Raw genomic sequence first — 144,179 nt, 5'->3', positions numbered from 1 at the left:
TCCCACATGCCGCGGAGCGGCTGGGCCCGTGAGCCATGGCCGTTGAGCCTGCGAGTCCAGAGCCTGTGCTCCACAACGGGAGAGGCCACAACAGTGAGAGGCCCGCGTACCACAAAAAAAAAAAAAAAAGTGGGAATGATAAGACCTACCATGGCAAAACAATTTAACACCAGACTATTTCACGTAGTGCATAACTTACTGCTATACACAAAGGTTAAATTACGTGGTAAGATAATTATAGATTAAAAATTGTGCCTTACAGATAATACGTGCAAAATAAAGTAGAATGAAGAGTGATTCACTTGAGGGCAGAATTACACCATTACCAGAAAAATTAAATTCTACGCCTTGAGATTCGGCTTTCCCTTGTGGGGTTCATCCTGAGTGCACTTGTTTCTCTTTCATTTGGTTTCTCTTTCCTGTTCTGTGTCCTCTGAGAAATCACTGTCTTCTTCAGGTAGTTTGCTAGCGGAGTCATTGGCGCTCTGAGCAGGAAGTCACAGTCAAGGGCAGAGATTGGATCGTCAAAGATGGAGAATTGGTGGTCTCCCCAGTTCTCCTCCAGTGTTCATTTCCAGTACACCATGTGGTCTGTAATAGCTACTTGGTGGAGGAGAATCAAAGGCTTTAGGCTTCTCCACAGGTGCGAGTGTGCACGCACACACGTGGACAGCAATCTTTTATGTGCAAATGCACGTATTCAATTACTTCAGGGTCTATGCATGTTTACCTTTCTGAGTCATATATATATGAGCACACACACGGTATCCTGTTACCAGACTTCTCTGTACAGGTAGAACACCTTGTATGTTTTCTTCTGTTTTCACCTTTATAGATGACTTGTTTCATTAATGAACTGTCTCCATCAGCTTAATATGCACCAGGACAACAGAGCCAAGAATCCTCTCAAACAACTTCTATTAGTGTTTAGAATGTACTATAAAAGTGATGGTGAAAATTCATTTATATTTCCTGAGCACAATACCAGCTGAAGTTGAAGGAAGGTGGTCCAGGATTGTATTGAGTGCAAAGGGAAAATGAGGTGGAGAAAAACTTGCCTTGGATAGGAATTTCCTTTTTTGTGTGGTGGTAGAATGGGGATTAAGGAGGACGGTGAGCACATTGATAACTTACTTTTTTATTACAAAAATTTATCCACCTGATTTTTTATTATAGGAACATTCACAACTTATTTTTTTATTAGAAAAGTAGGGACTTCCTTGGTGGTGCAGTGGTTAAGAATCCACCTACCAATGCAGGTGACATGGGTTCCAGCCCTGGTCTGGGAAGATCCCACATGCCGCGGAGCAACTAAGTCCGGGAGCCACAACTACTGAAGCCCGCGTGCCTAGAGCCCGTGCTCCGCCACAAGAGAGGCCACCGCAGTGAGAAGCCCACGCACTGCAACGAAGAATAACCTCCTCTCATCGCAACTAGGGAAAGCTTGGGCCCAGCAACGAAGACCCAGCGCAGCCAAAAATAAATAAAATTAAAAAAAAAAGAATAGTAAAACATACTTTATAGGAAAAAGAAATACAAATCAGCACACCCGAAAATTCACCTCAGTTTAAAAATACATTGGGATTAGATCTGCACTGAAGGATCTGTGCCACCTATTAAGAGTAGTTATCCTTGGGGAGGGATTGCTAGTTCAGTAATTTCATTTTTATGGTTCGTTTGGAGAGAACCAGAGAGTTGCTTTAAAAATGCTGTTAAATTAAACCTGTGTGAGAGACAACTGTAAACTACTTGAAAAAGAAGAAAAACAGCAAAAAATCTGTGAAAACCTAGAAATGTGAAAACCTAGAAATTAGAGAAAATGCTAATCATGTCCCAAGTTCTGTAAGCTTCTTTTTCCCTTTAAAGAGCCAGACTGGAATGGTAGACAGCACTACATAGACATGTGCAGGCACACGCAGCGCTACTGGCATTTGATAATCAAAGAGGAGCCTATGGCTTTATAGCAGCAGATTATCAAATACATGTGCATTTGTATATTTTAAATTGTGAAAAAAATCTTTAAGGTACTTTGTATCTTTTTGTTTTTAAACTTAATTGACTGTTGGACCACTTGTCCTACTCTTTCTTTCCACCTTTCATTCTATAGAATAGTAAAAAACATAATCTAGTCAACCTGGGCAAACTTCATCACTTCTGGTTTTCTTAGACTTTCAGACTTTTTTTTTTAAGACTTCCAAATTTTTTTAAATTAGATTTTTTAAGGTAAGGTAACGTAGATTTACATGCAGTTGTAAGAAATAATGCAGGTAGGTCCTGCATCCTCTTTATCCAGTTTCCTGCCACGGTAACATCTCGGAAAACTAGAGTAAAATATCGCACAGGATACTCATGATGATACAGTCAAGAAACAGAACATTTCATCCCCACAAGATCCCCTCTGTTGCTTCTTCTCTCCCACCCCACCTCCTCCTTAATTCCTGACAACCACTAATCTGTTCTCCATTCTTTTATTTTGTCATTTTAAGAATGTTATATAAACGGATTCACATAGTATGTAACCTTTTGGGATTGGTGTTTTTTCACTCAGCCTAATTCTCTGGAGAGTCATTCAGGTTGGGGCATGTATCAAGAGTTCCTTCCTTCTTATTCCTGGGCAGTATTCCATGGTATGGATGTACTGCACTTTGTTTATCATTCAACTATTGAGAGATATTTATTTTGGCTATTTCCAGTACTGAGTTATTATGAATAAAGCTGCTGTAAGCATCAAATACAGGTGTTTGTGTGAACATAATTTTTCATTTCTCTGGGATAAATGTCCAGGAGTATACTTGTTGTATTGTATGGTAGTTGATCACTTAGTTTTTCAGAAAGTGCTAAATTGTTTTCTAGAGTGGCTGTGCTTTTTCGCATTCCCAACAGTAAGGGATGAGTAATCCACACCCTTGCTAGCATTTGGTGATGCTGCTATTTTTAAATTTTAGCTGTTCTGATAGATGTGTAATGCTATCATTGTGGTTTTAATTTGTGTTTCTTTCATCGTTAATGATGTTGAGCATCTTTTCATGTGCTTATTTGCTATCCGTATGTCTATTTGTGCCTTTTGCCCATTTTCTAATTGGGTTGTTTACGTTTTTACTGTTGAGTTTTGAGAGTTCTTTATCCTGGATACTAGTCCTTTTTCAGATATGTGCTTTGTAAATATTTTTTGCCAACCTATACCTTGTCTTATCATTCTCTGAACAGGGTGTTTTATGAAGAAAAGTTTTAAATTTTGATGAAGTCCAACTTAGCAATTTTTCTGTTTATATGTCATGCTTTTGGTGTCACATCTATGAACTCTTTACTTAATCCTGGATCCAAATATTTTCTCTTGTTTTTTTCCTAAAAGTTTTATTTTCTATTTAAGACCAGGATTCATTTTAGGTTAATTTTTATAGAAACTGTAAAACTCAGGTTGAGTTTCTTTCTTTCTTTCTTTTTTTCTGTGGATGTCCAATTGCTCCAGCACCATTTGTCGAAAAGGTGGTTTTTCCTCTATTTTTGCTTTTGTCCCTTTGTCAAGAATCAGTTGGGTGTATCTGTGTGAGTTACTTCTGGTTTCTCTGCTCTGTTCCACTCACCTATGTGTCTATACCTCAGCCAGTACCACACAGTATTCATTACTGTAGCTATATAATACATCTTGAGATTGGGTACATTCTTGCCTCCCTAAAATGGAAAAACTCAGTATTTTTTTCCTATGTAGGAAAAAATCCCAATTCTTCCCTGTGAGTCTTCTTTACTACTTACATAAAACCCTTTACTTGTGCTCATCGAATGTGTATTTCCCCACACCAAGCAATTCTCTGAAACACCAGCTGTTGTGTCCTATGACCTTGCAGAACACATTTATATATTCCAAAAAATTTTTCTTGTAGATTTTTGGAATTTTATATGTGGACAATCATGTTTGGTACAAATAAGGACAATTGTATTTCTTCCATTCAGATCTATATGCCTTTCCCCCCCCCCCCCCCCACTTTTTTGTCTTACTGCATTAGTTACACATTTCAGCACTATGTTGAATAAGAGTGGTGAGAGTTGAAATCCTTGCATTGTTCTCAGTCTTAGGAGGGAAGCATTCAGTTTTTCACCATTAGTGGTTTTTTTTGTTTTTGGTGTATTTTTTTTTTGGTAGCTGTTCTTTTTTTTTTTTTTTTTTTTTTTGCCGTATGCGGGCCTCTCACTGCTGTGGCCTCTCCCGTTGCAGAGCACAGGCTCCGGACGCGCAGGCTCAGTGGCCATGGCTCACGGGCCCAGCCGCTCCGCGGCACGTGGGATCCTCCCGGACCGGGGCACGAACCCGTGTCCCCTGCATCGGCAGGCGGACTCTCAACCACTGCGCCACCAGGGAAGCCCGGTAGCTGTTCTTTCTTAAATTGAAGTTCTACTATGTCTATTTTTCTGAGAGTTTTTATTATTAATGATTGTTAAATTTTGTCAAATTCCTTTTCAGTTTCAGTTGATATGATCACATGTAGGATTATTGGTTGTTCTTCACTCTCCACTACTGAGAAGGAATTCATTCTTTAGGACCATGACATATATGGCTACTGCTATCTGCCCTGAAGCCAACGGTCCTGCAATATTGTCTGGTTATCAGGTCCTTGCAGGTCATTCTACATCTTTCTCAGGACACTTGCTATTCAGTTCTAACAGTGTTCTTTCAACTCCTTTTGCTTTTTAAGCTTGCTTGGGAGTATAGAAAAATCTAGAGGCTCTCCTGTACGACTATGGGACTAGGACTCTTGGGTGTTTATTGGGGTAGCATGGTAAGGGTGGAGAAACCAAAATTCTATTAAGAAGTCTCAATTCAGGCCTGTCCTTGTTATGTGTGGGATATGAAGGCCTCATATTATAAGTCCAACTATACAAAAGCTATTAAAGCAACTATCAAATTCTTAAAGATATGTCCAACCTTCTTACCTTAATAAAATAACTCTATAATGACAAGAAATAAAAATATGCATAAAAATATGTTTTGTATATGACTGAAAGTCAGCAAAATATCTAAGGTGGCTGAATTTAATTATTATTTTGCATATATGTGCATTTTATTGATGGGCCAATGAAGTTTACATAGGTAATAAGATAAAGGCACACATAATTCATATATTAGTATATCTCTATTTCATAAAACTTGTTTTTTGTGTACTTATTTCATCAAAATCACTAGTTATGTTGTTAATACCAAGGTTTTCACATAATTTGTATTCTATTGATAACAAGGCTAAATGTTACAGTCTTTTCAAATGCATAGTGCTTCTTATGTAGTTTTCATTAATTTCAATTTGGATAAACTTTCTTCTGCTGAGACAATAGTAAATGAATTTATCAATAAAAAATTTTAAGGATGTATCTATATTTATATTTCCACATTTCAGTGGAACCCTACCTTATATGCTGACAAAATAATAATTTGTAATATGCAATATTATTGCCATGTTTAAAGGTGATATATAAAATCTGTGTTTACTGCCTAACTGGATTGTTTTGTCCCTTGAAGTTTTGCCCCTTGAAGATACATATATATGCCTTCAAGGGGCAAAACTTCAAGAATTGAGTGTCAATCCTCTTTACACAAAGGGGAAAAATAGATATATATTTTATACACATAAAATATAAAATCACCAAGGATTATTTCTGCAACTGTGGGAGTTGCTAGGCAAGTCTGAAATCCATATAGTAGGCTGTCAAGAAGAGCAGGCTGGAACTCTCCTGCACCAGCTGAAGATGAAATCCACAGGTGGAATTTCTTATTTTTCTTCTTCCTTCTTCTTTTCTTATGGCATTTCAGCTGATTGAATCAAGTCCAGTCCAATATCTAGAATAACATTTCTTACTTAAAATAAATTGATTATAGACTTTAATTACATCTACAAGATACCTTCACAACAACACAGAGATTAGTGGTGGGATAACTGGGGTCTTCTTGTCCTCCATAATTTCATGAGCCAATTTCTGTAATAAGTCTTCTCATATATATATTTCTCCTCTTGGCTCTGTTTCTCTGGAGGACTCCAGCTAGTACAGCACTTTTAAGAAAGTATACATATTACATTTACTCTATAAAGTTTCTATGGAGTTATAGAGGACGTTGCATCAAAACCTAACTCTGGGAGTAAATTCTATTAGTCCCATTCATCCACCTTCTCTGCCAATCTCTGAGCGCTACAAGGGAGACCCTGAGTCTTATTCACTTTTGTACTCCAAAGCTCAGCACAGTCTTGCTGTTAGAGGATGAATTCAAATTTCAATAAAAGAAAATGACCATAGTTAACATTTACTGAATACCTAAAATATTCCAGGCAAAGTTCTAGGAACTTCATATATAGCCGACCCAGTATCTTGGTTTGCTGGGACTGAGGGGTTTCTGAGATATGACACTTTGAGTGGTAAAACTGTAAAGGTCCTAGGCAAATTGGGATGGTTCATCATTCTGTCACATGTAATAACTCCAAGCAAACTGTAGAGTAATTTACAGTCTTTAAACAATAAAACATTGTGGACTTATTATTGTCCTCAAATTACAAGAATACTGAGAAAAGCTCATTAGCTGTTCTTAGTCCCACTGAGTCTTCAGGTTTTCAGTAAATTCCTTACAGGCAGCAAGTTCTTTAAAAGTGCTTTTTTTAAAAAAAAAACCCAAAACTTTATTTTATATTGGAGTAGAGTTGATTAACAATGTTGTGTTAGTTTCAGTTGTACAACAAAGTGATTCAGTTATACATATATCTATTCTTCTTTAAATTCTTTTCCCAATTAGGTTGTTACATGATATTGAGCAGTTCCCTGTACTACGGTAGAAATATGATATCGCTTATGTGCGGAATCTAAAAATAATTATAGAAATGAACTTATTTACAAAACAGTAACAGACTCACAATCTTAGAGAATGAACTTATGGCTGGGGGGGTGGGGTAGAGTGGGGGGGCAGGCGGGAGGGATAGTTAGGGAGTTTGGGATTGACATGTGCACACTGCTATATTTAACTCAATGCTTTGTGATGACCTAGATGGGTGGGATGGAGGGGGTGGGCGGGAGGGAGGTTCAAGAGGGAGGAGATATATGTATACGTATGGCTTATTCACTATGTTGTACAGCAGAAATGAACAAAACATTGGAAAGCAATTATACTCCAACAAAAAAAAATATTTTTTAAAGGATAACCAACAAAGACCTACCGTAAAAGTACTTTTTTTTTTAAATTACAAAATCTGTGTTTTCCTCAAAATGTACAATAGGACAGGATTACAGAGCGCTCTATTTCTATACTTGGGAATATATTTACTATTGGTAGAGGTTTTTTGGGCTGTTTCATACATTATCTCATTTAACTCTGACAACAAATTCTGGGGGTAGAAATTACTATTCTCTTTTATAGATGAGGAAATGGAGGCTCAGAAGAGTAAAATAATCTACTTCAAGTCACAGGCAAGTGGCAAGGCAATGAACAGTGCAATTGCAGCTCTTGCCCTTTCTAAGGCTGCACATACTGTTTCTCAAATAGTAGAGAAATCTGATGTGAAGAGGGCATGTCCAAAATGTATATGCCAGTGGTTCTCTAACCAGAATCCCACCTCCAGGCTTCACCAGGATAAAGAAAGGCGCTGCTCTCTGGTCCCTAATTCAGTGGGGGCACATATTACGTTTTCCAAGGATGCTCTGGCTGTTTGCTCTGGAAGCAGGACAGGGCAGGCTCGGTGTTCTATAGAATGCACATACCTTTGGGTAGAAAGTAGAGATCTCAGCTTCCATTCAATCAACTGGCTCCAATTTCCATGAGTGTTTGGGGAGAAGTAAAGTGCCCCAGCGCTCTCTACTACAAATTCCCTTTCAAGGTGTCCCCCTAATTAATTCATAGTCTTTGCTTTCAGAAGTGTTTGAAGGTTATAAGTCACTGGACCCTTTTGCCTCCTCAGCAAGACCTCTGGGAATATGACCCTCACATAGAGAAGACGTGGTGTAACTGTCATGAAAACGTGCCACTCTGATCTCCTGCTGCAGGGAGCTCACTTGACTGACAGGACCAGAGGCTGTGCTCTGAATCTGTCCCTGTTTGTGCCAAAGTCCTCATGGACTACTCCCAGCCAACGACTGTGTGTGTCAAGGGTACTGAGACAGGCCTATCAGGTGGGGAACTTTTGTGAAGTGGTGTTGGCACCAGAACTTTCGACTGGCCTTCTTCAAACCTTAGAGATTAGCTGGAGGCTGAGAATCTTCCTACCCAGCTTTCCTTTTTCCCTCTCCCCTTTACCATGGTCAGACATGAATTGCATTCTTAAGGTTCCTCCTGTCTCCCCTGCTGCCTTCCCCTTTTCCCTAATAGACCTTTTCCTCAATACATCTCTTTCACGTCTACACCTGTCTTGGTGTTTGCTTCTCAGAGAACCTAAACTAACACATACAGGTACTGAATACTCACTGTCTTCAGTTTTGAGGACTTAGCCAAAATTCTAATCTGAGACAATAGGAAAAAATTGCATTTAATATCCTGCTACACATGCCATGGGTTCAAATTTTAGAGTACTTGATTTAATAACAGATATCTGAAAGCAAAGCATTTTTGGCAGTGGGGGGAGGTGAGTGGGATGGAGAGTATATTTGTATCAATAGAACATTTGAGGAAAAATCATTTAGTTTGGACAATTCTCCAGTTTTCCAGCTCGGTTTACTTGTATAAATGGAAACCATATGGACCTAAAGAAAACCGAACAATAATAGAAGAGGGTTGTTTTGGGACGGTGAAGGCAGTTATGTGGCTTCTGAATTTATCTCTTTCTCTTACTAATGATGGTGTTGAATACAACCCTTCATCTCTCTGCATTATGCTGTCTTCATCTGAAAAGTGTAAAATATTTTCATTATACCCAAGAGAAAAATATTATCACTCCCATTTTGCAGATAATGAAACCAAGGCTGAGAGAGAAGAATTGAACTTGCCCAAGTTAACCCACCTAGGAAATAATAGAATCAAGATTTGGATAGAAGGGTTGGTGGCTATAGTCTTTGCTCTTTTCATCCATTTAAAACCGTATTCAGTAATCTTTAATGTGTTTTCAATGATTAATTTATGGATTTATACACTTGAAATTAAAAGATAACACTTTGCCTAAAAGCACATTTTAACTGTGCATGGATTTTCTGTCAGTGAAAGGAACTACCTTATTGGACAATTGTAGTTTATTTTTCATTGGCTGCTTTACTGAGCCTCACCAAATGTATTTGCTTTGCAGAGCTGCAGTGGATTAATCCTGAATAAGTAATTTGGAAATGTTTTTATTCATTTCTATGGAAACCATCTATTTGGATTTTCATATATCAAGATCATAGAGATTTGTCCCAGTCCAATTGCAATCTTAGTTACAGCAGTGTCGGCTTACATATGAAGGGTATAGTTTTGCTCTGATGGCCCTTCAGAAATCTGTAATTGGTGTGGAACACTGACACTAACAGAATGTGTCTTATGAGGTCCTGTGAGTTAGGCTGCTGCAGATTAGTGGAATCTTTCTTGATGGAACAAGTCCTTTGGAATTTATTAACACTCTCTGCCTCGTCCATTAACTCCTCACTTCTCACACACTCCATCTGGTCTTCCTTTGCTAACGTTTTAAAGAGTCAAACCTGAATCTGAGACTTAATTGACATCCATGGTGATACATACCAGACATATTCCTTGCCTTTTTGTCCCCAAACAGGACGTTTTTTTTTCACTTTGGGATAACAGTACTACTTTTATATATTTTACTTCTACAGAGTAAGCTCCTATCTCTTTATTCTCAGAATACCTCATCTTGCCTCCAGTGTTACTTACTCCCTACCTGCCCGCCCCCCCCCCCCAATGGTTTTAGGGCTTTTGGAGCCACAGTGTCTCTTTTCTTCTTCAGATTGCTGAGAGAGTTGTGTGTTTGTGTGGGGGTGGAGACTGGGGCTGTGCAAGTGCAGACCACCTGGAGATTATGAACCGTGTTTAAAGAAACAATACTGTGAGGGAGGGCCTATAGGTCTAAGAATTACGTTAGAATTTTAAGCCACAGATATGAATCCTGGGAGAGTGTAAAATGAATATGCAAGAAGACATGTCTGTTATCTATTTATCTATCTATGTATCTTTTTATCTATCATCTATCATGTCCATTTGCCTATTTATCTATCATCCCTCTTTTTTCCTTTTTTCTTTCATGTGCAATAATTTCTTAAAACATTGATTAGCTACAACAGATTTATAATTTGTAAAACAGCATCTAATATGCCAAAATATTATCAACCCAGAAGTACTAGGCTTTTAATGTAGAAAGAACTCATGCCCATTTACATGAACTTTGTTTATTCTGTTTTTTGTTTTTTAATTTTTATTACACCTACTGGTAGTATAGCTACATCACCTTTCTTCTGGTATATCCTTATATTTAAATTTTGTCTCCTGTTAGGATCATAAAATGAGTTATTATTATTTTTTTTTTTTGCGGTATGCAGGCCTCTCCCGTTGCGGAGCACAGGCTCCGGACGCGCAGGCTCAGTGGCCATGGCTCATGGGCCCAGCCGCTCCGCGGCATGTGGGATCTTCCCAGACCGGGGCACGAACCCGTGTCCCCTGCACCGGCAGGCGGACTCTCAACCACCGCGCCACCAGGGAAGCCCAAAATGAGTTATTTTCAAACCAGTCTGACAATCTTATTCTTTTACTTAGTGTATTTAGTCCATTTATCTTTAATGAAATTATTGATATATTTGATTTTATATCTCTCATCTTACTATTTGCTTTTAATTTGGTCTGCTTTATATTTTCTTTTCCCTCCTTTCTTGCTTTTTATAGAATTGATTAAATATTTTCAGTATTCCATTTTCCTCCTATTCATTCATTAATTTTACAGTTATTATTATTATCATTAGTAGTTGTATAATGGTTAACCTAGAGATCACAACATGCCTTGATTTATTAAAATTGTATTTTATCTCTTTCCTAATACTGCTGGAAATTTAGAACATTGAACTCTATTTACCACTCCCTCCTGTCTTTTGAATTATTCTTGTTATACATTTTAATTATATATATATTTTAAATTTCACAATAATTCACAATTATTTTTTGTATGGTCAATACTCATTTATAGTTACCCACATATGTATCCTTTTCTGGATTCTTAATTCTTGTTTTTTTCCATGTTTCCATCTGTGATCATTTTTTTCTACTGAAAATCTCTCTTTGGTATTTTTTTTAGTGCAGACCCACTGTTAATAAACGTTCTCAGTTTTTATTTGTCTGAAATTATCTATTGTTATTTTCAATTTTGAGGGAATTTTTTCTTTTAAGAGAGATAGAAATCTGAGTTGGCTTTTGTTTTCTTTCAGCACTTTAACAATGTTATTATAGGAGCTTTTCTGGTGGTGCAGAGGTTAAGAATCTGCCTGCCAATGCAGGGGACATGGGTTCAAGCCCTGGTCCGGAAAGATCCCACATGATGCATAGCAACTAAGCCCATGTGCCACAACTAATGAGCCTGTGCTCTAGGGCCCTTGAGCCAAAACAACTGAGCCCGCGTGCCACAACTACCGAGGCCTGCATGCCTATAGCCTGTGTTCCACAACAAGAGAAGCCACCACAATCAGAAGCCCACGCACTGCAACAAAGAGTAGCCCCTGCTCACCACAACTAGAGAAAGCCCGTGTGCAGCAAAGAAGACCCAACACAGCCAAAAATAAATAAATTTATTTAAAAAAATGTTATTATAAAATCTTTTGGTTTCCATCATTTCTGTCGAGAACTAAGTTGAAAGTCTCATTGTTGATACTTTGAAAACAATATAATTCTCTTCTCTAGCTGTTTTTAAGATACTTTGTCTTGGAGACCTTCAAGATAGTGGAGGAGTAAGATGTGGAGATCACCTTCCTCCCCACAAATACATCAGAAATACATCTACATATGGAACAATTCCTACAGAACACCTACTGAACGCTGGCAGAAGACATCAGACTTCCCAAAAGGCAAGAAACTCCCCACGTACCTGGGTAGGGCAAAAGAAAAAGGAAAAAACAGAGACAAAAGAATAGGGATGGGACCTGCACCTCTGGGAGGGAGTTGTGAAGGAGGAAAAGTTCCCACACACTAGGAAGCCACTTCACTGGCAGAGACGGCAGGTGGGAAACTTCAGAACCACGGAGGAGAGCGCAGCAACAGGGGAGCAGAGGGCAAAAGGGAGAGATTCCTGCACAGCAGATCGGTGCCGATCAGAACTCACCAGACTGAGAGGCTTGTCTGCTTACCCGGTGGGGCAGGTAAGGGCTGGGAGCTGAGGCTCAGGCTTTGGAGGTCAGATGCCAGGGAGAGGACAGTGGTTGGCTGCATAAAGACAGCCTGAAGGGGGCTAGTGTGCCACAACTAGCCAGGAGGGAGTCTGGGATAGAGTCTGGAACTGCCGAAGAGGCAAGAGACCATTGTTTTGGGGTGCATGAGGAGAGGGAATTCAGAGCACTGCCTAAATGAGCTCCAGAGATGGGAGCGAGCCATAGCTATCAGCGTGGACACCAGAGACGGTCATGAGAAGCTAAGGCTGTTGCTGCAGCCACCATGAAGCCTGTGTGCAAACACAGGTCACTGTCCACGCCTCCCCTCCTGGGAGCCTGTGCAGCCCACCACTGCCAGGGTCCCGGGATCCAGGGACAACTTCCCCGGGAGAACACACGGCGCGCCTCAGGCTGGCGCAACATCACGCCGGCCTCTGCAACACGCAGGCTCACCCTGCATTCCGTACTCCTCCCTCCCCGCGGCCTCAGTGAGCTAGAGCCCCCTAATCGGCTGCTACTTTAACCCCATCCTGTCTGGGTGGGGAACAGACGCCCACAGACAAGCTACACATAAAGGCGGGGCCAAACCAAAAGCTGAACCCCAGGAGCTGTGCCAACAAAGAAGAGAAAGGGAAATCTCTCCCAGCAGCCTCAGGAGCAGCGGATTAAATTTCCACAATCAACTTGATGTACCCTGCATCTGTGGAATACATGAACACAACGAATCACCCCAAAATTGAGGCAGTGGACTTTGGGAGCAACTGTAGACTTGGGGTTTGCTTTCTGCGTCTAATTTGTTTCTGGTATTATGTTTATCTTACTTTACTATTTAGAGTATATTATCATTGGTAGATTTATTTATTCATTTGGTTGCTCTCTTCCTCCTTTTTTAAATATATATGTATATATATATATATATATATATATATATATATTTCCTTTTTCTCTATTTCTGAGTGTGTATGTGAATGCTTCTTTGTGTGATTTTGTCTGTATAGCTTTGCTTTTACCATTTGTCCTAGGGTTCTGTCTGGTTTTTGTTTGTTTGTTTGTTTTGTTTTTAGTATAGTTTTTAGCACTTGTTATCACTGGTGGATTTGTTTTTTGGTTTGGTTGCTCTCTTCTTTCTTTTCTTTTTTTAATACTTTTTAATTTTTTAAAATTTTTAATAATTATTTTTTATTTTAAAAACTTTATTTTTTTCTTTCTTTCTTTCCTTTTTTCTCCCTTTTCTTCTGAGCTGTGTGGCTGACAGGGTCTTGATGCTCTGGCTGGGTGTCAGGCCCGTGCCTCTGTGGTGGGAGATCTGAGTTCAGGACATTGGTCCACCACAGACCTCCCGGCTCCAAGTCATATCAAACAGCGAAGCTCTCCCAGAGATCTCCATCTCAACGGTAAGACCCAGTTCTACTCAATGACCAGCAAGCTACAGTGCTGGACATCATATGCCAAACAACTAGCAAGACAGGAACACAACCCCACCCATTAGCAGACAGGCTGCCTAAAATCATACTAAGGTCACAGACACCCCCAAAACACACCACCGGATGCAGTCCTGCCCACCAGAAAGACAAGATCCAGCCTCACCCATCAGAACACAGGCACCAGTCCCCTCCACCAGGAAGCCTACACAACCCACTGAACCAACATTTGGTGTCTGGGGATAGACACCAAAAACAACGGGAATGACGAACCTGCAGACTGTGAAAAGGAGACTCCCAAACACAGTAAGTTAAGCAAAATGAGAAGACAGAGAAACACAGAGCAGATGAAGGAGCAAGGTAAAAACCCACCAGACCAAAGAAATGAAGAGGAAACAGGCAGTCTACCTGAAAAAGAATTCAGAGTGATGATAGTAAAGGTGATCCCAAATCTTGGAAATGGAATGGAGAAAATACAAGAAACGTTTAACAAGGACCTGGAAAAACTAAAGAGCAAACAAACAATGATGAACAACACTATAAATGAAATAAAAAATTCTCTAGAAGGAATCAATAGCAGAATAACTGAGGCAGAAGAACGGATAAGTGACCTGGAAGATAAAATAGTGGGAATAACAACAGCAGAGCAGAATAAAGAAAAAAGAATGAAAAGAATTGAGGACAGTCTTAGAGACCTCTAGGACAACATTAAATGCACCAACATTCGAATTACAGGGGCCCCAGAAGAAGAAGAGAAAAAGAAAGGGACTGAGAACATATTTGAAGAGATTATAGTTGAAAATTTCCCTAATATGGGACAGGAAATAGTCAATCAAGTCCAGGAAGTGCAGAGTCCCATACAGGACAGGAGAAATCCAAGGAGAAACACGCCAAGACACATATTAATCAAACTATCAAAAATTAAATACAAAGAAAAAATATTAAAAGCAGCAAGGGAAAACAACAAATAACATACAAGGGAATCCCCATAAGGTTAACAGCTGATCTTTCAGCAGAAACTCTGCAAGCCAGAGGGAGTGGCAGGACATATTTAAAGTGATGAAAGGGAAACATCTACAAGCAAGTTTACTCTACCCAGCAATGATCTCATTCAGATTCAACAGAGAAATTAAAACCTTTACAGACAAGCAAAAGCTAAGAGAATTCAGCACCACTAAACCCGCTTTACAACAAATGCTAAAGGAAATTCTCTAGGCAAGAAATACAGGAGAAGGAAAAGACTTATGGTAACAAACCCAAAACAATGAAGAAAATGGTAATAGGAACATACATATCGATAACTACGTTAAATGTAAATGGATTAAAGCTCCAACGAAAAGACATAGACTGGCTGAATGGATACAAAAACAAGACCCATATATACGCAGTCTCCAAGAGACCCACTTCAAACCCAGGGACACATACAAACTGAAAGTGAGGGGATGGAAAAAGATATTCCATGCAAGTGTAAATCAAAAGAAAGCTGGAGTAGCAATTCTCATATCAGACAAAATAGACTTTAAAATAAAGACTATTACAAGAGACAAAGAAGGACACTACATACTGATCAAGGGACCGATCCAAGAGGAAGGTATAACAATTGTAAATATTTATGCACCTAACATAGGAGCACCTCAATACATAAGGCAAATGCTAACAGCCATAAAAGGAGAAATCAACAGTAACACAATCATAGTAGGGGACCTTAACACCCTACTTGCACCAATGGACAGATCATCCAAAATGAAAGTAAACAAGGAAACACAAGCTTTAAATGAAACATTAAACAAGATGGACTTAATTGATATTTTAGAGGACATTCCATCCAAATACAACAGAATACACTTTCTTCTCAAGGGCTCATGGAGCATTTTCCAGGATAGATCATATCTTGGGTCAAAAAGTCAAGCCTTGGTAAATTTAAGGAAATTGAAATCATATCAAGTATCTTTTCCAACCACAATGCTATGAGACTAGATATCAATTACAGGAAAAAATCTGTAAAAAATACAAACACATAGAGGCTAAACAATACACTACTAAATAACCAAGAGATCACTGAAGAAATCAAAGAGGAAATATAAAACACCTAGAAACAAATGACAATGAAAACACTATGACACAAATCCTATGGGATGCAGCAAAAGCAGTTCTAAGAGGGAAGTTTATAGCAATACAATCCTACCTCAAGAAACAAGAAACATCACAAATAAACAACCTAACCTTACACCTAAAGCAATTAGAGAAAGAAGAACAAAAAAGCCCCAAAGTTAGCAGAAGGAAACAAGTCATAAAAATCAGCTCAGATATAAATGAAAAAGAAATGAAGGAAACAATAGCAAAGATCAATAAAACTAAAAGCTGGTTCTTTGAGAAGATAAGAAAATGGATGAACCATTAACCAGACTGATCAGGAAAAAATGGGAGAAGACTCAAATCAATAGAATTAGAAATGAAAAAGGAGAAGTAACAACTGACACTGCGGAAATACAAAGGATCATGAGAGATTACTACAAGCATCTCTATGCCAATAAAATGGACAACCTGGAATAAATGTGCAAATTCTTAGAAAAGCACAGCCTTCCGAGACTGAACCAGGAAGAAATAGAAAATATAAACAGACCAATCACAAGCACTGAAATTGAGACTGTGATTAAAAATCTTCCAACAAACAAAAGCCCAAGACCAGATGGCTTCACATGCAAATTCAATCAAACATTTAGAGAAGAGCTAACACCTATCCTTCTCAAACTCTTCCAAAATATAGCAGAGGGAGGAACACTCCCAAACTCATTCTACGAGGTCACCATCACCCTGATATCAAGACCAGTCAGAGATGTCACAAAGAAAGAAAATTACAGACCAATATCCCTGATGAACATAGTTGCAAAAATCCTCAACAAAATACTAGCAAACAGAATCCAACAGCACATTAAGAGGATCATACACCATGACCAAGTGGGGTTTATCCCAGGAATGCAAGGATTCTTCAATATACGGAAATCAGTCAATGTGATAAACCAAATTAACAAATTGAAGGAGAAAAACCATATGATCATCTCAATAGATGCAGAAAAAGCTTTTGACAAAATTCAACACCATTTATGATAAAAAGCCTCCAGAAAGTATGCATAGAGGGAACTTACCTCAATATAGTAAAGACCATATATGACAAACCCATAGCCAACATCATTCTAAATGGTGAAAAACTGAAACCATTTCCACTAAGATCAGGAACAAGACAAGATTGTCCATTCTCACTATTTTTCAACATAGTCTTGGAAGTTTTGGCCACAGCAATCAGAGAAGAAAAAGAAATAAAAGGAATCCAAATCAGAAAAAATGAAGTAAAGCTGTCATTGTTTGCAGATGACATGATACCATACATAGAGAATCTTAAAGATGCCAACAGAGCTAATCAATGAATTTCTTAAAGTGGCAGGACACAAAATTAATGCACAGAAATCTCTTGCATTTCTATACACTAATGATGAAAAATCTGAAAGACAAATCAAGAAAACACTCCCATTTACCACTGCAACAAAAAGAATAAAATACCTAGGAATAAACCTACCTAAGGAGACAAAAGTCCTCTATGCAGAAAACTATAAGACACTGATGAAAGAAATTAAAGATGATACAAATAGTTGGAGAGATATACCATGTTCGTGGATTGCAAGAATCAACATTGTGAAAATGAGTATACTACACAAAGCAATCTACAGATTCAATGCAATCCCCATCAGTGGCATTGCAATTGGCATCAATGACTTCCCTGATGGCATAGTGGTAAAAATCCGCCTGCCAATGCAGGGAACACAGGTTCGAGCCCTGGTCTGGGAAGATGCCACATGCTGCGGATCAACTAAGCTTGCACACCACAACTACTGAGCCTGCTCTCTAGAGCCTGCAATCCGCAACTACTGAGCCTGTGGGTCACACTACTGAAGCCTGCATGCCTAGATCCCATGCTCAGCGACAAGAGAAGCCACTGCAATGAGAAGCCCGTGCACTGCAACGAAGAGTAGCCCCTGCCCTCCACAACTAGAGAAAGCCCGCACACAAAAACGAAGACCCAGCACAGCCAAAAATAAATAAATTTATAAAAAAGAAAAAAAAACTACCAATGGCGTTTTTCACAGAAGTAGAACAAAAAATTTCACAATTTGTATGGAAACACAAAAGACTCCAAATAGCCAAAGCAATCTTGAGAAAGGAAACGGAGCTGGAGGAATCAAGCTCCCAGACTTCAGACTCTACTACAAAGCTACAGTAATCAAGACAGTATGGTACTGGCACAAAAACAGAAATATAGATCAATGGAACAGGATAAAAGCCCAGAGATAAACCCACGCACATATGGTCACCTTATTTTTGATAAAGGAGGCAAGAATATACAATGGAGAAAAGACAGCCTCTTCAATAAGTGGTGCTGGGAAAACTGGAGACCTACATGTAAAAGAATGAAATTAGAACACTCCCTAACACCATACACAAAAATAAACTCAAAATAGATCAAAGACCTAAATGTAAAGCCAGACACTATCAAACTCTTAGAGGAAAGCAAAGGCAGAACACTCTATGACATAAATCACAGCAAGATCCTTTTTGACCCACCTCCTAGAGAAATGGAAATAAAAACAAAAATAAACAAATGGGACCTAATGAAACTTAAAGGCTTTTGCACAGCAAAGGAACACATAAAGAAGACAAACCGACAACCCTCAGAATGGGAGAAAATATTTGCAAATGAAACAACTGGCAAAGGATTAATCTCCAAAATTTACAAGTAGCTCATGCAGCTCAATATCAGAAAAACAAAAATCCAATCCAAAAATGGGCATAAGACCTAAACAGACATTTCTCCACAGAAGATATACAGATTGCCAACAAACACATGAAAGGATGCTCAACATCACTAATCATTAGAGAAATGCAAATCAAAACTACAATGAGGTATCACCTCACACCACTCAGAATGGCCATCATCAAAAAATCTACAAACAATAAATGCTGGAGAGGGTGTGGAGAAAAGGGAACCCTCTTGCACTGTTGGTGGGAATGTAAATTGATACAGCCACTATGGAGAACAGTATGGAGATTCCTTAAGAAACTAAAAATAGAACTACCATACGACCCATCCATCCCTCTACTGGGCATATACCCTGAGAAAACCATAATTCAAAAAGAGTCTTGTACCACAATGTTCATTGCAGCTCTATTTACAATAGCCATGACATGGAAGCCACCTAAGTGTCCGTCGATAGATGAATGGATAAAGAAGATGTGGCACATATATACAATGAATATTATTCAGCCATAAAAAGAAATGAAATTGAGTTATTTGTAGTGAGGTGGATGGACCTAGAGTTTGTCATACAGAGTGAAGTAAGTCAGAAAGAGAAAAACAAATACCGTATGTAACATATATATATGGAATATAAAAAAAAAAGGGTTCTGAAGAAGCTAGGGGTAGGACAGGAATAAAGACTCAGACGTAGAGAATGGACTTGAGGACATGGGGAGGCGGAAGGGTAACCTGGGATGACGTGAGAGAGTGACATGCACTTATGTATACTACCAAGTGTAAAATAGATAGCTAGTGGGAAGCAGCGTCATAGCACAGGGAGATCCGCTTGGTGCTTTGTGACCACCTAAAGGAGTGGGATAGGGAGGGTGGGAGGGAGACACAAGAGGGAGGAGATATGGGGATATATGTATATGTATAGCTCATTCACTTTGTTATAAAGCAGAAACTAACACAGCATTGTAAAGCAATTACACTCCAATAAAAATGTTTAAAAAAAAATAGAATGTGAAAACACTTTGCACCTGTAAACCCTGAAGGAAAATACACATTCAGCTATTATGATGAAATGAGTAAATCCAACATCTAGCCTGGCAAAGATACATTAATATCTGGCCTCAGCCTCACTTTCAAGTCACACTTTTCTTTGCTACTCTGTTCATTGAGCAATGTGAATCTTTGCTTTTCCAAAAAACAGCTATGCTTTTCCATCTTTGCCCTTTTGCTTGCACAGTTTCTCCACAGAGAATGCCATTTCATGCTCAACACAATCTATTAAAATCCTGTCCTTCAAGGTCGCGTTCAAACTTCACTGCCTTCATTAAGCCTTCATGATCACGACAGTCCTACGTGATGTTTTTCATCTGACTTCCTATGGCTCTCCTACTTTATGTATTCCACACTACTTGTAAGATTTTATGTCTTACTCCCTTACTAGATTCAGTGTTCTTTGAGGGTAGAGATAATAAACAATATGTCTTTGAAAAAACCATGAAATATTTATTGAATAAAGGTACTGTGTTTTTAAATTACTAAAATAATATAATCAAGTTATGGACATTTTAGGAAATACAAGGGGATGAAAGAAAATTACCTTTACTCTATCATGCAGCACAATAGCTTGTCTTTTGGGGTCCAAACTCTTCCCAGTCTTTTTCACTTGCACTTTTGCATTCTGTACCTCTGAACTTATATCTTTATCTCTTAAATTTTTAGCATTTCATGAACATGTTTCCACGTGACCAGGTAGTCTCTATGGTAATTTTTAATAACTTCATAGCATGCTAAACAAACATTCAAAGATTGGCAAATTTTGATTTATGTACTGGTGTCACATACAATCGTCAGACAGCATTCTTCTGTGTTCTTTCTGATTCCCTCCCACCAATTTCACTCCACAGTTCGTGTTCTCCTCAACTATTAATATGGCCTCACCATAGCAAACTCTCTGAAATACATGAAAGCCCCTGGCTCTCCAGAGATATTGTTTATTTAGTCATCCCTGGTCCTTTTCCTCATTTAACATTTCTAGTGAGATTTCTGCAACTCCCCCCCACAGACCTCCAAGCTCTGCCAGAATAGTTGTGGTACATTGTACTCTCCTTGTGAAAGGACTTAGACCACCACCAAGATCTCACTTCAGGCCAGATGGCATTCATATAGTTTGGCAGGAAGTTCTTTACTTGTTCTTACAAGTTTGTCTTAAAAGCAATTCAGACTATTAAAACCAGCTGGGGTTGGATGCCATATTAAATTTATTCATTTATTTTCCAACATGATTGGCCATGTTAAACTAACTCTTAGGAAAGAAAGAAAAGGAAAGAACTTTAAAGCCAAAGGCCCTTGAGGCTATGTGTCTGATGAGAAAATGTAATCCAAGTCTCCCTAGACCATTCCTAGGGTGGTCATCATCTTTTCTAAATCCTTAGAATTTTTACTATCTATACTGTTCACATAGCACCTATCACGTATTTTATTATATTGATGATGTTGTATAATATATTTATGGGTAGTTTTAAATAATCCCCTTGGTGTAGAATAGACAATGCCTGAAATGGGATGTTTCCCACAATGCTTTGCCCACTGTGGAGCTCAGTAAATGGGTAGTGGTTGATTTTAGAAGTATTAGAATCCCTGGAGTAGCAGAGTCATTTCTGACTCAGGAATTTTATGCTCATATTCTTGAAAATGTAAGTTGTACATGGATTTTCTCAAGGACTACTCTGACCGCTGCCAATATGACAGACCCTGCAAATAGCCTTTGACTGTGTGTGCAAGCTAGTTGCCTTTGTCATGTTAACCATGTTTCCCCTATTTAATGACTGTGAAAGCAAGAATTTGTATGAAGAAACCCTTGTTTCTTTGTATAAAGACCTCACTCTTATGAAATTCTTTGTCCCAGTACACAAATGGGATAGTACTGGTGTAATTCTGGCCCCCAGCTCAGAAAACATACACAAATATTGCTTCCTGGGTGATCTCTTCACAAGCAACAAGGATGAGTATGTAAGAACTCTCTTGGTATCCCCAGAGCGTTATTACGTTTTATACTGTCAGTCTTTTGTTCATTTATTCCTTCCACTGTGGACAAAGCTCTATGATGTTCCCTGTGAAGGATATAAATATACGTAAGTAACTATAATGCAAGGTGGAAGTACAATAATGACATACAAATAAGGTGATGTGGGAACTCCAGAAAGGAAGAATTTATGTCCAACTAGGGGAATCAGGGAGTCAGACTGTGGCAGAGGAAGCATATAAAGTCAGTCCTGAAGAATAAGTAGAAAATAAATGGATTTGTTTTCAATTAATGTTTGTAAGATAATCCTTGAAAATGCAGTAAATAACAACTAAGCCAATTTCATATGGAAAACTACTAGATAAAAGATTTTATAATCATCTCTAGATTAGTGTATTGAATGGTGGTATAATTGATGAAGAAAATGAAAAAGTGCGAGGACAAGGACTTTATATGTTTAGAGAGAATGACATAATCCACAGCAGGCCAAGACTTCCATATTTTTCAAGGCGTTAGAGAGCTATAAAAGCAATTAGGACTAGGTGAACTAAAGATCTAGAGGGAAGCAGCATTCTAAGGTGAGCTGATGATGGCCAGTATTTTTTTCTCTGGGGACATTTTCAAGTCCTGGCCACGCGTTGATCAACCTTGGCCCAGGCAGAGGACCAATCCTGTGGGAAAGAGAAGCCAGCTAACTTTAGCTGTCACACAGAACTGGGGTGATACAATGAAAACTTGAGGAGCCCTAAACACACAGCCAACTTTCCCTGGAGGGAAATTTCTGGAGTTCTGGTGCTGTACAGGAGGATGGGGAACTAGGTCAAAACTTCTAGAAAACAGGAAATTGTTCCCACAATCTCACAGCACTTAGGAATTCAAGACTTGCCAGGTAAAGAGAATTGCTTCAAATACATGACTGCCCACCCCCTTAAGGCATTTGAAAATTTTAAAGTTGTATGAGTTGGAATGATAAAAAGTTAAGTGGAAAAGTGCTAAAGGGAAGAGTTGAATTTTCTTTGGACTTCAGGGCCGAGGAGACAAAGAGCAGAGTCTCAGCCAAAAGCCTAGGAAGACCTGCGCTAGACGGACCACAGCCAAGCTCGGTCCATATTGAATTGAGATAGTCACCTCTGCATTCTACCTGCATAAAAGAAAAAGAGGAAACCTGCTCTAATGGAAGACAAAATTATATCCAGTCACTACAGTACATTATTTAATACACAAAACAGTGTATTCAGTCAAAAATTCTTAGACTTGAAAAAAATACTGCACCATATGCTTTATAACCAATAGAAGAAAAGACAATAGAAATAGACCTTCTATTGATCCAGATTTTTGAGTTAGCAAACAAATTACTATGATCAATATGTTAAATAAAATATAGGAAAAGTGAACAAAATAAATGAAAGAATGGAGAATTTCACCAAAGTACTAGAATCTATTATTTTAAATTTATGCTTACCAGGAATTCCCTGGCTGTCCAGTGGTTAGGGCTCCGCGCTTCCACTGCAGGGGGCACGGGTTCGATCCCTGGTTGGGGAACTAAGATCCTGCATGCTGTGCAGCACAGCCAAAAAAATAAATAAATAAAAAATTTAAATGTTTTAAAAAATAGATAAACTATGGTTATCAAAGGGAAAATGTTGGGGGGAGGGATAAATTAGGAGCTTGGGATTAACATATACATACTACTATACATAAAATAGATAATCAACTAGAACCTACTGTATAGCACAGGGAACGCTATTCAATACTCTGTAATAACCTACATGGGAAAAGAAAGTGAAAAAGAATTGATATATGTATATGTATAACTAAATCACTTTGCTGTACACCTGAAACTAACACAACATTGTAAATCAACTATATTCCAATATAAAGTAAATATTTAAAAAAAAGAATCAAAAGTTTATTCTAAAACTAAAAAAATATTAATATCTTAAAATATGAACTCAGTGAATGGAGTTGACAGAAAATTAGACACAGCAGAACACAGGACTGAAAAACCTGAAGAGAGATTAATAGAAAATATTCAAAAGGAAGCACAAAGAGAAAAAAGAATAGGAAGAACATACATATAATAAAGTGAAAGAGACTTCTGGTACATGCTTACAAGGTCTAACATATGTATCATTACAGTCCCAGAAAGAAAGAGAGATGACAGAAAAGCCATATAGGGCTTCCCTGGTGGCACAGTGGTTGAGAGTCTGCTTGCCGATGCAGGGGACACGGGTTCGTGCCCCGGTCCGGGAAGATCCCACATGCCGCGGAGCGGCTGGGCCCATGAGCCATGGCTGCTGAGCCTGTGCGTCCGGAGTCTGTGCTTCACAATGGGAGAGACCACAACAGTAAGAGGCCCGCGTACCACAAAAAAAGAAAAAAGAAAAGCCATATAATAAGGTATATTGGCCAAGAATTTTCCAAAACTGTTAAACAATGTCAACCCACAGTTTCAAGAAGCTCAACAAACCCCAAGAAGGATAAATAAAAAGAAAATCACACCGTACATTATACTAAAATTCCTGAAAACCAAAGAAAAAAAATCCTTTTTTTCATTGTATGATTTTCTTTTTCAAATTTCTTTTTCATTGAAGTATAGTTAATTTACAATGTTGCATTAGTTTTAGGTGTAAGCAAAGTGATTCAGTTTTACATACATGTATATCTATTTTTTTCAGATTCTTTTCCCTTATAGGTTATTACAAAGTACTGCGTCTAGTTCCCTGTGCTACATAGTAGACCCTTGTTAGTTATCTATTTTATACAAAGACAAAAGTATCCACTTTTTAAAACATCTTTATTGGAGTATAATTGCTTTACAATGGTGTGTTAGTTTCTGCTTTATAACAAAGTAAATGAGCTATACATATACATATATCCCCATATCTCCTGCTTCTTACGTCTCCCTCCACCCTCCCTATCCCACCCCTCTAGGTGGTCAAAAAGCACCAAGCTGATCTCCCTGTGCTATGTGGCTGCTTCCCACTAGCTACCTATTTTACACTTGGTAGTATACATAAGTGCATGCCACTCTCTCACTTCATCCCAGGTTACCCTTCCCCTTCCCCATGTCCTCAAGTCCATTCTCTACATTTGCATCTTTATTCCTGTCCTGCCCCTAGGTTCTTCAGAACCCTTTTTTTTTCTTTTTTCTAGATTCCATATATATGTGTTAGCATACGGTATTTGTTTTTCTCTTTCTGACTTACTTCACTCTGTATGACAGACTCTAGGTCTATCCACCTCACTACAAATAACTTAATTTCGTTTCTTTTTATGGCTGAATAATACTCCATTGTATATATGTGCCACATCTTTCTTATCTGTTCATCTATCGATGGACACTTAGGTGGCCTCCAAGTTCTGGCTATTGTAAATAAAGCTTCAATGAACATCGTGATAGATGACTCTTTTTGAATTATGGTTTTCTCAGGGTATATGCCCAGTAGTGGGATTGCTGGGTCGTATGGTAGTTTTATTTTTAGTTTCTTAAGTAACCTCCATACTGTTCTCCATAGTGGCTGTATCAATTTACATTCCCACCAACAGTGCAAGAGGGTTCCCTTTTCTCCACACCCTCTCCAGCATTTATTGTTTGTAGATTTTTTGATGATGGCCATTCTGAGTGGTGTGAGGTGATACCTCATTGTAGTTTTGATTTGCATTTCTGCAACGATTAGTGATGTTGAGCATCCTTTCATGTGTTTGTTGGCAATCTGTATATCTTCTGTGGAGAAACGTCTGTTTAGGTCTTGTGCCCATTTTTGGATTGGGTTTTTGATTTTTTGATATTGAGCTGCATGAGCTACTTGTAAATTTTGGAGATTAATCCTTTGCCAGTTGTTTCATTTGCAAATATTTTCTCCCATTCTGAGGGTTGTCGTTTTGTCTTCTTTATGTTTTCCTTTGCTGTGCAAAAGCCTTTAAGTTTCATTAGGTCCCATTTGTTTATTTTTGTTTTTATTTCCATTTCTCTAGGAGGTGGGTCAAAAAGGATCTTGCTGTGATTTATGTCATAGAGTGTTCTGCCTATGTTTTCCTCTAAAAGTTTGATAGTGTCTGGCTTTACATTTAGGTCTTTGATCAACTTTGAGTTTATTTTTGTGTATGGTGTTAGGGAGTGTTCTAATTTCATTCTTTTACATGTAGGTCTCCAGTTTTCCCAGCACCACTTATTGAAGAGGTTGTCTTTTCTCCATTGTATATTCTTGCCTCCTTTATCAAAAATAAGGTGACCATATGTGCGTGGGTTTATCTCTGGGCTTTTATCCTGTTCCATTGATCTATATTTCTGTTTTTGTGCCAGTACCATACTGTCTTGATTACTGTAGCTTTGTAGTAGAGTCTGAAGTCTGGGAGCTTGATTCCTCCAGCTCCGTTTTCCTTTCTCAAGATTGCTTTGGCTATTCGGGGTGTTTTGTGTTTCCATACAGATTGTGAAATTTTTTGTTCTAGTTCTGTGAAAAATGCCATTGGTAGTTTTTTTTTCTTTTTTATAAATTTATTTATTTTTGACTGTGCTGGGTCTTCGTTTTTGTGTGCGGGCTTTCTCTAGTTGTGGAGGGCAGGGGCTACTCTTCGTTGCAGTGCACGGGCTTCTCATTGCAGTGGCTTCTCTTGTTGCTGAGCATGGGATCTAGGCATGCAGGCTTCGGTAGTTGTGGCCTGTGGGCTCAGTAGTTGCAGATTGCAGGCTCTAGAGAGCAGGCTCAGTAGTTGTGGTGTACAGGCTTAGGTGCTCCGCAGCATGTGGCATCTTCCCAGACCAGTCTCAATTTCAGTGCTTCGCATTGGTCTGTTTATATTTTCTATTTCTTCCTGGTTCAGACTTGGAAGGCTGTGCTTTTCTAAGAATTTGTCCATTTCTTCCAGGTTGTCCATTTTATTGGCATATGGTTGCTTGTATTCATCTCTCATGATCCCTTGTATTTCTGCAGTGTCAGTTGTTACTTCTCCTTTTTCATTTCTAATTCTATTGATTTGAGTCTTCTCGCATTTTTTCTTGATGAGTCTATCTAATGGTTCATCAATTTTTTATCTTCTCAAAGAACCAGCTTTTAGTTTTATTGATCTTTGCTATTGTTTCCTTCATTTCTTTTTCAATTATTTCTGAGCTGATTTTTATGACTTGTTTCCTTCTGCTAACTTTGGGGCTTTTTTGTTCTTCTTTCTCTAATTGCTTTAGGTGTAAGGTTAGGTTGCTTATTTGTGATGTTTCTTGTTTCTTGAGGTAGGATTGTATTACTATAAACTTCCCTCTTAGAACTGCATTTGCTGCATCCCATAGGTTTTGGGTCATCGTGTTTACATTGTCATTTGTTTCTAGATATTTTTTAATTTCCTCTTTAATTTCTTCAGTGATCTCTTGGTTATTTAGTAGTGTATTGTTTAGCCTCCATGTGTTTGTATTTTTTACAGATTTCTTTCCTATAATTGATATCTAGTCTCATAGTGTTGTGGTAGGAAAAGATACTTGATACGATTTCAATTTTCTTAAATTTACCAAGGCTTGATTTTGTGACCCAAGATATGATCTATCCTGGAAAATGCTCCATGAGCCCTTGAGAAGAAAGTGTATTCTGTTGTATTTGGATGGAATGTCCTCTAAAATATCAATTAAGTCCATCTTGTTAAATGTTTCATTTAAAGCTTGTGTTTCCTTACTTATTTTCATTTTGGATGATCTGTCCATTGGTGCAAGTAGGGTGTTAAGGTCCCCTACTATGATTGTGTTACTGTTGATTTCTCCTTTTATGGCTGTTAGCATTTGCCTTATGTATTGAGGTGCTCCTATGTTAGGTGCATAAATATTTACAATTGTTATACCTTCCTCTTGGATCGGTCCCTTGATCAGTATGTAGTGTCCTTCTTTGTCTCTTGTAATAGTCTTTATTTTAAAGTCTATTTTGTCTGATATGAGAATTGCTACTCCAGCTTTCTTTTGATTTACACTTGCATGGAATATCTTTTTCCATCTCCTCACTTTCAGTCTGTATGTGTCCCTAGGTCTGAAGTGGGTCTCTTGGAGACTGCGTATATATGGGTCTTGTTTTTGTATCCATTCAGCCAGTCTATGTCTTTTCGTTGGAGCTTTAATCCATTTACATTTAAGGTAGTTATTTATATGTATGTTCCTATTACCATTTTCTTCATTGTTTTGGGTTTGTTACCATAAGTCTTTTCCTTCTCCTGTATTTCTTGCCTAGAGAATTTCCTTTAGCATTTGTTGTAAAGCGGGTTTAGTGGTGCTGAATTCTCTTAGCTTTTGCTTGTCTGTAAAGGTTTTAATTTCTCTGTTGAATCTGAATGAGATCATTGCTGGGTAGAGTAAACTTGCTTGTAGATGTTTCCCTTTCATCACTTTAAATATGTCCTGCCACTCCCTCTGGCTTGCAGAGTTTCTGCTGAAAGATCAGCTGTTAACCTTATGGGGATTCCCTTGTATGTTATTTGTTGTTTTCCCTTGCTGCTTTTAATATTTTTTCTTTGTATTTAATTTTTGATAGTTTGATTAATATGTGTCTTGGCGTGTTTCTCCTTGGATTTCTCCTGTCCTGTATGGGACTCTGCACTTCCTGGACTTGATTGACTATTTCCTGTCCCATATTAGGGAAATTTTCAACTATAATTTCTTCAAATATGTTCTCAGTCCCTTTCTTTTTCTCTTCTTCTTCTGGGGCCCCTGTAATTCGAATGTTGGTGCATTTAATGTTGTCCTAGAGGTCTCTAAGACTGTCCTCAATTCTTTTCATTCTTTTTTCTTTATTCTGCTCTGCAGTTGTTATTCCCACTATTTTATCTTCCAGGTCACTTATCTGTTCTTCTGCCTCAGTTATTCTGCTGTTGATTCCTTCTAGAGAGTTTTTTATTTCATTTATAGTGTTGTTCATCATTGTTTGTTTGCTCTTTAGTTTTTCTAGGTCCTTGTTAAACGTTTCTTGTATTTTCTCCATTCCATTTCCAAGATTTGAGATCACCTTTACTATCGTTACTCTGAATTCTTTTTCAGGTAGACTGCCTATTTCCTCTTCATTTTTTTGGTCTGGTGGGTTCTTACCTTGCTCCTTCATGTGTTCTGTGTTTCTCTGTCTTCTCATTTTGCTTAACTTACTGTGTTTGGGGTCTCCTGTTCACAGGCTGCAGGTTCGTCATTCCCGTTGTTTTTGGTGTCTATCCCCAGACACCAAAATTTGGTTTGGTGGGTTGTGTAGGCTTCCTGGTGGAGGAGACTGGTGCCTGTGTTCTGGTGGGTGAGGCTGGATCTTGTCTTTCTGGTGGGCAGGACTGTGTCCGGTGGTGTGTTTGGGGGTGTCTGTGACCTTAGTATGATTTTAGGCAGCCTCTCTGCTAATGGGTGGGGTTGTGTTCCTGTCTTGCTAGTTGTTTGGCATAGGATATCCTGCACCGTAGGTTCCTGGTCGTTGAGTGGAGCTGGGTGTTAGCATTGAGATGGAGCTCTCTGGGAGAGCTTTGCTGTTTGATATGACTTGGAGCTGGGAGGTCTGTGGTGGACCAATGTCCTGACCTCAGATCTCCCACCACAGAGGTACAGGCCTGACGCCCGGCCAGAGCACCAAGACCCTGTCAGCTCAGAAGAAAAGGGAGAAAAAAAGAAAGAAAGAAAGAAAGAAAGAAAATAAAGTTTTTAAAATAAAAAAGTAATTATTAAAAATTAAAAAGTAATAAAAAAAGAAGAGAGCAACCAAACCAAAAAACATATCCGCCAGTGACAGCAAGTACTGAAAATTATACTAAAAACAAAACAAACAAACCAAAAAAACAAGCAAAAAACAGACAGACAGAACCCTAGGACAAATGGCAAAAGCAAAGCAGACAAAATCACATAAAGAAGCATGCACATACACACTCACAAAAAGAGAAAAAGGAAAAAATATATATGTCTTTATATAAAAAAAGAGGGAAGAGAGCAACCAAATGAATAAACAAATCTACCAATGATAATAAGCTCTAAATACTAAACTAAGATAAACATAAAACCAGAAACAAATTAGGTGCAGAAAGCAAACCCCAGGTCTACAGTTGCTCCCAAAGTCCACTGCCTCAATTTTGGGATGATTCGTCGTGTATTCAGGTATTCCACAGATGCAGGGTACATCAAGTTGATTGTGGAGATTTAATCCACTGGTTCTGAGGCTGCTGGGAGAGATTTCCCTTTCTCTTCTTTGCTCAAACAGCTCCTGGGATTCAGCTTTGAATTAGGCCCCGCCTCTGTGTGTAAGTCGCCTCAGGGTATCTGTTCCCATCCAGACAGGACGGGGTTAAAGGAGCAGCTGATTAGGTGGCTCTGGCTCACTCGGGGTGGGGGGGGAGGGAGGAGTACGGAATGCGGGGCAAGCCTGTGGGCAGCAGAGGCCAGCATGATGTTGCAACAGCCTGAGGTGTGCCATGTGTTCTCCCAGGGTACCCTGGAAGTGGGATCCCGGGACCCTGGATGCTGGGACCCTGGAAGTGGCGGGCTGCACAGGCTCCCGGGAGGGGAGGTGTGGCTAGTGACCTGTGCTTGCACACAGGCTTCATGGTGGCTGCAGCAGCAGCCTTAGCTTCTCATGATTGTCTCTGGTGTCCACGCTGATAGCCATGGCTCGCTCCCATCTCTGGAGCCTGTTTAGGTGGTGCTCTGAATTCCCTCTCCTCATGCACCCTGAAACAATGATCTCTTGCCTCTTTGGCAGTTCCAGACTTTTTCCTGGACTCCCTCCTGGCTAGTTGTGGCACACTAGCCCCCTTCAGGCTGTCTTCATGCAGCCAACCCCAGTCCTCTCCCTGGCATCTGACCTCCAAAGTCGGAGCCTCAGTTCCCAGCCCCTACCCAGTGGGTGAGCAGACAAGCCTCTCAGGCTGGTGAGTGCTGGTCAGCACCGATCCTGTGTGGGAATCTTTCCCCTTTGCCCTCTGCTCCCCTGTTGCTGCGCTCTCCTCCATGGCTCCGAAGTTTCCCGCCTGCCCACCTGCCATCTCTTCCAGTGAAGGGGCTTCCTAGTGTGTGGGAACTTTTCCTCCTTCACAGCTCCCTCCCAGAGGTGCACGTCCCATCCCTATTCTTTTGTCTCTGATTTTTGTTTTTTCCTTTGCCCTCTCCAGGTATGTGGGGAGTTTCTTGCCTTTTGGTAGGTCGGAGGTCTTCTGCCAGTGTTCAGTAGGTGTTCTGTAGGAGTTGTTCCACATGTAGATGTATTTCTGATGTATTTGTGGGGAGGAAGGTGATCTCCACGTCTTACTCCTCTGCCAACTTGAAGGTCTCATCTCCACATTCTTTACATATGATTTTCCCAGTAATGTTTTGAAGATGAGATTATCACTCCACATACAGATGACAAAACTGAAGTTGGAGAGACTAAATGATTCCCCAGGGTCACAGAGCCAGTTCCTTCCCCTGGTCACTCTTTCCAGTGGTTCATTCAGAACAACAATATAGCATTTGCCATAATGCACCATCATTAATTGTTCACTTTCCCCTCCAACACGTCCTATTTGCATTTGGAAAAATCAGTCAATCTACCAGGAATTCCTATGAGACTTCAAATGATTAAGAAATTTATTTTGTGAGCAGGAGAGTATGGTGGTTTGAGGTGGCCTAAGGTTAAAGCCTTAGTTTGAATCCTTGTTCTGCTACCTATGAGCTGTTTAACTTTATCAGATAGTTTACCCTTTCTGAGCATGTGCCCTTACCTTTCACATACAACTCACATTTACTTTATAGAGCTGTTTGGAGGAGTAAATAAGAAAACATGTATAAAATGCCTAGTAGAATGCCTGGCCCATAACAAACGTGAAGTTAGTGGAAGTGTTATGTTTGTTATAATATTGCTGATATAACTTTGAATTCATAACTAAACCCTATCCCTTTATTCCTTTTCCCTAATTTAGTTCAATCACTTCCCAAATGGCCCAGATCTGAGGGACTTGATGGGAAGCCAGGAGCCTGCCTTCTCTGTAAATGTAGGATGCCTCCGTCCTGCAGCCAAATGTTCACCTTCCCTCCTGCCTATTGCCATATGTCATTTTTTTGTGCGTAGGGGATTTGGAAGGTCACAGAGGAAGAGTCCACTTAATAAGTGAAAAAATGGAAGGAGAGGTCACAATCAAGGATCACTTTGCCTGAAGTGATATAATTCCCCTGAGCCTGAATAGACAGTCTTAAATGTCAACTGACTGCAGCCATCTTGTTTTGAACATCTTCAGTGAGCTGAAAACACGAAGGTAATGCTGCTACTCGTGTTAGTGTTAAGAACTGACATTTACCAAGTCCTTAATATATGCTAGGCAACAGCCTGGAATAGAATGGAATAAGCCACTCAAGCTTCAATTTGCAGAAGACTTTTTCCTGAGTCCTATCCCATTGTGCTGCATTCTTGAAGCACATTATCAGGACCTATCTCTAGAACTGAACCCTGTGTTTTTGCACCAAATAGAGCCAGCCAATAACGCCCTTAAGAAACCCCACCCAATATGTGGCCCGTATTTAATGCTTGATGCAGAGCGGCCCTTTACAGCTATACAAATCAAATAGACTAACTACTTGGATATTTTCTTCTTTTTTTTAATATAAATTTATTTATTTATTTTTGGCTGCATTGGGTCTTGGTTGCTGTGTGTGGGCTTTTCTCTAGTTGTGGTGAGCGGGGCCTACTCTGTTGTGGTGTGCGGGCTTCTCATTGCGGCGGCTTCTCTTGTTGTGGAGCACAGTCTCTAGGTGCGTGGGCTTCAGTAGTTGTGGCACGCGGGCTCAGTAGTTGTGGCCTGAGGGCTCTAGAGCGCAGGATCAGTAGTTGTGGCGCATGGGCTTAGTTGCTCCGTGGCATGTGGGATCTTCCCTGACCAGGGCTCGAACCCGTGTCCCCTGCATTGGCAGGTGGCTTCTTAACCACTATGCCACCAGGGAAGTCCTATTTTCTTCTTATATGGACCTTTCTGCTGCTTCTTATTGCCATTTTATTTTCCACCAAAGTTCCAACATCCTCTAGGTCAGGCGCTTCTAGAAAGTCAGGCTTGATCAGTCATGGTCTTCCTCCTACCTCATCTACGGGAACTCAGTCTGTTAAGATACCCAGCAGTGTGTATTAATTGGCTTTGGTATGCTTTACCAACCTTATTTTAGCTGGTTTGCTTGTTCATTTAAAAATATTTTAACCTAGAGAACCAGGTTTAATCAGAAGCCTGGCATTTACAGTGATGCCTTTTGGGATATGTTCAATAAATACTTGGTATTACAATGTTGATAATGATGAGTTTGTTAAGTGATGTAAGTGTCAAGCAGCTAGGAAGATAGAAATTTGGCCCTTACAGGGGAGAGCAAACACAGGTACTAATTTTAAGACCACAGACACAGCCTAAGTAATTAAAAAATCTGGTCCTATACTCACTCCTCCAAGTTTAGCCAGTTTTAGTTTAGTTATGAACTTAAAATAGGTGATTCCTTGGGATTAGGAAAAGGCCAAGTATATTTGCTTAACTGATCATGATAACTGGTCAGCACTATAGCTTTTGGGGCTTCACAGTATATGAAAGAAGTTCTGCAACAACTAGCCATTGGTTCAGGATAAGAAGCTACTATAGAGAAGGGCCTTTTCTGCTATGCTACACTAGCATGGAGAGCTGAAGATTCAGTGGGCAAAAGGAACTCCATTACTCTTGCTTCTGTAGAATACTACAGAGGGTCAAATGACCCTCTAATTATCAGTTTAATCATTAATAATGGAATATTTGGCTGGGAAGCATTAAATTCTTTCTAGCTTTCAGGCTCTTTACCTGGAAGCTTGCCCAAACCTGCAGCCACGTGCCTCAGTTACTCCTATTGTCTTCCATAGCCCAGTCCTTTCCTTGCCCTGCACAGCTTCTTTTCCAGATTTCTAAAAAGAAAGTAAAATGGAACACTATAATTTTAGATAATTGACCTAATTAAATATGTAATTCATTTATCCTAAGGGTGCAAGTATTGTTTAATGCATATGGTGCTTCTAACAATTTCTATAAATACTTGGTTATCAGATCTTAAGTATGCCTTATTGCAACACTCTTACAGTGGAAAAACCAGATTCAATTCATGATTTTTAACGCACAACACTTTTCTCTGAAACATTCCGTAATTTTTCTTTTTCTTTTTTTTTTTTTTGCGGTACGTGGGCCTCTCACTGTTGTGGCCTCTCCCATTGCGGAGCACAGGCTTCGGACGCGCAGGCTCAGAGGCCACAGCTCACGAGCCCAGTCGCTCCGCGGCATGTGGGATCTTCCCGAACCAGGGCACGAACCTGCATCCCCTGCATCGGCAGGCAGACTCTCAACCACTGCACCACCAGGGAAGCCCCATTGCGTAATTTTTAACATTGTTCGTACTACATACATACTACATACTGCCAGGAAGCTAAATAAACTTGTAAAGTATATCTGCAGAATAAAAATATTTATGCATTTACCTATTACAAACCTTCAAACAAGTTAATGTGTAGATTTATAAACATGCTTTATAAGTCAGAATAGGAGAGACAGTTGAATTAGTACATAAAGTTTTTATTTAAAGTTTTCCCCTTCCAAGCAAGCTTCATTTACACATTCTAATACTGTACAAAATTTACATTCTCTGTGACTTATTTATTCACTTTTCACTTTCTAATAGTTTGTGCCTTTCTGAAATACAGAAAGCTTTACTTATAGTTCTCATAAATGCTTTTATTTATTTTGGCTAGAAATAAAAATTAAATGAACAAGTCCAAGGAAAGCAAATACCCTTGTATAAATGGTGACTTTCAGAAGAAATGGGACCGTTGATGATAAAAGGTTTTGAAGGAGACCTTGTATTCCTCATGATGTCTGATGGGATTTTCTCACAAAGTACTGTAACTTTTCTTTTTTTCTATATACTCATATGCGATCAAGGAAAAAAGAAATGAAAGTTGATTGCACTGGATATATATATATTTATATATATATTTTTACAACGGATCCTTTGGATCTGAACATACAAATAAATACAAAAACAACAAAGATTGCACTTTACTGTAGAAACGGCATTGGATTCTAGTACACCCATCCATCTGGACATGCTCCACGGTGAAAACTTATCACCAAGACATTTTTAATCTGTGGCTTCCCTGTGAGGTTGTTTTTGAAAGACACACTTGTTGAGGGATTCAACAACATCTCTGGGTGATTCACAAAATATTTTAGGCTTTGATTTATTCCTAACTATTGTTGTGCCAGCTCTGAAGAGCTTGAAAAGCAAATCCGTGTTCCTGCTAGTTTTTCTCTTTTGATGGGCCGCATGGACACTGTCTCATGCTCTCCTGACCTTCTGCTCTTAAATTTCTCATGCTTCTCAAGACAGCTAGCTATTGCTCGCTTAACTGAGCCCAGGCGTCTCTGGTGATAACAAAGAAATGTGATGAGTTGCGGGAAAGAAGGAGGGTCCGTCCATGGGCTTTTCTAGAGCCACATCTAGAGCTTTTTTTTAGAGCCGAAGGTGAGGAAGAGGGGGAGGTATTTTGTTAGGAGCTACGGTTTGCTCCTGAGGCTCTTCAAGTTGTGTGTTTTAGGGACAGAGAGGAAAGGGGACAGTTCTTAAGAGAAATCTGTCTTTTCGTTCCTGAATTTCCGAAAGCAATCTCTCAGTTTTCATTAGGGGTTAAGTTTGGGCCAGATGTGCTATTTACAGAATATTCAATATTGCATGACTGTCTTTGTCAGTCCTATATTTTCGAAGCAAAGACCAGGTGTATTCATGACTTAATATGCTGCTCCAAATGAGAAAGAGTGAGCCTCTATAAACTGAATGGTGACACACCGTATTTTGTCTTAATCTTTCGGATAAAACTGAGGACACAGAAATTATGACTCTGGCTAGCCTGGAACCTACAGGGCAGAAAGCAATTGCTACAAGAGCCAATATATTTCTCTTCTACATTCCCACGAGGTGCTGTAAGGGGCAAAAGGTATATGAAATGAAGTTATATGGAAACAAAAATGTTCCTCTTTAATCTTTTATGATTTTCTATAACTGTGATGCCTACGGAATCTGTGAAGTCGCCACAGGTTAGGAATACAGAATCAAGTGGCAATTTCTGTAATGCAGTGTGAGTCTTTTGGTGGGTCAAATTTTGAATCATTCATGAACACAATATCCCCAAAACTTCAACATAGATCACATGCAGGTAGACTACAATGCACAATACTGATCTTAGGTCTCTCTGGGGGGCACTCTCCTGTATTTTATCTTTCTCCTTTTGAAAGTTGAGATCCATGTGAGGAGTTTTTATAAAGCTGGGACAAGTTAAAACCAGTCTGAAACGGAAGAGTCTATCACCACAGGAAGTTCGGTGTAATCCGAGTTACAGACAGAGTACCTGTTCAAGGACAGGTCTTTTTCTTTTGTAGCTTCTTGTAAATCATCAGAAACCAAGAATGGAGTTTCGGCAGTTGTACCATTAGGATGTATTGTTCCTATTAGAATAGGGATGTCACCTGTCATTGCTTCCTAGAATGCGATACTGTTCATTCCAGGGTTTCCTGGTGTTATTTGTTGTAAGGTACACAGGCAGGCAGGATAACTGTTGCACAGGCTGGGCCTGCCAGTGGTTCTGCTACATCTCCTTCAAGTTCTGTCCAGCTGCCTTTTTCTGGACAATAGCATATTGTAGATGACTTGTAGGCTCCCTGGAATAGCAGAGAAGACAGCCTTTAGAGAATTACCACAGCAAGCTTATTTATCACATTTACATTAAGAAGACAATATTTTTTCTCTGCTCTTGCTAAAAAAATTCCAAATGAAAGCATGGATCTTAAACCATTGTACTCTAAGGAAAAATTTGGGATTGGCAAGATTTCAAAATCTGGGTTTTTGTATGGGTGTGTGGCTAATAATAAAAGTCAAGCACCTACAACACCCTAGATGATTTATAAATCCCTTATGATAACTTACCTCAAGTTGGAAATTATCCCTCTGGTTTAAGTTTAAAAAAAATTTATCTTTTATATTCTGTTTATTTATTTATTTTTTTGCGGTACGCGGGCCTCTAATTGTTGTGGCCTCTCCCGTCGCGGAGCACAGGCTCAGGATGCGCAGGCCCAGCGGCCATGACTCACGGGCCCAGCTGATCCATGGCATGTGGGATCTTCCTGGACCGGGGCACGAACCCGTGTCCCCTGCATCGGCAGGTGGACTCTCAACCACTGCGCCACCAGGGAAGCCCTATCTTAAATATTCAAATAAAAGAAGTAAATTGGATTTTAGATTGTCACCTCACTTTTCCATTTTTATCTTACTACTATAGAGAATCAGAGATGGGGTTCAAAACCAGTTTAAAATAAACTGGAAATGAAGACGTGCCAACTTCTTCACACATTGACTTACTTATTTTGAAAAGGCCACATGAGAAATAAAAAATGTCTTTAATCTTGTTTCCTTTGTCAACCTCTGAGGCTAGTGCTTGTATAATATTTCCCTTCCTAAATCAAAGCAGCTTTGTTTTTACCATAGGCAAGAAACAAACAAAAATCCCAACCAACATAATCGTTTTCTGAAAGTGTATTCCTGGGGTCTGGTTCTAAACATACATACTCTTGCAGCTATCAATTTCCACTAGCAAAAGAGCACATGTACCAATATCTAGTGACATATGTCAATACACATTCACTTCCAAATAACTAATAGCTTTTTAAAGCTCCTCCAAACTTTATATAACAATCTTGTTGGATGCAAAAGAAATAAAACTAATTAATATTATTAAAATCCCAAATTAATCTTATAAAACCAACACACATAAATAGGAAAATATAGGAATGGCCATCATTTAAAAAGTGACTGTGTAGACCATTAGACCCTGTGTGTCTTCTGATGTGATGTTATTTGAATTACACAGCCACCTCCTTACGTGTTCTCGCTAAAATAAATAAACAGACAAATAAATAAATAGATAAATAAATAAATGGTACATAAATAACAAAAAAATTTAAAAAACAGAGAAAAGCTGAACTTAAGCCCTTATCTCTAGCTTCCAGTCTATAGGAAATAGGGAGACAGAGGACTATTTTTAAATGACAACATAGGAAATCATTAGGCAATTCGAGAGTATCAGATATTCTATAAGATAACTGACCTTGCTTTTTCAACAAGACAACGGCATGGGACAGGAAGAGGGGCAGGAGCAATCCTCCAGATTGTAAGAGATGTATGAGATATAATAACCAAATACAAGTGAGACTTTTTTTTTTTTTTTTTTTTTTTTGGCGGTACGCGGGCCTCTCATTGTTGTGGCCTCTCCCGTTGCGGAGCACAGGCTCCGGACGCACAGGCCCAGCGGCCACGGCTCACGGGCCCAGCTGCTCCGCGGCATGTGGGATCTTCCCGGACCGGGGCATGAACCCGTGTCCCCTGCATCGGCAGGCGGACTCTCAACCACTGCACCATCAGGGAAGCCCCCAAGTGAGACTTCTTGGATCCTGATTTGAACATATCAATTTGAAAAATACATTTTTATTCAAGTCAATGGGATAAACTTGAAAATGGATTGCATATAAAGGAATTATTGTTAATTTTACTGAGTGTGATAATGATAGTGTGTTTACATAAACAAGTGATTTTTTTTTTTTTTAGAGGAATACTGAAGCATTTAGGGTGAAATAACATGTCTAGAATTTGCTTCAAATTGCTTCAACCAAAATTTTTCAAAGGGAGGGTAGATGAAGTAAGTACTGCAAAGCACTGATGGATGTCAAAGTTGGATGGTGCGTTAACAAGGGCCCATTGAACCCTCAGTTTTTGTGTATGTTTAGAAATTTTCATCATAAAGCGAGGGGAAAGTGGAAAGCAATGGCGAATTACATAATCCTAAATAGAATTTGTGGGTAACTGAACAATTAATTTCCATTTTTTATGCTTAGCTGGTCAGAAACTTTTCACTCTCCCAGTCAAACAGTTTTAATAGAACATTTGTAAAAACCACTTCAGTCCAACTTTTAGTTGGAGAGCATGGGGGTGGGAGGGAAGCAGAGAGCTACCGGATACAATTGACCAGATAGCAAGACAGCTCTACAGTGACCGCACTGAGTTTATTTTACAGCTTAAAGCAATTTACTGTGTGCATATAAACATGTTACTCTTAAAAGGTACTTGTGTGGGTGGTAACACATTTGGAGAGAAACAAAAAGGAAGCACAAATAAAAAGGAGGAGGAGGTAAATGTGGACACTTACCATACTCCAGCTGTAGCCTCCCACAAGGTAAATGCTGTCATCTAGCACTGCACAGCCAGGACCACTGCGACCCTCCAAAATGGGAGTCTGGAGAATATTCCACTGGTCACCTTTTGGGTCATAGCATTCCACGAGCATTACATCGAGGTGGGAGAAACCTAAGTGACATAGCAAAATGGAATCACCAAAGAATAAACTCTCAGGGTCCCAATTTAAGGCTAGGGCTTCTTTTTGCAAAAGGACTAGGGCCAAGAAGTAGATAATTGTGTCTTTGAAGACACATGTATAAGCTGACTGGTGAAATTGGGAGACATGTCGGAAAGACCTAAGAAACAAACAGACAACCCCCCCCCACCCCCCCCGCCACACACTCCACCTCGCCACCGACACTCCAACCCTGAATGCTTTGGATTACTTCAAAGCAAAAATGCCTGGCTAGATGTCATTGGTAGAAGCTGATTTACCTTGGAGTATCAATAAAGGTTTATTTAAACCTTATTTTAAAAGATTTAAAATAGTAATAGCTAAAGCAAGCATTTTATAGACTGCTTACAATAAGCTGGTTGTTTTCTAAGTGCTTTGTATAAAGGAGCTCGTTTAACCCCCTCAAGCATCCTATAGATACCATTATATTCATTTTATAGAGGAGAAACTGAGGAACAGAGGGAGTTAATGACCTGAGTTAGTCATACAGCCATTAGATAGGCTGAGATTTGAATCTGGGTGAACAGGCTTCAAAGGTCACACTTTTACACTCAACTTTATTGCTTTTCTTAAGTGAATATTCAGTTCTCTCAAAATCTTTTACTTTTCTTCTTTTTTTTTACAGTCTGACTATATGTATAAACAGCTGTGATGATGTGAATGGTTTCCAGTATCTACTAGGGATCCAGGTTTAGAGTAGGGGGCTATCGTCCTCTGAAAGACTCTTCCCACTTTTGATAAAATTTCTCAGTGGCTGGAGCAGTAACTAGGTTGCAGAGAACAACTCATTTCCCCAGACTCCACTGAAGCCCTGCCTTTCATTTAGGGAGTGAAAAATCCTTAATGGGAGCTTCAGGGTCACCGAGCAGACCAAACCCTTAAGGATTTTTTTTTTTTTAATGGTTAAACACATGCTATGGATGTTGGCTAGCTGACAATCACAACACATATGGTAAATTAGTCAACATACCGGTCTTTTCAAAGTAATTAAAGAGATAGACCACAAATCAGAAACATTTTCACTCTTGAAGTGGTGGACAGACTATTTCAGGCCACTAACTTTTTTTTTTTTAACATCTTTATTGGAGTATAATTGCTTTACAATGGTGTGCTAGCTTGTGCTTTACAACAAAATGAATCAGTTATACATATACATATGTTCCCATATCACTTCCCTCTTGCGTCTCCCTCCCACCCACCCTCCCTATCCCACCCCTCCAGGCGGTCACAAAGCACCGAGCTGATCTCCCTGTGCTATGCGCAGGCCACTAACTTTTTACATAAAATAAATCACATAAGGGAGCAACAGAGCAATGTGCTTACTGCGACCCTGTGATGTAATCCTTTCCTTTAACATTAAGAGTTTGATGATAATTGTTGAAGCATTTATATGAAATGGGGATTTGGGCAAGTTTCCCTAGTGGCATCTATGAGGATATGTGTGCCTTCTCTGTACCGAGTACATACGTTGACTATAACCCTCACAATTACCAAGGAAAGGATAATTACCCTTTTTTTACAGACATGAGGCAAATGTCTAGAGTAAGATCACACAACTCTAAGTACATAACCAGGATTCAGACCCAGGCTTAGATGCAAAATCCATACTCTTTCCCCCTTTCACAATGTCTTCCTGAGCTAACCTAATTCTGATGTGCATGTGCTATTTTTCATTTAGGTTGTCATTACCTAAGTCTTTTCTGTCCAAGTATAACCTTAAATACTAAAAGTTCCTAAAATATGAGGCATTCTTGTGCAAAAGGAGTTAGTAGAAGTCATATTTTAATGCAGAAAGCTACAAAGTTAATACAAAATACGTTGATGTAAAGGAATGAATGGAGTATGGATTGAAATGAAAGAGCACCAGTGAAAGCAAAAAAGAATGAAATGGGAAGAGTCTGAAACAGTAAAGATAAATTCCCTTCCACTGAGGAGACCTCTAAGGTGAGAAGCAGATCTAGACCAGAATATTGTCATTTCTGATTGAATAGGAACTTGGAAATACTTATTTAAAGATTATACTTGTCCAGTATTTATTACATTTAGGGGTAAATATGTATTATGAAAAAGAGAAAAAATGTCTATATCTAACTCATGGTTTAAGATGGGTATATGATCGGAAAATAAATGCACAGAATCGCCTTATGTGCCATACCCAGATGGCCTGTTTCTCACTTTGTTCAATTTCAAAGGTCATGGACAGTCAGAGCTGGAAGAGATTTTAGAGAACAACTTGACCACCTTCTTCATTTTCAGATGAGAAAACGGAAGCTCAAAGCAGTTCAATGATGTTCTCAGTATCACAGGTCTCTCCACTTTCCTGTCAAATTCGGCGTTACACACATGCACACAAACTACAAAAGAGTTGCAGTCACATACATACACGAGGAGGGAAACAAGCCAAAATATGGCCCTAAAAAGACTCTGCTTTAAATGTTACTGATTAAAAAAGCAAATGGAAAGAATTGAGAATCATAGATGGCTTGATATTCAACTCTTCAAAGAAATAATTCTAAATTTAGACGTGAAATTCTACTGTTTTCTTTAAGAAAAATCACATACACGCTTCTTTGTGCTTCTCTGACTAAAGTTCTTTATGATTATTACAAAAACAATTTTCTGGAAAAAATCCATTACTATAATTTTGGTGATAAGGAATAATTTATTTTACTGAATTCATTGTTACAAAAAATTGTGCTTTTCAGTTATTAATGCTCTAGTTTTTTAAATTTTCTGTAGACATCATTATTCATTTCTTTAATGTATGTGGTAACTTCAAAATAATCCTATCTGCAGGAGAGCCAAAATAAGTGCTTGCCCAAGGGTACTGCTAATTTGCAAAGAGTAGATTTTATTTGGTCAACCTTTTTACTTGGTTAACTATGATTATCTAACGAGAAACCCCCTTAGCAAGAAACATGAGATGCAAATGTTATTGTGATTAAAAAAAAAAGACCTTTCAAATGATTTCCTCCAATTGCGTACAAGCGATCATTCATTACAGCCAAAGTGTGGATGGCGCGTTTTGTGTTCATATCTTGTTTTCGAGCCCAGACGTCCATGACGGGGTCATAGCAATATAGCCATGGGACATATTCTCCATTGTGTACACCCCCTGTGAATTAAGCATAGACACACAAGTCAAGAAAATGCCTTGGAACTGAACTTTGTAACACAAAGTGGATGAATGACTTGCCTGAAATGTATATTTTCCCATTGTGCACTGCTCCTGCATGAGCTGCCAGAGGCTGTGGCAAAGGGGACACATAACGCCATTCATTTGTTTCTAGGTTATAGCACTCCACGCTGGACAAGTAGCCAGTTTCATTCCGTCCACCAATAACGTATAAATGTTTGTCCAACCGACATGCATAGAAACTGGCTCTTCTACAATGAAAAAAACCAAAAAACAAAACAACCCAATGTAAATCACAAAAGGAGCCCAGTCAGTCACGGGAAGCGAGGACAGCCTGCTTCAGAAAGGGGTGCAGACCTTTGGAAATTACACGTATAGCTCCCTTCTAAATCTGAGACCTTGTACAGCAACCATCTGCAGTGCCCATGCTGGTTAAGATTATGGATACTAAAGTCACAGTAGGGGAGAAATTCACGAACTCTTTGTTTCAGCTCTTTTATCTTGCTTTTCATACACTGTTGAAGTGTTCACTAATGTTTGGGATATTTGGTACCTTGTAAGGATATCACAGCTCAGTAAGACAAAGTGAAAAATGAGGTAGATAATGCAACAATAATAAATTATCTTGACATTCACTTTCTTTATGGTCCTTCAAGGGTCATTGTTCCCAGTTTATAAGAGAACTACATCATCAAAATTTTTCTTCAATTATCATTTTTTTCTTTTTTCTTCCCAGTATGACTGCAAATAGAGAAACTTCTTCAACTGAATATAGTGTTGAAATCTTGCTCTTATATAACCCATATTAGGAACTTCATCTATGTAGCTTTTGGTGTTGATTCTCACGAACCTCTAAGGATATTTTAAAGTCTCTTTGCAAGAGAGACTATTTATTAAGTTATCCCACCTGCCATCAAAGGCAAAAGACATGCATGCTGTGTTGAAAGGACTGGAGACCGGGAGGCCAGTTCTGAGGGAGAATATAATCTAGGAGTAAGAGATTGAGGACCTGAATTAGAATTTTAGTAGAAGACATGAAAAGAGGTGATGCAAGATATTTTAAAGGAGGATGTAAGGCTTAGTTACTAATAATATATGAGAGCTGAGGGAGAAAAGAGGTTGGAAGAGGACTCAAAGATTTGGAGTTAGAATGACTAGGTTGAAATCTTGAGGAAGTCCTTGACCTTTCGCTTTTTTTCTCATTCACGCTACTGGAATAATATACTTCATAAGGATAACATATGGTTCAATACTGAAAAAGTACAATCGTAAAGTGCCAAGCCCCTCAGAGAACATAATTTATGTTTATTGAATTAATGGTCTTTATAAAAATTGATGCCAAGACTCTTGGGCCATGTCAACAGCAAAATCAGGAGCCCTAGAGGTTTTAAATCAGGTAAACCTATATTGTTTGGAGATTTTCCAAGTTGTGTTTACTAAGTGTCAAACCCTCTGGGAAGCAGTATACAGCATCTTGATGAACAGTTTGTTCTCTGGAATCAGACTGCCTGGTTGTACGACTTATTGGGTGTGTGGGCTTTGACATGTTACTTAACCCCCTCAGCCTCAGATTACTCATCTGTAACATAGAGATTATGACGGTACCTTCCTCATGGGGTTATTTGTGAACACATGCGTAAAGTGTTTGTCATAGTGTCCAACGTTTTGTTCATACTCAGGAGCTATTGGTTGATAATATTTGGATAAAAAGGTTTTAAAAATCAGCTATCAAGATGTTTGCATATAAACTTTTCCGAATAGTATTTTAAGTGATGACTAAATTCTTTAGTGTTTTTATATAATTTATACCATAAATGTATGGCATATGTTATGGATGGTGATCTATGCAGTTTTATTTTATTTTTTCCAGCTTTCCTGAGGCATAATTGACAAAACTGTAATACACGTAAAGGGTACAATGTGATGATTTGATTTGTGCGTTCACTGTAAAATGATTTTCACAATCAAATTAATGAACACATCCACCAGCTCATGTAGTAACTGTTTTTCTTGTGAGAACACTTAAGATCTGCTCTCTCAGCAAATTTCAAGTAACAATACAGTATTATTAACTGTAGTTACCATGCTGTACATTAGATCCTCAGAATTTACTTATAATTGAAAGTTTGTACCCTTTGACCAATCTCTCCCCATTTTCCCCACCCTTATCCCCTGGCAACCACCATTCTAGTCTGTTTCTTTAAGTCTGACTTTTAAAATAAGATTCCACATATAAGTGATATCATACAGTGTTTGTCTTTCTCAGTCTGGCATTTCACTTAGCACGATCACCTTCAGTTTCATCCATGTTTGTCATGCAAATGGCAGGATTTCCTTCTTTTCTATGGCAGAATAATATTCCATTCTATATATTCACCACATTTTCTTTATCTATTTATCTGTCAGCAGACACTTGGGTTGTTTCCGTATCTTGGCTCTTGTGAATAATGCTGCAGTGAACGTGGGAGCGCAGGTATCTCTTCAAGTTACTGATTTTGGTTCCTTTGGATACAGTATATGCGAAAGTGGGATCGCTAGATCGTAAGGTTCAGTTTTTCTGGATAGTCCTAGAATTGTTAGCATCGTTGATAGCTTGAGAGTAATATTTTGGCTATGTTTTTTTTTCCTATATTTTCTTGATGGTTTTGAAAGAAATACGTGCTGTGCAGAACACAGAAAGATGATGAAAGGAAAATGAGAGAAGGATAAAAGTAGGAAGGAGAATAAAGAGCAAGTGAGATAGATTTCATTAAATAAGGGTTGTTGTTATCCTGGGCCCATGTCTTCTGAGGGATATATGAAGCTCTGAAATTGTAAAAAGAATTTTTTAATAAAATGTCATATATTATATATATATATGTATATATGTGCATTTTTGGAATATGTTTGGAGAAAGATTTTTGGGGGAAGTTTTTAATCATATTATCAAGGGGATTAACAACCTAAAAAATTTGGGATTTCCTGGTGTAAAGAAGTAAAAACTCATCTAAATATAAAATTAGGTTTAATAACAATAGCAAAATTAAGTGCACACAGATGGACCACTGGTTCCTTCCATTTCTCTAACCAGATTTCAATTGCTCTCTTATTGAATATGAGAGGTCAAGGTTATTTTACTAGCACTTTTACCTTCTCAAGTTAAAATATTTGATTGAAAAGACCGACTCATGTCTACAAAAATCTGTACTAAAGTAACACAGATATTTCTTTGCATCATTGCCACCAGGGTAGGTCGGTATCCCTCTTCCGTATGATTCTATGACAGGTTTTGGAGCGTCTGAAATAATTAATTTACTAATTTTACTAATAGGCTATCTTTAGTGGGCCAATCCCATAGTTTGGACCATGTGGGTAACATACTATATTCTGAGTTCTTCTATATATTATGTACTATATTCCGGTTTAGAAGAGAAAAATGTTAGTCATGACAAGTATGAAAATCCTCTATTTAATGAAGTTTAGATAGTGGAGAATAAGAGAAGGATCTTCTTTTGTCAGTGTGAACTCTTTTTATCTTGTCTAAAATTCAGTTTTCTCACTCTTTCTGTTCTGGTTCCTTCCTTCCTCTCTTAACCCGAGGGAGCCTCTCGGAACGCTCAATTTTTAGCCCAGGCGTTCTTAATCTGATGCTCCGTGTACTCCTAGCTTTATCCACACAGTGTCACTGTTAGGTTCTGAACGGGGGGGGGGGGGGGATCAGTAGGTTTCACTTCCTGACTAAAAGTGCATTTTTATGCAGAAATTTTAATAGCGAAGGTTCTGAGTCTCTGACTTATTCCCTTGCATGCCCAAAGTGAGAATTCACGAAATGCATTATAGAAACACTGGACAGTTAATGGTCTATCAGCAACTGTGAACATTTGCTCGAGGCTAAAATTTTACCATACCAGGTCTCTCCTGGGAATGCTTCCTGCCCCACCTACCCACATGAAGAGCACACCTGATTAGGCTGTTTTATTTCGGGGGGGGGGGGGGGAAAAGGAAGCTCAAGATTATTGAAGATTTTTTAATGGAATTACACTATTTGTATTACAAATTGTTCTTCTCTCCCTCCTCCACCCCTCCACCCCCCGTCCCAATGCCAGAGAGAATATTCAATGAATTGAGATAAGTTTAAAAAGACTACCAATGACGTCTACAAATATACTTTAAACCTGTGTTTAAAGAACTTTAAAAGTTCTTTCTGACCCTTAGGTCAGAAAACTGAGATTGTATCTCAGTTTCAACTTTTGACTTCTACCATCAGGTTAAAAACAGCAGATTTTTAAAAACACAATATTGTCTCCCATTGTTTCTTGTAAGGCTGCTAGAAACATAGTATTTAAATTTGGAAACATCTTTGTTGTATTTGCTTCCAGCTTTTCACCTAGTCTGTGAAACTTAAGCTTTGTTACTGGTGCTCTCCAAATGGCTTTTTCTCTCCCTCCCTCCCTTCTTTTTCTTTTCTGTTTCCAAGACTAGCTAGGGGGTAATATCTCCACAAGAATAATACCTAAAATGTCTACTTTTTTTGAAAACAACATTAAAGTCACCAAAGCATTTTTATTGATCCAAGTGTTCATTTTTGCCCTCTTCTTACTGAAGAATCAAATCCTAAATCTGAGGGCAAAACAACTCATCAGCTTTACATTTATCTTTATACTTTTGTCTAATCACTTCTGTCAGTAACCTCATAGGCAGCAGGCATACAACTCTTGAGTTGACCTACGGTTGAGTGAGCCTGGAGGTCACGTGCCCATTTCTCTGCTGAACTGGGAGGGTGTTCTGCACTTTTATTATATTCTTCTGGAAGCTCTGATTAGGTAAGATAATCCTAGGAATTTGCCCAGCCAGCTCTGTGAGAGTGGGTGATCCCAGAGGTGGCTTTCAATGTGTTTCTATTATTCTCAATCAGTTTGGTAACTTCTCAGCAGTTAGGCAGCAGCTAATGGAAGGAGGGAGGTGGGAAACTTCTGGTGAGTTTGACTAATGATCTATACAATGCAAAATTAACTCAATTAAATGTCTCAAGAAACCTCTTTTCTGATCTGAAGAGTATTTCATATGTTTTAGTATTTTTTCCCTTCTTTGTTGAATCACCAATTAAACCATGCTGGTAGCTAACTGTACTTGCTATGTTGAATGGAAGCTCGGCGATGACAGAAAAATTTCATTTTCAGTTATGGATTGCTGCCTAGGTCAACCAACCCCTAGGAGATATGGAGCTAGAAGATTGGGCATTTGTGAGATCTGCCTTTTCCCATTCAGCTCTGGAAGGAGCTCTTTATTTGGTCTATCGAGTTGATTGTTCTAAATCTAAAAAAAAACTTCTTTTACTAGGGACCTGACATGATATACCATAATGACTTCGAAAGAAACGTTAAACAGTCCATCCTGTCAACGGTGGCTGCCAGGCGCCGACAGACCATGGCAGGTCTTTTTATCAGGTCAATGAGCTGCTAAAAATTGTCTAAGTAGGACCCTGCCATGATAGGCCATAATGCCTCAGAGGAAGTCATTATAGAATATCAAGTAAACAATACACATTTAAAAAAATTACTAATTAGGTTTTGCAGCAATATTTCTCATCCTTAGGGGCTCTACAGTGAGATAATTGACCGTGACGTGAGTTATGCCTCCCAAACCCAAGGCGTGAAGGTTAATTATCTTGGTGAACAGCCCCCAGCAAAGGCGACCATAGTGATGAGATGCTGACATTTCAAACATGTTATTGATGTGTATTTTTAAAATGTTTTTTTAACAAAAGTTTTTGGAATGGTTTTGATTAAAGGGTAAAGTGATGCAGCTACAATAACAGCAACTAGAAAATAACCCCAAAAGGAGAGAAACAAGGTACTTTGGAGAAAGACATCAGGAGAGGCTTTTATATATACATGTATACACAACAGGAGGATTGAGAAGTTTGTCAGGGTATTAATTGACTCAGAATAATTTCTTGAGGTACCTTGCAGCTAGACATTCCTAACAGTGTCTATGGTCCTTAGACTATACTGTGCCTCATCATTTTCAATGTATAGCTTTTAGTCTCCTGAAAGAGAGTTTTAATATGCTTATATGGAATGGGAAGTTAGATACTGTTTCTTTATAGCAGAGAATCATACTCTCTTTCTGTAGTAATGTACCTTTTTGAGGAATGGTATGATTTGAAAATTTCTTTTTAACTTTGAATTTATGATTAAGGATTTAGCTTGATCTCAGGGTAATCTGATTAAATGTTTAAAGAAGGAGATGTTAAGGTTAGGAAGGAAATAAGAAAGAAAATTATTTCTTAGTCCAATCGAGAAGAGGAAACAGGTTGCAGCTTATCCTTACTATTATATTGGAAAATTTGCTCAAGAGGATGTTGAGATATTATGTGAAAAGAACCAAGTGTTCAAACATGTGAACACTTGTTCAAGTATGTGAATTTACATGTGCGTATTAAGACATGGTGTCCTGCCTACGTAACAGTCAGGAGAACTGAATATGTATAAACATAGTTGTCTTATTGTCCTTTGATACTAGGAGAACTGGCTGAGATAAACACTGCATACATTAAAAATGAGAGGACACTTGGCAAAACTCTTTTATTTCTAAGCTAACAAATCAACTGTTTTTGAATGTATGATGGGGAGATATTTGAGGAGGTAAATGCAATGAATTTGAGATTGTGAGACCTAAAAACTTCAATATTGAAATTTCTGCATCAAAGTATATACATATCATGGTGAGAATGGTGTTTTATATTTCAATGATAAGATGTAAATATATTATAACTAAGAAGAGTGGAATAGCCAGTGAAATTGTAGCTCTGTTTGTCAAAAAAAAAAAAAAAAAAGCAAAAACCAATTCAACGTGGAAAAGGAAGACAAGTCATGGAGAGCATTATGCTAAGTGAAATAAGTCAGACAGAGAAAGACAAATACTGTATGATATCACGTATATGTGGAATCCAAAAAATACAACAAACTATTGAATATAACAAAAAAGCAGCAGACTCACAGATATAGAGAAACAACTAGTGGTTACCAATTGGGAGGGGGAGGGGGGAGGGGCAAGATAGGGGTACGGGATTAAGAGGTACAAACTATTAGGTATAAAATAAGTTACAAGAATATATTGTACAACACAGGGAATATAGCCAATATTTTATAACTATACATGGAGTATAACCTTTAAAAATTGTGAATCATTATATTGTACACTTATATTGTATAGAAACTATACTTCAATAAAAAAGTGAACTTTAACTAGTAACAAAAAAAGGAAGACAAGTCATACAAATTTTTTCTTCCTCCATTGGGACAAATAATTGACTTATTTGATTATTTTTTCCATTGAGTTAATAAGGCAGTTAGTCCAAGTTGGCCAGGCCAGGTTTTGTATTTGACTCCTGTGACTTTCACTGGCTCTGTTTAGCGTACCTTATCATGGAAAACCATTCAGCATCCTTGCTTCCAGTAAAGCAGCCACAAATGTTTCAGACCTAAGAAATAGACACTTACCTTTCTTGCATGGGCGGAAGTTGTATCCAGCTATTAAATCGGGGATCATATCTGCTGACAAAATTTGTACTGTGTTTTCCTGTAAAAATATATTTGAGACACTTAAAACTTAAATTCCTTTGTTGTTTTGCACATCTAAAAGTATTTTATAAGATGCCTCTGTTCTCAGGTTTAAGAAACAGATGAATTAAGTAGAGGGACTATCTAACACAGTATGAGAAGTGATAAGTCAGAAGAAAAATTTATGTGCCTCTTCAAACGTTTTTCCTTTTTTTCTTCTTTTCTCCTCCACTTTTTCTGTGGGGTGGGGATGAGTTGGAATAAAAATAATTCAACCATAATAATAAAAGCAAGTATGTTTATCAGACTACCAAAGTTAGGGTAAAATTTCTGTATTTTGGTGTTTATAGGTTTTAAAAACATGAAGTTATTGTCTATACATAATCAGTTCCAGAGACTAACTTGTGTGATATCTCTGGATAGAACCTTTTTCTAAATGATCCAAGAATTCTAGCAGTGGAAGAGTCCACTCTGTCTCCAGGGAAACAATAGCAATCACTACCATAAGAGCTTGCATTAGGAAATCAGTTGTAGGCTATGACCGTCATGCAAGTTCTGTTTGTGCATTTGGGGAAAGCACAGTTGCTGTGATGTATCACAAGTACATTTACTGAAATGGGAAACATGCGTCCTCAGAGCTGGTTAACCAGCTTATCTCCTCTGTTGAGCCTAAGAAACACAGTAATGCCTCCAAGGTATGAAAATGATTCTTGTTTTACATACAGATTGACACCAAAGCAAGAAATAGGAGCAAAAGTGTGTATTCCATTTTCTGTGTAGCAACTGAGATGATAGTCATCTAAAGCGCCTGAAGTCTTAACTCTAAAAGTATGTTTTTCATTAATGTATGTGTAACTAACCATTGAAATATAGGTACCAAACTTCACCACGGGAATAAACAGATAGGATTGTGTGTGTGTGTGTGTGTGTGTGTGTGTGTGTGTGTGTGTGTGTACACGCACTCACACGGGCATGTATACACAACACAATTATTAATTGCAAGAATATATATTGAGCGCTCACTATGTGTCTTATGTGTTCTAGGTTCTGGGAATATGCTGGTAAACGAGAAAGACGAAGTCCTCGTTCTTGTAAATAAATAAACACAGACTTGTAAATAAATGCATATATAATAATGCTATATATTCTTTACCAAAAGCCAGAAAGAAAAATAAAGCAGGGATTGATAGAGGGGAAGCCAGTTTCAGTAGGGTGGTCACCTGCTCACAGATATCTTCTGCAAGCCACGCAAATATCTGCAGAATTAGCGTCTCAGGCAGTGGGGAAGGTGAGTATAAAGTCCCTGGGCTGGCCATGCATTCAAAACCAGCAAGAATGCTGGGGTGACTTGGACAGAAGTCGAAGTATATCAAGGTCCAGACACGGTGTGTCTTGTGGACTGGTGTCAAATTTCGTCTTTTGTCATAAGAACATTAGGAAGTCACTGGAAAGTTTTGAGCAAATGAGAAACATGGCCTAATTTACCTCTTATCATGATCACTCTGGCTGTTATGTAAAAAACTAGACCGTACAAGGGCTGCTCTGGAAGTGGGGGACCTGTCACGAGGCCATCACAACAGTCAAGGCAAGAGCTGGCTTGAGTGGAGGTGGAAGCAAGATATGGTCGAGTTTGGGATCTATTCTGTGGGCACAGCCAATAAAATTTTCTGATAGATTGAGCATTGGTATAAGAAAAAGTGAGTAATTAAAGACGACTGCTAGGTTTTTAGCCAGCGGAACTGGATGGAAGGTCATGCAATTTGCCGAGGTGGGGAAGACCAGGCAGGGGTAGTTGGGGGGTTAGGGAGAGAAGCCATGAGTTCTGTTTTGGATTTAACCTTGAGAGGACTATCGAATCTCAAAGCATAAGTGGCTGGTAGGCCACTGGCTAAATGAGGCTGCAGGTGCAAATTTTGGAGTCATTAGTCAAGAGATACTGTTTAAAATCAAAGAACAAGATGAAACTCTTTAGGGAAAGGGTATGGAAATGGAAGATAATGAGTGCTGGAAATGAGCCCTGGGGGAGAAGAAGAAAAACTAGCAAAGAAAAGGAATTGTCAGAAGCAGGAGGAAAAGAGGAGTGAGCGACGGAGAAATGACCATAGGATTTGGAAACATGGGGTTGGTGGTGACCATGACAAGCATTGTTTCAGTGGACAGGAGGGCATGAAAGCCTGAGTGGGGACTCCTCAGGAGAGACTAAGATGTAAGAAAGCAGAGGCAAGAGGATAAGCAATGCTTCTTAGGACTTTTGACATGAAAAGAAGATTATAGCAGGAAGATGCAGCATCGAGAGAAAATTTTATTTAGTTCTTGGTTGTGTTTTTCAATTCAGAAGTACCCCAAAGTCCTTGAGTAGGCAAAAGGGAATGAGGAATAGGCTTTAAGTTGGAGCAGAAACAGTAATAAGAGAGAGATGTTTTATCTAAAATATACGGGTAGCAATGGATTTGGTAGTAGCAAGATGCAGATTTTATCTTTTGATTGCTTCTGTCCTCATCGGACTAAAAAGCAAGGCTATCAGCTGAGAGTGAGGAGGGAGGTTTTGGAGAAAGGTATTTGAGGAGAGAGAAGGTGTGAAATAATTAACTCAGAGGGTGGAAGAGTGCATTGACCAGGTAAACTTAGTGGAGTTGGCTAGTAGCCAGCATGGGTCATTAGTAGCCAGCATGGCCGTATGGTTTTCTATGTCCACATTTAGTTGCTTAGGGGGAGGGGAGAGGTGGAAGAAAGTTGGGTTTAACCAGGACCAGGGCTTTACCAGGCAAGTATCATAGGAGAGAAGGACACGAGGGCTGCAGGTGTATGCACTAATGTGATTATAAGGATGGGCAACAGAATATAAGCTCAGTAAGGAGGGAAGTAAGGGCATGAGGGGATGATGGACAATGAAAAGGTGGTAGGGTAGAGTGAAGGAGCTGGCATTTGCAGGATAACAGTGGGTAGCTGCCACACAAAGGGGCAGCAGGTGGTAGAATCTGAAGACATCCTTTAAAGTGGTGAGTTTTAAGGATGTGGGAGTGGCAGTGAAGAAGAAGTAGAAAAGCTATCGGCCTCCAATAATGTGAAATATAAGGGTGGGGGTGGGGAACAGAACCTAGTCCCCATTGAAGAGGGTGGCTGGGAAAACAGTCCTCTCAGAGAATAGCCAGGCTTTGATTAGAAAAGAAGCTGAAGGGACCATTTAGGGAAGAGTTTAAGGATTATAGGGATCTTGTTGATGTGAGATCATCAGTTCCAAGGATTGCATGGGAGGGTTTGGATGGCCTGGTTGGGTGGTAAGTCAAGTTTTATTTGGGGATTACAGTAAGAGTTGGGGATTGCAGAAAGAGTTAAGAGTGCCAGGAGTGAGTATGACCCAAAAGACTTGGATCCCACAAAGGGAGGCTCCAACCCAAGGAAGGATTATGTCTAGAGTTGGTTTATAAGTAAGCTTTTGTGGAATTTGCAATCATCTCCCTGTAGAAAAAAGCCATTCTTGATAGTCAGGTTTCAAGGTTAATTCCCAAATGTATCTGAAGATCAGTGTTGTTAAGAGGAATGTAGAATATACACGCCATGTGTAAGAGTGTTTCTCTGTGAAGTTTGGTTTAGAATTTCCATTTGGAAGAAGACATCTGCCTCCTTTCAGCAATGGGACAGATGCCTTCACATGCTGAGCACTGGTGGTGGAAATCAGCTATTTGCTTTGCTTATTGGTGGGAATGCCAGTGGCCTTCACTCAGAGAAAAGGCTAAGCAGGGACTGGTGTGATTTCGATGGAAGATGAAGAAAGGGTTTCCAGAGGCAGAGTCAATGGTGTGAAAAAAGGGCAAGGATGGAGGATGGGAAGATAAAAGGAAGAAAAATGTTCTAAAGTTGGCAAAGGATGTGCAGAGGGGATAATAAATGTCAGAAGGAATGAGTGTGGTAGAGTGAGGAAACTGAGATGAAATGGGGATATTCATTTCTTCCTTGTGGCTTTCATCAACACTACTTAGAAGCTTGAGGGGTAGCCACATGCAATAGAATTTTGGATTACTCTTCACTCCTTTGGTTTCTTCTCATCTTTTCCATTTTCTTCTAACCCTTCCTCCACTTCTTCCCTTTTTTGATGATGTCCTGTCACCAGACCCTGTTGTTGACTGTCATTTGAGAGATAGGTAAAATGGGGCAGGGCGGCAGTTTTCAGCCAGTGGTGGAGGGGAAGGAAGCAGGATGAAAAAGAAATCACCTGCAGGCAGTTTTTTTGGGAGTCAATCATCAGTAAGTGACAAATGTAAATTGGTTCTCTGTAAGTTGGAGCACTGAAGGAATATATGCATGTATATTAGCATATTACAATGCAGTCTATCACTAATGACATGAAGGGAGTTAATAGGAGTTAATATCTATAGCTGAGTAGCAACAAAATGTATGTATCCTGCTTATATTTCCAGTAACTCATATGTTTTATGATTTCAAATTTTGGTACTGTAATCAAGATAATCAGTAAATAAAATTATATTTGTATTTTATGAGTACATATTTGTGTTTTATGAGCATGTGTTGAAATGTACATTTTTGTATTTCATTCAAAGACATGCATCTCAGGCACCATTTTCATAAGAACTAAAGTTTAACTTAAGATTTCATCTTTGGAACTGATGTATACATAACATTTAAACTCATGGATTTTAAATTCTTCCTCCCTGTCAGTAGTGAAATTAAAGCATGTTGTATATTATTATAGGATTGCTGTTCGTTCTTTTTTTTTTTTTGCGGTACGCGGGCCTCTCACCATTGTGGCCTCTCCCGTTGCGGAGCACAGGCTCCGGACGCGCAGGCTCAGCAGCCATGGCTCACGGGCCCAGCCGCTCCGCGGCATGTGGGATCTTCCCGGACCGGGGCACGAACCCGTGTCCCCTGCATCGGCAGGCGGACTCTCAACCACTGTGCCACCAGGGAAGCCCAGGATTGCTGTTCTTTATAAGTTTTGGTATTAACTGCTTCCTTTTTAGTTGTATGAGGTATTATAAAATGAAAATCCTATATTTTTGAGATGATGGTGTCCCTTCATGGTTTTCTAAATGGGAAATAATGAAGAGCTCTTTGGGAGCCAGTAAGAGCCACTGTTCATGGTTATACAATACTGATTTAATTTCACAAGATCAAAGGCAAATGCACAATTGTTGTTTAATATCTAATTAAATACATATGTTTATGTGAGGTGGGGAGTGTGATACACTGGTTAAAGGCTGACGCTCTGGAGTCACACAGACCTACGTTGGAATCACTCATCTTCTTGCAAGCTGTGTGTCCTGGAAAGTTGTTTAAACTCTTAGGGCTTAGACTCCTCATAGTAAACCTAGAGCAATCATGCAACAGGCCTCATAGGATGGTTGTGAGGATTAAGTGAAATGATGCAGATGAGTGCTTAGCAAAGTTCCTGGGAAATAATGACTACTCAATAAATACTACAACTAATACCAAAACGGTCAGGTGTGGTTGACCAGATGGATGGAATATGAAAGTCCACGGAAACCATTTAAGGGATGGTGGTGGATGTGTGTTTTGGTACCTAGCTGAGATACTTTTACCAGATTGGTACACCTGTTCCCTAGCTGATGGTTGTTGGTTGTTCATGGTCACAGCTGCTCCCTCTCTAGAGAACTGCCCTCAGCTGAACAGGCCACTTCACTGCCCACCCTCACCCCCACCTGGGGGAAGGCCTCAGCCAATCACTGATTGGTTGACATGAGGTACAAAAGACTGGCCTGCTTGCCTCACAGTGTGACCAATTATCCTGTGCTTAGGAGATGCTAATCAGTGGCTCATCAGCACTTACCCCGATCTATACTAAATGACCTCAAAGGCGAAACAAGTCAGGGACGGAATGACTCAGATTTGCAGGTGGAACTCCCAAAGTTCTAAATAAGGGTCTTACAGAGAGAGAGAGTTGTGAGCTGCTAGGCCCGTATGGAGACTAAAAGTAAACAAAATATAGTAATTAAAGTTTTACTAAAGTTCAATTTTGAGCCTCCTGGCGGCTAAAGCAAAAGAGACACATTAAATCATATGATTGGCGTTAGAAGTAATTGTTCAAAGCACACCATGCCTCAGTACTTTGGTTTGACAAGGACTTGTCACGCAGGTCTTCACATAGAGCACGCTGAGTGGTGGCAGTGAAAGGTGCCCCCACAGGAAATGCAATGCTGTGCTTTCTGTAGTCTTTTCTCACAGCATATTTGTTGAGGGATTTAAACTGAATCACTGCTCCTCTCAGGAGTCGGGGGGAGGCAAATCAGTGAGGTCCAATGGTGTAGTTTTATGGGAATCTGAATTAGCTCAATGATAAAATCTCGATTCTCTAGACTAGAGGAAGGAATATGTCCCTTATACTCGCCCCTAATCCCCCCACCCATTCTCTCGGTTGTGTGTCTGATAGAAGTTGAACAGTAAGCAGTGGCAGGTTATTTTGGGCAGGGGTGGGGGGCAGGGGTAAACCCAGGGAGTGGGTTTTCTGTGTTGCTGATTAAGGTCTGTCTCACAGGAATGGGAGGTTCATAGTGATTTGTGAAAACTGAGTTGTCGCCCCAAGACTGGTCTTTTAGCAGAGGCTTATCCCACGTGGGAACGGAGGTGGGCTGAGAAAGGACCATCATTAGAAACAGGACTTTCCATGGGACTTTCCTGGTGGTCCAGTGGTTAAGACTCTGCGCTTCCACTGCAAGGGGTTCTATCCCTGGATGGGGAACTAAGATCCCATGTGCCGCACAGTACGACCAAAAAAAAAAAAAAAAAAAGGAAAGAAACAGGACTTTCCAGCCTCGTCTTGTCATGTGTTAGTTTTCATTTGGCCTTCAAGAAAACAAACAAACAAAACCCCAAAAACGAAGTTCTGCAGATTCTTTTTTAGATAAACCTGCTGGCTGTGTACTGTTTCCTTACAAACGCTCTATTCTGTTCAAATCACTTCCTCGGAAGAAGAGGTTAAACAGGAAATGGAGAGTTTACAGTGGGTTGTATATTGGCCAGGGTTTTTGTTTTGTTTTGTTTTAACATATCAAATCAGTCATTGCAAAGATAAGTTAGAGGAGAGATACTAAATATTTTAGTTCCTGATCCAAATCTGTTTCTCCCAAAGCCCCGGAACCATCTTTCCAAAACTGAAAGATATGAACCAACAAAGCTGATCTGGAGAAAGAATGTCCCTTTCCCTTCAAAGAAATGTTCTTGGAGGGTGGCCTGGGTTGTTTTCCTTTAAGATTTTCTAGAGTGAACAGATGTAACAATTTTCTATAATTTACCTTTGTGCAGATGCTGAAAGAGAACATTCACCATAAAATATATGCAGTATATGTAATTTCAGCTGGCTGTTCTGGGGTTTTAAAGCAAAAATGTGTACCTGCAAGCTGTTTTATGGTTTCTCACTCATAATGATCTCTGTTACACAGAAGGCTACAACTGCAACCCCTCCTTCACGTGCAAGATTTCCAAAAATATCTTGATAATTTTGCGTGTTCTGCAAGGCGCAGTGTACTCCCTACATTAGACTTGGGAAGTGTATTCAAATGTTGACTTTCTCTTTGTGATACAATTATGAAGTAATCGCATCAACAGGGAAGATGGTGGATAATCTGTGGACGAAGCCCTTGCAGAAGATGCAGCAGCCAGAACAGGTGTCAAGTAATAAACGCTGCAAAGGCACTTCAGCTCAGGTCATGTACAGCGTGACAGCAGATAACGCTTATGTATTGAAACTGCATATTATTATCCTGATAAAATGGGAGAAAAGTGGTGGAGAAGGTGGTGAGAATTCTTAATAGTTGCCGCTTGCTACCTCCCTTGAGGGAGTCTGGGCTTACACTGGTGGCACTCCTCAGGGGATGGATCAGGAGAGGGGCTGGGCATCACGGTGGAGCCAAATCCCCAGATAGTCCACGAGTGAATGCACTGCTGCGTGTGTCCTCTGCCAGCCCACTTCACCGACTACTTCGTTTGTCCCTGCTGCACAGAAATATGTTTTTCACGGTAATTACAAAATGGACTGCCGCTGGCACCCCTCATCACACACAGACGTGTCGAGCACCTACTGTTAAGTGGTTCAATAGTTACCATTAGGGTTCCATTGGTCCTCTCCGCCCAACACAAACAGGAAGTTTTCCACCTCCACAACGCAGTGATGGGCACTGTTGTATGGCATAACTGGAATTGAGAAAAAAAAAAAAACGTATAAAATTTTCCATCTTAGGACTTGATACCTTGGCTCACTAGTTATGTGCTTTCACCAAAATGTATAAAACGTGAGACTAAGTCAGAAGGAAGAAAAGCACATAGACAAGCAGAGTGGGGCACCCACCAATCCACAGTAGCTCAGCGGTGTGTTCCCAGCAATTGCCAACCCCACCCCTTTTGATTAATTTTACATAATGTTATTCTGCAAATTAGTCAAGAACAACCTGTCGGGCTGCTTTCAATTCTTAAGTCCTCCTCACCTGCCTGATGATGGGGATCGTGCAGTCTACAACCATGACTGACACTCCCAAATGGTCAGGGCTGGGGCTGGGGTTATTTCTTGGAAGAAATAACCCAGCATCCACTTGGAGCCATTAAGCTGCTCTGCCCAAACTTGGCTCGCTGGCAATCTTTCCACAAACAGACTCAGGGTGCTTGGTTGCTTTCTATTCCACAGCAACGAGCAAGCTGAATTTCCATACAGTGTTAAGTTTTTAAATTAAGGTCCTGCTGATTTAATGCCTTCTCCAAATGTATACGCTTAATTTCCTGTACAATGTCATTAGCAGCACAATCACACATTTTCTATCTATCTGCTTAAGAGCTCTTCTGGAACAAAGATAAAAACTGTCAGGAACATCATAAATACCCATTCCCCTCGTCCTGCCCTGCTCTGCCCCAAATGTGGTGGCTGTGAGGAGGGCGGAGTGATTCAGAAACCCACCAAAGGTTTCGCTGCATCTGTTCTCATTTACGTTTTCTTTGGGGACACACACAACAAGAATAGGACACCCCCGTCACCCCGTGTGCAGTGCAGTGTCAGTCTCTGCTATTATTATATCATATGGTGAATGTAAACCTACACAGTGTTCGTTATCATATCACAGGCAGTGGTTTGGGCCCAGTGACACCAGTAGGAAAAATGATGTCCTTGTTCAGCTCATCATATGGGCACCTTAAATCTAGGTGAGGACAAATGGGGAGGTGATATGCATGTTCAGGCAGGGAACTTATTGCTTGACACGGATCAACAGAGCACTTAAGAAACCAGTGCAGTGGGAAATCAATATGAGTCAGGGCCAGCTTGTACTCTGTACTCTTTTGCCAATGGAGACAGAGAGAGAGAGAAAGAGCCTATCTTATACCCAATTTACTTTGGATGATATATATCTCATTTCACTTTGTTTTTATTATCTTTTTTCTCAGAATGCGCTTATGCTGGCTAAGATATGTAAACAAAAATAAGGAGAAACAGGCATAGCTTTGAAACCTGTAACACAGCTTCTGAAAGAGCAAATCAGGTCGTTTAAGCTTCATATTAAAAGATTTTAGGAATTTTCATTATTTTATTATGTATTCACTTTTACTGTGAATAGTCACTATTTTCGAACTTATAGCCACAAGGGAGAAGACATTGGTATGGAAACCCTGGATTTCTGGGATCATGTAGAAATTGGGTGTGCCATGGATTTGTGTGGCCCATGAATGAGGTCAACTGATTTAGGGAGTCACCTCAGCAATGTCCTTCTGCCCCTCAACCCTTAGTTATCTCTTTGGAAAATGCTTTTAACCATATAGCTCCTGCAGGCATCACTTCTCAGAGTCCACTGGGGCAGAGTATATGTTGAGTTCACGCAGCAACTAAAATTGGGTGACTGGATATGTTTGGAACATCTTTTTTTCTTTTCTTAAATTAACTCATCATTGTTTGGATTATACCAAACACAAAGCTATGCTACCCATATATTATGTATATTGTGCATTTTGTGAACAGCCTGGTGCTACTCTGGTTTATCACAATGCCATGTGGGCAGTAAACTTACAGCATTGTCACCTGTAAGCGTATACTCATATAAGACATGCGTGTAAGAACAGCGGCCACTGATCCAACCAACTTACTTTATGACTACCAGTCTTCCAATATTTATTTAAAATTTTTGGTCAGTTCAATGCCCACATTTTATAAGTAATAAAAAATCGTATTATCTTCTTTTTAACCGGAAGTCCAGCTTTATAATAAAGCACAGACTCTGAAAATAGAACAACAGTTGTGTTTGTCCATTTACTTGCTCCCATTCAGGCAGAAATTAAGTGAAGGAAAGAATACATAATTTATTCTTAAACCTCTTTCTCATTTGATTACCTCTATTGTTATGCTTTATGCAAACAAACGAAACTATTGCACTAAACTATTGAAACCTTCAAAATACGAGAAGGTCTTTGAAATGCTAACATAAAGGCTGCTTGAAGATATTCTCATTTAGCTACCCATTTTTACTCTTGTTTTAAAACCTTGTACGCTATATTTCTTGGCTCTTTCAGCATTTTCATTCCTGAATTGTTGTCTCTTCTGATTTATTATTTACTCAACTCTTCTGAATTGAGAGGCTACAAATACACACAGATAACTTTGGGGGATTATCCTGAATGTAAAACGCTCCAAATCTATTAGAAAAAAATCGATGTGAAATCAATGTTTGAGTTTTGCAAAAGACCTCATTTCTTTGACTTCTGATTAAACCTGAACGAAAGCAAAATAAAGAGGGCAGTGATCAAGAGAAAACATCTGCTTAAAATGGCACTGGGTACCGCAATTATTGATTATCTTTTAAATAACAAGGAAGACATGCCCTCTCCCTTCCAGATTTCTCTAGGCACCGGCCTCGCCCTCACAAGCAGGTACCGGAGGAGAAGTTTGTACTCCCTGTTCATATAGAGCCCGGTGTGAGTTTTTAGCGTGTCAGTCAGTGAGTTAGAGGGAAAGGGTAAAGAGAAGCTAATCAGGATGAAATGAGATTAAAGGCTGTCTAATTTTACAGCAACTGTGATCCATCAGCCACTGTGAAAGTGACAGTGGAAATGAATGATGGAGACAGACAGGTGGGGCTGTACATTTCACTGATTTATCCTCAAATGCACTGGGCCTTATTTTATTGAGTGAACATGACCGCATTTATCATGACTGTCATCTAAACCCACTTCCCTCCATTTAAAAAGGTCACTTTACTCACAGGGAGGAGGAGAGAGGCACTTTCAAATCAGATTTAAAATCTACTAACACGTGTTCATAAGGCCCTTTGTGAAAATTCTCAACTTTATTAAACAAACTCGAAGTGCTAGAAGGAAAGGGGAAAAAAAGCCAGAAAACTGAAAAGGAAGAAACCTTTGGTCATCCGAGGCAGCACGTTCATTTAGTCTCTAAGTTTGAAGCAATTTGTACCATTTTTGCCTTTCCCACTCCACATACCTGCTATTCTATTCTAGTCTGGGAAATTCAATAAAACATTTACATTTAATATTTCTAATTAAGAAAGTAGGAAGCGGGCCATCCTTGGAGAGGATACTAAGTCACAGTATTTACTCTGCAGAATGACTGATCATCATACACTCAATAGATGCTAGCCATTTTACAAGTTGAATCTCTGCCGCAATTCACTTACACACCTGTTAAATGTTTTCCCATAATGTTAAGGCCACAAAAATCTCAGGGACACAAATTCTTTTACCCCTCCCTGTACAGTGACATGAAATGTACTGGCATGTGGTACACAACATTGGTCTTTGTGGATATGAAAATGAAGAGTCAAACTCTCAGAGTATTTTGTGTTACTTTTCACAATAGGAACCACCATTTACCAAACATTCACTATGTGCCAGGCATTGTGCAGGTGCTATACACTTATGCGTATATGTAATTATATTTATATATAGTTACCTATATTATATCTCTGAAAATAGAACAGCACTTATGATTCATTCTTACTTGTTCCTAATCAGGCAGAAATTACATGAAGGAAATAACATATGATGTTATAATACATGATAAAATATATCTATATTTTATTTGCCTATATCTTTCATTTAATATAACTAACTATTAGGGAGGCATTGGTCATTCATTTTATTTCTGTAAGAAATACTGAGGCCTTGAGAGGTTAAGGCACTTGTTGAAGGTCAGACTCAGCTAATGAACGGCAGAGATAGAATCCAAACACAGGGATATCTGGATCCCAACCCATGCTCTCATCCATTTCACTCTACTGATTTTCAATAGGTATGTTCATCCAACCAGCAAGTAATTACCGAGTACCTGTGTGTTCAATGATGGTGTTCCTGAAATTTCTGTATAATTTTTTGTTATTGAATCACTTTTAAATGTTTCTTATTTTCATATTTGAAAGAATCCGTAATAAAGCAAGTGGACCTTCCTTTACATTTTTTTTCTATAAATCCACATATTCAAATAGTGGATTTTCTTAAAGGAAGACACACTTACATGTATTTGATGGAGCCAGAAAAACACTGACCAAATCAGCTATTTAAGGATGGGTAGAGTCTATTGGCAGAGGGTTTTTATTTATTTGTTGAACAGCGAGGGCATATTTCAACCTTGCAAGCAGATTCAAAGTATCTTGGGCACAGAGGCCCTTTTCCTGGCATATGAAATGTGCAGGGGTCTTGCTGCACTTACGAAGGCCTTGCTCTGCTTAAGATTCACACTCCTGTTTCCTCCCATATTTTATATCTGAGGAATATATATACCCCTTCCAACAGAAAGTATAGGTATCTTTTGCAACCACAGATGTGCATGAACATCCAAACGAGATTGCATAGGGCTATGACAAGTTTATAGGATTGTTAAATACATGGCTGTTGAACGTTTATCATTTCAAGTAACATTTATGAGGTCCTTGATTTCCTTTTGGCTTCAAATACATAAACTTACAAAACTGTCAAATATGACATAATTTTTTGGAAAAAGTAATTAATGCCCATGTTTTGTAAAAATACAGTCTTATAAAAATAATGATATACAGGAACAATAAGTTTTCCTCTTATGCCTCTCAGCCTTGCAGTTCCCTACTGCAGAAGCTACCCCTGTTATTGTGTTCTTGGATTTTTCTTCCAGAGAGATTATATATACAGGTCATTTTTTAAAAATACAATTGACACAGCATTCTATGAGCACACTGTTTAGTACCTTGCTTTTTTGCACTCAAGAATACATTCATTTATTCATTCCTCACCAATCAAAGACCTGTTCAGCTGCTACTGTATGTCAGGCAAGGTTCTACCTGCTGGGGAGGTCATGACAGCATCAAGGAACGTTCTAGTCAGGGGAAGCATGTAATAAACATGGACACAAATAAATAGGCACTTTGTTTCAAATGATAAGTGCAATGAAGGAAAGTAAAGCTGGGTCCAAGGAGGGGAAGGGACAGGGTGAGGAATTTTGAGAGTAGTCAGGGAGGGCTTTCTGAACAGATGACTTTTGAGCAGAGGACTGACAGAAGTGAGCAAGGGAGCCATGCAGGGGTAGTGGTAGGCATAGATGCGGGAAAAGCAAGTGCCAAGGCCCTGGGGCACAGGTGTGGAGTGTAGCAAGAACAGCAAGAAGACCAAGAACAGAAGCATCTGAGAGGAGGTCTCAGAGGGAGACCGAGGCCAGATCTGTGCGATGGTGTAGTCTTGGTCGGAGGACGACACTTGGATCGTCTACCGGCCCATTCTTTTCAACAGCCATACACTGTTTCACCCGATGGGTGTCCTATAATGTGTCCCAGCCCCTTCTGATGGCCATTGATTAATTCACTCAGCAAACATTTACTAAACACTCATTATGTGCAGATACTTTTCTGGTTGGTAATAAAGCAACGAATGAAGCTGACAGCAACCCTGCTCTCTGAGACCTAAATGACAGGGAAAAGAAGAATGTAAACTAATACACAGTGGAATGCACAGGAACACAGCCAGGCAATGACAGACAATGTAAAAAGGAAAAAAAATAGGACAGTGTGTTAGAGAGTGAGTGCCTGGCTAGCGCTCTAGCTGAGGTGGTCAGGGAAGGTCTCTCTGGGGACTGGCGTTGAAGGTAAATTCTGAAGGTTGAGAAAGGGCCATTGCAAGAAAATAAGGGGAAGGGATCCATGCAGAGACCCTGAAGCACGAATGAGCTGGATGTGCCTGAGCAGCCCAGAGAAAGCCTCTGTGTCTAGAGCACCGAGAGTGAGGGCTAGAGAGGCATGAGAGAAGTCAGGAGGCACGCAGAGGCTGGGTAGATGGGTCTGTAGAAGCCAGGATAAGGGGTGTCGATTTTATTCTTAGCATGATGGAAAGGCATTGGAGGGGTTTTAGCAGCAGCAGGACATGATCTGATTTATGTTTTAAAACTATCACTCTGGCTCCTAGGGATGTTGTAGGAGTGAAAGAGGGAAAAGAGGAAGATCAAGCAGGGCGCCCCTCCTGTGGTCCAGATGAGGGATGATGGAGGCTGGATGAGGTAGGGGCGCTAGGGCTGGAGGGAAGGGGATGTGTTGAAGGTTGCTTCTATTACAAACAGTGCTCTGCCGAGTGTCCTCATGGGTCGACAACACACATACACGTGCATTTATCTGCAGGATTAATTCCTCCAAGTGAAATTTCTGGGCCAAAGGCTGGGTGCGTTTTACATTTTAATGGATGGCATCACATCGTACCCCTTTTTATATCTATACCTTTGCCAATACGGTAGGTGAACAATTGGTGTCTAGTTAAAATTTAAATCTCCACTCATTTGTGATAGAGGTTGAGCATCTTTCCATATGTTTCAAATCCATTTGTATGGTATACATTTTTCTGTTGGTTTTTGACTTCTTGATATCATAAGTTGCCTATAGTTACGTGATTTCTGTTCTTAAAGGGTTCTTTTCTATAGAATTATCTAAACTGGCAAAATAAATGATATTTTGGAAGCATGGTATTGCTAGAATATATATTTGTGCAATATTTACTCATTAAAGCAAATTCAAATAGTAATTACATGCTGTTGAAAACAAATATAACCTGAAAGAAAGGTGCCTCCGTCTAATGACATTGAAAGAGTATTTCTTGCCATAGGATTGTGGAGAAATTTTTTTCTTACATTTTCTTCAATTTTATAGTAAGTATAATTGAGAAACATAAATGTTTAAAAATTTACTAGTTTAGGGCTTCCCTGGTGGCGCAGTGGTTGGGAGTCCGCCTGCCGATGCAGGGGACACGGGTTCGTGCCCCGGTCCGGGAAGATCCTACATGCTGCAGAGCGGCTGGGCACGTGAGCCATGGCTGCTGAGCCTGCGCGTCCGGAGCCTGTGCTCCGCAACGGGAGGGGCCACAGCGGTGGAAGGCCCACGTACCGCAAAAAAAAAAAAAAAAAAAAAAAAAAATCACTAGTTTTATCCTACCATCCTGTCTTTCTGCAAAGATCTAGAAATTTGGCCATTGCTTCTCTGGAGGTAGAAACAGACACATAGTCAAACATCTTACATGAAACACGTGCTTGATACATATTATTGAATAAATAATGCATAGAAAAGGCTCTGTTACTTTTTTTTCTGTGGTATATGGATGGTTACTATCCCTGTAAGCTGCAAATAAATGGAAATGTTTTGTGCATTTGGGAATGACTTGATCATTATGGACAGTGAGTCTGGAAAACCAAATCCCATAAGAAATCCACATGGTCTGAATCCTGTGAAGAGTTGGTGAAGGTTCTCAATTAACCCAAAGGTGGCCAATACTTTCTCCTCACTCCCAACTTATTCTGCACACACAGAGCTGGGTTCCCACAGTCCCACTGGAGACAAAGTTGTTGAAGTGAGTTCGAAATGTATAGATCTGAATAAAAGTGCCTATGCGTTAGGTTTTGGAGGCTATGCAAGAACAAGAGAGTTTGCTTCTCTTTCATAATACAAAATTGTATCTAAGGGAGGGTTTTCCTGACAATGAAAACTTGCTTTGTGACTCTCTCCTCTGTGCCACTGTTGTAGTAAATGCATGCCTTTACCCTATACCTGCCAAGTCATGATACAGTGTATTAAAGTCATCTGTCTTTTGTGTGTCCCACCCTAAAGAATCTGTAAGCTCCTTGAGGCCAGACTGTGTCATTTCTATAGCTTTACGACCACCACAATGCCCAGTACATAGGATAGTAGAGCCTTAGGCATGGCTACAGATTTTATGCCTAATACAGTAATTAGAAATATTAATGAATCAATAAATGTTAGTAGCATGAATGAGTGAATGCTATAACTAAGAGAGACTGTGGCATTTACTTCTTTGGAAGGTGTAAAAAAGTATGGGTACCAGAAGATGTGAAGGAGGGAAGAAGTGAAAGAAAGGGAAGAAAGGGAGAAAGATATATGCCTTAGATCAGGATTCTGTGGCATCTAGGATGGATGTCACCCTATATGCAATACATGTGTTAAACAAAGGAGGTTTGTAAGTTCTTCAGAGACTGTGACATATTTCTTTAGGATCTATCATAGGCCTAATTGTGCCAAGGTCAAAGGTTTTCAATAAATCCTTGTTGATTTACAGTTTTAGCTCTGAGCACTTAAATGGAGGGAAAGGCTAACAACCAGCGGAAGCTGAGGGGACTTAAAATAAAACTTCTATTAGCTGTTCAAGCAAAACTCCCTTTTCAAATTATGACTCTATTATTACAATGTGGTGTACCAACTATTTTATTTTGTTTAGTTCTTGATATGATAGTTAGAATTTTAAAATAGTTTTATTTTCACTTTTGGAAAGTAAAACATCTTTAGGAATGAACACTGCAATTTCTTCCAAATGCTAGGTGTGTTTTTTTTTTTCCTGTTTTTTAAAGTGTGTTTTCAGAGACACATTGATGAAACATGCTAGTGCTTTGATGTTTGTCCTTTCCTAAGTGCCAGTACAGTGTCTTCCTGATCATGTCCTGGGGGAGTGAGAAATTGCACTTTTCATTGTTCTACACCTAAAAAGGCTCAGTAAAAAAAAATAGTCAACTCTGTAAATGAATTAAAGTAGAAGATCAACTCATATTATTTAAACGTGTGAAAATAAGATCCTTGACAAAGGTCAAAGGAGCCAGGACTATTTATACTGTGAATGATATGCCAACAGGATAGCAAAAATGATTGTAAAACAGCTTAAATTCTCTTAGATGATGGCCCCATAGTTACTGATGGCGGGAAGAAGGAAATGGATATGGTGCGTAGAATGAGGATGTGTAAAGAAGCATTTTCTGATGTAGATCACACATACTCAGGATTGGAAAGTGAACTCTAGTGGTTCACTTTAAAATCCGGGAGACAGCAAAAGAATCTACCAACCTCTTCATTCATTTTTTCATTCAAAAATTTGTATTGAGGAATTAGTTATTGTGCTAAACTCTGGGACACCATTCCTATATTTCAGAGCTCACAGTGCAGAGAGAATAAACAGAGAAATCGAATACACAGTGTTCTAGAAGAACAACAATGGAAGCACCAGGGAGGAAGCGACTGTAACTTCAGGGAGGAAGTGACTGTAACTTCAGGGAGGAAGCGACTGTAACTTCAAGGAGGAAGTGACTGTAACTTCAGGGAAGAAGCGACTGTAACTTCAGGGAGGAAGTGACTGTAACTTCAGGGAGGAAGCGACTGTAACTTCAGGGAGAAAGTGACACTTAAGATAAATCATAAAACCAAGACGGGATTTTCCAGGTTGTCACAGCAGCAAAAGTCATTATCAGTAAAAGGAACATGGATTCAACAAATACTTAATTGAGCTCCTACTACGTGCCAGATCTTAGGCTAAGTTCTAGGGATATATTTTAATTGGATTATTTTTATAAAAATGATTATTAAAATTAGATCAATTTCCAAAATGTCCTTAATACTATGATCACTATACTGTATCAGCTATTATGTTGAGGCCAGAGAAAATGTGATTGGGGAACATGAGAGCAAATAAAAAGGGTGGACTGTTACCTCTGCTGTCCTTTTGGGCAGCCTATTCCTCGACTCAAATTCCCTCTGGAGCACTCTCTCCTTAGACAACAAGCAGTCATGGCCTCTACCCTAATTGAATTTCTCCTGGTATGTGGAGCCACCTGATGGTTCTGGAAGCAGTCGGTAGGATTATCAGAACAGTGAGCAATACCGTCGTTCCTTTCAGACCACCCCTCACGGCATTTGCGCTTGCAGTTTCAGTACGTCATGCTATTGCACTTATTTGATTGCAAAGGACATTTCATTGCAAAGATCCAGAAAGATTTCTTATATACTCCTCCATGGTCATTTCATGGTGTGTGCATGTGTGCCTTCCCATGAACCCATGTGTATGTGTTGGATCTGGGAAGCACGAGGGCAGGCGGGCTGGGCAATGAAGACTGTACTGAGTCAGTAGCTTATAACACATAGGGAAGTGATCTCAGGAGATGAGCTCCTGGTCTTGGCCATGACAAGGCCCCTAGAACCATCTCTTGAGAAACTTCTGAAATCTGTATTGCTGGAAAAAGTAGACAACTTTTTGGAGCTGTGCAGATCCAAACAGGGAAACACGTAGGCAATATGATGAATAGTGAAGTTCCATTTTCTCTTTTTTTGGGCACCAGTTTTTACTGGTAAAGCTAGATAGTCATTGAATGTTAAGTGATATTTACTTATGAATATATTTATGAACGTGCATGAGTATCTGGCACTTTTCTTGTCTTAGAATTTAGGTTGAGACCCTAAGGCTGAAGCTAATCTAAAGAGTTGTGTCGGGCCTTTTGGCGGGTAAGTGCTGCATGAACCAGCCTCTGGGAGACTGACCATCTAAGTTCTTGTTACTCAAAGTATGTTGCATGGACCTGAAGCATCAACCTCACCCGGGGGATAATTAGCAGTGCACAATCTCAAGGACCCCCCTGGACATCCTGAGTCAGACTGTATGTTACAGACCCCATGGGTACTCTAAAGTCTGAGCATCCCTGAGCTAGGACAGGCTGGTCCAGACCACCTGCACTGGAATCACCTGGGCCCCATCCCAGACTCCTGGGTCCTAGGCCTGACCTTCTGAATCTGAATTTCTAAGGTTAGGTCCAGGAACCTGAAATTTCAGTATGCTTCTGAGATTATTCTTAGGCACATCGACAGTCACACTAATCCCAAAAAGACTTGGTCCAAACAGTCATGTTTAAATTGGGTCAGAAAAACTGACCTCCTTAAACTGTTTTGGTAAATTACTTCCTTCCGTTTCTATGGAAAGCAGCACTTTCGTAAGTCAATGTCTGGCAGATAGTTGGTGCTCAATAAATGTAGCTTTGTTTAAAGAAAGAAAAAGGTCTGTGCCAGGCCACTGATGCCAGACTTTATAAAAGTGGTTCCTAATCTGTGTCTCACTGGTCATGTGACCGTGCACACGCACGCACGCACACGCACACACACATTTTGTCTACATATACAATGATGTGGAAGACTATTAGTGGGTAGGGATTTTTTTTTTTTTTAAGAGAGTGGTTGTGGGAGACTGTGGAACCACTGGGCATTTTCCATCCACGGTGGAACAGAATTCTCCTCCTATCCTCCACCCCAAAAACAAAAGCAAAGGCTGGTGGAAGAATCTTGGGCCAGATGTCTCCATGCTTCCTGGGGCTTGGCCAGCAAAAGGTGAAGTCTGGAGACAAGAGGCTGGTGGGAGCTGTCTGTGATGGGAGTGTGAAGGGAGAGAGCGGGGGCAGACGTGGCCTGCATTTCTGGGTTTGGTGGAACACTATCACCCAGTACCTCCCTGTGGGCTGAGCTGTGGGTCTGTTTGGTTACAACTGCCATGAAAGGACACACACCCCCACCCAAGAAGATTAATTGCTAGTTCAAGGTGACCTTAACAGAAGCTATGTGGTAGACAGTGGGAAGTCTTCAGAAAAAGGTTCACAGCAGAGCCCATAAAGACAGTTCATGAGAAAACAAAGTCAGCGTTACTGCATTTACCTCCTGAAAGCCAGGTTCTAAAAACACCAGGCAAATAAGAGCTTTTCTCCCTTTGCCTTCCCCTCCTCCAGCTCTATCTCTGGTTAAACCAGACTACTTGCATGGCTGATTTCCATCCAAGGGTGGGTCAGCCTTTCTTACCCTCATGTCAACGTCAGTGTGCAGGAAAGATTTAACACAGCAGGCCTGAAACCGCTATCCTTAGAAAGGCCTGGCCTTTCCTAGAAAGGTTGGACTTTGGCCGATGTTAGGGAACTTAGATTTCAAGAGTGTTCCCACAACCTTAACTAAGAGTGGCTGTCTGTGTCCAAGTTGTACAAAAAATGGGATTTATGCTGAGCGCCTGCTTCTGGGAGTATGGAGTTTTGGTATGTGCTAGGCAGACGTCTACCTAACCAGCCCTCAATAAAATCTTCGGGTACTTAGCCTCTGATGAACTTCTCTGGTAGACAACATTTCACAGGTGTTGTCACAATCGGACACTGGAGGAAATAAATGCATCCTGCGCGACGCCACTGGGAGAGGACACTTGGAAGTTTGAGCCTGGTTTCCTCTGGACTTTGCTCCATGCACCCTTTCCCTTTGCTGATTTGCCTTATACTTCCCCCCTGTAATAACTCATAGCTGTGAGTATGACGACATGCTGGTCCTGTTGGTTCTCCTAGTAAATCACTGAACTTGGGGGTCAATAGGAGACAGAGAAACTTCAAGTGTATTTAGAGAACAAGGTTTCTATTGAACATCCCAAGACACCTAGGGCTGCTTTAAGAACTTCCTGAGGTGTAGCCACAGCGAGAGACGAGACATCCAATAGAGAGGTTTCGGAAAATCTGCGGTTGGAAAAAAAAGCAGTTGTTTTCGGTTGGCCCCATACGTGAAGTTCTTTCAATAATCTGATCGTGGATATACATATGCGTGACATGACTGCTTCTGAACTCTGGGTAAGCATGGGCTCCACATTTCCTCTGGTTGGAATCAATGTGCAAATCGCCTGAGAACCTGCTAATGCTCAACACTGTCTCATCATAGGTACTAGAGGCTTTATTGGATTATTTGACACTATGGCCCTTTTTATTTTCTTGGGAAATGTGCAGTCACTATATTACTTGAAACACTAATACAGACACATAGGAGACCATCTGTCAGGAGTATACAGTGGTCCAGGAGCTTTGTGGCAGAGAAATCCAGAGAAAGGAGCAGTCACTGGGCCTGGGCTCCGTCGGGTAGCGATGTACAATCTTCAATCTCTCCCCAGCCATTACATCTTTCTGCTGTCTTCACAGGGTGCTTTGCCTTATCTCTTTTTTTTTAAAAAAAACAAAAACCAAAACACAGAAAATGCAAACTTCTTTATCCCACTGCTCCTTCCAGGTATCCTGGAAGAGCACCCCATCCCCTGGACCATAAATCTGGGCTCATAATCACAGTCCTGGGCACAGTGAGCGATTGGTCTTGAGATGGTCCCATGACCCAGCCAGGCCCTTCAGCGGGGGTTGCGCCCTGGTGCCGACAAGAAGAAACCTTTCTTTTCTGACCACAGATCCTGGTGGGGCAATGGAGAAGCAGGTCTGAGCAAGGAGAAGTGAGGAGAAATGAGAGGAGAGGAGGAGTGAGGAGAAATGAGATCACAGTTTTGAAATTTTGTTTCTGCATCGTCCATAAGGCCAGTCCCTGCCCTCCTGGTTATGTGGCCCATGTATCTGTTTCCCCACTGGACTTTTATGAAAGCCCCCTAACAGTCTCCTTGCTTTCATTCTTGTCCCCTTTTGGCTTAATCTTCACAGAACTCTCAGAATGATCCTTCAAAAACCAAATCAGATGAGGACATTCACTTCTTGTCAGTCCTTTCCTTACTTGCCATCTACCTTAAATAAATGTTAAAGTTTTCAGAATGGCCTACGAGGACCATATGGCCTGGCTGCTGGCCACCTTTCCAGCTGCCTTTCCTACCACTGTCCCCTCCCCAGTGGTGCTCCGGTCATATTCCTTCCTCGGGAATCTCCCCAACATCCCAAACACATTCCTGGTTGAGGGACTTTGCACTTGCTGTCCTCTGCCTCATATGTTCTTCCTTTGTGTATTCCCATGGCTAACTCCTTCACTTTACTCAGTGTCTACTAGAAAGGGAGATCTTCTCTGACAATCCCACTTAAAAAGCATCCCTGTACAGCAAAGTAAATCAGTTATACGTATACATATATCCACTCTTTTTTAGATTTCCTTCCCATTTAGGTCACCACAGATCATGGAGTAGAGTTCACTGTGCTATACAGTAGGTTCTCATTAGTTATCTATTTTATACATAGTAGTGTACATATGTCAATCCCAATCTCCCAATTCGTCCAACCGTCCCTTCCCTCCTTGGTAACCGTAAGTTTGTTCTTTACATCTGTGACTCTATTTCTGCTTTACCAGTAAGTTCATCTGTACCATTTTTTCTAGATTTCACATGTAAGCGAAACAGTTAAGCAAGTATACTCCAATAAAAATTAATAAAAAGGAAAAATAAATAAATAAATAACCCTCTAACTCGAAGACCAAGTTGGAGTGGATCTGAGATTTGTCTCCCACTCCCTTACTTGGTGTCCTGCAAATAAATTCTGACTTTGCCACAAAAAAAATAAAAAGCCTGCCCTTTCATCCACCACTCCTTCACCCTGCTGTGTTATTCTTAACAGTTCTTAACTGTCCGACAGATCTTTTGTTTATAAAATATTTTCATACTAATATATTAGCTGCATAGGTAGGCAATATACTAATATATTAGCTGTGTAGGTAGACAATATACTAATATATTAGCTGCATAGGTATGTAGGCAATATACTAATATATTAGCTGCGTAGGTAGGCAATATACTAATATATTAGCCATGTGGCTGCATGACTGTCTTGTTCACCACTGAACCCCTAGTGCCTAGAAGAATGTCTTGCACACAGAAGGCTCCCGATAAATATTTGTTAAGTTGATGACAAAATAGTTAAGTTAGATTGAATTGGATTTCTGTAACTTGCAACCAATACTTTTAAATGTCAGATGGAGAAAGTAAAGTAATTTAGTTAAGGTAGACTAACAATGTAATAAGCATGTGGCTTTAGCTCCTAGGTTCAATATTGGAGACTTACGTGCAATTTGCCTTTTAAAATGGAAGACAGTAGAGTGTCACACAGATCTAGGTTTGATATCATTTAACTGTGTGAGTTTAGAAGTCATGGTTTTCTTCATCAGTAAGATGTGGATAATAATATCTACCTCATAGGGCTATTGGAAGAATTCAATTAAATTGGATAACTTATGGAATGCACCAGGCTCATTACAGACAAACTATAAAAGTTAGTTCTTTCATTGTTCCTTTTCCTTCATTCCTCCTTCAAATATTCTTACGTCGTTTTACTTTACAAAGAACAAAAACAATCTGCAAACAAGCAAAATTCCTTCACTTGCAATATTAACAAGTTGACAAAAGCATGAAATTGGTAAAGCATGGATTTGATATGGAATGGACTTTAAAACATAGTTTTGGCTTATTGGGGTAGAAATGTATGGTCCCCAAAAGATTCACATTTGGATTGTGGCTGGGATGAAGTGACACAGGTCCCCATATTATCAAGAGGTATGTTGATGATCCTTATGTGGTTTAAACTAACTTCCTAACAACACATGTTTTGTGAAGATAAGAGATTTCATTTAGTTTTTACTTAATATATATCAGACATCTACTGTGTGCTGTGTATAAAACAGGGAAGAATCCAGGGGCTCATGTCCAATGGAGGAAAAATTTATGTGCACATGAAAATATAATGCAAAGTAGACTGTAGTTAATGACATAAGTCCGAAGTACAGAGAAGGATGAGGCAAATGAAGAGTAATTTTTTTAGTTGTCTTGGAAAATAAGATCTAAAAGGAGATTTGTGATGGGTCCTTGAAGGAAGGATGGGAGATGGACTGATGGAGAGGGGCTCGGGGAATTCCAGTCAATGCCATCTGTGTGCACAGAGGCATGGTGGCTGGGGAACCGTTAGGGAGCTTTGTGGGGCTGGAGCGTAAAGTAAGATTTGAAAAGCAATGGGATGTAAAGTTGGGAAAGTAGTGCGAGACAAGGTCAGGGAGGTCCTTGAATACCAAACAGTAAATGACTCTCAGTAGAGAGGCCGTGAAGGTTTCAGGAGGGCAGTAAAGCCTTAACCAAGTGAACAGGGGCAGGATCCTGTGCTTAGATGGTGCTAACATTCTTTCATCACCTGCGTATGTTTCTACTAAAATAAAGAAAAGCCATCATCTTAGAGATCATAAACGCAACAAAAAAAGAGAAAGGTCTAGAGGGAGAAAAAAGCAGAGAATAAGCATCTTTAAGTGTCGACTCAGAAAAGGTAAAACATAACCACATGTAAAGGCTAAGAGGTGAAGACAAGGGAAGAGGGAGACATCGAGAGGGGAAAAAAAGACCGCTAACTAAAACATGCCAATGGATATATGGACTATTTGTGGAGAAGGACTAAGCAAGAACATTTTTATAATAACACAGGGGAAGAAGAGAGGGAGTAGTCCTAATAACTAAAAAATTAGATATTATTGCAAACAAGACTGTCCTTCAAACACAGCGTCCACATCGATGTGGATTCTCCTTCCCTTCCAGTTGATAAAATGGGGAGTAGCGTTACGTCTACCCCACAGAGTGATAACTACTCTAAGCGTTGTTACTCTATAATGTATGAACCACTGTTTAGCTCTTACTCTGCAGTAAAATAGCCAATGAGCTGTTGTCTTCCCTCAGGAAAAGCATCTGAGCATCAAAGGCTAGTAGTGAGGCCTAAATCCATTACCTTCCTCTTTTCCACTGTCCCTCATACCCCATAGCCCTCATTTCCTTACTTCCCTCCTGACTCAGCTTAGATTTCAATGTTCACCTTGTAATAATTTCCTGGCACACACTCTTAACTCTCTTGCTCCGTTCTCCGTTCTTCACACTTGTGTAGAAAAACCAAATCTTGGTTATATCCAGCCCCACACAACTGCATGTGGCTGGTGATATTTATACCATCATTTAAAATTCATGTTATTGTTGCCTGAAGTTCCTACTGTGTTCCCCCACACCATTTGTTATCCCACCAAGGGTTAACAAACTACTGTCTAAGGGCCAAATTGGGCCTGCCACATGTTTTTGTAAATAAAGTTTTATTGAAACACAGCCATGGCCGTCAGTTTACGTTTTATCTACTGCTGTTTCCTTGCTGTAATGGCAGATTTAAATAGTTGCAACAGAGACCTAAGGGCCTGCAAAGGATGAAATATTTTCCACCTTGCCCTTTAAAGAAAAAGGTTTCTGACCTTTGTCCTAAATGACTACTCCATACCTTGTTCTCTCTCCTCAGCTCTCTTAACATCTGCTCCCTGATTTACTTTTAGCTGATAACCTTGTTGTCTATTTCACTGAGAATATAGAACATTTAGAAAAGAACTCCCGCAGGCTCCCAGCATTGTACCAACCAAATTACCTGCATCAGTATTATCTATACTTGCCTTTCCTTTTGCTTCCTTTTGCTATTAAGTATGGATGGACCATCCACGCTTATTTCTAAAGTCAAGCCCCTCCGTTTGTGTCCCATTCCCTCTTGACTATTCAAGGATATTTTTCTGAGCAATTTTATCATGTCTTGTGTCTTTAATTTTTTCCCTCTTTATCAGGTCTCTCCTATCAGCAGAGAAACATGCTGATATGTTGCCACCTTAAAAAAAAGTTCTTGAATCGATATCCTTGTTTTCCTCCCTATCCCATTTCTCTGTTTTCCCTTACATAAATAATTCTCAGAAGAGTTGTCTTTACTCAAGGTTTCCAATTTTTCCCCTCCCATTTTCACTTAAGCTTTTTCAATTAGGCTTTTAGCTTCATCATTGCATGGAAACAGCTGTTGTCAACGTCCATGTTGCTCAAACCAATGTCATTTCCCAGTGCTCATCTCATGAGATCTCTTCCCAGCATTTAGCACAGATCACTCTCTACCTGTGTCTTTCCGGGAGACCATTCTCTCTGGATCCTCCTCTACCTGACTGCTGTTCTCTAGTTTGACTCGTGGCTGGCTGCTTCTCATCAACTCAATCTGTAAACGTTGGCATGCCCCCAGAGCTTGGCCTTGAAATCTCTTCTCACCTCCATCACTCACTGTCTCGGAGATCTTCCAGCCACATGACTTTAAAAACCTCAATACAGCTCCACTTGGGTACCAGATGGACTCTCCAACTCAACATGCCTCCAAACAAACCCCTGGCTTTCCCATCCAAACATTTCCACCTAAGTCAGTGTCAACTCTAACCTTCCACTTGCTCAGGACAAAAACTTTAGTAGAAGAATCCTTGACTCTTTTCTTTCTCTTATATTATGCTTGATCAAAATAAATTATTCATTTCTCATGGGATAAAAGGCATCCTTTTAGACTTTTTCTTTGCCTACTCACAAATACATAAAAATGGTATGCATATGATAAATATGCTTTCCTAATCTCTTTTCACCTGTAAATGTATGGTATTTTCATTTTCAAAACAGTATAGATTTTCATTGGTCGTTTTTAATAGTGGTATGCTGTATGTTTTGGTATGGATAAACTAAAACTTACTCAGCAACCCCTAACTGTCGAACACCTGAGTTTGGTTCTTATTAATTGTTCTTATAAACAATACTGATGTGAATATCTTCGAACATGTGAATGATTATTTCCTTAGAACAAATCTTAGAAGTCGCACTGCTGAAGTCAGGACCGTTCTGTTTCTTAAAAGTCTATCTTTTATGTAATTTACATATAACTGTATAAAAATAAATAAATGCATTTTCTGGATTCCTACATGAGCACGATATGCTAATCTATATAGATGAAAATCACATAACAAATAAACTACTGATAATTTAGTAATGTTCTTTTACCAATTACATTTGAATTGCAGTTGTGAGTCCAGTGTATGTAAAAGACATTGTACATTTGATTTTTAGAAAATGTGCCTTGTGACTGTGGATTCAAGGTTCTTGTGGTAGTTGCATGGCTCCCCAGGAGTCCAGAGACTGGAAACCACAGCTTTGGTTGATGATTTAGAGAAGCAATTCACTTAGCGTATGATCACAAATGGAACCTATTTCCTCTCCCATCCAAGTTGCTCACTTCTTGACATAACAGTTTTACAGTAGGAATATGAATTCTGGTACTAAACAGGCAAGTAGAAAGTTCTCATTAAAGCAGAGTGATTACAGATATGTAGTCAGAATAGAGTAGGATTGTAACTGTGGGCTATTTAAATTAACTTCCTTGATCTAATCTTTTTGTGTGCTGTGAGGGCTTCCCTCTGGAATTCATGGCAACCCCTTCAGCGTTCCTCAGGCACTTGGAGAAATGTGGAAGTCAGTCTGCTGATTGTCATTGGCTGCACTCTGCTCAAAAGCCTTTCTTGCACTGCTGCAATTTTGAACTAAGCCACTAGATGGTGTACACTGTTCTTTGCTTGCCCCCCAGAAAAAACATCAAGAACTATGCTCAGATATGGCTCTAAGTAAGACCGACGAAACAAAGAGGAAAACTACAATGGTAAGACAAGATTTGGGGGATCTCTTTAAAACTCTGGTGTCCGTTGTTTTTTTTTTTTTCTGATGCAGACCATGCTGATTTAGAGAATAATATAAACGTTATTTCCTTTACTCCATTTCTCCCTAAGTAATTCCAAATATCTGAGCTGGACAAAATCTCTCTCTCATTCTCTAGCTATTCATGGTAACCTACTTTTGAACTTCATACTTCAGTGCTGAAAGCAATCTAAATAGTTTATTTTCTCTTTTAGAGACTCATATGGACAAATACTTAGCAGAGACATCCTATGCTGATATTGTTAAAGACAGATTTTTTAAATAGACCAGATTTTCCAATAACTTAAAAGATCTGCAGGTAAGTCCTTTAATACAGTAAGTTGCTTTCAGTTAAGAAGCAAACATTTTAGTGAAGAAGTTGAAAGAATAAAGAAGTCATCTTCCTTACCTTAAAGTAATCCCCCAGATTTTACAAATAACACGTGCATTTAAACTACGGATGATCCTTTTTGGATTAAGTAGTTTCACCACATTTTCTACCCTTTCTTGTCATATTAAGCTAGGTCTTATGTGAATCACAGCCCCTCATCTCAAGTGGTAGTTAACTTTCTGAATCCTTAATAGTCAAAGATGACGGTAGCAAATCAATATGATCATCCTTTGTGGGGAAATATCATTCAAACCAACTGGGGTCTTTGAGCTGACAAAAAGTGTTCCAAGTTCATTTCCACTACACAATAATGAGATGCAAAAATGTCTGTATGCGCACCGTCAGTTGGAAAATCGAAAAAGTCAGTGAAATTACAAAAAGGCTTTAATGGTGCTTCTGAAAACAGACATAATTTTATGTTCTCATTTTTGAATTACATTTCACTTGACATTTAGAAGTAATTTTAATGGAAAATTTTTTATTAACTGAGAAACAAGAATTCGGACTCTAATGATAAATGATGACTCTATTTTAAAAATAGAGTCACCTCATGATTATTCAATGACCAGTGGTCTGGTTCCTGTATTATTCTAATATTATTATTTCTTCTGTTACCTCCTTGCTGCCTGCTCTTTGGTTATTTAATTCTTCAGAGAGTAGGTAAAGCCAAAGGACAGTGGTAAATACAAATAAATCAATAATGTATCAGCTATGAAAAAACTTTGATTGTGTGTGTGTGTGCGTGTGTGTGGTGGGGAAAGGGGATAATAAGGTTAAAATTTTACAGATTGTGAGATTTGTCATTTGCTTGAATTCTAACAATCAATTTTATCCCTTTACTGATACAATTAATATTTAGAAATTGGTTTTTTTACATTACGTTTTGTATCTAGTTTATATTTTTAGTATTTTTCAGATACTGCTTTTGTAGATATAAACCTTTTTCATTAGGACTCCTAAAAGCTTTAGGTTTAATTTCTTATTATTTACACATTCTTATTCACCCTGCTGTCCTCATCTGCTAGTCTAGGCTGCGCCTGTAAGAGAAAGGCCAACTCTGATTGAGACTGAAGTACCCTCTCTTGCCAAACTGGCTTTCCTAATTAACGATGGTCAAGGTATTAGGTCAATAGCTCCAAAACGTCTCATGCAACATGTTGTATATACGGGTCACGAATGCGCTGAGTATTTTGGTTCTATTTGGCCCATTTTTAATACATGAAAAAGTGTTATCAGTTCCTGTCATTGTTGTATTATGGGCAGTCTTAAGGAAAGAATAATTGTTACAACTGCAGTTTGATGATAGATTTAAGTAAATACATTGAACTGGAAAGAAAACGTGTGGAGGTGAGAAGGACAAGAAGAAATTCCTCATGGTTGCCTGAAATTTAGGCTATAGAATTCACATTTCCTCATGGGAGCCAGATGATGAACTGTAGAATTAGTCTACAATTCAGACAAATACTTCAGGCAAAACAAAGGGCTACTACAAGACTCCCAGCTGTTCTTCCTTTATCTGCTCCTGAAAAGTTGGTATTCATTCTTTCCTTCATTCATGTACTCAACAAATATTTATTTATTGATCTCTATGCTATGCCAGGCGTTGGACATATATAATCCTATTTTCTTAGAGTCAATAGTTCTTTTTTTTTTTTTTGCGATACACGGGCCTCTCACTGTTGTGGCCTCTCTCGTTGTGGAGCACAGGCTCCGGACGCGCAGGCTCAGCGGCCATGGTTCACGGGCCCAGCCGCTCCGCGGCATGTGGGATCTTCCCGGACCGGGGAACGAACCCGTGTCCCCTGCATCGGCAGGCGGACTCTCAACCACTGCGCCACCAGGGAAGCCTCATTAGTTCTTTTTTTACTCCATCTCTTCTTCCTTTCAGATCTCAATTTGCTTATATGCTGACTTCAGAATTTGTATTTCCAGTCTTTTCTCCTCTGTCATATAGACCAATATTTTCCAGTCCTTCCTGGATAACTTCCCTTAAATCTCTCTCAGTCTTTAATTCTTCCTTCCTTCATTGATACATTCACCAAATATTTATTGAACAATTACAACGTACCAGGCACAAAGCTGAATATGATGGATAGGGACACCACAACTCAACGTTTATACTTATTCCATCCTTCTCTAAACTTGAATCTTCTTGGTTTCCTCTTTTGAGCAAAGGCATCAACTCAATTTAGCCCATCAAGCCAGACTGTCTCTTACCTCCTAGTGTCCAGCATTACCAAACGAAGTTTAACTCTACTTATGAAATGAGTTTTAATTTTGCCATTCTTTCATTGTTTTCATAGCCATTGCTGTAAATCAGGCCCTAATTATCCCTTGCCTGGGTTATGTAATAAATGGTTACCCTGTCTCCAACCTCTCCTTTTCTAATTTACCCTAAATTAACTTTTAAAACACAGATTTAATTATGTTATTACCCTGCTCAAAGAGTTTTGGTGACTCCCCACTGACTATAGAATAAGATCTAAATGGTTTTCACCTGACCCTTTATATCTGCCTCTCAACCCACTTTTCAGCAGTTCCCAACTCTTTGCAACTTCCTAAGTTTAAAATGCAATGTCACACTCTGCTTTTGTTTATGTTGTTCTCTCTCTGCCTGGAATAATAAGAACTCATCATATTTGTATGTCACTTTCCAGTTTATAAGGATTTTTCCCAGCACCTTCCATGAGGTAGGCAGGGATCATTTCCCAGAATTTAAAACCGAAAGAGCCAGGGCTCTGAACATGTAAATAATTTACTGAGGGTCTTATGGTTAGTAGGAGAGCCCAGATACTAAACATCAATGGGCCCTAGCACCAAAAAGCAGACTAGATTGAGGTGTAGCATTTTTACTGAATAAAATGAATTTGAGGCATAGGTTTCCCTCTGTATATGGTGTCATATATTTTATCTAAGAGCAACTTTTACACAGAGAGTCAATTCTTAAATTCCATATATCTTTGGACTTATTATACTTATCAGAGTTTAAAAAATAATTTCAACATTTTATAGTCACTATGGTAAGCGCCATCTTATTTTCAATCTTTGTGTATTTTTAGGGTGATATAAAATATACTCACAGGGGCTTCCCTGGTGGCGCAGTGGTTGAGAGTCCGCCTGCCCATGCAGGGGACACGGGTTCGTGCCCCGGTCTGGGAAGATCCCACATGCTGCGGAGCGGCTGGGCCCGTGAGTCATGGCTGCTGGGCCTGCGCGTCCGGAGCCTGTGCTCCACAACGGGAGAGGCCACGACAGTGAGAGGCCCGTGTACCGCAAAAAAAAAAAAAAAAAAAAAAAATATATATATATATATATACTCACAATATTGGTACAGCCTAGCTTTCATGAACATTTTGTAAAGATAGCACCTGCAGTTTTCATCAAAATGTGCTACAATTTGGTGGAAACACACTATTTCAACAGATATTTAGCAGTACCTGTTTTAATAAACACTTCATAAGAAAGAATACATTTTCAAAGCTTGCCCACAATGTTTGAACTTGAACTATAAATAAGACATGTGTATAACCCATAAGTCCACTCTTCGAAGACCAGAATGAATTGGAATTTCTCTCATCATTAACAACTATAAGCACCTTGGGGCCTCACTGTATAACATGTTATGTATATCTCAAATAATTTGATGTAACTCTCATCCAAATTGATCACTGGAGGGATAAGATGTGAAGGTAAACTGGCTTTGATGTCTGTCAGTTTATTGATTTCCAGGGATGCTTAAGCTGCTATTGCAGTTTAGGTACCACTCAGTCATTTCTTCAATGATTATTATATGTAGTTGACACAATGGCTATAAAGAAACATAAGGCACAGTAATTCTTGCTTTCAGCCTAGGAAGGTAGACATTTATTTTATTTATTTATTTTTGTTTCATATTTAGACCTTTTAATTTTGTCTCAAATATATTAATACAAATACTTCAAAAAAAGTCTAATGTATTTTACATCCCCCACTTTTATAGATATTGTTGATTTAACTTTTTTGCTTTTAGAAGAAACTTCATATTAAAATAAATATATGTGGAAGATTAGAAAACACGAAGTATATATATATACCCTTTGTATATATATATACCATGAGCTGTGCCTCATGACTGGGTTTTCTCTTTTTTTTAAATTTAATTTAATTTTATATTGGAGTATAGTTGATTTACAATGTTGTGTTAGTTTCAAGTGCACAGCAAAGTGATTCACTTATACATATATATATTCTTTTTCAAATTCCTTTCCCATTTAGGTTATTATAGAATATTGAGTAGAGTTCCCTGTGCTATACAGTAGGTCCTTGTTGATTATCTATTCTATATATGGCAGTGTGTATATGTTAATCCCAAACTCCTAATTTATCTCCCCCTCCCCAAGAAGTTAGACATTTAAACAACTACAACACAAACAAACAATAAGCTCTCTAAGGTAGGTCTGGGCAGGGAATTGTGACAACACGGAGGAGAAATCAATTCTTTATTAGAGGTGGGTCAGAAAGCACCTGCTCAGGAGGGCATTTATGGCCAGGTTGGTGTACTGCTATGTGCTCCCTTAGCAGCCTTTACCTACTTTTATTCTGACCTAGCACATTATATAGAACTGAGTCATGTACGTTTCCTGGGACAACTGTGGCAACCTTAATAATGTGGGCCATGTCCTATTTGTATCCCAAGTTCCAAGCACAAAGCTTGAAACAGAGCAAGAGCTGCCCAATTGTATGTGCAATTCGAACTGAAGAGCATTCCGTGCAGAAGAAAGGGCATGAGCAATCGCCTAGGTGTCAGAAATGCTACATCTCAGGGATCTGCATGTAGTTTGGAAAAGCTGGAGGAAAGGTGTGGGACGGGACAACGGGCATAAAGTGAATCCAGGGAGGCGGGCTTTAGAAACCCTGCTGACGAGTTGGAGCTCATCTTTTGGGAAGCTACTTTCAGGAATTTGTGAAAGATTTTATGTTAGGGATCGACAAGGTGAATTGAGATGAAGAAATAGATTAAAGTGGATACAGACGATAAAAATCACAACACTTGTTGACAAGATGAAGAAAGGACTGGAGGAGAGGGACAAGTCAGGGATGACACCTGCGTTTTCAGGTTGGGGAGATGAAGATGCCATTCACCACAATAGAGACCAACAAAGACAACGGGTTCGAAGGCAAGATAACGATTTTAAGGCCAAGTGGAGATGTTCAGGAGGCAGTTGGAAATATAGCAGTTGGTTTCAAGAGAGAGCTCTGGGACGTAAATACAGATTAGGGTTAGGGTTAGTGTTAGGATTAATGGCCCATCATGAACTGTTACAGATGCCATGCTGCAGGAAGGGTGTTCAGGATGAGAAGAGGACTCAGGGTGATGTTCTGCCAAACACTAGTACTTACAGAGTAACTAAAAAAAGAAGTATCCAGGATTACTGAGAAAACACATTTTTCACAAAGTTACATTTTCGGAGTAAGAAGATGACTTAACCAGACAGACACAATTTTCATCTAGGTGAAAGGCATATTAGAAGTACTAGAAGTACAGAACGGATGCTCTCTGGACCAGAAGTCATTGCCAAATAAACACTCCCTGATTTCAACACCAGGCCCACCAAGCTTCCTCATGTACGAACAGCGTTAATAATTGTCATGACTCTCCTCTTCCTCAAGTTCTTCCTCTTCCCCTCCTTTGGAAGTGCATGTGTTTAAAGATATCCCCTTCACATTAGTCTTATTAACTGGAAATATGGGAGAATGGTGAGATGGCACAGTGGCAGGAGGAAAAGTACAGTTGTAGAGAACAAAGCATGCTCTCTAGAGAGAAGGCTCTTTACTCCCGTGTGGGCCAGGAGTGCGCTGCTGCTCTGAGGCTGGTGATTTCCAAACCACTCTAAAAACTATACCCTCTGTTCCATGACTCTGGACACTTAGATGACATGAGGAGGCAGGGGACAACCAAAGTGGCAAAGTCACACTTAAAACCCTGCCGAGAGGAAAGCTGGGCATTTCTTAGTACAACTGACCCTTGAACAACGCAGAGCATTCATCCAAGTGTAATTTATAGTCGGGCCTTTGTATCCGCGATTCCTCTGTATCTGGGAATTCAACCAAACACTACGGTGTAGTACTGTAATATTTACTACTGAAAATTATCCGCATGTAAGTGGATCCACGCAGTTCAAATCCACGTTGTTCAAGGGTCAACTGTAGTCTGCAGAGTGACACACCCCTTGGGCTTTTAGAGAGGCACAGGGATGTGCCAGTTGTCTGCCAGCCCTGAAGCCCTGGTACCATAAATCATAAGAAACTGTATAGGTAAGAGGTAAACCATATATTTAAGGGATAAAAGAGAGGAAAAAAATGGCTTTCAAACTAGATTTATATTGAAGTTAATAATGCTCATGAAAAATGATGCGTATTTGCCATCTACATTCCCTGAGCGTTTGTTCAGGCTTGACACCTCTGAAATTTACATTTTCACCTGTTTTCTATTCACTTCAGGGAAGGGAAGGGTTCCTCTCCCCCAACCCCGACACACTTGTTTTAAATGGATTTTTAATCAAACTCTTCTTTTTCGCATGGCTGATCTTCCGCAGTCGCCGACCTGAAAAATCTCTGTGTGATGAAAGTGTTAGAACGCTTAGTGCTCCAGTGGACACAAGTTTGGGGACACCTTCTCCAGAAGTCTCCTTCTGCTTTCAGATCTCAAGCACAGTGAACCCACTTGCCTGATTCACCCATTTTAAATCCACAAATACCCATCTGACCTTGAAAAACAGTGTGACTCTCCCACAGGACCCTCCCGACAATGGCTTTTCCTTCAGCATTTAGTGCCAATCGGAGGCCCCAGCTCAAACCTATGCCATCCCTCAGATATGTAGGGCCTTTTTTCATCAGAAACAAGGCTCAAGTCTAACGCAATATGACCAACAATGACAAAAAAGAGAGAGAAATGTAACCAAAAGGAACCTGGGACCATGGAGAGAAGCAGTAAGGTAGCAGGGCAGCGCTCTATACACAAGGAACTCACAGAGCTCAACAGGGATCTACGCCATTGAAGACAGTGGTCTGAGTTCTTACCTCAAACACACTTGTGCTTTCTGCTAAAGGTGAGTCAAACCACAGATTTTCACTTCATCACATTAATGTCTGTAAAGCATAACACTGTACCATGGAGACTGTCTTCAACATGGCAAAGAGAATCGCAAGAAAGAAGAAAAGTCATCCATCTTTGAAAAGTCAAACCAATATTCACGGTCATTCTTACTATGGCGATGGACTTAGGATAATACAGATTACAGGCTTGACCTGTAACTGGTGTGCAGGCTTGGTGGTACCATGTCACTGTCTCCTTGCTACCTGCCTCCACTACAATTTGTTTACTTGGTAGTGGGCCAGTTTGACCCAGAAGAAAATATAATGCAGCTCAGGTTTTAAGGAACTCTGGTAAGCCACACTAAGTATTACAGTTCCAAAGAACTGAAAATATCTGTATTTTGACATTGTCAATCGAAGGGTTTGATGTCTAATAAAAGGTAGCTTATGAATAGCGAATGGTGGGGCTTCCCTGGTGGTGCAGTGGTTGAGAGTCCACCTGCCGATGCAGGGGACACGGGTTCGTGCCCCGGTCCGGGAAGATCCCACATGCCGCGGAGCGGCTGGGCCCGTGAGCCATGGCCGCTAAGCCTGCGCGTCCGGAGCCTGTGCTCCGCAACGGGAGAGGCCACAACAGTGAAAAGCCCGCGTACCGCAAAAAAAAAAAAAAAAAAAATAGTGAATGCTGAGCATCTTCTGATTGCCCTGCAGATCTACTCTCCACCCCAATGAGCCTGCTTGGTTCTTCCAGGAGCTGATGCTACTGACCACATCTCAGGGCTCCCTCTTCTCTGGCTTCTGTCTGGATTTGGTTTCAGAAGACAGAGGGAAGGAGAAGAGAAAGGTTAGGGTATTTCTTTCCTTAGCTTTCTTCTTCTGGGTCAGTGTGGGCTGCCTTCCTTGTGTGAATAAATTGTCTATTAGATGGTCATCTCAACACAGCCCTCTGTCTCTTGTTCTGGAAACTTTTCCCTCCCCTAGCCTTTCAGCCCTAAGAGCGGTGACAGTGCCCCACTGTGTTAGCGATGAGGGACGGGGAAGGAGGTAAAGTACTCCTTGAGGTGTTCTTAACCATTGCCCACATCTCTCCAAGTAACTCACTCATAATCGAACATCTTCTGTTTCCTGTGTGATTCACCAAATGTGCTTCCGCTTTAATATGGCACCTGTGAGTTCTCACTGCCGTGTTATTTGCAGTCGAGGAATTATTTTTCCATTCAAAACGGTTTGAGTGAATTAAAAGCTTCTGATATATACTTTTCTAAATAATCCAGTTGGAAAAAAAAATACCATGTTAAAAAGAGTTCAAATAATGTCAGTTACAGGTCAAAGAACTCCTAATAAGGTTTCATGGAATATGGCTTCATAGAAAGAACACTAAACTAAATTAGGTCAGAACCCGCGGGTTTGAGTCACAGATTCATCAATTATGACATGACCTTGACAGGTCACTTAACTGCTCTGAACTTTAGTTTTCTCATATGTCAGACAGTGATAATAATGCCGGTCCTGTTTATCTCACATTGTTATTGTGGGGGACCCAGTGAATGATAGACTTGAAAGTGCTTTCCAGTTGTGGGGACTAGATAGGGATATAACCCAGAGTGGTTATGAGGATATAATTTATCCAATAAACAAGCACATAAAGTTCCATTATCCTAGAAAGCCCTCAACCCATGTCCATTCTTACCCTTAAAATCACAGCGACAAGATAAAAGCAGTGCAATGCCGAGTTTAAGAGGCAGGCCCTGAAGCCAACTGTTTGGGCTCATTAATTGGGCTCCACCACAAACAAGCTTGGACACGCTCCTTGACTTGGTTGCCTCAACGATAAAATGGGGATAATAATGATCTCAACCTTACACTGGTACTGTGAGTATCACATGAGATAATCCGTGTAGAGCAGCGGTCCCCAACCTTTTTGGCACCAGGGACCAGTTTCATGGAAGACAATTTTTCCACAGACTGGGGTGGGGTGTGGTTTCAGGATGATTCAAGCGCATTACATTTATTGTGCACTTTATTTCTATTATTATTACACTGTACTATATAATGAAAGAATTATACAACTCACCATAATGCTGACTGGAGGCGGTGCTCAGGCAGTAATGGGAGCGACGGGGAGCGGCTGTAAATACAGATAGAGCTTTGCTCGCTCACCTGCCGCTCACCTCCTGCTGTGCAGCCCGGTTCCTAACAGGCCACAGACAAGTGCTGGTCTGTGGCCTGGGAGCTGGGGACCCCAGGTATAAAGCATGAAGCACAGTGTCTCACACATAGAAGTTCTCCATCTACATTAACCTCAGCCACGAGATGGAGAGAGAGCCAGGGTCAGAGAGGGTGCAGCGTCCAGCTTTCAGAGTCAAAATTTCACGCCTTGGAATATTAACTCAGATATTTACTAACTGTAAGTTTGAACAAGTTATTTAGTCTTTCTAAGCTTTAGTTTTTTAAAATATTCATCAGGATAATTATATCTGCCTTAAAATGGAATCTTGTGAGCACCAAATAAGAGGTATGTAATGTGCTTAACACAATGCTGGATACATACCTCTTACCACAGAGAGGTGTATAATGTGCTTAACACAAAATGGAATCTTGTGAGCACCAAGTAAGAGGTACGTAATGTGCTTAATACAAGTTCTCAATTAAAACGGTCATTATCATTTTGGTGTTGCTAAAATCAAAACTCCCCTTCCTTGTCTTTTTATCCCTTACTTCTTTTGCATGAAGAGTCCACAAAGAGGCTGGATTACATAACAAGTATTTGCAAGTTCAAAGACAGGTAAGCAGAAAAACCTAACTACACGTATTTAAGGGCTGGACATACCTTTGAAAGGCTGACGTCTCAGTGCAAGCAGTGTACGACCTCCTGGAGGACCCCATAGCTAATGAGCCAAAGTTTAGCTACTTTTGGTACTTGCCTGTGGCCTTGGCAAGTGTGAGTTAATCTCCTGATTTAGCATTTGTCCCGTGCTTGTGGGGCATGTCCTGTGAAATAGGCAGGGGAATGGAGGTAATTAACAAAGTAAATATAATGTCTGCCCCCATGTTGCTGGCTGAGAAAGTGCTTCATTTATGTTCAGAACAGAGTCTGTCTCAAAGTTAAATATAAAGGTCACAAAATATTCCCTGAGGGTCAGTATGGCTTGTGATTTAAGGGCGTGATCTCTGGAGGGAAACGACCTGAGTTCGAATCTTGGCTTTGCTTTTTACTCCTGGTGTTAGACAAGTTATCTTACCTGTTTATGCCACGGTTCCTCCTCTATAAAATGGGAGTCATAGTAGAACTTGCATCATTGGACTGATTGTTGTGAGGATTAAATGAGCTAATATATATAAATGGCTTAGTCAGGACAATAAATGTTAGTCATGCTTACCATGATAAGTATTGTTTTATTACAAAGTGGTGTGATTCGTGAATAAAATAGACATGTCCTTAGATTAGAGGGCAAGTGTTGGCAAACTATGAATGCAAGCCACATCCAGCTCTCCACCTATTTTTATAAATAAAGCTTTATTGGAACACAGCTTCGCTTATTCATTTACTTATTGTCTATGGGTGCTTTCATGCTACATTGGTAGTTGAGTAGCTGCGATGGAGATCTTATGGCTACAAAGCCCCGAATATTTTCTATCTGGCTCTTTATGAAAAAAGTTTGCTGATTCCTGGATAGAAAACTACTACTAACATATTTTTCTCAGAAGGAAAAGTTGGCATAGAAAACATTTATTCTGGGGAAATATGTTTATAGCATTTGCACTCTGTCAAGTGACATATTATACACCGCAAACAAGTGTAACTCAGAAGACCTCGGAAGGTACTGCTTTGTGCTCTCCCTGCCCCCATCAGTTCTGCTTAAGGAAGCAACGTGCATGAGGATGATGCTACTAACCTACTTTCAGCAGAATAAATGTCCTGTTACTTTCCAGTAATGTTAATGGATATGCGCCCTTCCAGCCTCTCTTTTCAAATGGGCTTCCATTATCAATAGTCATATATGCTTATACAGAGCTGGCTGGGGTGCAGCCTGTGGTTTGGGGAAAAAAATTCCCTCCATACGAACCCAGGTGAACTGTAAAGGGAATTCAACTCTCACCCCTGGCTTTTCTCAGACCTGACAGAATCAGGCATTGGCTATCATATTTGTAAATGACTGAACTTTGTTTGGTAAAAGGAACAAAAGCTGCTTCTTAAAAAGACAAGTATTTTCTGTTTCTTTTTTTTTAAAAAAACAAACAGAATATGTCTACAAATAATAAATGCTAGAGAGGATGTGGAGAAAAAGAAACCCCCTACACTGTTGGTGGGAATGTAAATTGGTGCAGCCACTATGGAGAACAGTATGGAGGTTCCTTAAAAAACTAAAAATAGAACTACCATATGATCCAGCAATCCTACTCCTAGGCATATATCCGGAGAAAACTCTAATTCAAAAAGACACATGCACCCCAATGTTCATAGCAGCACTATTTACAATAGCCAAGACATGGAAGCAAACTAAATGTCCATCAACAGATGAATGGATAAAGATGTGGTACATATATACAATGGAATATTACTCAGCCACAAAAAAGAATGAAATAATTTCATTTGCAGCAACATGGATGGACCTAGAGAGTATCATTCTAAGTGAAGTAAGTCAGACAGAGAAAGACAAATATCATATGATATCGCTTATATGTGGAATCTAAGAAAATGATACAAATGTACTTATTTACAAATCATAAATAGACTCACAGACATAAAAAACAAACTTATGGTTACTAAACGGGGCAATGGGGGAGGGAGGGGTAAATTAGGAGTTTGGGATTAAAATATACAGACTACTATATATAAAATTGATAACCAACAAGGACCTACTGTATAGCACAGGGAACTATACTCAATAACTTGTAATAACGTATAATGGAAAAGAATCTAAAAAAGAATATATATAAATGTATATATATAACTGAATCACTTTGCTGTATACCTGAAACTAACACAACATTGCAAATCAACTAGATTTCAACAAAAATTAAACAAACAAAATTTCTGTTGGGGAACAGAAATTATTAACAAATGTTTCATGTTCAAAAGGATGTTGATCTCAGAAGAGGTAATGTGGTTAATTCTGTGAAAAAATTCAAAATAAAAACTTTTAGTTATAAAATAAAATAAAATAAATAAAACAGAATATGGAAAATTTAAAAATTTTCCAAAGGCCAAGAAAGGTTATTCCCTCCAATGAAACTGTTGGGTAGTGCCACACTTCTGGCTTCATCTTCTACCCACGTCCACTCAAGTTTTTCAGTTCGGGGCTGAAACTAGCTGGAGTAAGACATGGAAGATGAATCCCCAATGCTGAGATTAGCAAATGAAATGGACGTTAGAGATACATATAAATTATGAGCAACATTGTGGATTATTTTCCAAATTAGATCAGGAAACCTATTTACATGTATATGTGACAAACACAATACAGGATATCCAACCTTGCAAATTTAATAATAAGACTGAAAACAAGTAACCATTACACTTCTCCTTAATTCATCTGCACATACATCTTTTGATTATCACTCAGGTGGGGAAAATGATTTGGGTTTTTGACAAGAATAAAGACAAAAAATATGCCTTATCATTTTTTTAAAAAATGAAAGCTCTAACGTGGACTAAGTAATTTAATCCTAGGAAATTTTATGCACACACAAAAGCAGCTACTGATATTTGGTAAAGTTAATGATTTCGGTAATGAAAAATTTCAAACAAATTTATGAATGAACAGGAAACGAAGATCTGAGATTTACCAACATACCCAGACTGAGGAATACCTCGGCATCATTAGTTCGAGATAAATCAGACGACCAACCCAAGACAGCAAGATGCACGGCTTTCCCCTCTTTAGGAAACTGAATTTTGCCCCACAGCCCTTACAATTGTAATTTTTGCAAGTGAGAAGGTATACACAGAAAGCAATGGAAGGAACTGCAAGGCCCCAGGAAGTGAAAATCACCTCTTTCTAAAATAATTTTCACCTAGAAATAACCCAGTATGTACCGTATTCTTTCTTCAATCTTCAATTAACAACAAAGGGGTAGTGGAAGTTTCAACAAAGAAACCTGCATATTTAGGATATTAATATATTCCATTTGTGCAGAGAATATTCCATTTTATCCTGCATAAAATGCTGAAGTCTAGTCTTGCTTCACCTTTAACTATTTCTACGATTTGCTCTCTGTCATTACTATAGTAATGAGAAACAGAAAACGGTGCAGGCTCTGGAGCTCTATTTGGGTACTCATTTTGGCTCTGCCATTTACCATCTGTGTGACCTTGAGGAAATGACTTAATGTTTCTGTGCCTCCATTTCTGCATCTGAAGTAGAAACAATCATAGCGCCTAATACCGTAGAGTGTAAATGCGAGTGAGGTGCCTAGAATGTGTGCCTTGCACACAGCAAGTGTTTAATAGCTCTTTGCTTTGTTATATTTTTTCCTGATGTGTGTCATTTGCCAACTATAGTGAGTTGAACTGTGTCCCCCAAAAAGATATGCTTAAGTTCTAACCACCAGAAGCAACCTGTGAATGTAACTTATTTGGAAATAGGGTCTTTGCAGATACAAGCAAGTTAAGATGAGGTCATACTGGATTAGGGTGGACCCTAAAGCCAGTGACAGATGTCTTTATAAGTGAAAGGAGAGGAAGATTTAGACACAGAGACACAGAGGAGTGACACAGGGAAAAAGGCCAGGTGAAGACAGGGCAGAGATTGCAGTGATGAAACTACAAACCAAAGAAGACCAAAGATTGCCAGGAGCCACCAGAAGCTAAGAAGCAGCGAGGAAGCATTATTTGGAGGGATCATGGCCCCGCTGACACTTAGATTTTGGAATTCTAGCCTCCAGACCTGTGAGAGAATAAATTTTTATTGTTTTAAGCCATCCAGTTTTTGGTACTTTGTTATGGCAGCCCCAGGAAATGAATATAGCAGGTAACCTCGATGAAAAAGTGGGACTTCCCTGGTGGAATTCAGAGGATGCAGGTTCAATCTCTGGTTGGGGAACTAAGATCCCACATGCCTCGGGGCAACTATGCCCGCACACCGCAACTACTGAGCCTCCGCGTTCTGGGGCCCACACGCCACAACGTAGAGAGCCTGTGCATCACAACCAGAGAGCCTGTGTGCCACAGTGAAAGATCCCGCATGCCGCAACTAAGACCTGACACAGCCAAATAAATAAAATAAATATATTTAAAAAAACACCCCATAACTTCTTAAGGAGAACCTTGAACAATTAAAAAACAAAAAGTGGGGACTTCTAGGAAAGAATGAGGTGAAATCCCAGCACCTAGAAGAGAGCTCACAGGTGGTTCACTGGGTGTTCTTTGAATTTAGTTATTTCATGGAGTCACCGATTTTTTTCACCTTGCTTAAAAGGGGATAGGTTTGGGCCAGCAGACAGCTCTCCTAAGTGACTGTGACCACATCACACAACTTCATCTAGAGCTGTGCTGTTGATACAGAAGCCACTTGTCACAAAGAGTTATCTAAATTTAAATTCATCAACATGAACTAAAATTAGAAATTCAGTTTCTCAGTTGTATGAGCCATATTTAAAGTGCCCTATAGCCACAGGGGGCTAGCGGCTACCATATTGTATTGTGAAGATACAGAACATTTCCATCATTGCATAAAGTTCCATTAGACAGCATTAGATGATATTTGTACTGTAATAGGATTTATTCAGCAGGCAAGTAAAACAAGCAGACAGTTCGTGTAGAAAAATGCAAGTGCTGTATTCTTATAATACGGGTAAGCAACTCCATTTTTTAAGCAAAAAAGAAAAAGTGAATATGGAATAATTGATACTTGGACAGCTGCTCACAGGAGGTCTCACTTGTTGAATGGCCTATTGTTTTCTTCTTAAGGTCACCTACACCACTGCTTTTCTGTAATTTGGACAAAGGATATTGTATTCAGTTTTTGTAGACTGAAAATTAGTACCACAGAAAACTAGCCTATGTCCAATGCCAGGCATCACTATGGAAAATATGGCTTACTTTACCTGCATCTGGTTGAGATACACCTCGTATAGAACCGGTTAATTTTTTTGTCCCTTAATACTGTGAAGGAGGTAAATGCTACAAAGTGACAAATGAGATCAAGAAACCTGTGAGCTACAATCTCTCTCCTCCTCTTCAGATCTAATCATATAGATGAATAAATTGCTATAAAAATACCAAAAATAAAACTAAAAACAGTGACTGAATCATTTTTTTAATCTCATGTACTCTGTGCTCAAGTAGCAAGAAATTTAATTCCAGTCCAACCAGTCTCCTGTGATTTTTTTTTCCCCTTTCATCTAAGATATTTTTAATGCTCAGAGGTGTTATAATAGAAAAGCATGTATTTTTGCCTGGTTTATACCCATCATCCTTACCATTACAACAAGACAAAAGCATTAAAGTAAAATTAATCATGTCAAAAGATTTTAGCAAAAACAAGTGAGACCATGCGTAAAGCATCGCTTTGTCTAGTGTGAAGTCACGCTCTGATTAAAAACATATAATGAAAGTGAAAGTGATACATCATTGACTTAGCAGTAGGATTTTCTGAAAGTGCTTTGTGGTTCTCAACATAAAAATGTGGCAAGATTTTCGTCTTTGAAACTCACAATGATTATTGTTCTAGCTGAATAACTGGAATTCAATCTTAAAATTTTTTCTTTAAAGAAATTAAGACTTAACGACCAAATAAGGCATGTCAGTAGGATTAATAATTAGCACACACTGCAAGCAGTAGTTTGCCTTGACATACAGACACAGAGATAAGAAAGTATCTGCTCAACACTCCCCTTTTACAAAACCATCTTTAATGCTAGCTAAATACAGACAGGCCCTTCAGGTATCTTCTATGAAGCATAACTGTTTGCTTCATCGAAAGCAATATCATTAATAAATACTAAGGTATGGTCATAGTATGATCATTCCCCAGTAATGGAGTCATTTTTTATACGATACACAAAACCAAAAATTCTAACTGGCCAGATAGTCACAAAATATAGATTTAGTTCCTTGATGCCACCACAGAGTCATGTTGTGAGTCTGAAAAGGAAGTTTGCTTATTTGCACTCTGCCTTAATTACTCCTTTATTTTGATGGAGTTATTTGCATATAATAATCACTACCCTAGGTTTTCATTTTTTTGTTGTTGTAATTTTGAAAGTCATTTCAATTCCTTTTTTATCACCTCTCTCAATGATAAAAACCATTCTTTTCTATGGGAATTATGTGTATCTATATGATTTATATCTATATTTGTTTTTGTATAACTATATTAGAGATGCATACTAGTTGACATATAATGAACAGTAGAACTAGTAAAAATTACATCAACTAGGACATATTTAAACTATTTGAGAGGAGTCCAAATTAGAAAAATTTCCTCTCAAATGCATTATAATAATATTTGGAGTGTACTTTAAAACTTTTCCTTTAACGTAGAGGCATCTAGTCTTCTGTGAATAAAGATCAGTCCCGACAATAATGTCACATTGATACAGGAAGAGATAGAAAGACGCATGGAGCAGCTATGACCTCTGACTGATAACTGCTCATAGGAAGAGTGAGAATACTTTGCATGAAGAAGAGTGAACCAAATATTTGTTGAACGTAAGGGTGCACTGTTGTAATCATCAGGGCTATTGAACAAATATTTTGATTATCCTTCTGAGAGCTTGGGAGGGTTGCATTTCTCCACATACTTTGAAGTCAGGTGTGGCCATGTGATTTGTTTTTACCAATAGAATATGTTAATTCAGGCCAGAAGCTTAAAGAGACAGTGTGAAATTTTTCTCTGCTCTGCCTTGGCAACCGGAATAAGGCAAATCGTGGAATTTCCATCCATCTGAGTACCAGAGGAGGAGAAATGGAATACAGACCTAGGTAACTTACCATAGATATGTGACATGAAAAGAAATAAATCTTTACTTATATAAGCCACTAAGATTTGGGGATTGTTGTTATGACTGCCTAACCTAGCCTAGCCTCTAAAAGATACAGGCATTGGTTCTAAGAGGGCCCAGTGGCTGATGACAAGGAAACTGATGCTGGAAGGTGGAAAGATGGAAGTGCACGTTATGGTATGGAAAACCACTAGGTAAAAACTGTTGTTTGCTTTTACTTGGATGGTTCATCAGTTATTTAATAAACTTCCACCTCCAAGGGAAGAGGTCTGAAAACAGAATGTTGATAGTGTGTATTGGTTGCTGTTGGCTGTGCTTGGCAAGATCTGCAAAGAAGAGGTGATCTCACAAAAAACATTGGCCTATATATAAGTAGGAGTGAAAGAAATAGTCTCAAAATCTAGGAGCGTGCAGCATTGGAAGAAGCAATGTTTTTCAGTCTCATCTGGGAAAAGATGAAATTGAAAAGAATTTTGAGCAAAAAAGGTAAATTAAAACTCAGCTTCTGAGGGCTGGGATGAATTGGGAGATTGGGATTGACATATCCACACTATTAATGTTATGTATAAAATAGATGACTCATGAGAACTTACTGTATTGCACAGGGAACTCTAGTCAGTGCTCTGTGGTGACCTCAATGGGAAGGGAATCCGAAAAAGAGGGGATATATGTATACGTATAGCGGATTCACTTTGCTGTACAGCAGAAACTAACACAACATTATAAAGCAACTATGCTCCAATAAAAATTTAAAAACACAACTCAGCTTCTGTCCATCAACAGAGGAATGGATAAAGAAGATATGGTACATATATACAATGGAATATTACTCAGCCATCAAAAAGAACAAAATAATGCCATTTGCAGCAACATGGATGGACCTAGAGATTGTCATACTGAGTGATGTAAGTCAGGCAGAGAAAGACAAATAACCTATGATATTGCTTATAGTGGAATCTAAATAAGGGGTACAAATGAACTTACCTACAAAACAGAAACAGAGTTATAGATGTAGAAAACAAACTTATGGTTACCAGAGGGTAAGGGTGGGGAGGGACAAATTGGGAGATTGGGATTGACATATACACACTACTATATATAAAATAGATAACTAATAAGCACCTACTGTATAGCACAGGGAACTCTATTCAATACTCTGTAATGGCCTACATGGGAAAAGAATCTAAAAAAGAGTAGATATATGTATAACTGATTCACTTTGCTGTACACCTGAAACTAACACAACATTGTAAATCAACTATACTCCAATAAAAATTAAAAAAAAAACTCAGCTTACTGACAAAGAAAATTAAAAGTACGGCTTTTGGAGTTCAGAGTTTTTGAGCACGAGTCACCAGTTCTCCTTGCTTGGCCCTCCGATAAACCTTTCTCTGCTCCGAACTCCAAAAACAAACAGAAAAAGTATTGCTTTCATAGTAATTTTACCACCTTAGAGTATCTTAGAAGAAAGTTTCAATGAAAGGAGAGACACCGAGTAAACTCTTGTAACCCAGGGAAAAGAGTAAAAAGGGAGCTTTCCCAGCAGAGCCAGGTAGATAGACAAATATATAGAGTATTAGGGAGGGAGAGAAAAGAGAGAGAGAGAGAAGAGAAAAATGGCTATAAGAAAACAAAGGAAAAAGCAATATAAGAAGTATATCAGAAAAGTGCATATGGTCACTGGCCATGGAGTAGATGGAAATATAAATATAAGAAGACAGCTAAGTGTTTTAGAGGATGAATTACCAAAAGATTCACCAGTCTGGACTACAAGAGCCTGTGACAATTAGAGACTTAAAATAACCCTTGTCCCCTAAATGTCTTAGACATGAAGTGTACTTAGAAAACTCTTCCACTCCTAGGAAGTGTACAATCCTCAGGTTCACTTCAGATAAGGAAGATAATGAAAAAAGAAGAATCTTCCGAACAGTGGAACCATGGCCATGGAGAACAAAGGCTGATGAGCAGAATTACGGAGGACTCTTATCAGGGAACACAACTTTGGATAGGCACCCTTCCAAATGCCTATTTGGTGGGGTTGCTAAATTGCTATGCTGTTTCTAAATTAAAGAGTTTGCCGTGTTCATACTGTCCCTAATCTATCACTGTGCATTTTGTGTTAGGGAGCCAGATAATTTGTCTCTTTATTTGGTTTCCAGATCAAGAGGAGTCTCCAATGAACCCTGTGACTGAGCAGAAATGACAAATGTCATTTTTAATTGCCAGTGCAAGATGCTTGCAGCTCATTTCTCCCCCTGCTGTGCCGACGGTAGAAATGCCTGTTAAGGTAGAGCCTCATATGCCTGGATCCCTGAATGACTCAGACATCCTCTGCCAACCTGTGCTGGCATGTAGCATGAGTTAGAACTAAGTTTTTTGTTGGTTTAAGATTTTGGAGTTGTTTGTTACTACAGCATAATCTAGCCCATCCCAACTGATACACATAGCTTCATGCTAGAAATAGAAATTTCATCCTGAGTCAAAAGTATGTCTTCTTCAGATGGCCAAGAGGCACATGAAAAGATGCTCAATATTGCTAATTATTAGAGAAATGCAAACAAAACTACAATGAGGTACCACCTCACACTGGTCAGGATGGCCATCATTAAATGTCTACAAATAATAAATACTGACGAGGGTGTGGAGAAAAGGGAACCCTCCTACCCTGTTGGTAGGAATGTAGGTTGTTGCAGCCACTATGGAAAACAGTATGGAGGTTCCTCAAAAAAGTAAAAATGGAGTTGCCATATGATCCAGCAATCCCACTCCTGGGCATATACCCAGAAAAAACTATAATTAAAAAATATACATGCACCCCTATGTTCATAGCAGCACTATTTACAATAGCCAAGACAGGGAAACAACCTAAATGTCCATCAACAAATGAATGAATAAAGGAGATGTGGTATATATATACAATGGAATACTGCTCAGCCATAAAAAGAATGAAATAATGCTATTTGCAGCAACATAGATGGACCTAGAGATTATCATACTAAGTGAAGTAAGTCAGAAAGAGAAAGACAAATACCATATGATATCACTTACATGTGAAATCTAAAATACAACACAAATGAACATATTTATGAAACAGAAACAGACTCACAGACATAGAGAACAGACTTGTGGTTGCCAGAAAGGAGGTGGGTGAGTAGGGATGGATTGGGAGTGTGGGATTAGCAGGTGTGAACTATTATATATAGGATGGATAAACAACAAGGTCCTACTGTATAGCACAGGGAACTATATTCAATATCCTGTAATAAACCATAATGGAAAAGAATATGAAAAAGAATATATATATAACTGAGTCACTTTGCTGTACAGCAGAAATTAACACAACAGTGTAAATCAACTATACTTCAATAAAATTTAAAAATATATATGTAATTAGATTAAAAAATAAAATGTATAACTGTTACAAAAAGAAAAAAAAAGTGTGTCTCCTTCCTCAAACCTTTGATGATAGGAGCAGAAGACAAGATTCACTTCTTTTTGGTTATAAAACAATACAAAATGGAGTCAAATAGAATAAAAATGTATCAAGGGGCTTCCCTGGTGGCACAGTGGTTAAGAATCCGCCAGCCAATGCAGGGGACACGGGTTTGAGCCCTGGTCCAGGAAGATCCCACATGCCGTGTACCAATTAAGCCCGTGTGCCACAACTACTGAGCCTGCGCTCTAGAGCACGAGCCACAACTACTGAAGCCCGCATGCCTAGAGCCTGTGCTCTGCAACAAGAGAAGCTGCTGCAGAGAGAAGGCTGCGCACCACAACGAAGAGTAGCCCCCGCTCGCCGCAACTAGAGAAAAGCCCACATGCAAGCAATGAAGACCCAACATAGCCAAAAATAAAATAAATTAAATAAATAAAATTTTAAAAATGTATAAGGAAACAACTATATTACAGATGCTGACCCCAGAATTTTATTGTATTATTTTATTTAATTTTCACAATAAATCTAAGAGGTGAGTATAATTATATTCACAGTGCAGATGACAAGGATCAGAGACGAAGCAGCATGACCAAAGGCTCACGGTCAACAATGTCTGGGGGTATATTTCCATTTAGACCTGTCTGTCCTGAGAGATGTTGCTCTGTGTGTGTGTGTGTGTGTGTGTGTGTAGTTTCATTTTTGCCACTGCTTCCAAGGCAGATTTAAAATGTCAAGAAATCTTCATTGAATTATGGCTTGTCAGTAATCTTCCATGCAAATTTCATCACTTACACGTCTTAATTTGCAGTTTAGTTCATAAACCAATATTATATTCTTGACCTCTAGGAATAGGATATTTATTCAATTAACCTGTACTAGTTCTACTCTCTGAACGTGGAACTAATCCAAGTGCATTGGATCCATTTAGATTTTCATGGGTGCAATGGGTCGGCACAGATTAAATCCCATTCATCTGCTTGGAGTCTTGACTAACAGCACTTGTTGGTGAGACAGACTGGTGTGGTACGTGAGGCAGCACTGTTTGAGAGAAACACAGAGACCAGTGTTCTATTCCTCGTCCTGCCACTAAATCATCATGGGACCCTGGGTACGACACCTCTGCTCTTTCAGTCATTTAAAGTAAAAACCAAAATTGTGAATGTGCCATAGAAGTGCTTCCGTGGTCTGGTTCCTGCTGATGTCTTTAGCCATACGTCATATCTTTCTCCCCCTCACTCTTTGAGTTCAGTCATGCACCTTCTTCCTACAGGGTCTTAGGACTTACTTTTAACTAACCTGAAGCAATCGTCTCTCGTATCTTTACCTGAGCTACCTCTGTCTCATCCTTCAGATCTCAGCTCAGGTGTCACTTCTTTGGTGATATCGTCCATGACTCCTACACTAGATCTGGTCTCTCCATTACACGACTTTATATATTTTATACCCTTCCTTCAGAGCACCATCACATTTTGCTATTCTATACTGCTATCCGGAATTATTTACTAATGCTGACTCCCCCACTAAACTCTAAGCTTGGTGAACACATGATGCTATTTGCTTTGACTCATCATTGTTTCTTCTGTATCTCGGATAATGCCTGCTACATAGAAGGTATCACTTATATTTGTTAAAGGAATGAAATTAATGTGTAAAATGAGAGCGTTGGGTAAGAAGATCATTTAATCTTTCAGTGCTCACATTCAACGGTTTGCTGGACTTCGCCTGCAATTTGCCTAGGATTGACACAGAGCAAATCCAAGCAACCCGTATCACTCACACCTCCTTCACGCCAGATTCAGTAGCAAATACCACAGCTGGGGTGTAAAGAAGCCCTCAGAATTATTGGTACCCATGCTGTTCTCTGGAGAAAAAGCATTTGCCGTATTCAAGGGAGGTACATATAAACAAGAGATAAAGTCAACTGGTCTTTCTAGTCACCCAACTTACTTGAAATACAGTATATGGAGTGACCACCACACATTTTTTTTTTTAAAAATCTATGAAAAATCCACTAATGCACCAGTGCATGAATACACAGAAGCAAATAATTCAAAATATATAGTAATGTGCAGCCATGGATACCAAATTAGAATTGAGCTCATTGAAGGTAAAATTAGATGCTAACATATTTTAAAAGTCCAGACACAATTCTCTCTCCTTCTTCTTTGTCCAATGTCCTGGAAACAATTACTCCATGAATTGAAATTCAAAGTTCCAAGCTAAGAGAGAAGAACTGCCATGCTATATTTTAAAACCTTTAGATCACTGTGTTTTCACTAAAAATAAAAATGAGAGGGGTATGTCTACTCTCAATTCTTAATTCTTAAACCTATCTTAGGAATTCCTTGAAACGGTCCCGTACAATAGGGCTCTTGGTTAACTCTCCAGCCCCACCACATACCTCCCCAACCTCAGGCTCTCCTATAGATACACAAATTCATTTCAGTTTCTAGAAGGCACCAAGTCTCTCTTGCCTTCTGGCACTCCCAGTACTGGACCCTTTTATTAAAATACTTTATCACCCACCTCTTTGCATCAATAATTCCTACCCGTTTTTTCCAGCTTTACAGAAGGTCACTTTTAGGAAAGCCTCCCTAACCTCCCACGTTTAGATGAAGGGCCCTTTTTGTGCTCCCATAGCAGCCCAGCTTCCCCTGTCTATCCCTCAGCACGCTCTTACTGTCATTGCTTCCTCTGGTTCTTGGAAGGAGAGATGATCACATTCTACTTTACCACCCAACACAGAGTGGGTATGCAATAACTGCTTGCTACACAAAGGAATAAGGTCTGTAGTTAAGTGTAAATTCTTCCCAGGCATTTTGAGTCATTCTGGAAGCACATAGTTGTTTTCTGAGGTTCTCCTGCAACGAGAAGTGCACTATCTACAGACCCTACCTATCTGTCTAGAAATTAAATTAAGTTAAACAATTTGTGGGTTTTGGTTCTTGGTAATAAAGATCATATGAATAGAGGAAACCTACAGGTATAAAACCCTCAATTAAGCTTACTTTTTATTTCTTTCAAAACAAATTATAAGAAATGATTGTTTTCGACTGACTTGCCTTTCCTCTCAATATAACCTCAAAGAACGGAAATGAACTGAAATCGAGAAACAGAGGACCAAGAAAAAAGTCTGATCAAAACTGTCAATGTCGGGCTTCCCTGGTGGCGCAGTGGTTGAGAGTCCGCCTGCCGATGCAGGGGACACGGGTTTGTGCCCCGGTCCGGGAAGATCCCACATGCCGCGGAGCGGCTGGGCCCGTGAGCCATGGCCGCTGAGCCTGCGCGTCCGGAGCCTGTGCTCCGCAGCGGGAGAGGCCACAACAGTGAGAGGCCCGCGTATCGCAAAAAAAAAAAAAAAAACAACCAACCAAACAAACAAAAAAAACTGTCAATGTGCAGGTTTATTATTCCCTGAATAACCAGCAATTAAACCATTCTCCATTGCTCAATTATCAGATAAACATCAAATCTATATTTATCTTTTGGAACTGAAGTTCAATGTCTTAGATAAGATGTGTTTTCTCAGTAGTCTTTCTTCAACATTTATGGAAAGTATATATATATATTTTTTAAATGAAGAGTCCACCAGCCTCTGATCTTTGTGACTCTCCTAAAAGAAATCGATGATGCCCAGCCCTGGGACCGTTCCTGTGTGGTGGATGGGATCAAGTTCACGGTCCTCCATGAACCAGAGAAGACAACCCAGGAAACCTCTGCACAATGGTTTCTTTTATTTTCTACGAATGAAAAAATCCAAGTCCCCAAATCCTTGCACTACCAAGCAAAGAACAGAATTGTAAATTGAAAGGAAGAGGAAAAAAGGCATTTCCCCCTCCCTCTAATGAATGGAACTGCAAGTGGCCAAAAGAAGGAACACACCTTACTGACCTAGCTCTCCTAGTTTTTATTCTAACCTTATTAAAGGGAACTCCTCAGCGGCACATGGAGAGATAAATCTGTATTTTGAAACCCGTTTTCCTGGTATTGCTCACAGAAAACAATAAGAAGCATCTAATAAGTAGAATCTCTTATCTGAAATGTAGGTAAAAGGAAGTCAATTTCCGGGAAACACGTGGTCAGTGGGGAACCCAAATAGAATAGACAGCCCCTCTGTACTGTCTCCTGGGAAGGAAGGTAAGCTGCTTCCACACGAGGACTTCATAAAAACTTTGACGTGTCAGTCATATGCTATGAAAGTACATAGTAGCCATGGGAACTGTTTTGTTTGATCTTTAAACGAAGGATTTAGGACCTGCAAAGTGCAAGAGGCATGCTTTTTGCATTGGCCATTTTAGTATTCATGTCTCCTGTACTGCTTCCTAATAGGTTAAGAATGAAATGGAAGACTGCGTGCAGGAGTGAGAAATGCAAGAAAAGCAGTACTGTAAAATAAAAATGAACAAAAGTGCATCTCAACTTCCCTTTCATTATTAACAGTCAAGAGAACAACGCCAACACTTAACATTTCACATTTACAAAAGGACCTACCGTCATTTTTACAGGGTATTTCTCAGTACTTTGCTGATAGAGGCTGGGGAATCTGTTACTATTCTTAATATTAATTCTATAATATTAAATAAGTGATTTTTTTTCCAAAGAGGAGGATAAAAATGAAGGTTGTGTTAGTATGTTACTAAGTCTTTTCAGTGAAAATAATCATCCCCTTTGCTGTCTGGGTAGACCAAGCCACTGGTTAGCTGACTGTTGAATTCTGTTTTCTTTATGTTAGGTAGAACCATTTTTTCACTTCCACTCACCTCCACTCCATTCAATTTCTTGTTATTTGTGGACCCCTTATATAGTGTTTCTAAAACATAAATAACGTAACAGAATAAGAGCTAAAGAAAATTATGACTGACTTTCCTTTTAATTCTTCTTCGATTTATTACATGTGTAAGTGGTGTGACACCCATAAGTGGGCAGCTGTGCTCCTGCCCGTGGATGGTACCCTTCTAAAAGCAGCACGTCTGTGAGACAGGCTGGAAAATATTTGCTCAAGCCAAGTGGGTAAAGGATTCTAAGATTCAGAGGCTCTAGCTCATCTCAGGTTTTCGGTTTTTGCTGGTTAGCTTATTTGTTAGTTTTTATGGAGAGAGTCATTCAGTAAATGAGCAGACGCCACACCAGGAACTGTCTGCTAGCATTAATTGTCATCCTCAACTCCCTGCCAATTAGCTTGGCAGTTCTTTGGGGTCAAAAAAAAAAAAAAAAAAATGACCGTGGAAAGCTCTGCAATCCCTAATGTTTCATTGGATTTGGAGAGAATCTGGATACTTTCTTATTCCAATAAGAAACATTTCTTCATTTATTATTAGATGGGCTAAAGAGTGTGGAAATTGATCAGTTACCTGACTTATTTATTCAGTTTAGCCAAATAAGATGCCTTAATTAAAAAGTACAAACCAGCAGCAGAAATCATCCAAATAAACTGTCTATATTTCTCCAATAAACCTAAAAAATATGCTTTCACTTGGGACCATGTAGTCACAGCCCAGCAAGTAATAAACTCTATTTTTTAAAGTACAAGCCAAGTGAAATGAAGAGTACAAGTAGAGTAGACATTTATTTCAAAGCTGTGAGCTGCCTGAGTACAGAAAAACGATTCAAGATCTTTGCAAATGTTCCCATTATTTGAATTTTTCTATACATTAATGTCTTTATTTCCTTCCATTTCAAATCTGATGAATGGAGTCAACAGAAACCCATCTCTCTTTACTTCTTAGTCTGCAGATGACTACATTCAACATATAACAACTAGAGAAAATGGTCTCCCTACTGAAGCAGTGGGTCTTTGTGTTGTGTCTGTTAAAATGTAATTTGTCTCCCCTCTTCCTGGAGAGCTTGAGTTGACTGAGGCCTCCAAGGTATAAAGGTACATACAGTTCTCACGTTAATATTGGTAACAGTGTTACAACAATAGCAATAGTATCTGCAATTTACTGAGTTCCTGCTATGTGCTAGATGATTTACAAACACAATTTTATTTTCAAAATACTCAAAGGATGCTGTAGAATGAAGAAACCACGACTCAGGACATGTATATGACTTGCTCAAGGTCACAGATGTGGGTTCGAACCCAGGTCTGACCGACTCAACTTCGTGCTTTCTTACTACATCTTGCTAAGTAAAGAGTTACATCAGGCAATATGAAAAACTGAAGTAGGGTGACCCTATGTTCCAGTCTATACCCGTTGCCCCAGCATAATTAACAGATCCCCATTTCATGCTCTAAAGTCTCCTAGGTTGAACAATAAATTAGATGATCACCCTGTCTCTGAACAAGGCTTGAAATGAGCCTAAGACTTTTCTTAGGTATTGTTCATAATGCTTTAATTAATCTTTTTGCCTTTAACGTAGGGCTTCAAACCACTAGAAAATTGGACCTTGCCTGATGTATTTGGGAGAAGAGATGGATTTGTGAGTGAATATCATTTATCGCTTGGGTGTAATATCTCCCTGCCCCTTGGCCTCTGTTCCTCTGTCATCTCCCATCAAGAATCCCTTGTTCTCCCTCTTTCCTCTCTCCTCCTCCCCGTATCCATGTCTACTTCTGTGTAGGCTTTCTCTATTGATCAAGTGTCAGAAAATTGATTCTCTGGTTTTACTTTAGCTTGAGTTTCTGACGAATCTCGAAAATACAGCTTGCTCAACTCATTCAGATGTTTAAACCACTACGAACGGTATTTTTGTCAAAAAGAGAATGAAAATCATTTGAAGGCATCTCTAACTTACTTTTCTTCCTTCCTAATCTGGCTTCTACTCTCCATCACTTTGTTACTACAACCAGAGTGTATAGGTGTCCGGGGAGTTTTCTCATTGCAGTTCCTGGACGACGCTACTGCAGGTTTCGCTGGGGTAAGCCAGCTCCAAAATGTATTATTTCAAGCACCACCTCACATGTCTTTGCTCCTTTCCTGCATTTATGGGCAAACTGTTGTCCTGTTTCTGTTATTTTAAAGGGCTTTCAGTAAGAAGAGAGGAAATGACTTTTTAAAAAATCTGCTAAAATATATAACTGCTTAAAAGACACATGCAATAAGAAAATCTAACTTTCCCTTTTGTCGGTTTTAAATGTATGGCTTTGATTTATGGATCAAAATTGCTCTCTTATTATTTTATCTATACAGCTCTGGGCAATTTTGACAGTTAAAATTTAGTTTTATTGACCAGTGCAGCCACGGTGTCCACAAGGGGACCGGTGCACACAGTCCCCTGCACTCAAGAAACGATGATTTTTGATTCCATGACTGAGTCAGATTGGGAATCATAACCGATGTAACAATAAGTTCCAAATCTCAGTGCCCAAGGCAAGAGGTTTGCTCTAAAACACAATCACCCTTTAAGGAGGGGAGGAGAAGAATCTTGGGTGGAAGTTTCAAGCACAATTTAATGCAGCAGGAAGAGGTCCTGGGTATATCTGTCCATCTGAACAGTGGAGCAATGGAAGGGGATGGTTCTCTAAAGACCCGGGGCCACAGATTAAAGGTTAATGAGGAAAGATGCCTAAAAAGCAAAATGAACATTAGTTACAGAGACAATGAACTAAACTATCATTTTGACATGAGAAAATTTCCTAGGGCTATTAACCAAGCTTTCCCTTTTCCAAGAGCAAAACCATAATGGAAGAATTTCTTTTGGAAGATCTCGGTCTTCCCTCCCCCTCTGTGGCAACACACACAGAAACACCAACTCAAGTGCACTGATTTTAGGCCACTTTTAATTTAGGCCTCTTCCACTACCAAATCGGCCACTCTGCAATGTTAATTTAGTCTTTGACTTTAAATCCCCTGTGATACATAAACACACCTCCAACGGGTAACAAATCAATAAAATGTCTAATTTGATTAACCATGTTTTCAAATTCATCAAGATAGCTCTAACCTGAAATAAGTAGGTGGGTAAGTAAATAAAGAAAGGCACTCACTTGTGAGGATTTTCCACGTCTTCTTTTCATCATCATAGTACTGAACCAAATTGCTGGGGAGCCGGTCCGGCCCAGGAGGCAATCCACCAACCAACAACAGCATTTTCTTGTTAGAGCGAATTCTTCACCCAAAACAAAAGAGGAGATGAATAACCACATTATTGTAGAGTCTCTTTAGTGGCAACAAAATCATAACCATCAAAAGAATGTTCCCTGTTTGCAGATTTCTATTTCATTTTTTTCCTGTTTCTTCTCCCATTCATGTCTCAACAATTTTTTTGAACCAAGCAGAAAAATGATCAGAAGCACGGCATATCCCCATACTCAAGGAATAATAAGCTCCTTTTCTGCAATTTGTTAGAGGTTCATTCTAGAACGACCTTTTTCTTATATTATCCCTTTAAATCATCACTCTTTACAGCTGAGTACACATGAAATGCTCTGGAGTTGTACTAAGGTTAAGCATTAAAGTTGCATGTCAAAAATCGTATTAGTCAAAATCATTATTATAAACCATTCTCCACTCAAAGAACCTTGAAAAAATTAAGGTTATGCAGAGACTTTGTGAGCCAACTCTTTAATCACCCAGCGAACTTCAAGTACCAGTTTGGTACAATTAGCACAGGGCTAACTGGGGTGGGTTCACCAGCACGAACAGGACTTTTTGTTGAATTTAGCTGAGACTTCCACCTTCATCCTCTTCCCAGCCCCTCCCCTCCCTCCCCCCATCCCAGGGCACCAGGGGCGACACAGCAGCACCAATCGGTAAAAATGAGACTGTGAGGTTGTTTTGAGCCTCCCCAGAGTGGAGTCCTGCCAACGCTTGCCACTGATCCAGCGGCATGAACTTGCTCAGCTGTGCAAAGTCACTCTAATTCCTTCCCTCTGTTTTTCTACCTTCTCCCCCCAGGGGGCAACCACTGAAAGGAGTGACTACCCACCCATCAAGAGCTAGCAATTCGCTGCTATTAAGCGTGACTGTGATTCCCAGTCTGCCCGGCAGTTCCTGAGAACAGGCCTGCAATGTCTCATATGCAGTAAAAGCTGTAAGATGCACCCTGGCCGGCACACTCGACCTGGTGGATGTATGACCCTCGGGAACAGTAATGGATTGAGCTCACTTGCGATTGGACGGAGGAGGGGAGACCCAGCCCCCCACAAGGGTCCTGCTGATTTAACGGTTGCTTTACATATAATTGAAACTTTTCGTTCACCTGAAAGGCTGAAGGTGGTGGTGGGAGAAACGAAACAACCATGATTGAAGGAAGACGTCAGTAAATGTAAAAGGGTTCCTCTTAAATATGCTCACCACCCACAGCGTGGCTCCGAATCTATTATTACATATTCAGCCTGGTCGTTCTGATTCAAGGACGCTTGGCGAAGTACGCCCTAGTGGAGAAGCACTGTTCGTTGGTTAAGAACCTAACACTCGGAGAGTTAACTGAATACAGTTAATGACATTTTCATGGGAAGGAAGGGAACAAGAGAATTCCTTTAATGAAACTCTGGTGCTATAGAATGCCTCGTATGTGCCTCAGCAGAAAAAAATACCTTCTGGAAAACCTCCTATCAGGGACTCATGCATAGGGGGAGCTGTACTTGTAGAAGAATGTTCAATGTGATATCAGCTTGCAATATTAATTTTGCCACAAACAAAAAAACTCGACTTCTTTGAAGCTGAAGTACTTTGGAACTGTACCCATATGCCTTATAGATCTGTAGTTGGGAAACAAAAACAATACAATGGCAAAGAGCTCCATATTTTGAGGATGTCAATGATTGGGGTGGTTTGTTCACAGGGGTTAAGAAAATTCAGTGCAGTAAGTACCTCTCTTTTATTCGCAAACAATACATAATTCATGCGCCATATAATCTCCTAAATGCCTGGTTACAGGACTAATATAAGACAATTTTTTCCTGTAGGTTTAGCGCAAATAATCAACCACTCCGTGAGTATAAGTTAAGATGAAAGCCTCTATATTTTTAGATGGCTGTCAGTTTCCACGTGTAGACAGACCTGTTCAACGGGAAGTCACGATTGGCTGTCGTGATTTGACACATGTATGTGCTCTAGACTGAAGGTGGGGAAAGATGGACCGTATCTACCAGTTAGACATAGAGGCAAGGACCCATTGGAATGGTGGTATGACCAAAGCAATGTAATTAAATCTTTGTTTTAATATTTAAATAAATGTACTGCTTTTAAAATGTGTGTCATGAGTGACAAAGGGAGATAAACTCATGGCTCAAATATGTTTGTAAGGGCGCGTCATTCATTGATAAGGCTAGTTTCCCTGGACCAATCCCATTGGTGATTTTCACCACCTCCTTAGATGGACCATCTCTGCAGATGGAGAGCAGATTGAGAGTCTTTGTGCCCAAAGAGCCAGTCATTGCCATCTGTCCCCTAAGAACTGGACTGAGATTACCGATAAATAAACCACTGATCAAATGGCAAATGGTAACAACTTCCACCCTGCCAGCAAAGACACTGTTTAAAGGCTAGCTGGCCTAGCAGCTCTGAGAGACTTCACATCAACTAGGACAAGTCTCTAAACCACCCAGCCCTCCTGAAGAATTACATGGAAGTAAAGGAAACCCCAGCTCCCCTCATTGGCTGTGTGTTTTCTGTAAAGGCGCAGTTCTCCTAGTAGTTCATTACATTTGGCCTTCTTAGTGAGTGAAGACACATTCTAAAGCTTTTGCACTATTATATTTATATCATCATTCATTCAATTTATGGCTTTCTTCCTTGCAGTATTTTGTTTCTAGAGTTTAGTGTTACTCAATGTTCCAACCCGGTATTAATATTATTTAATTCTAAATAAAGCTTAAAACTCTACCTTGTGAAGGTGAAGCACATAGAAAGCAAAAACAGGATAAAGCATGTGAGAAGTAGCATAGTACAGAAGAAAGAACACATAAAATAACAAAACACATTTAAGTGGTGTTCTCACCATTTTCTCCATTGACTCTCAAAACAGCCCTACGTCATAGGTATAGTTCCATTTTATAGGAAAGTGAGAAAGTTCTTAGAGTCAAATAAAGTGGCAGAAACAGTGTTCAGACCTAGCCCTTCTAGCTCTACCAGGTCCATGATCTTTTTAAAATTCAAATTTATTTAAAAAATTTTAATTTTACCGTAAATTCTGGTTAAGACCCAGGTGACCTGGATTCTAGGGCTGATTTTGCTATTCAGCAGAGTGACTTTGTATAATTTACTTGGCTTCTTGGAGCCTATGTTTTCTCATCTTTAAATAGAGGAGTAATATCTGATCGGCATCTTCAAAGGATTGTCGTGAGAATGATGTAAAACAATGAGGTGAAAAGTTCTATGTAAACTCTAAGGTAAATTATTATTAATTTATCTTTAGTACTGACAATACAATGTGGGCTTTATTTCATTATGCCAAACCTGATCAGTTAAAAAAGAAAAGTAGTATTTTTCATAGAGATACTTGCTGAGTTCATATATATAAATACAAGTTAATTAAGAGGGTTTCACTACCTAGCTGTTATCTTATAATTGTATGTTCTTAGAAAATTATCATTTTAATTATATTGGCTATCTTGAGCCTTCTTATAAGAAAGTATACATCAGACATCACATAAAACTGTGAACATTTCTGGATCCAAATAAGGAGACCTAATGGAGATTACTCTACATTTCTCATTTCTTAAGAATAAAACAAATGAGAAAAACCAGCACATATTTTACTTTGATATAAATGCAATGTCAACTATTCAATTACGCCTAGAAACTAATACACGTGAATAATTCCTGTGGAAAAGCTTCCATTCTTTTTACAGTGTGCAATTATAATCGTGACAATGACAATAATGACAGATAATAATGAATGCATATTGGATATTGAAACCTCTGATTATCATGCCATTTATTTGATGTGTGTGAACTTCAATTTGAAAACGCCATGAAAAAAGATACCTTGTGAACTAGAAAAGTAAAATTAGAAGAATCTGAATTAACTTGCTGAAGGGGGTTTCAATTATTCTCTTCTAAACAATTCCAGTGAAGCCTTACAGGTTTAATTTTAGATTAGGCAAAATCTACAATATTGCAATAATTAGAGTTCCTTCATATGGCAACATAGTATACTTTTTAGAAGCTCTTTACACAGGAAGCCAATTTAGCCAGAATTAATCTGTTCTCTTTAAGTCTGTTAATATTTTACAAATACTCCTTTTTACTCCTCATCTTAGCACCACTTAGACCAAAGTAATATATTTAAGAGTTAAGTAATTAGAGAAAGTTAAAGAGCTGAGTATGTCGTGATTAATAATATTATTTAGATGCCTTTGGGTCCCTAGATTCTTGCAAAGAAAAATATAAGGTTAAAAAGGCGATGGAATTTGAAGGTCTCCTTTGTTCCAGCTCAGTAATTGCCCAACATTTACCATGTGTCACATTTGTGCATGTGTGTGCGTGTGTATGCGTGAGCACTCGCGCGCATAGGTACTTTGGTTCCAGGGATGAATGATTGAAGGATAACCTAAAACCTCTGGTGTAAACAAATTTTTCATCGTACTGGTGTTATAAGTATGGTAAAGTCTCATTTATTTATATTTCAGTGATTTGGAACTTCAATAATTGGGAAACAGGCCAGATAAAGTTTTCCTTCCCAGGATACATATAAAAATTTTTTATTAACTAGATGGCAAGAAGCGTTTTAACCAATTTAAGAAATCAGCTGGTCTGCTGGCACCTTAGAGCCACCCGTGTACATTTAGGCTAAGTTCATTTTGCAGATAACAAATCATTATTTATTTATGAAAGAAAATGTTCTGCAATATTCTTAAGAATCATTAAGTCAGAGAGTTAGAAGAGAACTTTGAGGTCATCTCGTTCAGGGATTTCCAAGTCTGGCAAGTCATCAAAGTCATCTGAGGGGATTAAAAAATTAAGATTCTTGAGATAGAGTCTTATGTCCTAATTCCTGGAGATTATGATTCAGTGGGATGAAGCCTTAAAAATCGATAATGTTTCACAGTTTTCTGGTTGATTCTGACACACAGCCAGACTTGAGGCCACTGATTTGGTCCAGTTCTCTACATAATGTAGAAATCCTTTCAATCGTTTTTTTTTATATAAGTATTCTTATTAATTTGGAAATTTATAATGAAATGGACCTTAGTTTTTCAAAGGCACTCTGTTGTGGAAAGTTGTTGGACAGTTGTGTTAGATTGATTTTTTTCTCCTTAGGCTGAGCTGAGAATCTGCCAAAGTCTTTCAGAGAAAAAGAGCAAGTTGCTGTCATGGCAGCACCTCCGACAACGGCAGAGAGTTGCTATATGTCTTCTCTTTAGCAAGTTGAAAATGTCCATTTCTTTCTGAAAAAATTTCCATTTTCCTTATTAAAAATGTACTCAATGTACCTTATTAGAACTGTACACAATATAACAAATATGATATTGATATGTGATGTGATGTATCTTTTTAAGGCTTTTTAAAAATCACAGTGGTCTTTCAGCTGTCACAATGCAGTGCTGGTTCCAGCTGACTACAAATACAGATTGTTTTTAAAAAAACCAACCCAGGTTGTCAAGTCAGGCTTTTCCCTATCCTATCTTTCTTCTAGTTAAGTATTTTAAATATCAATGCATTACCCTTTTTAAATGCTTTTATACCCTCTACTGATTGAGACACTTTGTTTCAATTAATTTATCATTTAGCAATTATTAATTGAGTTTCTACTATGTTCCAGTTTCTACTATGTTCTAAACACTAAAGGTCATGGTGCGAACAAGAGGAATAAATTCCCTGTTCTTCGTGGCAGTTACTTCCATTCTAGTGGGGACATCTATTGGAAATATCACGATTCTCCAAGCAGGACAGCCTGGTTGTTAAGAGTGTAGGTCTCACAATTGGGGTGAGACTTTTGGCTTCAGCTGTTCTGAGATGAGTGACCTTGGGCTAGCTTCTTTGTCCTCTTGAATCTCGTGTGTAAAACTGGGATAAGAATAGACCTAAGGCATAGGTTTGTTTAATCTTCAGGATTAAAAAAAATATATGCAAAGCATTTACAGTGGTGCTAATTAAATGCTATCACCATCCTCCTCTCATCGTCATCATCCTCAGTATAGCTATTCCTTTGTGTAATCTGCAGGTTTGATAAGCGAGTAGCCCATGTCCCCATCCAAATTGTATCACTTAGAAGCAATAGCGTCACATTTCCATGGTTTAGATATTTTAGTCATCCCAACTCATTCTCTCTGAAATGATACATAAATACTGGGATTTTTACTCTGTAATTCCCCATATATGGTCTTCAGAGGTGTATCGCCATTTTTTTTTTAAACAAAAATGTAATGGAAAAACTGAGCAGTTTTGAAGGGGCAATGTAAATGGGGGTAGATAATAATTATTCCATCTTTTAAAGGCCAAGTTAATTTTAATTTAAGAATCAGCCAGACCTGGACTGAAGTTCTCTTTTTACCACTTCATACGTTTATATACTTGGGCTGGTATTCAACCTCTTGAAGCCTCAGTTGCCTCATCTGTAAAGTGGGAATGTTGTGAGGGTTAAATGAAGTCATTTAACCATAATTTGGAAAAGAAATGGCTGCAACTCGTAAACAAAATCACCTCGTAGAGCTAGTCTCTTCAACCAACGAAAGGCACTCTGTGCTGCTGTTGCCTTTAAAGATGAATGTCTCTGCACAGTGAGGGGAGACAAAAACTGATGCTCCCAGGACTTCCCTGGTGGTGCAGTGGTTAAGAATCCATCTACCAATGCAGGGGACACAGGTTCAAGCCCTGGCCCGGGAAGATCCCACATGTCGCGGAGCAACTAAGCCCGTGCGCCACAACTACTGAGCCTTCGCTCTAGAACCCTCAAGCCACAACTACTGAAGCCTGCATGCCTAGAGCCTGTGCTCCGCGACAAGAGAAGCCACCACAATGAGAAGCCCGCTCACCACAGCGAAGAGTAGCCCCCGCTCGCTGCAACTAGAGAAAGCCCAAGCCCAGCAAAGAAGACCAAACGCAGCCAAAAATAGATAAATAAAAAATAAATAAATGTATAAAAACAACAAAAAAAACTGATGCTCCCAACATGATCCAGTAGGGAGAGGCTGGAGAAGACTGGAAGAAGTTATGCCTCTTTCCCATGACTTTCCAACTTCAGGGAACTTTGCTAACCCTATGATGGCTTAGCATTTTATACAAGCGGTGAGTGAATGGGCAATTTCACATCTGGTGGTACAGCAGTGGTGTTTGGTAGTGATCCAGAGGCAGGGAAATTCGGGAAGATGTAAAGCCCTGGGGATTCACAGAGACAAAGGTTTTGGATTTCCACAGGCCTTTGGATTGAAGGGGTTTGCAACAATTTTACCAGATCTTTACCAGAACTGAAAAGCCACCAGCTGACATCTGAGTTGCATATGGAAAATATGTATGTAGTTCCCATAGTAATCAATCGATAAATGACAATATTATTATGCATAATTATTAAGCTTACAAAGCACTCACTTGAACATCCATCTTTGGAATTTTGGCAGTTTCTTTTATTGTTTAGAAGCCTTTTCAGGTACCATAGGGGCACCGTTTATAAACAGTCAGAATATTTACTGCACAAGCAAGTTTAACAAAAGTATAAAACCACTGGGCTTCCTACAATGGCATTGGTCTAGATCTCATTCATAAATTCAACCCACTCATTCTTGGCTGCCATCTCTTTCTGTTAAGGAAGTCCCCAAACCTTATGATATCCAACTCTCCAAATTGTATGGTAATCTTGACTCTTCTCTCAGTTTCCTGCTATAGTCAACGTTGTACCAAATGCTATGGATTCTAGAGCTGTAACATGTACACACTGCTATATTTAAAATAGATAATCAACAAGGACCTACTGTATAGCACAGGGAACTCTGCTCAGTATTCCATAACAACCTAATGGGGAAAAGAATTTGAAAAAGAATAGATACATGTATATGTATAACTGAATCACTCTGTGGTACACCTGAACCTAACACAACATTGTTAATCAACTATACTCCAATATAAAGAATATATATCTCTTCATTTCAACCGAACTGCCAGTAGCCTGATTCAGCTAGGTTGACTTTCTCTTGAGCTGTTGTAATAGTGATGTCCTTTCTTTGTGAGCTTCTGCTCCCATCTAATTTACCCTACATGCTTTGTCAAATGAATTTCAGCAAAGCCTGACATTAATGATCGATTACTTCGGTCCTCTTTTTATAAACTATCAAAGAATTCCCCACTACTTATCCTCGATAAAATGCACATATCCTCTACATTATAGCCTCCCTTTTCTCTCTTTGTCTCTGTCTCTGTCTCTCTCAAACACTCTCTCTCTCTTTCTCTGTCATAGGTAATTGCCTTGCTTGAGATTCTTTTCACGGATAAAACAGTTTCTGAGTTAAGATCTGAAAAACTTGAAAGAGGAATTTCAGATGGAAACTGCTTAGACCATGGGGGAAAAGTAAACAGAGAAAGATCCCAGATCAGTAGCCAGGAGGAGACTTTCCAGATCAGCTAGCCTTCCCTAAACTTCCAGCTAGAAGGGTACCCAAAAGTCGCCAGAGGAGAGCTGCTACCCCTTTCTTAAATTTTTCCAGAGAAGTAAACTCCCTGGAGAACTTGTTCCAGCTGATTTGCTGTTGTATTTAGGTTTTTTTTTTTTTTTATCATAGCTGTTCTTGGTAATTACACAGCAGCTTTCATCAGAAGAGCCTTTAAATAGACCTGGTAATGCCTCTCTGAGGTAGGTAAACATAAAGTATCATTATCCCCATTTAACAGATGAAAGAATAGAGGAAAAAGGGTTTGGGCACCTTTTCCAGTGCCTCAGGATGGGTTTTATTTCTTCCATTTCACAGAGGAAATGTCTCTAGGGCTTTCGTACACAACCCTTCTGTGATTCTCAGGAACAGCTGAAAATGTCTTTGCTTCCATCTTCTGACACTTTATCTCCCGCCAGGAGTCTGGCTGCGTGGTAACTGGAGAATGGTCAGTCACATACAGTATTTAGTTTTCCTAAAATGGAAGTAACTTTACGATTCGTTTGATCATAAAGACAACACAGGCTCACTGAGAAAAATTCTAAGTATAGTTAAACACAAAAAGGACTTAGTACTACATAGGTACTCAGTAAATACTTGTTGTAGGAATGAAGAAATGATGAATAGAAGAACGAACTGGTGAAAAGAGTCAAAGTCATTTGCAATCCCACTAATCCAGATATATGTCATTACAGATTCTTATCATCCTTTTTTTTTTCCTCATCTGTTTTAAGGTCTAGTCAGTGGGTGTGGTGATGGGGGTGTCAAAAGGCAAAAGGGAAAGAGGAAAAGCCATGTTTCTGAACCAAAATGTGGAAGAGTCAGAGGGTGACACTGGAGAACAGACAGTCTTGTTGATTAACCCCCAAATCTAACCTGCTACCTAGGATCAGTGTTGTCCCCCAGAATGGGGGCTACCCACGATAGAGGGAAGTTTACCCAATTTCAGTTCTTAGCACAATACAGGGCTTTAATGATCTTTGCCATATCCGTATATTATTTACTTAATATTTTATTTAAAACTGATCACTTTAAAATGCTTAATCCCTAGTCTGTTCTAGTCTTTCCCAATGTTGGCTGCTCTTTAGAACCACCTGGGAGAGCTTTTATAAAATATTTAGGGTCGGGGTGCCTCTCAGAGATTCTGATTTCATGATCTACTGTGGGACCCAGCATCGGTGTCTTTTAAAAATCTTTTTAAGCTTTCTGTGTGGTTCTAATATACAACCGGTATTGAGAATCATTGTTCTAGCAATTATATTTATGAATCATGGACTTCATGGGTTAACTGTGTTTTACCTCTAACACATGTTAAAATATAGTAATACCTAACGATTAAAATAAATTTAAAAATGGTTTCTCGTGTACCATCTGAAATGGTCTCACATTCTACCAGTGGCAGGTAAACCATAGCTGAGGACACACTAGAGTAAATGGAAGAAAATAGGACTTTAAAATCTTGAACCCTCGTCACATTCTGAAAACCTGTGACTCTGAAAACCTAGTCACATTCCAACTTGGCCCCTTCTTATAGGTTTGACCGTGAGAAGCTCAACATGTTGAATGACTGGAGCTTTGCATGTTACAATTGTAATGAACCATCTTCCCACTCCTTCACTTCTCACCCCAGCCCCCGTAGCACACTAGGACATTCTTCCACAATTCTTCACTGACACATACTGAACTCAGAATGTCACCGGTTCCTCCAGCATGCAGGTGGGGTAGTTTACTGATGTTTTTGCCACATTTCTCTGAACACCAAAGCTGTAGACTGGTTCATGATGGCAGAGGCAGATATGACAGAAGTGTCTTAAGGTCCTCATCTGAATCCATGAAATGTAAGCCTCCCCAAGGCTTAGTTCATAAGCCAGAATGGGTCTATCTTTATACTGTACATAGCATTTCACACTTCACTCCTTGTCCTTTGCTTCATGAGGAAAAATGGCTTCCAGCCAACTTTATACTCACTGCATTTCCACTCGCACCCAACCTCCTAGATGAAAGCTTCCTTTGGTAACTAGAAGTAGTTGCATATCTTCTTTGCTTGATTACCTATATAATCTCTAATTCTAATACCTAGTACATAGTGACTTTCTGAGGAGCATGAATTGTAATGGGAATAGCATCTCATTAATCCTCCCTATTCCTGGGAGGAAGTTGTGTGGCAGGTATGACCTCTTCGACTAATCCTCCTGCCTCCAAGTGGGACTCGGGGTCTCCCTACTCACTAAAACAGATGCCACCCAACACGCTGGCAGGGACACCAATGTTTGTGTCATAGGAAAAAACTCAAGAGAGAAGTGGCTCTGTGCAGCCTGTCACCAAGGAGCTATTCAAGCTCTGTGTAGCCTAGTGATGAAAAGCGATAAAGCATCACTCTCATGCCAGTGATGGACTCCTAAGTAATGCCTGCGTTTAAACCCCTAATAAAGGCCAATTATTAGACTACGCTGCCTCTTGAGAACCAATCTCATTACTGAGACTTCTCTCTCTCTCCCTCCCATCTGGCCGCCTTTCTGAAGAGAAAAGAGTGACTTCCTGACCTGAGGAAATGTTGGTACCTGCTGCACAAGACAAAGTGCAGAAAGACACAAGATCACATGATGACGCTGAAAATCCAAGTTCAGGATGTTACATACCTCCCACTGAAATTACTTGTATCTGACAGTTCCAGACCTAACAGTAAAAATGAATCTTTAACAAAATCACGCTCCCCAAATAGAAGTTCAGCCATTCAGGATGAGGGGACGATGGCCTGACTGACACCTCATGGGTCTAGAGACTGATTTTATCCATTCCTCTAACTCCGGGGAAAGTAGGAAGCTCGTACTGAGTAACAGGAGCCAGCCTCCCGCCAGGCAGGCTGTTGCCAGTTGGAGCATCACTGCAGGAGTGGTCGTGCAGAGAGACAGGGAAGAAAGTTAGTTGGTAACTGAATGTATTACCCCATGCTTCTCTTGGAATATTCATGGCAATAAATAGGTATCCATTTTCAAGAAAAGGGAGTTGTAGCTGATACCATCTACAGGGGCCCAGAATTTATTTTTAGGGGAAGAATAATGTTATGAAATCATCCTGGGATTAAGATAAATGAAAGTTATCCTTATTTTGGGGTAGAGAAGCCGTGAGGGACTGAGGCAGGCCTGGGGTGTGAGATGTGGAGACGATGAGGTGTGGCTTGTGGGATCCAGCTCAGGGACACCCCACTGCGGTGGGTGAAATAGGAATTTCTTATCTTCCTCTTCTTTTCCTCTCCCTCCCTGTGGGGAGCCTGTTCTTTGCTGCTTCACCAACCCTGGAGGGGCTAAGTGATAAAGGAAACCCTGGCTCGAGGGATCTGCAGGATCTGGGAGGCTCTCCAACGTACCCCCAGGAAGGGGAATTTGCAGAAGCCCCTGAGGCTCACCGATCAGCCAATCCCTGACACTGTCCTTTACAATCATCAGATCTCTGACAGGCAGAAACAAATTATTCTGGGAAAATTCACCACATTCTCTGAAGCTGAATTGTGGACTCTATACTGTGCGGCTTGAATTATCCTGAAAATTCTCTAGCACAGTAGGTACCCAAATTTCATCATCCGGAAACAAATCCCCTAGAGTCCGGTAATTCCAATAACTTTCCCTAAGACTCCTTTCCCTTTTTCTCACGTCAGTGAATCTGATTTCTTTTAATTTTGCAACAAATTTTCCTTAAACTTATCTTCCAGTAAATCGCAATCAGTATTTTCTTCCATCGTCCATAGATACGTAGCAAATTGGAAAACAGAAGCATCTGTTTAGTCTTGTGATTTTCACAGTGTGGTCCCAAAATCACCCAGGAAGTTGTTAAATATGCAGGTTCCTGGGTCCATGCTCCAGATCAATCTATTTAGAATCTCTGGGTAGGACTAGGGAAGATATGTTTCAATAAAAAAGCTCTATGGTTGATTCTTCAAAGAACTACTGATCTATGGGCTTCCCTGGTGGCGCAGTGGTTGAGAGTCCGCCTGCCGATGCAGGGGACGCGGGTTCGTGCCCCAGTCCGGGAAGATCCCACATGCCGCGGAGCGGCTGGGCCCGTGAGCCATGGCCACTGAGCCTGCGTGTCCGGAGCCTGTGCTCTGCAACGGGAGAGGCCACAACAGTGAGAGGCCTGCGTACCGCAAAAAAAAAAAAAAAAAAAGAACTACTGATCTAGGCAAGATTTTATGGGGCTGAGGAAAACAGATCTGTACTTTTTTTTCTCTTCTAGGTTTGTATTATTGGAGGATCTATCAACACATTGCTGACTCGGATAATTGCTCATCTGCCTGGATAATTTTGCCTGTATAGATCTAGGTGAAAAGTAACATTTCAGTTAGTGCCTCGAACCTGTTTTATAATTCCTTGTGTTCTATTCTTGGCCCTTGTTTTGGACTGAATGGTGTTGTCTCCAAATTCTTATGTTGAAGCCCTAACTCCCAATGTGACTGTGTTTGGAGATAAGGCTTTTAGGAGGTAGTTAAGGTGAAATGAGGTCATAAGGGTGGGGCCCACATCTGATAGAACTGGTGTCCTTATAAGAAGAGGAAGAGACACCAAAGTTTCCCTTCTTCTTCTCCCCACCCCACCCCCCAGCTCTGCATACAGAGGACAGGCCATGCAAGTACACAGTGAGAAGGCAGCTGTCTAAAAACCAGGAAGAGAGCCCTCACCAGAAACCAGCCCTGCTGGATCTTGATCTTGGACTTCCAGCCTCTAGAACTGTGAGAAAACAAATTTCAGTTGTTTAAGTTACCTAGTCCATATTTATTCTGTTATGGCAGCTCGAGCGGACTAATACAGTCCTTAACAGAACTAACCAGCCAACAGAAACACAGGGCAGAATGATGCCAATGGCTCTCACACTCGTTTTTGGGAATTGACACTTGAGAAGGAGGCTTCAATGGTCAAAACCTGCACGACTGCTTTAAGAAAGGATCATCTTAATTTCACCACACAACAGCTGTATTTTATAGCAGCCAACCTCACCGTATGGAGAATTTGGAATATGGGAGGCAGACTCCTTATCTCCTCCTCTGCTTGGTGCTCGCCTACTTACATATGCAGTAAATGTTAATGGTTAACAATGTTCCAATGAAGGGAGGGCGACCAGGAGGGATAAGAACAGATATGGATAAAGGAGAGAAGTGATTCCCATAAGCTTTTGTGGCAGACTCTAATTAGTGTCTGTAAAGCTATAGACATACATTTCTTTGTGCTTTCAGACATTTTAAACGTTTCTCATGCTCTGAGATTCTAAAGTTTCCTTGCCATAAAAAATGGGAAGCACTCTCCACAAAAATCTTTCTGAGGTGAGATTATTCTTTCTAGGTCAAAAAGACTATCGTGTTCTGGAACCTGGGCTCTCAGTTTGACTAGGCTGATGCAAGACTTGAGGGGCTTCTTCCTGTACAGGGGGTGCCCCTTCCTTGGAATGGATTTTTGCTTGCTGCTGCCTAACTCTGGAGCAATCACAGATCTTGAGTTTGAGTGCAACAAAGTGGTGTTTAACTATTTCAGTTTTGCTTTGTCTGCTTTCTCTTTCCAAATTTTGAATATAAGAATGTCTGAGGGCTTCCCTGGTGGCGCAGTGGTTGAGAATCCGCCTGCCGATGCAGGGGACATGGGTTCGTGCCCCGGCCCGGGAAGATCCCACATGCCGTGGAGCGGCTGGGCCCGTGAACCATGGCCGCTGAGCCTGCGCGTCCGGAGCCTGTGCTCCGCAACGGGAGAGGCCACAACGGTGAGAGGCTCGCGTACCGCAAAAAAATAAATAAATAAATAAAAATAACGTCTGAGTGACAGATGAAGTTTACTGGGCTTCTCAGGGTTCTGAACTGACTACCTTGAATTAGGCATCTTCTCTATAATTCTGCCGAGGGAAGAAGGTGCCTGCCTTCTAAACACACAAAATGACTAATTTAGGCAATTATCTGCTTACCTGGGATCTGTTGGTAGTGCTACTAAAACCTATGAAGTTATCACATGCTTTTAGTAACACTTGGTCCCTTTGAATAGCTAGATCAGAAATCCACGTTAAAATTTCTACTGCTTTGCACTCAGATCTACGATGGTGGCCTCAAGTCTTCTTTGGCGTGTAATAGACATGTAACTCTTTTAACAGAAAGCAAGAATTTGATTGTTCAAAGAGATTCATAATCAAAATAGAAATTGTTCCATCTGGAAGGATAAACATTAAGCTTAGGAAATGATTTGCTGAACATTCTGCCACATCCATACACTCAAAGCAAGAGTTAGTGAAGTAACCTATGGGAATTCCTTGGCGGTCCAGTGGTTACGGCTCCACGCTTCCACCGCCGTGGGCCTGGGTTCAATCCCTGGTCAGGGAACTAAGATCCCACATGCTGCACGGTGCAGCCAAAAATAAACTAAATGAATAAATTAAAAACTTAAAAAAAAAGAGTCAGTGAAGCAACCTAACCTACTAAGAGTAGTAAAAGTAATTTCTTGTCAAGAGCAGTGGATATTTTTTGTCCCTAAGGAAAATTGCAAGGACACTGTAGCAAAGGAAGATGAAACCGGACAAGTTATTCTCATGATGAATTTAGCTTTTCCATGTCAAAAACTGCCTTGGTGATACGCATAGGGAAGCCCTCAGTTGAATGTCAGCCATGACTGAAAATCCTGGGCTGTGCTGTTTCCTGGTCACCCCCACAGGAGCACTTTTGCATCCCCTTTCGAATAAGAGCATCTGTGTTTCAGGTTTTATTAAAAAATGTCTTCTTCTTCTTCAGTGGTTCTTAGGAGTCATCACTGTCTTGGCAGTCAAAGAATTTTACCTCATTTCCCTAAAATAATTATTGTATAAACATAGTTTGAATAAAACTTTCTGATGTGCCTTTAAGACAACGTAAATAAATAACTTGAGTAATAAATATTTTTTCTTTGAAGAAAAGATTTGCTACACCAAATGCAACTACCACTTGAGGAATATAATGCCTAAATCAACATAAAACCAAAATAATCAAATGAAGAAGAAAACAAACATGAACCACAGATAGTTTCCTCTGCCACACTAAAAACCAAGAATTTTAATAAGACATATGTGCCTTATGAAAGTATCTAGAGAATTTTCCACTGTACATGTGCATGCATTTGATTTTCATTTTTGTCAAATGGAATACCCAATTCCTGCAGAAGGTGCCCCCAGCTGTGATCTAGGAACCATAAGAAGTCCTCCTAAAAATGCCAAAAAGACTCTTACGACTCAATAAGAAAAAGAAATAACCGAACTAAAAAATGGCCAAAGGATTTGAAAAAACTTTTCTCCAAAAAATATACAAGTGGTTAATAAACACATGAAAAGATGCTCGGCATGATCAGCCATTAGGGAAATGCAAATCACAGTGAGATAGCACTTTGCATCCATTAGGATGGCTACAGTCAAAAAGGCAGGTATTAAGTGTGGGCGCGGATGTGGAGAAATGGGAGCCTTTATATACTGCTAGTGAGAATGCAGTGCAGATGCTTTGGAAAACATTCTGACGGTTCCTCAAAAAGTTAAACATCTGTTCAGTGTTAACTGATACCATAAGACCCAGCAAATTCCACTCCTAGGTATGTATCTAAGAGAACTGAAAACATACGTTCACACAAAAACTTGTACATAAATGCTCATAGCAGCATTATTCATAATAGCAGAAAGTGGAAACAAACCAAATGTCCATCCACGAATGGATAAAGTGTGGTTTATCCATACAATGGAATATTATTTAGCCATAAAAAGGAGTGCAGTACTGTTCCATGCTACAACATAGGTGAACTTTGAAAACTTATGCTGCATGGAAGGAGCTACCTCCAAAGACCATATATTGCATGATGCCATATTCCACACGAAATGTCCAGAATAAGGAAATCTATGGATTTATGGCGACGGAAAGTAGATTAGTGGTTGCCTACATCTGCAAGGGGCAGGGGCAGATGGGGGCTGATTGCTAATAGGTATGGGGTCTTTTTGGAGGGGGTGGTAAAAATGTTCTAAAATTAATTGTGATGATGGTGGCAAACACTGAGATGGGTAAATTGTGTTGGATGTAAATTACACCTCCAAAAAGCTGTTCAACCTGAATCCACAAAGGCTTTTCTCACTTTTCCAATTGCTGACATGGATAGAACAAGGGAATGGACCAGACTCAGGACTGGCCTCAGCTCTGTAGTTTACTCAAAGGTGGATAAAACGGACACTGTCAGCTAAACCTTATCATTATCAGAGCAGCACTTGGGACCCAGACTGTGAGAATCTGGCTCTAGAATGAACATCCTGTATGGAATTAGGAGTCCTAACAAGTGAACAGAAAGGCAAATTGGATATAAACAGAACTATTCCTATAAGAATAAAAGCTATCAATGATTAAGTATTTACCGTCTGGTACTGTGTTAAGTGTAGTACATACATTCTTCCAACATTCAGAATTGCCCTGATGAGGTGGGTATCATTATCTACATTTCAGAGGTAAGCGATCTGAAAGAAGATTAAGTAAATTCCCCAAAGAGAGCCAGGTTTTAAGTGGTCAAGGTGGGATTTGACCTGCATCTGTCTGAATTTTAGGTCTTAATTACTATGCAATAGAACTGTTTAAGATATTTGCACTATAACATAACATTTTTATCTGTACCTCCTATTATGTCATAGTCTCTTTCTCTCCATACCTATATCTCCTAGCTTTATTCTGTAGTCTGTACCTACAGATGTTATTCTGGAGTGAACCCTTGTGAAAACCTTAAGACAGGGAGTTTACAGGAATTGCCACTGACAGTAGTGGTACAGTTGTCATAGTAACCAATCCACCAAACTGGTCCCTGCTAGGAGGCTCACACTTCTGCCTCTATAACACACCAGTATTGGCTGGGATCCCTCACAGTATCCACGCCCCCCTGTTAATGCATATGGGGTAGGAAGTGCTGAGGTCCTGGTGTGCATCCTAAAGCATTAAAGTTCTTCCTTCGAAGTTTCCCTCTCTGACACAGATTTTCCATCCCCTCTTCTAATCCTTTCCATTTGCCCAGGATGTTCCGGTGTGCTTGGTTCTGAGGGGTGCTAAAAATCAGGGCCAGACAGAGTCTGCTGCTTTGTTCTAAGCAGGATTTACAAAATACGACTATTTTCTTTTTGGCAAAAAACTGACCCTCCCAACCCAGTAACCCCTCACTCAGTGCCAGACTGTGAATCTTTGACTGTCCCGGCCCCACCCACACGCAAAATAGACCTTTAGCTGATAAAAACACCTCTCAGAAGCCACCGTACAGAAAATTTCAAGCTGGCAGCCCGCAGTACGCAGTGTCTGGGGCTACGCACGCAGACACGCAAACACATCCGTCCCTCCGCATCTTTCAACGACGCCTCTACATTTTCAAGGACTCTTCTTTTCTAACCCTAGGTCTTTCTCTCTTCGTCCTCCTCTCCATTTCACTGGCCTCGTCTGTCTTCAGAGGCACCTGAAGGCACATAAGGCAGGGAAGTGAAACCGACTGTAATTCTTCAGTTCACTTCTCTGCAGCCTCCAGTGAGCCAGTCTCCATACGGTGGCCCAGCTGAGCTCGGAGGAAGCTCCGGTCCCTGCGCAGGTGTAACTTACCAACCCGCTCGCAGGCGCTGTGGGAGCAGAGAGCCAGACGCGGACGCCAGAGGCTCTGCGAGCGGCAGCAAACGAAGCCCTACATCGAATGTATGAGATTAAAAAGAGGAGGGACTCTCCTCTGTGAAAGGAAGAAATGGAGACTCTTAAACCTAAAAAGGCCATCATTTTCAGGAATGAAATATAAATTGCTGAGAGCCATCAAAAATTCTGATTTTCCCACTTCCTTCTATGACCTTGTGTTCACCTTCGAGTTCCTCCAACTTCACTCTTAGGTCCTTAGAAGTCTGACTATTTCTGTGCTATCAGTGAAATCACAAATATGTTCAAGAGTTTTCTAGATGGGCAAAAACGTATTCAGGTAACTTTGCTTAGTGTATCTTTTAAAATTAAAAGGAAATCAATTACAACTAGCACTTTGTGTTTGGAGTTTTTTCACGTTCTGAGCTGATCCTTACCAAAACCCCAGGAAGGTGAACTATAATTCTTAACCCATTTTACTGATTTGGGACTCAGCTAAAGTAGAGCTAAGATACACACTTAGGTTTACGAATTCAAAGGCGGCAGTGTTTCCAATACAGTATTGATCATTTACTCAGTTCAAGTATAAAAGCATGCTGATTTTTCCATATGGAATTCATCCATGCAGTGGATAATCGTTGGCAGAGCCCACAACTTCTTCTATGATTTGGACAACCCTCCCTGCACAATCTGTAGCCACACACACCTCCTTTCAGCCCCTGGAAGGTACCGAACTCTTTGCCGCCTAGTGTTCCTGTACGTACTCCTCTCTCAGCTTATGCCTTCCCCACCTGCAGACCCTGCCTTCCCCCAGACCCACTACTCTGGATATCTCATCTCTCAAAGTTCATCTTAAACCTCTTCTGTAGAGAAAGAACTCTTCGGCCACTCCGACAAGGTTACAGCACTGTGTTATACCGTTTCCCAGCAAATGGCACTTTTCCAATCTATAGCATGTATTACCCATGTGATTAATCTGTGTACTTATTTCTTTTTCCTTATACGGTAAACCACGTGAAGTCACGAATGTGTCTGTCTTCTTCACTCTGTATCTCAGAGCATAGCACAGAGTTTGGTGTGTTATACACGTTCAGCATAAGTTTGGGGGATATTTCGTGGCAGAACTTCTTGTTAGTGGTAAATTCGACGCATCATCCCAAATTCCCACCGTGGGCGTGGCACGGCCATGGGCATGGGTTTAGAAAATCTGCCCAAGGTCATGAAGGTCCCCTTGTTTCTCAGGTCTGCTGCCAGCTCTAATTATACTGAGAATCAAGATTTACAAAGAATACAGTTACATTTTCATCTCCTCCTGTTGGCATAACAGACTGCCCCTTTAAACCCTGATGCTTCTGAAGCTACTGCATTATTTAGCTCAAGAACAAAGAGTTATTTATAAAACATCTTAACTCAGATTACAAATATATAATTATTGAACTGAATCAAATTATAGGAGTGAAGGGTCCATGACTGACCATTTTTTTCTTGTTGAAAGATTTTTTCTTTTGAGGAAAAGAGGTTTTTTTTCCTTTTAGTGGAACTTTGTCTATAACTCTGCAAATTATATGTTCACTATGTAGTGACTTAAACGCTTCTTAATTTGTGCTTATCAGTCCAGCAAATATTGAGTGTCTACTCTCCAAACTCTAGAATTTTCTTGCCCGTCCTCCTTTACTACTAGTTCTCTTTTTCTTTCTTTTTCAGATGGTTTATATCTTAATAATTTCTTTGATTTCCCATATTTCCTTGCATTTTTGTTACTGCTGTTTTTTCTTTTTACTTCCCTTTGATTTATTTTCTCCCTATCACAAATATTTGCTATTTTCATTTCCCAACTACAATAAGCTTTCTCTAGTGCCTTTCTGCTTTACTTCTAATGCTGCAAATAGTTCTAACCTGATTGTCATTAATACTTGCGAGTAAATAAGCCCTTTTGATATTTACAGTAAAATAGACATACTCACTATATGTTACAACCGAGAGTCCTTCCCCTGGTTAACTCACTGTCCTGCCCATATCATAACAGTGCTTATTTGTTTGGTTTTTTTTAAGAGAAATCATTAGTAATTCATGCATCAAGAATTAACTTGGATGTTGATGGAAATGACATAGCACTGAATATATTTTCTGAAATTCCAAATGAATGACAGAAGGCATAAACACTACAGTGTAGCGAATGTTAAAATGATTTTCTTGAAACAAAAGATAAGCAGAATAAATTTTCAATTAGACTAATCTTATTTTCTGTTATTAAAACATACGAGTATTTTTATAATTCTGGCTTCTACCTGTTGTATTTATCACCTGTAAGTATCACCAATGTGAAGAGCTTTCTCTTGTCTTCACAGAAACAAAGCTGATAGCTTGTCTAGGACTCCAGTGCACAGAAATCTAGGGGGCTAGGCCAATCTCTTGGTTCCAATACGAGCTCCAAGGCTTTGTTTTGGTTTGTTTTATTTTCACAATTATATTTCAAAGTTAAGCTGAAAAGTTTTTATTTTTATTGATTTATTTAAAATATATTGGCTCATCTTATTTTTAGTAAGTCAGTATCATAGTGATAATCTCAGCAATCTCATTATTTAGCCCCTTAATCTCAGAACGAATAATTGAGTATGGTAGACCAGTAGGAAAAAATCTGGGCTTTCTACTATCTTCCTCTCACTCTTCCTCATTGGTTGGGTGGTTTGAAGATGCGTTAGAGGGTTGGAACTTTTAATCACTACTGTGCTGTGGTAAAACAAAGACATGGGAGGTGTAGATTGGAGTTTGCTTTTCATAGAGGCCATATTTACAATATGCACTCATAATAAGAGACTATTCTTCAGGTGATGACAATTGACTCCCAACTCAACATCATTCAGATAATTGGACAACTTACTTATTTTCTCTGAGCCTCAACTGTCTAATATGTTAAAAGATTGAAAGGACTAGAAAGAATGTAAGTAATATGTCAAGCTCATTCATGGTAGGTGCTCAATTAGTGATAGGTACCATTATTACTGGCAAACAGCAGTTGTGTGCGTGTATGTGTGTGTGTATGTAATCATCTTTAAAATTACCTCCATTTTTATCTTTCATTGGCTTTGTCAATTCACATGAAACTGAAACGAATCCTAAGTGTCCACCACAATTATATTTAAGACCAACACGCATTCATACTGAACTCACACTTTGGGGTCAAGTCCAGGCACTTGATCCAGTCGGGGAGATAGACACATAAGCCAAACCTACAGCAGCACACACGCTCCTCCAGAGGTTACCCACTTTGGAGAAGGCAGGGAGGTTCTATAGACATACTCAATCCAGCTGATGCACTCAGAAGTCAGGAATCCTGCCAAGAATGCCCTTTGATCACAGCAGCTGGAGATACAGGTTGGCATTTAGAAGAATAATTGGTCACATGTTCATTCACATGCCTAGATTCGTTTATTCGATATGTACATGTCAGTCTCAGAAAGCAGTGTGTTAAATGTACCTTTCCTCCTGGAAATCATTAAAATACCATATCAATGATATTAAAGCCTATTCTGAATAATGACCAATCTATGTTAGTTGGTTCTATATCCAGTATGTTGGGAAAAAATGAGCAACGCATTCACTCTTTTAATTAATCACCATTTACCTTCCTGGGGTTGCTATTCAAATTCTTAAGTCTTACTACAGAAAGTTGAAATTTTAACTTAGCATAATAGAATTATTTAGATTTGAATTCCTTCCAAACAGAAGCAAGAACACCAGAGGGATTCTTTCCACTAGAATAAGGGCAAAATTTTGTGTCCATTTTGTCCACTGATGTATCCCAAGTGCCTAAAATGGGTTTTGGCAAACTATGACTCACAGAACAAATCCAGCTTGCCTCCTGTTTTTATACGGCACCCCCCCCCCAACACAAAATGGTTTTTAGATTTTCAAATGGTGGAAAAGAATCAAAAGAAGAACCATATTTCATAACATGTGAAAACTACATGAAATTTCAATGCTCACAAATGAAGTTTTATTGTAACGTAGCCATGCTCATTCATTTACATACTGTCCGTGGCTGTGTTTGTGCTACGAAGGAAGAGTGAAGTAGCTGCAACAGAGTTAGTGTGACCCTGAAGCCAAGTATAATTACTATTTGACCTTTTACAGAAACAAAAAAGATGACCTTTGGTCCAGAATAATACATGTCCTTAACTTCTTTTAAAGTCGGATACATTAAAATTTAACCCTCACAAATGTCTTTCCAAAAAGGAAGTCTTAAACCTACATATAACTCTAGGGTCAATCACCAGATTATATGATAGAATAGAGAGGCTCATAGTAAGAAGCAGAACACCATGAATGAGAACACGGACTCAAGAGCCACAACTGCTTGGGCTCAGACTTGGGCTCTACCACTTACCAGCTGTGCAGCCATGGGCAAAATGCTTAACTTCTCTGTGCATCAGTTTTTCTACGCATAAAATGAAACAAATGATGGTACCCATCCCTTAGGGTTATTATGAGCATTAAATAACTTAATATTTGTAAAAGGCTTAGAATATCACCTGGTATGAAGTAACTGTTGTAAGTAAAGTAACATTTTTCACTGTATTTTTAAGATAAGAAATTTGAGATACTTAGAAATTAGCTAAGGTAATGAGTGAGCCTCAGTGTGTTCATAAGTATGGGGAAAAAAAACAAAGATGAGTTAAAATTTGAACATGTCCACTATTGTCAGTAAGTCCTCTGAGCCAATGCAATGCACTAATATCTACTCTAATTGCTTTTTGATTGTAGGATATAACTATTTGGCTCCCATATCTGTGATATAATTTTGTAATCAATGGTCCTGTTTTAGATAATAAACAAATTGTATTCTGAATGGTTGAGTGACTTCTGATACAAAATCTAACTACCTAACAAGTTCTTATCTGAGGGTATCTAATTGACGTAAAGGGAAATCACAATTTAGAGGATGCGAGGACACAAGATTAGTTTGCTTTGTTAAGGTTGTTATTCAGGTCTTAGGAAGGGAATCAATAGAAAATATTGTCCTACATTTAAAGAAACATTTTCTAAGCACCAAAACCAGGAATCAAAACTGTGCCTTAAGGAATTCTAATGGCTTTTTAATCATTGCAAGTCATTTTAGCAAATAGATAATTAGTATTTCTGATGTTTAAATAGATTTTTACATTAATTTATATGAAATCTTTAAATAGACTGTTTTGCAGAAAGTGAAATCTTTATAAGGTAGCCTTTTATCATCTATAAAATATAATCTCTTCAAAATTACACTTCAATACAGGCCTGTATATAGGACTGTAACAGCTGGATAGCTGACAGAGCCAGCAGGCCCCAGCTGGCATGCTAAATCCAGACTAAATCCAGACTAAGGTGGGAAATTTTAAAAATATAATTATTTTTATGAATGCTTTTCTATTACAGGTGTTCTGCTGGAGGAGGTTCAATGGACTTTTGTTATGTGCAATAGTAACATAGGTTGAAGAACTTTTGGTAAAATGTAACACTGAGGCTTTCTTACTTTATAATTTTAGTTCCTTCAACTTTCACTAAACATTTATTTAACTGTTACATTGTGGGAGGTGCAATGAAAATGTAAAAGAGAAGTTAATTAAGCCAGTCCAATTTGATTTAATTGGGACAATTACTAAATTATGCATAAAAATTTTTAAAATACAAATAAAAAAACTTTTTGGGTTACTTAAGCTAAACTTACACTACAAGTCTTTTGATATTTACTTTTTAATGCACTAAATGTTGCATGTCATGTCACTCTATTGTTTTTTTGCTTTAGAAGCCTTTAATAATGACTTTCCCAGAAACTTTTTCAAAACTTATTTAAGTGTCCCATTTCTTGCAATAAAGCAATATGAAAATAAGACTTCAAAGTATTTTAATTTTTGTCCATCCAGGTCCTGTGGTCTTAAATTAGTTATGTATATACTTTAATATAAGATAATAAGTCTATTATTTTTAATATCCTTAATGCTTAGTTTGCTAAAATAAAATATGAATCTGAGTATAAATGCCATAATCAGAAAAACTAAGCAACTAGTATAAAAATTAAATTAATTTGCATATTTATAAAGCCTCTATGCTTGGTTTGCTTTATTTTTCTAGACTTAATAAAAATTCAAAATTACTCAATAATTTAAAAAAATATTTAAAATATTGTTATTATATTAATAGCCCTACATTCTATAGATAACATGTATTCTTAAACAAGTAAATTCCTTCTGAAGTTATTCTATATGCTTGTATTTTGAACTTATTCCAACAGACGGCCAATTTAAATTTTCCCACTCCTCTGAATTTGAGGAACTCTTTCATATTTAGACTACAGGTGGATAAAAAGTAATAAATACAATGCCCTTCCATTCAATTGTCTTCAATAAAAGTGATGCAATTTCAAAAACAATTGTTTAACACATTTATCCCTCTGTTAGACTACATGTAAGACTGAGAGAACATTTATATATTGCTCTGATGCTATAACAAATGGGCTGATATCATACTATTGGTTGCAACTTACAACATTTTTGTCTACATTTAAGTTAAGATCTTGGTGGTTAGTCTTGCATTCTTTCTGTGAATTAAAATTAGAATAATGTAATTAGTCCCTGAAATTAAAATGCTTCAGTTACTAATAATGGAACAAAGTCTAAATTATATTACTTTGAGATCAACAATAGGTTCACATGAACTATTTTCCGTATCTTCCGCTTTTAAAGGAAAATACAGTTTTTTTCCTATGGAAGAAGTATAAGATTCTTGCAGCATCCATGACACTTGTAAGCATTCAGTGGTCAGACGCCACTACATATCCTTCAAATGATATGGCCCAGTGAAGCTGGACGGTGTCGTCACGGAGCCAGGCAGCCTAGTATCTCAGCCATCCACCAGGACAGAGCCAGCAGGCCCCAGCTGGCATGCTAAATCCAGACTAAGGTGGGAAACGGATTTTGCATTTTGAAAGTCAACTCTTCCAACACTGAAACCTAGGACATATTTATCAGGTAAAAGTGCAATGAGGACTTCAAGCTTATTTATTGGATCAAATTTATAATGCTTATTTCCCCAAATTACTCTTAGAACAAGTTAAATCTTAATTTTATTATCCTTCTGGGTTTCTGAATTTATACTAGATTGTACATTTAAAAAATATGAATAAATGTATGTTCAGGACTATAACTTAATAGTATGATACATGCTAAGTTAAGTATATTTGTAAGTCACAAAAGTTAAAATAACAGAATATTGATCACCAATGTTCCTTGGTGTGGTAACATTTGCCTGTCACATTAAGCTTACCATCTTGATTTTTAGGCAAATTGGAACTCTTACAAAACAAAAATACATTCCATGTTATTGTCGCTTGGACTCCTGTGTTCACTATTCAATCACATGAGTTTGGATCCTTGTTTGTGTTATTGTCTTAACTGTCATGTTCTGACACTACAATTCGTTTCTTGAAAATAGTAGAAAAATCAACTTACAAGATTTCTAAGTTCAAGATTTCCCATGCCTCCCGTGGGCCTCACCTGAATACAAGTGCTCCCTAAACAACTGTAGAGAATATCTTCCAGTTTCCTAAAAGTTTAGTTACCTAGGTCTGGTAGAAACATCATGATGGAAAAAATAAACATTTAATTCCATAAGGCTGCAGAAAGTGGACCCCATGTTTAAGACATCGTTCTGAGTGGGAAAAGGCCATGGTGTATTCTTAAACCGTGTACTTTCTAACATAGCACTTAGGTGGATTAGACTGGGATAGCCTGGCATCTGGAATCATGATGTTTTATCATGAGAAACTGAGAAGATACTGCTTCTCTTTTCTGAAAAGAGAAAGCAACCCTCTGCTAGGGCTCATTAAAAAAGGCGTTTACAATTGGAGCCAATAAAACATGATTGCCAATTCTAACAGTCTTTTTGTTTTTTTAATCTCAGCAGCATTTTTCAAAGGCATTGTTTCTCTCTCAACTTTGACAGGAAATCCCACGTTCAATACACACAGGGGACACATTCCAAATAGCAACAACAACAACAATAACAACTCTCCAACTTCTTTGTGACTTCAGAGCAGGCGTACAGACCTAACTGCAGCTAGATGACCTTCCCCTCCTCTCAGTTTTCAACTGTGCTTCCCTCTGACATGGGAACTACTAGGCAGGATTCACTCTGACATCCCGAATCCTCTTGCTTTGCTGTAAGGAAAGGTTTTGCTTTTTCATAAGATAGAAAAGTTTGCCTGGGTATGGGATGCCAGAATTTCTAACAGCGACCCTAAAAGACAAAGCCTTTCAGAGCTCTAAGCAAACCCCAGTCGCTGAAAAACAGAAAATAACTTGAGTGTCAGAATGAATGAAAGCTTTCCTCCTCGAGCATCGCCTGGCACTTCTGCTTGCCCAAGGCAGGAAGGAGGGGGACTGGGGTGGGGACTTCTCATCACAGAACCCTTTTTCTTAAGTAAGCATATTTTGAGATGTAGAGGGAAGCCTGGATAAAAAGGGCTCCAAGGCTGTACTTCTAACTGCCTGGCCTTTGACCCCACCTGCCTGTCAGTTTCAGCCCGCAAGTCCCACATCTCCGGCTCTGGGGATATTGAGAACGTGGGCTTTCTAGAGCTCGGGGATGCTGTGAGGCCAGTTTCCTGTTGACCTTTCAGGGACTCTGAAATCAACTTTCCCCACACAGTCTGAATTGTTTGTTTTCGTTTGTTTTCAGCCTGCCTGAGCCTCCCGCCCAGCCCACCCCTATCCTCCTCCTGCCTGCCCCCACCCCTCCCTCCGGCCTCTCGCCTCTTCCCCACCCCCCCACCCCCCCGCTTTGTTGTCTCATACCTGCTGGCCAGGCTCTGCCGGCAGTGCTGCCTGAAGGGCATCAGGTGGTAGTTCATGGCGTCCAGCAGCAGCTTCTGGCAGACCGGGTCGGTGCGCATGAAATCCACTGACTGGACCCGCTCCACCAGCTCGGGGGCCGGGATGAGCGCGAAGCGGAGGCGCTTCATGAGGTCGGGCGCGTACTGCATGCGGGTCTCGCGGTCGTGCTCCAGCCACAGCACGGACATCTGGAAGAGCGCCAGCTCCGACTCCACGGGGGGCGGCAGCGAGTCCAGCAGGGCGCGCATCTCCTCGAAGTTGAGCAGCAGCACATCCTCCACCAGGTACTTGTTGGCCAGCTTCTTGGTCTCCTCCAGGCCGTGCAGTGCGGCGATCTTGCACACTTGCTTGTAGTTCTGCACCGAGATCTGGTCGTTGAGGAACTGCACGCAGAGCTTGGTGACCTGGGGGATGTGCAAGATCTTGCTGACCGACAGCACCTCCTCCACCGTGTCCAGGGAGAGGGTCACGTTGGCCGTGTAGAGGTACTCGAGCACCAGGCGCAGCCCGATGGACGAGCAGCCCTGCAGCACCAGGTTGTTGATGGCCCGAGGACTGGTCAGCAGCTTGTCGTCGGGCGAGGAGGAAGGAGTCCCCGGCTCCTCCTGCGGCGGCGGCGGCTGTTGCTGCGGCGGCTGCTGGTCCTTGGGGGGCCCCAGACCGTCCTGGCCGCCGACCCCTCCCCCGAGAGGGGGGTGACTGGAGAAAAGCGATCGGAAGTACTGCGAGCAGGAGGCCAGCACGGCCTTGTGGCAGTGGAACTGCTGGCCCTGGGCCGTCAGGGTCACGTCGCAAAACAGCTGCTTCCTCCACAGCAGATTGAGGCCGTGCAGCAGGTTGTCGCTGTGGCTGGGGTCGAAGGTGGAGGTCCGGTCCCCGGATCTGGACATGGCGAGCTGACTCGGCGCACCTGGCTTTAAACCCTCTTCCGACCTGGCAGACAGGGGTGGGGGATGGGAGGGAGGGGAGTAAGGTAGTGGAGGGGGTGGGGTGGGGTCGGCGTGGGGACGGGTGTGGAGGGGAGGGGAGGGGAGGGCGAAGAACCACAATCAGTGCTCAGCTTGGCCTCCGGACCCCGACCCTCGGAGGAGGTCTGAAGGCGCTGGATCCGTGAGCGCCACCAGAAGGGCCCTGTCTGGGGTCCGGGCGCCCGTTCTGCTCCCTACTACGCCTCCCGCCACCGCCCACACACTTCGTCCCCCACTTTCCTAAAACCACCCGGGCTCGGCTCTTGGCAGCGACAGCTGTGGCAGCAGCGACGGCAAAGTGGCGGCTGAGGCCGAGACACCCCGTGGGCTCGTGTCCATGCCCGGCCGGGGCGGGGAGAGGCCGGGGAGTGGGGAGCCGGGGGGTGGCCCGAGAGCGCAGAGGCGACCGTCGGCGGAGCTTCCAGGTCAACTCGAGCCCGCAGCTTTGCTTTTCGCAGTTGGTCCAGTTTTGGGGGGTGGGAACGGGGACACGACAGGCGTGCGGGCGGGCAATACTTAGCCCTCCAAAAGCTGGGGACCCCTTCGATTAGCCGTGCTGCCCCGAGAAACTCCTAGACTAATAGTCTGAGGGAGCAGATAAAGCCCTTTCTTCTCCCGGGAAAGTGCAGCGGAGCGCGGTGAGGACCAGCTCAGTGGACTAGGCAGAGGCGGGAGCTGTCCTTATCAATTCTAGCTCATTTCCCTCACCCCGGCCCTGCCTGCTTCCCTGCTTCGCAAACTGTTGGCTTCCCAGTCACCACTCAGTTTTGCTAATTTTCCAGAGACGCCTTTAAACCTGGCAGGAGAATCCCTCCAGCCCCAGACCCCCTCTCCCCCGCCTCCCCCCACCTCCTGCATTTCAAAGCGCGGAAGTTCGGGCGTGTATCTCCCCTTCCCCCGCGGGGCGGCACCGAGGAAGATGAGGAGGAAGGCAGTGGAGCTACTGGGGTGGATTTAGAGCGAGAGCCGGGAGGCCCGGTGGGATTCGTGTGGACGGTTCTCCCTCCCAGGCACTGGGCGCAGTGGCTTTAACTCCTGTAACTATGAGAAGTTCAAGTTAACCGGCAGGTGTTGGGGGAGGGGCTGGGGGCTATCCGATGGTGGGGGGGCGCGCAGTTCGGCGCGGGATCTCTGGATCCAGCGTTGCCGCCGAAGCCGCAGCTTCCTTCAGAGCCCCTCAGCACAGCCCCCCCCACCCCGAGCCCCCCAACTCGGGCACCCCGACTCCCTCGGCCCTGGAACTACTTGTGCAAAAAGTCTGAGCCGCCCTCATCCAGGCAGAGGAGGGCAGGATGGGGGGGGGGGGCGCGGCGAGATCGATGCGCCAGGTCCTTAACGTGTAATTGCACCTTCTAGGGCTGAGCAGAAAGGGACCCTTTGCCCACACCCGGCCCGCGCGCCCGCCAGCCCGGGAGAACCGCCGCCGCCGCCGCCGCCGCCGCCGCCGCCGCCCGGCTCAGAGGGATCCCGCCGGACCTGCGCCTTCCACTGCGGCTCACTCTGCCCTGCCTGGCGCCAGTCCTGGATCGTCGGCTTCCTATTTCCACCGGACTGGGCTCCTCTCGACTCACTTTATCATCCCGTTCCAGGTGGACCCTAATCTCCCGCGAGCTCCCTCCCCCGGCAGCATCCGCCCCCCCCCCACCCCGCCCCCAAAGCTCTGGCTCTCCTGAAACATCTCCCAGAGTCTCTCCCTTTAAGTGGACTCTGTCATACCTCCCTCTCGCTCTCCCCGCTTCGTTGTCTTCCCCCCCACCCCATCTTTTCCTATTCCCCTTCCTTCTTGCTCTCCTCCTTTGCCTTCCCCCCTCATCTGCTTATTTCTTGCAATAGGAGTTTTATTCCTTATGAGCGTTTGCCACACAATCACCCCCCACCCCTCTGAAAGACTCCCTTCCCGTCCCTCCCCACGCGGCCAACAACCCAAAAGACACAACAAAATACACACACAAGGCCAGAAACTTACCTGCTTTCAACCAGCTGCAAAGTCAAGGCTCACTTAAGCTCCCCCCCAAAAATCAATTGTCCTTCCTTTTTAAAGGTTTGCTCTCTCCTTGGGAGGGGGAAAACACCTTCAGGTTCCCAACTCCGGGCAGTCACTCTTTACAATTTATTTTGTCGTACATCATTTGATCACCATTAGCAACAGCAAGAAAATGTAGGAGAGGGAGAAAAGAGAGAAAGAGAGAGGGAGAGAGAGAGGGAGAGAGGGGAGAGAGAGAGAGAGAGAGGGAGCAGAGCTTTCTGCAAGAGAAGAAGAAGAAAAAATGTACGTGTGACAAATTATGCTACCAAGAAACAACACATCATTATCCTTGGGCCTGGGGCTCAGTGAGTCGTAACGAGAGTAATAGGAAATCCACGGTTGGGGAGAGAAACGGTCGTGCTTGGCCAGTAGAGAGAGACCATACAGGGGGATGGATGCTGGAGAGACTCGCAAAATTATGGCTCAAGGCTATTGTAAAAATTGTCGAGCGTAAATGACTGCGATTTCAAACATCTTTGGAAGAAAGAAGGGGAAAAAGCGAGCCCCCCCTCCCTCCCTCTCCCTCTCTCTCCCTCTCTCTTCCCTCTCTCTATAAAGAACCGTCAAGTTTTAGTGCGCATTGCTAATTAGTCAATTTCTCTCTGCCTTCACAGGCTGGCGACTTCGCTGCTGAGCTGAAACTGCTAATTTCTGTGACCAGCTTTTTTCTTAGCTGTGATCTGGATGAATGAGTAGCTGTCTCACAGAGATGACAAAAATAAACTCTAATCCCCCCCAAAATTTCCACTACGTCTTTCTCATGCATAGATTTATGATCTTCAAGCGCTCTGTGCAATATGCAAACTTTTTGTGTCTGTGTATGTGCTGTTGTTTCCAGATTTCACTACATTGGTATGCTGCTTTTCCCTTTCACCTCCCCCTCACCCCTCACACTGTGAAATGCAGAAACAATCTGATCTCAAAGTATGCCAAGATGTCACTTTATAGTGTCTTGGTATTTGGGGTTTGAGTCTGACTTGGAAGTCAGGAGCCCTTGCCTAAGAGGTGAGTGGCTAAGTGTACAACGGGGGTGGGGGTGGGGGTGGAAGTAGACAGAATAGAGGACAGCCCTTTGCTTTACATTTGTTTCCCTGCACCATTCAAGCTTTATGATCTTGTTGGAAAACATATTTTCCCTGGTTATACAACCATCTCTGAACTTCTCTGTCAGCTCTTCAACAGTAAGGATTCAGAACTCACAATTTTTTTTTTTACTGGAAGATTAAGCTTATTGTCAGATGTGCCTTTCAATTAGGAGTCTTTGATTTGCAGGAGCTAGAATCAAGTGCTAGGAAAGCCAACTGCAATTTCACAAATATAACCTTTAAACTTTGGAGCTTATCTGATATATAAGGTTGGCCACAGAGAGCTCACATTTTTGACCCTGCTTAGCATGCAAAAAGAACCCCAGCATGACTCTGGAATTTTTGCTGTACCAGAGATTCATGTGCATTTTGGTAGAGGACATGTTCTCTAGACTTACCTCATGATGTATTGCACCCTTACATTTATAGCCCTGCATTTTGGTTGTCAATGGGGGCAGGAGGTGTCCGAGAAAGAAGGGGAAAAAAAAGCAGAAAAAAGAAGGTATGCCCTTGAATAAAATGAACATGGAAGAAAGCTGGACTTGAGTTAGATTGAGTTTTGTTTGCTATTAAATGTATGAACATGATTCATTCTAATTGATATGTACTCTGATGAGTAAACTTATTAAAATACACATCAGCTCATTGAAAGCCTGCCTTTTTACCTTCCCCTTTGATTGGTGAGAGATGGAAAGACACCTGCTTAAGGGAGGGGGAAACCTGAAAATTCTTTGGTTCAGAAATCGGGAATTCCCCATTTAAAATGATCAACATTAACATGCATATGGGATATTTACTCTTGAATAGATGAGGAAGGATCATACCGAAGCGTTTATCCTTCACAAAGGCCTTTCTCTATCAAGGTCCTAGATTATCTGAGGGTAAGACGACTTTATCCAGATCTTGCTGAGATGCTGCATTCTCATATTCATATTTATAATCAAAAGCCCCAATACATGATAAAATAACAGAAAAGGACTTTTTGATTAGAGCAGGGGAAGGAAAGAGAACAGATCTTCCAAATCTTCTCGCCCTTCTATGTTTTTTCTTTTTTTTTTTAATTTCTCTTATTTAGGTCTTGAACAGGAAGACTGTGTGACTGTAGTATAACACCTTTTGGGGTTTCTGTTTCATTAGCAAGTGTGTGAAGTGTCACCAAACTCTCTGCCACGCAAAGTATAATTTTATGGTACGCTTTTGCTGTTGACCTTTTATGAGCTTCCAATGAAGTATTTGGAACTAAACCCAAAGGCGAATAAGAGTATTGATCGCTTAAATTATTGCCATATTTCCATTTTATCATAAAGGAATTAGGGATTAAGGTTGTTTTGTAGACCTCGCAGTATCTTAGTTTTGAATTTATATATATATGTATATATATTTACTGATAGGATATATTGATATTGATATATAATTATGATTACTAGGACCTTTGCTGTTTTCAAACAATATAAAAGCCACATTTCAAAAATTTTAACTACCTACAATTGTAATGCTTATTTAACAACCTGGACGGAAGGGAAGGGGGACCGGTTGGGGGTTGCAATTCTAAAACAGCTGTTAAAATGAAGAGGTTAGGCTGTTTTCTTCTCGATTTTAAAGTTACACTATTTGAGAATGTTTAACATTCAGAGAAAAATTACACTTATGGCTATTTTGTAAGCAATTAAAAAAAGAATACTGGTAATAAAAAAAATCCGTTCTTAATCTGTGCGTAAACCAGTGTTTATATCATATAAATTACATACCTCCAATATCTTGCCCTGGCTTTGACTGAAATTATCTCAGAACTCACAAATGATATGACACTATTTACAATAAATCCCGTTATGAAAGATTCAATTTTGCAGCAATCGGATGCTAGCTACTAAGCGTTTGTAAGTATTTGAATTTTATCTTACTTCACTGTTCAACGTACAGAAATTGCATCTGTGTGTTTGATCTGTCCTGCTGAGTACTACCAGCAGCTTGCATCTCTGCCACTATTGTTTTTAAAATGGCAGGAAGGACGTGACTAGTCGGAGAGTACTCAGCGGGATGGATTTCACATGACATAAGAGGAGCCAGAATTGTCTTATAAAAAAAAATTAATTATGATCATGTAGTCATCTAATTCAAACAGTCTTCATACTTTGACAGAATTATCAGATTTATTCATCAGTGAATCTGCATTTAAACTACGTACAGTGGAAAGATGCGGAAACTGCTGGCACTGAGCAGTCTAACGAGAGCTGCCCCCAGCTCTGAGCAGGCTGGTCAGCCTTCAGGGTGACAGGGACCCAGGAGAATCTGTGGTTCAGGTTGCTCCGGACCATCCCACCGGACTGGGTGAACTTAATTTTATCTTCAGAGCAGTTCAAGAAGCATTTTGCTGCCTAACAGGAAGGGACAGCCACGTTGAAACTTTATTTCTCTGGTTCTTGACTTTTCTTTTAAGATTTATGAGTTCTCCTCCAATTATATCAATATCAAAGCCTGGCCTCCCCGTGTGTCTTTCGGTTAGTAAATACTACTTCCCGTGGCCTGACCTTTCAGATTGCCACCATTGTAAAATGGGTGGATGGAGAGAGGTGTTGTTCCATTTTACAATGAAATGGAGGAAGGAGGGACCTGTTGGCTCCCCAAAGCCAGGGAGTGGCAAAACCCAGACAAAACTTGCAGGTTTCTAGTGTTTTATTTTAAATCTTGGGTAGATGTGGCCTGAGATAGCACAAACCATCAGCATCAAGAAGCTTACTGAAGAACAAAAAATCTGAAATAACAATAAAAGTCAAGAAATAGTGCTATTGAGTAGCACTTAGTCAAAAGCCAATGCTTTGCTATTGCCCTGGGGTCAAATCCAACTCCTTGGCCAGCATCCTGGGTTCCCAGCATCTAGTTCTAATGCTTCTGGGAAGTCTGTTGTTAGCTGTTTTCTGAACACAACCCGCTTTCACAGCACAGTGCCAACGCTTAGGTTATGTTCTTATCAGAGGCCTTGGTTCTCTACGTATAGAAACCGCACGTAGTTCTCAAGATTGAACTCAGATTTCTTTCCAAGGTGAAACTTCCTGGCAACTTGAAGCAGACTAATAATAGCTAATACTTATTGAGCTTATTACTTGTGTGGTAGACACTAGTCTAAATCATTTAGGTGTTTTATTTTCTTGATCCTCTTGCTAATCCTATGAGAATTTGGTAGATTGTAAGAATGGCCCCAGTCTCATATATATGTGTTAGCATACGGTATTTGTCTTTCTCTTTCTGACTTACTTCACTCCATCCTTCCCCATATAAACACCCCATTATAATGTGGCTTGGTTGCCCTTCGCATCAAGAGTGGAGTCTATTTCCCCACCCTTTGAATGTGAGCTGGTTTTGTGACTTGCTTTGACCAGCAGAATCTGCCAGAAATGACTTTGTGCCGGCCCCAAGTCTGAGCCTCAGGAGGTCTTGTCTAATTCAACTCTCCCTCTCTGAACCCTGCCAGGTGCCATGTGCAAAAGCCCAGGTTAGCCTGTGGCGGATGAGACCATGGACCAAGCCATTGCCCAGCTGACCTGATAACTGAACTCAGCTGTGTGACTGAACTTAGCCGAGGCGGAAGAACTAACACACCCCGAATTACTGCCCCACAGAACACTGAGCTAATTAAATGGCTGCCGTTTCAAGCTATTCGTTTTGGGGGTGATATGTTCCATAGTAAAATTAGCTGATAAAGAAAGGTTCTATTACTATCATTTTACCAATGAACAAAATGAGGTGCAGAGAAATCAAGTAAATTTTTCAGGGTCACACAGCATTTCAAAGGTACAGCTGAGATTCAGACCCCACAATCTGACTCTAGAGATGAGCCAGTCTGCTACACTGGCCACAGAAGAAATGCCTGCCTCCTGTGACCTACAGTTATTCATTCATCAAGCATATGTCAAGTATTTATTATATACCAGACAAGGTGGTAAACACTGAAGATACAATGATGAATAAAACTGCATTCTTGCCCTCGAGGGGCTAACATTCTAATGGAGGAGACAGGCAGGTAAATTACACACAGCAAGTGAGTAATTACATTGTGATAATTGCTCTAATAAGGGTATGTGTAATGAACTACTGGAGCAGAAAGGAGCAGGTTCTTAACTTTCTTATAGCACTTATTATCTGTAATATTCTTTTCACATTTATTATTTACTTCTTTGTATTATTAGTTGCTTATTTAGGAAAATATGTTTTATGATCTCAGCTAGATTATAAATTTCTAGGGTAGAAAGAGCCTAGTGCCTGGTAAAACGTCCCATGGAGCCTGACTCTGTATCTCGCCCATAGTAGTTATTCAATAAATATGTTGATGGGCTATGAAAGGTAAATTTTCAAATTTATCAGGGTAACTGCAGAAAGAACAAGGAGGTATGTTATAATCAGGGACTGTGTTTGGCATTTGACTAAAGTGGTATTATTCAATTCTTTGATTATATTGACCTATTATCTAAAAATTAATAAAAGTCTATATAATATTGTGAAGTAAACAATTTACTGTTCACAGCACGTAGATAAGAGTTTGATGGGACCTCAGTGAGTGCTTCCCTCAAATCTCACCTATGGCAATCATCACTCAGCAAAGTGCTCTAAATCCTTGAAGAGAGCCTCTACTTGTATGGACATATTAAACTGCTAAGCGTACATAGCACAGAACCATATTTCTAAGCCTGGAATCTGGAAGCAGATCACCTGCATTTGAATCCTAGCTCTGCCTCTTTCCATCTGTGTGACCTTGGGCAAATAATCTCTCTCTGCCCAGTTTCCCTGTCTTGAGGATCAGGATAGTTGCAGCACCGCCCTCCTAGGGTTTCATGATGCTTAAATTTTTGTACGTATTTGTAAAAGTGCTTAGAACAGTTCCAGACACATAGTGTCATGTGAATGTTTGTTAAATAAAAAATAAACATATGAAGATAAAGATTTTTTTCTTTTTCGGCTTCCTTTTTCTTTTCTGCACACTATGTCTAGTGCTCAACAAATACTGGATGGAGGAAGGAGTAATGACATCTACTTTTCTCAAGGGTGCAATGATTCATGATGCTGTTCAAGAAGCAACTGGTCACTTTAACGAAAGAACCTCTATTTTTGACTTTTCATTTTAGATATTTTATGTTACAGTTTGTTTACCTATAGTTTTAAAAGTCATATTTCTTTTATCTTTGGGGACATTTGGCATTTCACATACATGTCTTGAGTAACTGAGATTCTAAAAAAGTAAGGATATTTATGTTTAATGATAGTTTAATGATAGATGGCAGAATATATTCCTGATTCTGAAAAGTAGCTCTTTGGCGATAGTTCTTCATGCCAATGACTGAGATGAGAGAGGATGTTGTTGCACTTCAGCTTCTGTCTTTTTTTTTTATTTTAATTGGAGTATAGTTGATTTACAATGTTGTGTTACTTTCTGCTGTACAGCAAAGTGAATAAGTCATGCATATACATATTTCCACTCTTTTTTAGATTCTTTTCCCATATAGATCATTACAGAGTATTGAGTAGCGTTTCCTGTGCTATACAGGAGGTCCTTATTATAGCTTCTGTCTTTGATGTTACCTGTGACTCTGGTCAAATCACTGTTCTTCTCCAGGTCTCAATTTCCCCATATATGGAGAGAGAGCATTTGGAGAGAGGTAGCATTTCCTTCATTTAACTACTGTATAAGTTTGCGCTGAGGGGAAGTGGCTAGAGTGAATGGTCCCCAAGAACAGTTGGGAACGTTCTTAGTGACTTGTGGAATGAGATGAAGATTTAGATAATAGAAGAAGAAAAATCTTCTTCGCTCCCTGAAAAGCGCCCAGAGGCTTGGGGCCAGAGGTATCTACCCAGTCATCTTTCTGGAAGTAGTCAAATGCAAACAACAAATCCAAAATTGAAAGTATTTTGAGTGTACCAACAGAAATTATATTAGATACATTCACAAATAAATGCTTTTTTAAAAATTCAAACAGAAAGTCACAAAAATTATAATCATCCTCATCAGTTCACTCAGTCCCATGTAATTAATTTTTTTTCATCTTGATCTTTTGTTAGCACTTTTATGAATTCATCAGTTTTCCATTAGAGTTCTGAAAATGCTTGTTCATTCAGTTCAGCAGTATAGTCAGTTACCAGAAACCTGTACTTGTCAGTCTTTTCCATGAATTCCTTGAAGATGAAACCCTTTTATAATAAATGCTTTTATATGCATCAAAATTTTCAAACAGTTGGAGTTTATGGGAAAGTATTTGTTTTACTGTAGAAATGCCCTATTCCAAATGTTCATTAAAGAAAGGCATGGAACTCTTTCCTTATAAGCAAGACAATGTACCTTTATCATAAAGAGTTATCATCCAGATTTGCAAATTATCCTAATCACCTTCTCCACCCTCAAATATTTCTTTTATTTGTGGCAATATTTTTTCTTTCTCTTACTGATTCTTAAAAATGAAGGTAAGTATTGCTGTGTTGCTATATTCACCAGCCCGTTGAAATTTTTTTTTATAGTTAATAGAGAAAAATGACCTAAGTTTTTTAGTCAAATACTTATATGCCTAATCATTAATTATCATTGTATCATTACAAGGACATACTATCTTGACTGAGGTCCAGTTTTCCTTAGAGATGACCTGTTTATACCTTGAAATATCTGTTTATTTCTGCTCTCAGCTTCTTTGATTAGTGCAAATTTTCCCAATTTTTCAATTTTTAGAATAATATTTCTCTGGTGCTCTGTCTTATCCCTTTCTCCATATCCTCTTTACTCCTCTATGCCTTCTCAGTATACCCAATCCTATTTTTAATTACATTACGTTTTATAATAAATATTTCATAGTATTTCAGTAAAGTTTCAAATTGTTCAAATTCTATGCATTAATAGTTTTATTGTTGAAGAACTGTCTGACAGTTTGGATAAATTTTGGGAGTCGGCTGGCTTAGGTGACAAATAAAGAATTCTGCTGGGTATTTCATTTTATTTTACTTTTTAAAGACAACTGACTACCTAATGGATACGTTTTCTCAAAATCTGATAGTAACAGGCAGCCACTGCTAATACAACCCGATAAATCTGAATTGGAATCTTTTCATTTTGTCTTTACATCTTATTGAGCTCACCAATAGGACTGATTTAAATTCTCTGTGGGG

The 144,179-nt window shown here is 39.9% G+C and overlaps 1 protein-coding gene across 1 annotated transcript; it reads right to left on the bottom strand.

Moving 5' to 3' along the window:
* Positions 1-35,928: 35,928 nt before the first annotated feature.
* Positions 35,929-133,850, bottom strand: KLHL14 (kelch like family member 14; the record flags this gene model as incomplete). The annotated part of the gene is made up of 8 exons (XM_082853656.1): positions 35,929-36,202; positions 38,740-38,897; positions 41,900-42,058; positions 42,140-42,330; positions 49,564-49,642; positions 57,700-57,789; positions 105,931-106,052; positions 132,922-133,850. 8 exons carry the CDS (start codon positions 133,848-133,850, stop codon positions 36,062-36,064), a joined length of 1,869 nt encoding a protein of 622 aa, XP_082709782.1. The 3' UTR covers positions 35,929-36,061.
* Between the last annotated feature and the right edge of the window lie 10,329 nt (positions 133,851-144,179).

The sequence above is a fragment of the Leucopleurus acutus genome, assembly GCF_964270905.1.
Source record: "Leucopleurus acutus genome assembly, chromosome: 13".
NCBI lineage: Eukaryota > Metazoa > Chordata > Mammalia > Artiodactyla > Delphinidae > Leucopleurus > Leucopleurus acutus.
Note: the sequence above shows the minus strand (reverse complement) of the source record. Positions and strands in the feature narration are given on the sequence as shown.